The sequence below is a fragment of the Chlamydotis macqueenii genome, chromosome Z (genome assembly GCF_036417535.1).
Source record: "Chlamydotis macqueenii isolate bChlMac1 chromosome Z, bChlMac1.mat, whole genome shotgun sequence".
NCBI lineage: Eukaryota > Metazoa > Chordata > Aves > Otidiformes > Otididae > Chlamydotis > Chlamydotis macqueenii.
Genome location: NC_141593.1, coordinates 18,025,435 through 18,147,137, shown reverse-complemented (window position 1 = coordinate 18,147,137; position 121,703 = coordinate 18,025,435). Strand labels below are relative to the sequence as shown.

At 40.1% G+C, this 121,703-nt stretch overlaps 2 protein-coding genes across 6 annotated transcripts; one reads left to right on the top strand and one right to left on the bottom strand.

The window, feature by feature from the left end:
- Window positions 1–25,960: 25,960 nt before the first annotated feature.
- On the bottom strand, window positions 25,961–63,311 carry DDX4 (DEAD-box helicase 4). The gene is made up of 17 exons (XM_086770579.1): window positions 63,165–63,311; window positions 59,947–60,010; window positions 53,518–53,586; window positions 53,011–53,085; window positions 50,494–50,580; window positions 50,081–50,164; window positions 44,316–44,345; window positions 42,720–42,862; window positions 41,527–41,679; window positions 40,089–40,243; window positions 37,959–38,088; window positions 36,879–37,045; window positions 33,471–33,616; window positions 32,629–32,728; window positions 30,516–30,786; window positions 30,274–30,357; window positions 25,961–28,203 (listed from the first exon to the last, which is right to left on the bottom strand). The coding sequence occupies exons 1-17, from the start codon at window positions 63,309–63,311 to the stop codon at window positions 28,123–28,125; spliced, it is 1,986 nt and encodes a 661-aa protein (XP_086626705.1). The 3' UTR covers window positions 25,961–28,122.
- A 5,549-nt stretch (window positions 63,312–68,860) lies between these two features.
- SLC38A9 (solute carrier family 38 member 9) lies at window positions 68,861–118,887 on the top strand. 5 transcript variants are annotated; one of them, XM_086771057.1, is made up of 15 exons: window positions 68,861–68,987; window positions 77,487–77,638; window positions 86,224–86,356; window positions 86,918–87,039; window positions 87,188–87,251; window positions 87,365–87,458; window positions 88,427–88,597; window positions 91,182–91,241; window positions 93,488–93,685; window positions 96,601–96,708; window positions 100,220–100,326; window positions 106,531–106,644; window positions 107,968–108,116; window positions 115,901–115,990; window positions 117,975–118,887. In XM_086771057.1, the coding sequence occupies exons 2-15, from the start codon at window positions 77,535–77,537 to the stop codon at window positions 118,138–118,140; spliced, it is 1,680 nt and encodes a 559-aa protein (XP_086627183.1). In that variant the 5' UTR covers window positions 68,861–68,987; window positions 77,487–77,534; the 3' UTR covers window positions 118,141–118,887. The 5 variants fall into 5 exon arrangements, with proteins under 5 accessions (XP_086627183.1, XP_086627185.1, XP_086627187.1 ...); XM_086771059.1 differs by lacking the exon at window positions 68,861–68,987 and adding an exon at window positions 78,972–79,050 and having other exon boundaries at window positions 77,519–77,638; XM_086771058.1 differs by lacking the exon at window positions 68,861–68,987 and adding an exon at window positions 78,956–79,050 and having other exon boundaries at window positions 77,553–77,638.
- Window positions 118,888–121,703: the final 2,816 nt, after the last annotated feature.

Sequence of the window (121,703 nt, the reverse complement as noted above, 5' to 3'; positions counted from 1 at the left end):
GTTCAGCCACCGCCTGCGACCCAGGGGCGAAGCCGCCCCCCTCACCTCACCCCTTTCCCGCCCTTTCCCGGCGGAGCCTTCACCGCCGCCTCCCGCCCTGCCCGGGGCCGCGGCGGGTGGTTGGGGCGGGGCCGCCTTCCGCCCGTCGCTGGAGGCGAGCCTCACCTGCGGGCGGCGGAGGTGGGGGTCCGGAGCCCCGGCGTTTTGGGGTGCGCTGGCACGAATCTGATGGCGCTTCCCGCGGGGGCGACGCGGTCGGCTACAGGAGGTTGTACACGGCCGGATTTTGTGGAGCTGACTCACCCGCATCAGTGTCTTCAGGTTGCATAGACGTGCATAGACGTGCACCGCGGTAACCGCGGTTGCCGTGTTAGGTAACGGCCCGCACCGAGCTGCGGGCACCGGCGGGTGCCTCACGCACCGCTGAGGGCACCAGCACTGCGAGAGGAGCAGCCGCAGCTCCCTTTTACAGCTAACGAGTGGGTTCCCGACTTAGGGGAAAACTGCGGCTGTCGGGAACATAAAAAAAAAAGAATTTAAAAAGTGGGAATTAGAAGGGATATTGCAATTAAGAGGAATACTGTGAAGTTCGTCCATGGAAATCCGAAGTCCCCGGGAATGTGCCTCTTACCGAGCACTGACAGTCCTTTCCAAGCAGATGCTCTCCAGGAACAGAACCTGCATTTCAATATCTTAATCAAAACCGATGTCGCCTAGAGGTCTTGGCCCTGGTTCAGTAGGAGATCCGTAACAGACAATGTGTTTATCGTACACTAGTGGCACAGCCAAGACAAGCTGTAGATCTGGGTACAGAGATTTATTTTAAAACCAGGGATACCTGAGCTCTCATCCTAACCAGCTGTCTCACCCGCTCCCTCAGGCCCACCAGCCCTTCACATCAGGGAGAAGGCCGCTGCTCTTGGAAGGCTGGGCTGGCTCCCTGTTCCACAGCTGCTCACTGTTGCCAGCCCCAGGCATCACCAGCTAAGGTTCCCAGGCTCCCCCAGCATTTGTCCCCAGGCATCTCTCTCATCTCCAGAATCTCTCCCCACTTCCAAGATCTTTCACTCTGCAGGATGTTCACCTTTCTGCTCCCCAAGTCCCTGGCTTTTTCCATGTGATAATCTACAGGCAAAAGCACGAAGTGTGATCAGCCCACTCACTAGCTCAAGCCCATGCCTGACCAGGAGGATTCAGGAAATGCCCTTCTTGTGCATTTGTGTGTTACAAGAAGTCACAAGCAGCCCACACTGCTGTAGCTAGCAAGCAGCAAGTTTGTGCTCCAGAGTTCACAAGTTCAGTGTCATACTCTCACCCTGCACATGCACCACAAGTACTTGTGGTAATTACCTGTCAGCATTCACAATTCCAGGTTTGGGGGGGGGGGGTTTGTTCGGGTTTGGTTTTTTTTTTTTCCTACTACAGCTACCCAATCTGACATCTCCCTGCTGATCCTAGTAAAGGAGCAGGCTGGCTGAGAGCATAATCCTTTAAGCACAAGCCCTGTGTCTCAGCCCAAGCTGTTGGTGGGCTGATGCCCACTTCATTGACTTGTTCCTGCTGCTGTGACTTACCCAGCTCATGTGTTTGCATGCCTCTTTCCCTCACAGCAGCCATTTGAACACACAAGGTCCACAACCACTCCAACTTTCAGAGCACTCATGAGCCTTCACCCTCTTTCTCTAATCATCAGATTCAGCCAGGTAGCCTGTTGAGTCCCTTTTTATTTTTTAATGTTGCCATCTCCCCATCACTGTGAACTGCTTCGATGTTTCTTAATTTCATCTGCTATTTAGAAATATTGTAATACACTAGCATGCATACCAGTATTTTGAAAACTTCCATTTATTTCACATAGACTAGAAATGTGATTCAACAGAAACATATCCAAACTGTATCCTAAATTCTCCTTGACATACTAGATTTTTTTTCTTTAGTGTGCATGAAATTATTTGGACCTGTATTCTAGACTTGGTCTAAGAGGGACTGGTTGATCCCAGATGCTACATTCTTGAAGGGAGGCATTTGTGCTGTTCCTGTTGGCAGGATGAGACAGGACACTGCAGAACTACTGCTAAAAATCTGGCCCTCATCAAGCATTAATTTGTTACCTTACAGTAGCTCAGTTTTCAAAAGCACTTATCTTCTGTATTATGTATGACCACACCCTATAAAGTTGTAATCACTACATAATTACAGTCAGTCTGTATAAAGTAACACTTTGGCACAAAACAGAGAATTGTGTAGTTGAGTGGAAAAATCAGGTACATTTTCACTGGCCAGTCTGCAAATTGATCTTGCACCATTTAATCATACAGTCTTGACAAAAGCAGGTTTGATGGGAAATATATAGAGAATATTACTTCAAAGAAGTGACAAAGTTGGTTTTAACCAATAGTTGAAGACCCAGTGATATCTTGGGAAAACTGGGAAAACACACACCAACAACTGCTAAAATGTGAGACAGTAACATTTCTAAAAATCACCCAGACAGGAAATCCTCAAGCATTCAGAACTGTAATTTCAAGAAGCACTTAAAAACTCTGCCACATTTTGAGCTGCATGTACATCTTCTTTTGATCCATCTGACTGAAATGCAAAACTTGTAAAATCAAAGATACCTGAGTGCCAGAATTACACAAGAAAAGAACCAAAACATTTCAAAATTTCAGAGACAACTTGGTCAGGAAGAAAAAAAAAGGAACCCACTTCTATTTACATCTCACTTGTTCAGCCATTTTAAGTAATTTGAAAGTTATGTACTGAAAGCAGCTCTAGCCTAAACATCCTTCCCAGACTAATCATCAGTGAACTGAAGGCAGAAATGAGTGCATTAGGGAGATGTATGTGAATAGGCAAAATTGTAATGACCAGGAGAAGCAAACTGCCCATGTCCACATTAACTATTTCACCAGCACCCTGAAAAGCCATTGCTCATTGCTGTTGGCAAGGAAGAAGTCAAGATGCATGTGGCAGTGACTATGTTGGGAGGGTGGCATTGGCTGAGCCACTCTGATAAATTTGCTACCTTGCCTCACAAATGCCTATCCAAAGCAAGATCCAACCTACCTGTCCTCTTAACTCTGCCCTATCCGTCCGTTGCCACTCCACCGGTGGCTGTCCAAGCCACACAGGTTTCCCAGTCCTTACATCAATACTACTTTCTTTTCCTATCCTGCTAGAAAGGCTTCAGTCAGATCTTGATGAGCCATTCCCTTGAAAACCAGACACTTTCCCCACTTGACTCAAAATATTGACTAATTCAAATACCAAAGCCATAACTTTATTTTCCTATAAACTTGTAATGTAATTGCAAAAGGAAGCAGAAAAACATTACATCTTTGGTTTCTAAACCAAAGGCTCTTACAGTAAGTTTGCATTCTCAAGTCAACTTTAACAGTAATGTTAATATAGCCTGTAAAGGACCATCTGATCAATTGAGACTTTCCTTTCTTTTTACAGAAGTTTAAAGCTAGCCATGCCATGGTTTTTTTGTGGACAAGTTTTGTAGCTAAAAAAAAAAAAAAAAGGATTAACAGAAAAGCGATCTGTACTTTGATTTAATTTTTATTTAACTATTTTAATTATTTATATAGAAACATAGTTCTTAAACATTATCTATCTTACATTTCTAAATACTGAAAGGACAGCAGCACATCTTTAAAAAAAGGCTTGTCTGATACACCCAACAGCAAATAAAATTAATAGTTTGTGTTCACTTTTGGAAATTGTAACTGCTTCAGAACCTACAGCTTCCTTGCACAGTAACATTAAAATTGCTATGACTTCAGATCTGGCACGTGAATGTCATAGGAGATGAGCAGCATGGTTTTAAAGTTACATTGCAAGCTGAGACACATTCTGACCGCTTTACAAGATCACCAAATAGTTATGTCCTATACCATATAATGGAAACCATCATTGTAAGAATATTTTTTTTCCTGACAGCAGCAGGATGAAACATTCTTATGCATATGAAGATGCACTGTTACCAGTTTACAAAAGGTACAATTCCCCAGCAATGCAAGCCAACAAAAGTGGCATTGCCCCAGTCCCTCATTGACATTCCTGACTTGCTTCTTATGCCAGTACTTCTGCTCACAAGACCCTGCATAAGCTAACTCGGTCCTGCATCACTTGTTGGGTTGGTAATTCCTGGGCCAATGACCTGAACCACTTCATTCCCCTAAATGTAAAAATGAGGGGCTGGGTACTTACTTTCATTGACTTAAGCCATTGCAGAATCATATGCAAATAAAAATCATGAGTGCCTACTGATTTACCTTGGGGGAGGGGGTGGGAATCAAGTGAAAACAGTCAGATTCTCTCACCAATTTCTGAGCATACACAACTGTGTTTTTCAGCAAATAATTTGTCATAAAAAACCTACTAGCATTAATCTCCACGCAAGGCTGCATTTAAGGTGGGAAAAATTAACTGTGTCCTTCTTAAATTTCATTTTAGGATAAGATAAAAATCCCACAACAGCATCACCCTCAAAACCATGCTCTTAAATTGCTGATTTATGACTATAGCCTTAGTTTCAATGCAATACATTGGCCAAGCTTCTGACTACTGAATCTACTTATCACTGAATAAGTAACAACAACATGGAACAACTGTAGCACTGTAATTTTACATAGAGGCAGATATACAAACTGTCCAAACCTAACAGAAAGGGCAAGAAATGTGCCAATTGCTATCCTGTGCAGTGAGCAACTGCCCACATTTAATGTATGGAGAAAGGTTTTGATGACTAAGTGTAATTATTTGTGAATCTTCTTAATCTCTGTTCTACAGATGATTTATTCCTCAATAAAAGAATCAGATGTTTTCCTAAGAGGGCCACAAAGCCGTTATCCATTTCAGAATAGAGAACTATGCAATACTTCCTTCCCGTCACATCTTCCTTCACAGTATTGCAACACTGTACCATCAACTGTAAATGCAATCTGTTAAAACACTGGCAAAGAAAGGACGCTGTATTCCCAGAGTGCTGCCTTTGGAGGTTTACTACAGAAATTTTTAAAATGTTCTCATCCTAGACTAATTCAAGTTTCCCAAACCTTTTACTACAATTACAAAGGCAGAGAAAGATCATTAAACCCATTTGTACAAACAGACTAAGGGAATTACTGAAAATTCCATGTGGCTTTAATAGCCGGACTACAAGATGCCATTTCCTCCAATTTTCCCTCCCAAGACCACAGCGAGCACAAACTCCCGATGACAATCTCCACCGGCACAAGTTACCCTTGATAGAGAGCCACTGTGTGAGGAGTCTCGCAGTAGTTCATCATAACAACCACCTGCGTCGAAAGCTAGTTTCTCACAGAGGTACATTTTCACGAAGATCCAGGAAAAAAAAAAAAAAAAAAGCTCCATAGCTGAGAACAGCTTGTTGTACAGATATTCCTCTTTTCCCACACACACCATGCTTGGCTTTGAAAAGATTCACATTATTTCTGGAGCCGGCATCTTTCAAAGGAGGTGTGCCCAACAGGACCTCACTTCCCCAAATTAAAGGGTAGGAAGCGCAACACCACACAGGTGGTAAATACAAAACTTCCAAGAGCCAAAATAGCCTCTTCAAAGGCAAATTGTGTTAATTATCAGATTTGCAAACTCTTGAACCTTTGCTAAGCAAAGCTCCTTGCTGAGCTGGCCCTCAGGTGACAGCAGGGATGTTACTCCTCAGCTTTCTATTCTTAAACTGACATGGCTCCTGCCTCACTGTACACCGTCCCAGGCTGGGCACGCTCTGCAGTGGCAGGGTTTGGGTGTCAGGGGGCTGCTGGAGAGAGGAGAGGCGTGGGCTGCCCATTGCCAGACACAGCCGGCTCCCACCAGACCAGTGGGCCCACCACAGGGCACAGCTGAGCCTCTCAGCTGAGCTGGTGGTGCCTGAGGGAAAACATCTTTAAGGAAGGGCAAAAACACCAGACAGGCAGAGAAAGAGCTGTGGGACTCACTTAGAGAAGCCTGGTCTACCGGAGGCTGTTGGGGGTCCACCTAACAGAGAGGGGGAAGAGCGTCTTCAGCCAAAGGCTTGCCAGACTGGTAAAGAGGGCTTTAAACTAGCATTGCCAGGGGAGGGGAACCACAATCCATCTCACTACTGTCAGTATGGTGCCAGTGCCAGCAACAGGTGCCCAGAACCTGGGGAAGGATCAAAGGTAAGTATGAGAGCACCTAAAGTGCAGCCCAAGGGAATTCCAGCTGCTCCAGCCAGCAAACTGGCTTCATCGGGGGCCCAGCTTAAGTGTCTCTATGCCTCTATGCTAACACATGTAGCATGGGGAACTAACAGGAAGAGTTAGAAATGCAGATGTAGCCTGCAGGGCTACAACTTTGTTGGCATCATGGAGACGTGGTGGGATGGCTCCTATGACTGGAGTATTGGAATGGGGAGATATAGGCTCTTTAGGAAGAACAGGCAGGGGAGATGAGGAGGGGGTGCTGCCTTCTATGTCAGCAACCAGCTGGACTGCATGGAGCTCTGCCTGCGAATGGATGAGGAGCTGACAGAGAGCTTATGGGTCTGGAGCTCCTGGACCAACTGAAAAACTAAAAGGAAGCCTAAAAAGGCTGGAAGTAAGGACAGGTAGCCTGGGAAGATTACAGAGAGATTGTTGGAGTGGCCACAGATCAGGTAAGGAGGCTAAAGCTCTTACAGAGTTAAATCTGGCAAGGGATGTCAAGAGCAACAGTAAAAACTTCTGTAAGTACATCAGGGATAAAAAGAAGACCAGGGAGATTGTGAGCTCTCTCCAGAAGGAAAAGGAAGACCTGGTTACATGGGACATGGAGAAGGCTGAGGTACTCAATGACTTTTTTGTCTCAGTCTTCGCTGGTGAGGGCTCTAGCCACATCACCCAAGTTGCAGAAGAAAAAAGCAGGGACTGGGAGAACGAAGAACTGTCCACTGTAGCAGAAGAGAAGGTTCGAGACCATCTAAGGAACCTGAAGGTGCACAAGTCCATGGGACCTGATGAGATGCATCTGCAGGTCCTGAGGGAACTGGCAGATGAAGTTGCCAAGCCACTGTCCGTCATATTTGAGAAGCTGTGGCAGTCTGGTGAGGTTCCTACTGACTGGAAAAGGGGTAACATAACCTCCATTTTTGAAAAGGGAAACAAAAAAGACCCGGGGAACTACAGGCCAGATAAGTCCCTGGAATAAAACTATGCTTGGAAAAAGAGGACAAGAGGTGTTTTCCCTCTGTTTCAATGTTTGTATTTTTGGTTCCTAATGTCTGAATCAGCATTGTGGTTTAGCCTGAGTTACCACACAGTTTCTTGCTTACCCTCCCCCTGCTCAGCGGGATGGGGGAGAGAACTGGGAAGAAAGGAAAACTCGTGGGTTCAGATGAAGACAGACTAGAATAGCAAAGGAAAACTACAATAATAACAGAATATAAGAATATTAAAATATACAAAATGAACAATGCACAATTTCTCCCCACCCAATGTCTGAATGACCGATACAGCCCATTCTGAACAGTGATTGTGGAAACGAAACCGAGCAGCAAATAAAGGAGTGAAAGCGAGCTAGCAAGGTAGAGGGAATGATGCCAGCAAGCAAGAGAAAAAAATGAGATGGAAAAATGGATGTCCCCTCCAATGGGCAACCCTCACTTATATAGTGAGCATGACGTTTATGGCATGGAATACTCTCTTTGGCCAGTTTGGGGCAATTATTCTGTCTGTCTTTCCCCCAGCTTCCTGCATCTGCACATTAGCAAGACTTGGAAAGCCAGACAGGGTCCTTGGTCTCATGAACAACAACTCATCATCAGACATTCTTCACATCCGAAATCCAAAACACACTGGCTACTGAGAGGAAAATTAACTCCATCCCTGCCAAAACCAGGACAATCAGTAATTAAATATATATATTAGTTGGCAATAAAGTTAGTTTTCCCCAAGTCAAGTCCATTTTGCCAGCAATGCTAATTGGTAAGCAATGGGAATTGTCTGTCTGAAAGACAGCTTTCATTTTCCTGTTCCTCCTTACTCTCACCCACCGAGGTGGAGTGGTGGGGAGTGGTGGTGATTTGAGCGAGCTCCTCCCTCCCTATCTGGATACCCACAATCATACCTCCCAAGGAGCGGGGACAAGTCTTTCCTTGGTGAGACTGGGTATTTTTGCTATTGTGGTCTAAGGTTATGTTCTTCCTCATGACTTATCAGATGTCTTGTAAGGGCACATTAATATTTAGCTAGGACTAACATGCTACCAGTTATCGATAACTTCTAATAAATCATTGCTTTCTATTCATAAGCTGTATATATTGTACTTGCAGTGTTTAGGCACAAGAAAAATTCCCAGAGAAAAGTAGTTCAGTCAGGGTGGGTTACATGTTCACCAATCTAAATAGAAGATGTGAACAAAGCAAGTGTGTTCAGTTCTAGAAGAGATCTCTGAAGTTTACACAGACTAACTGCTACAAAAAAAAAAAGCTTATACAAGCTCAGCAACTCATTTGTGCCAGTGAAGAAGGATAACTTTTACTTAGTACATTTGAGTACGCTGCATATGAACTCAAAATACAGAATCTCCTAAGGAAAAATATGTCTTTCCTTTAAAATAATTTAGTATATTATATGACTGGCATGTTTAGACTGAGAAGCCCATGGAATAGAGCTGCAGGAGTAGTTTCACAGTTTCAACTGATATATGATAATGATTTTAAAGGGAGAAAACCAGCATTTTTAACTGGGGGGAGTGGAAAGGGAGAGTTTGTTGGATTTTTTTTTTTAGCTTATCAAGATAAAGAATTATTGTTAAGCTACCTGCTTGTTTTCACCTCCCTGCTACTAATGGTGAAAGGAAAAAAAAATCTTTGTAAGCAACCATTCCATCTTCTGTGTCCATATTTCACTTTGAATAGTGGAGAAAGAGCAACACATAGCATTCAGAGCTATTTAGTAAGGATTAGATATTGAAAGCTGTTTTAGCTGACTCCATTTAAAAAGGAAGGGAAAGACAACAGTGCAAGGAAATCCTACTTGATAGTATTGCACTGCAGTAGTGAAGACAAGCTAGTATGCTAAAATCAGTTAACTACAGCTACTGTCTGTAGTTTTCTCAGACAATACCAGCAGGCAACAGGCACATTTACACTGAGTTCCAAATAAAATATTCTTCATTTATATATGGAAATCAGGTTCTGACAGGTAAGTCAGATTTCTACAACTATTTAGAAGCATAAAGATTAAGACAGATATTTTCAGTAGTGTTTGGCTCCCAAATAATTTGTCCAGTTAACTCAGAACAAAGAGTTGACTCTGTAGTCTTGAACACAAAGTAGTTCCTCTAAGTATCCTTCCTCACCTTAATATTTTAACTTCTGCTTAATAAAAAGAAATAAAACCCAAACTCATTACACTCAGAGGTGACGAAGACTGTACTATACCGTTACTCTGAACAAAATAAACAGTATAAAATTAGAACAATTTAATATTTATATTTCAAGCATTACTGAACCATAGCCTAGAATTATTGTCCCACTTGATTCCAACATTTTCCTTCTTAAGTCAATTAGGAAAAATACAAGTATTACATAAATTTGAAAAGAATGTGCTTACATTTAGTAAGACTCCCACATCCTTGGTCCATATGCCATAGGCACATTATTTCTTTTACTGTTGCTTATTGGCTACTGAAGTTAAGAAAGAAATGGAAACAATCATACCATAAAAATCTCAAATAACAGAGAGTTTATTAAAAATGCCATTGCAAAAAAACTGAAAAACACACAATAATAGTCACAGAAAGTAAAATCTGCAATGACAGAACTAAAGCATATGTTCATATTCAACAATTCCTAATGTACAGGACCATGTACAGACATCCACATCTGACCAAGACCCATCTGTATATGGTGTTACTGAGGACAAAGTTCTGACAGATGTCACAATATCCCCTCTTTTGTCACCAGGGAATTCCCTGGTACTGCTAAACAGCATACTCAAATTACTGAACTGGCTAACAGAGAAAAAAATGCACTTATGATGACCTAGCATTAAAGGTTTACAGTTTGTCTTAAATCAAAGAGGAACGTAGATTTTGTATAAAAAATCTACACATCTGACACACTGACAATGTCCAGCAAGCTCACTTTCTACTCCCTGCCCCAACTGAGATCAGTAAGGACAGACAATCCATTCTCTATTATTTTTTAAGTTAATTTGCAGGAGAATGCAAATTCCAACAAGTATTACTGACAATTAAAAAGACATTTTCAGAACAGGCTATTTATAGTCTTTACGACAGTTTGCTTTCCTATCTGCCAAACCATTGTTAAGGACTTAAATCAATATGGTATTAAATAATTTTGAGGACATACTATTGTATCTTTCTGTTGGTCTGAACTTGTTTACAATCCTTCAATTTCTACACCTTTAATTTTTGAGTGGTGAACCAGCCCTTAATCAGCAAATTTAAACATACTCTCAGCTACTACCTGCAGATGCCTTAGAACTCATACATAGCCAATGAGTAGCTGCAGATCAAAGGCTGTAAACCACTAATTTACATTTTCCTTTAGTGACAAAAATTTGACATAATTTGTACTCAACTTGGCATCTCAGTAATATCAAAAGCAGAACACTTGCTGTCAGTGTTGTTCTATGTATGGCACATAAAAATCAAATCTCACTTTAACTTGGAAAAAAAATTCCAACTACACTTCTCTGGACTACTGTTCTCTGCTCTTTCTCTGACTATCCTAGAAATCGTTTGCTGGATGTATTACTATTTCAACTCATCTTGAAGCCTGATGACTACAATCACACCCTGAATTCCGAAGAGACTCTCCCCAGCCTTCTTCACTGCTATTGCTGTCAGAAATAGTAGGAGGTCCCCAGTTCAGCGTCTTGCTCTAAGTATCAGAAAGGAGACATGGCTCAGGGCTGTACCCTCTCTGGTCTGGAAAACTACTAAGCATAGTGTTCTGCTCTAAGAGGGTGTGTTGGTCTTGTTTGGGGTGGGGGCTACGGTGGCAGCTTCTGTGAGAAGCTGCTAGAAGTTTCCCCTTTGTCCAGTGGACTCGGACAGGCCTAGGGCAGATCTGCTGCTGGCCAGGGTTGAGCCAATTGGTAGCAGAATGTTCCCTGATAATGCCTCTGGGATAATGTATTTAAGAAGAGGAAAAATAAATTAAAAAAAAATTAAAAAAAAAAAAAGATGTGAAGAAGCAGAAGCAGAGAAGAGGAGGCGTGAGCCTTGCGGGCCTTGCACGCCTCACCCTCTGGGCTCCCGCTGTGGCAGCTGACTGGGCCTGACTCAGCCCGGCCCGGCTGCAAGAAGTGGAGAGGAGATGAGATGGGAAGAGAACCTGAGAGGCGTCTGCCTGAGCCGGTTGTGAAGAATTTCTGGTGAGAGGAACGGCTGCAGATGCCAAGGTCAGTGAAGAAGGAGGGGGAGCAGTAATGCTGCTCCTGGCAGAGATTCCCCTGCAGCCCGTGGTGCAGCCCATGGTGAGGCCGGCTGTGCCCCTGCAGCCCATGGAGGCCCACGGAGGAGCAGAGATCCCCCTGCAGCCCAGGGGAGGACCCCACGCCGGGGCAGGTGGATGCCTGAAGGAGGCTGTGGCCCATGGAGGGCTCGTGCTGGGGCAGCTGTTCTGGAGGGACTGCACCCTGTGGAAGAAATGACCCGTGCTGGAGCAGTTCATGAAGGACTGTAACCTGTGGGAGGGACCCCACATGGAGCAGGGGATGAATGTGAGGAGTTCTTCCCCTGAGGAGGAAGAAGCAGCATAAAACAACGTGTGATGAACTGACCGTAACCCCCGTTGCATATTCCCCCCTGTGCAGCTCGGGGAGGGGGAAGGAGGTAGAGTTAATTGAAATTAAGTTAAGCCTGGAAAAGGGAGGAGTGGGGGAAGTTGTTTTGTTCTCTTTCTCGTTATCCTGCTTTGTTTATAATAATAAATAAATCATCCTCCTCGAGTCTGTTTTGCCGATAACATTTACTTTAATGATCTCTCCCTGTCCTTATCTCAGACCTTGAGCCTTTTTCTTATATTATCTCTCCTCCATTCCCTCAGAGGGTGAGGGGAATGAGTGAGAGACTGCGTAGCTTGGTCCGAAGCAGGGCTAAACTTCGACAGAGGTGCTGGTCCATTATGATCCCAATAGGAAAGGCACTCAGACTGTCTGTGACAGTGCGCTTTAACCACCCCCAACCTGAGCACTTTTCCTGTAACCCTGCTCAAGTGATAGCCATCAGTGACAGATGTGTCTGGTCCTGATGGTAATGGCAGCATCTGACTGAAAGTAGATTTGGGGCAGACAGATAACAACACAATAGCCAAGGGATGGTCATGCACCCCCCTAACTACAGTGTTGGTCAATGTCTGACTCAAGCCAAATTCAGCAGAAACTACATCTGCTGTCGGTATGTAAATATGACTATGAGTCAATTATCTTACTCCATAAATTGTGAGCAGCCTGAGCCCTTTGAGCTCTCCTGCATGGCAGCACACTGCACACCAGCATCTCCTTTTGGTGAGGGGCACCTCTCAAGGTTACTCCTTGACACTGAGAGACTCCTGTCCCAAGACAGCACACACTAGGTCTTCCAATATACAGTTATTTCTACAGAAAACATTAACATATTCAACTTTCTAATACATGTGCACTGTTATTTTATTAAATGATTGGTCAGAGTCTCTTCACCTAGCTTGCAAATTATTCCATGTACTTAGTCCTGTTACCCCACATATTTCTTTTTTGTTGGTTGTACGATTTGGGTAGAAGGTCCGTGAGTCGGTGGTACCCTCTGCTGGAATTACCTTTCCCCTAATTTCTTCAGTAGTTTGGCAAACCTAAGTAGTTCTTCACAGGTTGCTGATGGAGCTAGCATTTTATCATTTTTGCTTCTTGCTTTTAGACAGGTTAGACAAAGACACATTTTTTAAATTATGAATCTTTAACTAATATGATTCTGGCTTCAAATCGTTAAGGATAGGGCTATACAAAGGGTATCTATAGCAGCAGTTAACTTGGCTATTAACCTAAATTTTACAATTTTAATTTAATTGCAACAATTTCCCCCCTTTGAGGCTGATAAAAATCCTGTTTTTCTATAAATGTCACCTCCATTTCGTACAATTAACACATAAGATTGAGATGTTTGTCTAGTTATTAGACTTTTTAAACATGTATACGTGATAAAAACAACCACTATATTTAACAACACAGTATATGGCCCTTTCCACTTTTCCTTTAGTGGTTTGTCATTCTAAGTGTAAATGTAGACAAAGTCTTCTGATTGAAAGAGATGGACAAGGGTATCCGGTGGTCACAGTGTCCTCTTATTCAAATACCTATGTAAAGAAGATAAAACTTGTGAAAGAGAAATTAAATACTCTTTGATTGTTTCTTGTTCTTTTGTGTGTATCTGATCCTCCTTTATTGTAAATGCAGTAATTGAATATGATTTCCTATACATTATTTCAAAGAGGCTTATTCGTTCTCTAATTCTTGGGGTAACTGTAATTCTCAATAAGGCTAAAGGTAGGGTATTTACCCATTTAAGGGTAAATACTCATTTAGATGAGTTTTTTGACAGAAGTTTGAAATGTGTCTCTTGAGAGTCTGATTCATTTGTTCTACCTCACCACTGGATTGAGGTCTCCATGGGGTATGGAGATCTCATTTCATTTTTAGAATCTTCGCTACTCCCTGCACCACTTCTGCTATGAAATGAGGTCCATTATCAGAAGGTATTCCTTCTGGAATACCAAATTTGGGAGTTTGGGGTTTTTGTTTGGTTTGGTTTGGTTTTTATGTTACCTTGATTGTTCTTCTTGCTTTATTGGTGTGACAGGGGAAATTTTCAGACCAATCAGAAAAGGTATTTACCAAAATTAAAAAATATTTATATTGCTTACATCTAGGTAACTCTGAAAAATCCGTTTGCCAGTATTCTCTGGGCATTACCTCTCATTTTATATTTTTCCATATTGTCATCTTTCTCACTTTGGGATTATTAGCATATCTCAGGACATTTTTTTTTTTAGTATTATGTCTGCAATACTTTGTATTTTTGGTCCTATAAGATAATTTTTAGCAGCAAGAACTAGTATGTCAGACTCCATATGTGTTTCTTGGTGTAATTTCATCAGTACAAATTCCATTGTTCTTTCAGGGAGAAGTTGTTTCAAAGGCGTTATTCACCATCCTTGTTTAATTTTAATATAGTCAAATTGTTCAGCTAATTGATTTTCCTTTTCTGTATATTGAGGTGGACGTTTAGATGATATCCTGAGATTAGGGCTTGTTTCATTTTTTACTTTTTAAGAGCTGCTTCTTTTGCAGCAATATCTGTTTTCTGGTTTTCTGTGATTATATCACTGTTACCTTTTTGGTGTGCCTTGTAATGAATTATTGCAACTTTCTCTGGCTGTAATACAGCCCTTAATAATTTCATAATTTCAGCTCCATATTTAACAGGGGTTCCTTGTGTGTTTAAAAGTCCTCGTTATTTCCAAATTGCTACATGAGCATGAACAACTCCAAAGGCACATTTTGATTTTGTGAAAATATTAGTTTTCTTTCCAGTGCTTATCTTTTGAGCTCAAATTAGAACAATTAACTTTGCTTTCTGGGTTGAAGTATTATGAGGCAAAGGTTTAGCTTCCAAAACATTATCTCTGGTCATTATTGCATATTGAGTACACTGTATTCCTCTGGACATTAAACTGCTTCCATCTGTATCTAATTTTAAATCAAAATCAGAAAGAGGAGTACCCGGTAGGTCCACTTGGCTGAAATAAACTTGTTCAATTGTTGTCAGACAATCATGTTGTAATTCATTTCATTCTGAGGTCGGCAGCAGAGTCACAGGATTTAAAGTGGCAGATGAAAACAGCCTGATATTTGGCTAACCTGCTAGGAGAAATCCAATTGCATCCTTTATTTTCTAGGAGAGAGATCACAACGTGGGGTACAAACACAGTTATAGGTTTTCCCAAGGTCAGTTTCTTGGTTTCTTCAATCAAAATCACTGCTGCAGCCACAGCTCTTAAATAGGCAGGCCATTCTTTATTGACTTCATCTAACTGTTTAGAGAAGTACCCTACAGGTCTCTCCCAGCTTCACTGTTTCAGTTAGGACTCCTAAAGCCACTTGTTGCCTCTTACGCACATAGAGCTGAAAGGGATTTTTTTTTATATTTGGAAGTCCTAATCCGGTAGCTTCCATAAGTCTTTTTTTTTTTATTTCATCAAACTCCTTTTAGCACTCTGCAGTTCGTTCCAATAATCTGTTGGGACCCTTGGTGGCAGTATATAGTGGTTTAGCAATCAGTCCAAAATTGGGAATCCACAGCCGACACCATCTAGCCATACCCAAGAATACTCCTAAGTGGTTTTTTTGTGTGTGTGAGTACAGCAATTCTACAAATTGTCTCTTTTCAATCTTGCTCAGTTTCTTCTGTCTCTGCATGATGTCAAATCCTAGGTACTGCACTCTATCCTTTGCTATTTGTACTTTTTTCTTAGAAGAACAACATCTAACAAGTCCTAAAAAATTCAGTAAACTGATTGAACCTTCAAGGCATTCACCGTACTTATTTGAGCTGATTAATAAATGAACATACTACAAGGTTAAATGTCTGTTGTTCTAATTCTTTTGCCAATATATTACCAAACAATACTGAGCTATTTTTGAATCTTTCCGGTAGTACAGTCCAATGTAATTGAGTCTTTCATCTCGTGGTCGGGTTTTCTCATTCAAAAGCAAAGATGAGTTGACTCTGTTCATTCAGAATGAGTTACCATAGTATTTCCAATAGTACACTTCATTGGTTGTAAAAATGATCTCAAAATTCTTTTCCCAGTGGCACCAATTACACTAGTCTGAATTTTATTTAAGGGTCCCTTAAAATCAATAAGTACTGAGTGAGTTGCTCCACTATCTAGTAAAAAAAAAAAAAAAAAAAAATCTATTCTTTCATTCCCCAGTTTTACTGGAACAAGAGGATCGTCTGGGGAAATTTTAATAAATTCCTCCGGCCCTCTTCAGTGTAATCTTATCTTTGCCAATATCTCAGCAGCTGCTTCCATTCCATTTCCTTGATTAAACAAACATGGGCAATTTTTCTTCCAGTGCCTGTCTTTCCTATAATAGACACACTGATTTACTCCTTCGAGAGTATCACAGTGACTTTCCCCAACATTTCTATGGCTTCCTCTTCTGCATCTAAAGCCTCCTTTAAAATTTCTTGTACCTCTTCCTCTGTCTCTTCCTTGTCCTTCTGACAAGGCAGCCAACAAAGAAGTTTGTATTTGGGTTTCACCTGGAATCCCCCATTGGGAGATAGATACTCATGTCAGGCATCCCTCCGTGTTCCTGAGTTACTCCTTCCATAGCTTTTTCTATGTCTATTCTCCTTTGGTCTGTAGTAAAAAAGTATTTCAACAAAGTTTGAATGTCACTCCAATTTGGATTATGAGACATCATCATAGTCTTAAGAGTAACTCACAACTGAATTTCTTCATTATTTTCCTCTATATCATTCCCTTTTGTTTTACAGCTTGTATAACAAGAATCTCTATTTTTCTTTTTGACCAAATAAATACGATTTTGGTGTTTAGAATCTACCAGTCCACATTTCTTTCTAGCATCTCAATTATTTTGTAGAGCAAAAAGCAAACCAACATAAGTTATTTCATACCATTTGCCAATCCTTTGACAAAATAACATTAATTGTAATAAGGTATTACGCTTGTTAGATAAATTTCCAGGCCATTTTTTCACCATCATCCAATTTATACAGTGGCCACCATTGACTACAGTGTCATTTAATTCATTTTTTGTCACAGAGTCTGCTCCAAACTTATTCCAATTTTCCAGGATGCATCCCAAGGCAGAACAAAGGAGAGTCTCCTGAGAAGTAGCACTGCCCATATCGGTACCAAAAAGAATAACTCAGTGTTTCTTACACAGTTGACAAATCCGGAACAGAAGAGAACGAGGGACATCTCCCACCATTAAACCGATGCGTAGAAACAAAATACACTTCCACGTGTCTTCCTTGATATATCTTATGCAGACCCCAGGTGGGACAAAATGTCCCCCAGATACTTGCAGCTCCCCAAAAACCTTTCCCTTTTCTCTTCCTTACCTAGCAGAAAATACCTTTTTTTTTCCAATAGCATTGCACCATTGCATCGCTTACCACGCAACTGCAGAAGAGGAGCCGATGGAGTCGCCCATCAACAGGTCAGTGCACACTGGAGTCCACTCAGTTCTCTCTTCCTGTTGGGTATGGCAAGACAAACTGGGCAAGGCTGTCAGCCCTGTCCCATCTGGGGTGCCAAAAACTGTTGTCCCAAATCTAGGTCTGTTACCCAGTGTACAAATTGTTAAGGATGGGGCTATACAAAGGGTATCTACAGTAGCAGTTAACTTGGCTGTTAATCTAAATTTTACAATTTTAATTTCATTAGAACATCTGGGATGGTTGTGATGATTGCAAGCCAGAAGAAGATGATCCTTTGTTCCCCACAAGTCCTCCTGAATACGAAGTCAGACTCGTTGTTAAAACAGAAATTACTGTGGCACCTTGGGGTGGTCATCCATAATATACTGGTGAACCATCGCCTGGGATCCATCTCAATGGACAAATTTGCAAGGGAGATACAGGTAAAAACCTAGGTAAAACTGAAACTGGATACTTGTGGTGTACACCATGGAGTGAGGTGAACCCTCCGTAATACCTGTTAAATCACTACAGCTGTGACAAAAGCTGCTTGCGTACAAGCTATGCACAAACGCGGTTCCCATGATGTCCCGCTATCTGCTACAGTAGATTTCACAATGTTAAAACCACTGATTAGAGGAGCCCCGGCAAGTCTTAAACCCTATATAGTTACAAAACGGGATGAGATTAAAAGAGGTACTGAATATAATAAAACTCAGGGCAATAACGCTCCTAAACCACTCCCTAAACGGGCGGAATTGATGCCCGTCATTGTTAACTACAGCTGTGAAATGGGCTGGGACGATGGACCAGCGGAAAAACAAAACCTGAAGCCCCAGGGAGATCACAAAGGAAGACCTGTGAAACGGAAACTAGAACAAGGGAAAACAAATTTAAAAACCTGCAAACAGAATCTCGAGAGGGGAGGAATGAATTAGGAGGAATGCCTTAGCCCTGGGCGTTCCCAAAACTGCGGTTCAAAGGCCGCCCCCTACTATTATCTTGAGTCCGATTGAGGCATTTCGGAAAGGAGGTGATGGTGAAGGGAAGGAGCTCATTTCAACTCCTCTGGCGCCAGAGACGGAGACAACTCCTTCCTCTCCCTTACGGAGGAATTGCAGGGGATGAAGCCAAAAAAACAGTCGTGTCCGGAAGGCGTTTGGGCTCGCCTCTCTGGGAAGTGGAGGCTTATCAGTGGGTAAGTGATGAAAACGGCCCTTACATTTTAATTACAGTTGGTCCTCAGACACAAACGGTGATGTGTTTAATAGATAGGGGAGCACAAATTTCTCTACTAACACGAGATGCCGAGAAGCTGGGCGTGCGATGATCGGTGTGAATGGAGCCAGAGGCGAGTGCCCCACTGCCAGAGTCAATTTAGGGCTCCCAGGACAGAAGCAATTAAACATTGTCATGAAAGTATTTGAGGTTTTGATGTTTTAAACGCTGAAGCTGGCGCCTGCCAGATGGCAGCGTGTGGTCCTTTTGCCCCGCCCCCGACCCCAGCCCCTGCAGAAACTGGAGGGGCTGCAGCCCCTGCGCTCCCCCAGTCAAAAATCACCAACATCCCGCAACACCCGACCGCTGCTGCGGCACGGAATGGCATTTCTGAGGTCACAGCTGATTTGAAGGGACGACAGATCATCTCCAGAACCCACTCCCCATGGGACCCACCTGTCTGGCCCGTTCGAAAACTGGACGGGAGGGGGCGATGAACAATCGATTATCGGCGCCTGAACGCCGATGCAGCCCCGCCGGCAGCTGCTGCGCCCGACAACGCCAGCTGAACGGCTGCTTGGCGAGCAGCTGCACACCCGTGCATGGTGGCACGAAATGAAAAAAACCATGATCTTTGTGGTTCCCTTAAAAACAAGAGGATCAAGAGAGGTTTGCTTTCACTGGGGAAGGTACACAATATACCTTTAACAGACTCCCACGGGGGTACAAACATTCACCCACGGTTGCTCACACTGCACTTGCCGAACTTTTACAGTCTCACTTCCTCAAGATGTGAAACTGTACCAATACATAGATGATATTCTGACTGGAGGAACTTCCCCTGAGGAGGTGGGGAAAGTGGCAGCAGCAGTACGGCAAGCAGTAAATAAAGCAGAAATTGATATTCCATCCAGAAAATGTCAGGGATCAAAGAAGTGAAGTTTTTAGGTACTTGGTGGATAGCAGGCAGTGGGGTGATTCCTCCAGATACATTAAGAAAAATCAAAGAGCTGCAAGTGCCCCAACTCAAGGAAGGAGTTACAACAACTAATGGCAACTTCAGGATATTGGAGGAAGCATATACCTGGATTTTCTATCTTTTCCCATCTATTATACTCACGGAAAGGTAAACCCTGGGACTGGAAATTGGAACATAAAAAAGCAGTCCAAACTCTAACTGAAGAATTAAGAAGAGTCACTGGGACCCGTACACCCCCGCAACCCTCTTATCTGCAACTGGGGTTTTGCCGAACATGCTGCTTACTAACCTGTTCCAAACTGGCCCCGATGGTCCAAAAATACCTTTATTGTTTAGCTCAACTTCATTTAAAGCAGGAGAACAATGGTACTCTGAATGGGAAAAGGGACTTTTGCCTTTAATCCCAGCAGTTAAACAAGTTGAGAAAATTCATGAGGGACAACCAGTGCAAACTAAAGGACCATTTATTTTACTAGAAACAATCCTAAAGGGGACTGCTTCCCTAAAAGGAGCTGTACAAAAACTCACTATCAGAAAACCGTATGCCTACTTAACAGGGGTTGCAGAAAATATGTAGTCAACCGAAGGACACCCTAAGGTTTCAAAACTGCAGATGCCCATAAACACAGACCTTTCAGTGTTACAACTGTTAAACCTTCACCCATTTTGGATGCACCACCCCTCACTGAGGGTACACCAACAGAAAACAGACACTTCAGCAAAAAGGGTAAATGGCAACATAAGGCTGCTGAATTAGGTATTACTACCAGCAAACAAGTAATAGAGGAAGGTGAAGGCAGTGCACAAGTAGGAGAAATAAGAGCAGCTGTTTTGGCAGCACAGAAAGGAGTAAAAGTTATATATGTAGACTCTTATGCTGCGTGGGCTGGTGCCACACAGTGTCTCTGTCAATGGGAAAACGTGGATTGGGAAGTAAATAGATCGTCAGTTTGGAGAAGCAAAGATTGGCAACTATTACTAGGTATAGCCAGGAAAACACCTTTCAAAATGGGATGAGTGAAAGCTCATGCTACAGATAATCAACCAGCCACAAAGTGGAATCAAAAGGTAGACAAACTAACTAAACTTAGGAAAATCACCTTAAATCCTGAGTGGTATGAACTGGGAGAATGCTTACATCAAAACCTAGGCCACACAGGTAAAGAAGCACTTTACTCTGCAGCACAGAGTAAAGGCCGGGCTATAAACAGAAAAATTGTGAAACAATCCTTACAGAATACCCCAGAGTAAACTGAAATTACAAGCAGACCATCCTGCTAAAGCACCACCTCTACATATTGATAAAGGGAAAACTTTATCATTTACATGGCAAATTGATTATAGTGGATCATCCAAATCCTCTGCAGGATAGCGATACATTCTCACAGGCATGGAAGTCATCCCTGGCTTGCTTATGGTGACTAAGCGTCAGAAAGCCAATGGCCAAAATACAGTGCGAGAGCTATCATTTTGTTCTCAAATCTACCTATTCCTGATGTTATCCAAAGTGATAACAGCTCACATTTTTCCTGTAAGGAATTGCAAGACTGGGCAAAACAAGAGGGAATTAAATGGGTATTCCACACCCCATACTACCCTCAATCACATGGGATGGTGAAAAGAGCCAATGGCTTATTGAAAAGTAATCTCAAACCACACAAGGCTCAGGGGGATGTGAGACTTCCCAAAGCACTCAAATTAAATAATCTCATTGATATGGGCCTACTGGGAGCCCTGTAAGCCCAACATTGCTTGTAAAAGCAAGCTTAGTGCTCCACTTACTAGGAAAAGAGAGCATCCAACATTAGAGCCAGGACAACCTGTGATGGTCAATCTGCCATCCATCAGTGCTGTGTCCATGACTTTAATTAAACTTTGTGGCCCATTTGCCTGGGAAGCTACTGATAGCAGTGCACAATGGATTTATCCTTCTTTTTAATGGGGTCACCTGTTCAGACTCTCCCCACCAAAACAAGTCTGTTTTCTATTACAGCACTCCAGAGTATGGCAAACGGACATGCTGTGTTCATGTTACTATCTCAGTCCCTGCTGATGACATGTTTGTATGAGAACCCTTTGTGAATGTGTATTTGTAGACAACATTACTGTAGATATGAGTAATCGCTCAAACATTTGTGTCTAACTTTACTAAAATTATGGGATGTGACTTTAATGTCTTATAAATTGTTACAATGTAATCGTACATTGAGTCAACATTTATCGCCCATCCCCTTTGGAATGAATCTTACATTGGTAAAGAAGCTGCTACAACATGAGGACCTGTGTCAACTGCTAGAACACATTCAAAACAATGGGCACAAATCTCTAATCACTGTTCATCTCTATACAGAAGAGATACACCATGTCTTGAAAAGGATGGAGAAGATCATTTGTGGGACAGTGTTCTCAGATGATCACCAACAAAAATGTTTAATCCTGTGCTTCACCCACTTGTGATTTTGCTGACTCTAACTTTACTATGTCTATTGCTTATAATCATTTTGTATATAAAGTTTTGATACATGGTAAAACAAATTACTCAACTTCAACCACCCCAAAAATACTAATACATAGTAAATAGCAATACTTAACCAGCTACTTGCCATGGATCTGTAAGCGCAGAAACTATCGATATACTGTTTATGGCACAGAAGCAGGAGGTGACTGTACCACCACTCTGTGAGGCTAAGATAAATTGACTACAATCACAGGGTGGAGTGTGACAGTGCACTTCAACCACCCCCAACCTGAGCACTTTTCCTGTAACCCTGCTCAAGTGATAGCCATCAGTGACAGATGTGTCTGGTCCTGATGGTAATGGCAGCATCTGACTGAAAGTAGATTTGGGGCAGACAGATAACAACACAATAGCCAAGGGATGGTCATGCACCCCCCTAACTACAGTGTTGGTCAATGTCTGACTCAAGCCAAATTCAGCAGAAACTACATCTGCTGTCGGTACTCCATAGTGAGCAGCCCCAGAGCCCTTTGAGCTCTCCCATATGGCAACAGGCTGCACACCATGATCTCCCCTTGAGTAGGGATGCCTCTCAAAGTTACTCCTTGAGGTTGAGAGATTCCTTGCCGTAAGAGATTCTCAGTAAGTCACTAACAGCACACTAAACTGTGACATTTTAGCTAAGTGATATAAAGGATTGATTGTGCACATATAATCATTTAGATATAAATCGTTGGTCAAGCCTGGGACTAGGATTGGATTCAGCCACACTTAGACTCCTCTCTAAGGAGTTCAGAAAGCAAGTGGGTCCTTTCTGAATCTCATGACTTAACAGGAGGGTCTCCCTGACAGCTCTCTGTCCTCTATGCAGTAAATAATCCAGTGTACCTTGCCATAGAATCTTGTTGAATCACTGTCACATTTACCATTTACTATCAAACCTTGATAAATCAGTTTTACATCAATGAAGTATACTGTTGCTTCTTTCTTACAAGCGAAGTGCATCTCTCCCATGCACAACACTGTCTTAAGTATAATTTTAAGTGTTATTAGAGCTCAGCATTTGTCCAAGCTGCACTGCTCCTCTAATCCGCCCAGGCCGCACCTGCTGCTCTGCCCCAGCGTGGTATTTATTACCTGGCAGCCTGAAAAGCAAGTGTGACCTCACCTCCTCCTGATCCTGATACATTCTAGGCTTTTTTTTTTTTTTTTTTTTTTTTGCTAGTTGCTTAAAACTAGCAGTTCACAGTCATCTTGTGACGTGGCAGAACTCCCAGCTTCTTCTCAACTTTGAGTTTTTGTCTGGTAGCTTGAATCATTCTTACAGAATGGTTGAGGTTGGAAGGGAACTCTGAAGGTCATTTTGCCAAACTGCTGTAAGCCTGAAACATTCACGTAACACAAGGACAGTACTGTCTACAAACAGAGCTGTACACAAGTGAGGTTCACATCCCAGTGTTGTATCACCGTACTGCCTAGGTAACTGCGAAGAGGAAAATCAAGACTTCTTATCAGTACAGGACTCAGATACAGCTGCAGTGGAAATCCAAGAGATAGAACTCGAAACCACGTATTTTTATCATTTGGTGCAAGTCCCAGAAAATAAAGAGTATTAAAAACAATTCCTGTGTTCCTACTGCAGCAATGCAATAGGATGCACTAGGATGATCATGGTGCACAGGGTCATCTGTTGCTATTTCTTTTTTATATATAAAGTATCAAACAATTTTTACAATATCAGGCATCCCAGAAACAAGCAGCAAAAACCAACGTGCTAGATGAATTCTGCCACATGTTCAGAAAGCCACATAATCACGCCAATGATGACAGACTGACTAGTAACAAAAAACCAGCCATACACACCATCCTTACCAGGTTTACAGAATCAGAGCAGACATCTGTGTCCCAGTACATTTCCATTCCAGGAGCTCACAGACTGGTTCACAGAATATCCAGCCTCCCCACTCCCAACTGGTCTAGCAGCTCCAAATGCCTTACTTTAAAAAGGAAAAAAAAAAAAAAAAAAAGAGCAAGGGAATGTCTACAGGGAGTAGTTATGGAAGCAGACCCTGTTTCAGAAAAAGTCTGTTTATAAAAGCTACCACTTGTGCAAGGTTCCCTGCTATTTCTCCTTAGTTTTTCAGATATATAAAGAAACTCTTGACTTCCCTTGCTCTTTGCTGCTCCTAGAACTGCTGCTCTGATCAGATCCGCAGTCAAAACAGAGCTGTCACAAGTCACCTCTACAGACTTTCCTTTCTTTTCACCCTCATGACTGCAGTGCTCTTGGACTCTGATGAGAAACTCAACTCATGAGGAAAAGAAGTTCAGGCACTGCATTAAGTGTGTTACTATTGCAACGTGGCAGAAATAAGAAAAAGCAGCATTCAAAGTACTGTTGAAGGAAAAGCGGCTCGATGGCATTTTGCAATACTAGCTTGTCACGAACCCCGAGCTTAATCTTGAACTCAGTTCCAATACAACAGCATTTTTTTTAAATATAAACATGGAGGTATAGATACGAAAAAGCATTAAAGGACCTGAGGTTAGCACAACTGCAAGCAGCAGAAATGTCTAAAAGGAATTAAGAGGTACATTGTTTTCAGGTTTCAATCAGTTCAGAGAAATCTTGTAAGAACGCTCATCCTGACTGCCACCTGGAGGACAGCGGAGTTCTTTTAGTGAAGAAGGTTTAACACAGTATTTTCCAGCAAGACTTTCAGCATTCTCCAGATGAATGTAAAATTTCCCGAGTGCAGGAATAAAAGTAACAGAGAGGCAGCTGACAGTGCAGTTCATTCCCCAATCCATCTTCCCTTGTTTGTCAGTGTTTTCCTCCAGCTGAGAACAAGACTGGAATATTTTCTTGCAGATTAAATGTGTATTTAAAGAGTCACAAGAAGCTTAAAAGAAAACTGAATATTCAAGAAGAAACTGTAGTTTTCCGCAAATATTATTCTTGAAGTTTTCAATTTTCCTTAATCCTGACTCTCTTCCTTTTCAGTGGACTTTCTATACTTCTGATCAGACAAAATTATCTGACATCAGACTTGGTTCTTCAATTTCTCACTCTCTCATAAAATGTAGTAAATGTCTTATTTGTCTTAAAATAATTTCATTACCATTCTACAGACAAGTTTTGTTACCATTTTTTAATGATGTAGCAGAAAAAAAAAATAACAATATGAAAACATTTGCTTGTGGCAACTCCTACCACCTTCAGAAACTATTTAAATGAAACAAATGGCCAGTTTTATTCCCTTAGGAAAGTGGCAGTTCTGAACATGCAGAAAAACAGACTGAAGTGGTAGAATGCACAGGTAAGAAATAAACATTTCCACATAAAGTAAATGCAAAAAAAAAAAAGTCTGCCTTGCCCAGAGTAATAAGATGTATGTTGAACAGTACCATGTTTTAAGTTTATTTATGGGCTGTTGTAAAAGGGAACTTCAAGAACAAATGCTTGCAAGCATTGTGCCACCAAATGTTCGAGAGACTTTACCAGAGGTTCCAGATTTATGCATGCACTCTTTAATACAGTACCAATTCTTACATTGGTAAAGCCAGCTAGCTATTACTTTTTTTTTTGGTCTTAAGTTATTTTGGTTAGTATTTTTGATAATTCTGAAAGCCTATGGCACATTTACACCTAGCTGAAGCAAACAAAAAAAAGACAGAATGTAGTTCAGTGCATAATGCCACCATCTTTCAAAACAAAGAGATAACTTTACTTCAGGGCTGCATGCAGGCAAGTTCAAGAAGTTCTGTGCAACCTCTTTTCACCTAGAAACACAAGGAAATAAATGAAGAAAGTGTCTGCATGCAAAGGTAAGATGGAAGAAGTATCTATAAAGAACAGAGTAATGAAAGAGTGTATCAGCAAACCTGTGTTGAAAAGATCCTACTAGTATGCATACATATTCACTTTTCAATTTTACCCTTACCTAAAAATTTATTCAGAAAACCAAACTGATTATCAACCCTCTTCCCACTCATCCCAAACCACACAAAGATGACTACTCTTTTATCAAAATATGTAAGGAAATCCCATGTGTTCCAATAAATATTCTGTACACAAACACTCTTAATTCTTGTGGGAGTAATTTGTTTTATTTGACAAACTGTAACAGGTATTAAAAAAAAGCTATTCTAATAATTACTTTCCAAGATACAAATAAAATACAAGCCTGACATTGTTGGACCTTTAACTTCCACCCACCACACTGTACAGCCTTCAGTCAGGTATGACAAGTTGTACCTTCAACTCCTCTAAAGAACATAAAATTCCACCATGTTTAGTTTTTCATGCACTGCTTCTAGCTTCTAAAGGAAGACGTTAAGCAATCTGAGCACTTAAGAGTTCCCAGAAACACAATGTGACAGAGCACTACAGTAACAATAGCTCTAAGCTAGAACAGCATCATTTTTTTTCTTATCTAGCTTTCAGTGCAAGTGATTAAGAGCAACAGGGCCAGAATAGCTCTTTAGACAGTTACAGAACTCCCTCTGCTGCCCCTCCCAACTCAAAAGGTCTTAAGATGGCAGGCAAAGCAAAAAACATTCAGTGATCTAAACTGATCTTTAAACAAGGCTAAGCCAGTTTCCCTTCATAGATTTATTCTAGGTTTCAGTTATGGGCCACTTGTATTTCCTTTGGTTTCTTTTCACAGAAATGAAAGGCTTCATCAGGTGTACAGCTTCCTCCAAAAATTACAGTTCACTCATATTTGTTGTAGCCAGCAACCAAAAGCACCCTCAATTTCTTACCTGGAATTCAGAATGGATGCAAAAATCCTGAAGAAGATTTGTCAGGAAAAGGAGTCATGCTGTCCAGAGTATTGTACTCTAAATTATAGACTTCAAGCTTAAATATACCCACTGCTTATGAGTTCCAATTCAACTGCATCAACCCTTCAGCTCTCTTCCAAGTACACAATTAAGACTTATTTTACTTCTTTGTACATTATGTAGCAGTAAAACTAGAGTCTACCAAAAAAGTATTTTTGTAAATAGACTTTAAATAAATACTTTTGAAAACATAGTCATAGAAAAAGAATTACAGTCCACTTTTCCACAATAACAAATTCTGTAGTACCGCCCAAGTCAGTTCTGATTTTCAGAAATTTGGGCATTAAACCTTCAATCTTGTAAGCAGAGTTTAAAAGTATTATTTCCCTGTATTAACTGTGAAGACTGTACAAGATATAGTGCTCAGCATTATGTGCTAAATACTGGGGAACATGAGAGAAGCCTGTAAGCTTGTTTAGCTGTGCAAGACATTACAAGTTATGATTACAATTACTTTGCTATTTTCCTTTGGGACACAATGATATGCACCTTTTTAGCACACTGCACTGGTAAATAAATTTTAAAAAATTCAAAGAAAAAGCAACTTTAAGGAAACCTCCCTGAACTGTTAATGGCTGCTTAACCTCTACGGCTTCTACAATTCTGGGAAGCTCTTTTGGACATGAGCCACCAAGCTTGTTCTAGAGCAAACTAACAGAGAAATACTTTTATCTGTTAAAGGCAAAAGCATTATACTAGAAGCAACACAGGGCTCCATCCTTCTCCGAAGACAGCTCAGTAGAACCATGTATTTCAACTAAGTTCTGCATAAGCCACTGACCTTTGGTTCCATATGGAGATGCACATGTTCCATGCATGTCAAAATACCAGTTCACGAAACTGCAATGACATATGCTTTTGTGTATCCAATGTAGAGCCGTCAATATGCACTCCTCAAGCTTTATTAAGTAACTGTTTACAAGATATTTAACAGATCCTTAAGATGAAGTCATCTTATCATTAGATTTAAATTTTGTTAACTGACCAGTTACAAAAACGAACAAACATTAAGGTCAGATGAGCCTTTACATAAAGCTCTTTCCCAATACTATCTTCCCATGCAACGTTTTGATAACAAAGTTCAAGGGTTCTACTGTTTTCCACGTGCAAAACCCCCATCTTTTTACAGCTGTGTACCAGCTACCAAGCATCAAACACTTTGAAACTTTGAACACTTACTACTTGAAGTGTTTCCTAAAAAATTGCTTTTAACTTCCTACATTAAGTGATATCACCGAGTTCATCATTACAGAGTATAATACATGGCTGAAAGTTTTAGCATACAATATGAGCTACTCTTTTAAACATTAAGTGTTCCGTAAGCTCAATACTAAGGAAAATCAAGTGCAACAGTATACTTAAAGCACAACAGACCACAATCTAGTTTGGTACTAATGTAGTTTTAATCCCAGGACTCAAATGCACTTGCAGAGTATGACATCTTCATTCCTCCTGAGTTTATGTTGCATCTGCCTCTATAATTCTAGGAAACAGAACACGTACTAGGTTAGAATCATTAATATTTTCAATCATTTAACAGTAAAAGACACTGCAAAACAATTTTAGCTTTCTGCATGCATTTCTCTCAATGTGATTTGAATATCATATTCTTTAAATAAACACAGAACCTCTTTCATCATTAAATTTCCATACATAAGGTTTTTAGACCCCAGTGTGAAATTAATGCACTTTAATCAACCTCAGGTTTTATGAGGTGTGGGAATAATCCTTCTCAAAGTTCAAATACCAACTTCTCTTAGCCAACACAGATCAGTTCACACAACTTTGGGGGAAAAACTTCCTTCTCCATTTCTTATTTAAAGTGACTGTTTGCATTACTTGTTCAGCAAAATTATTTTCCTCTGGAAAAGGATGAAATCCAGTCATCTCTAAGATTGTCCCAAAATAATCAGGTAATAGCCACCAACAGATTCTTTTGTCAAATTCATAATTTGATTATCAAAAGGCCCTTTCATGCATTCACTTTGAAAGAGAAAGTTAATATTGTAAAAACACAAATGCTATCTTTCTTCTCCAGGAGAAAGGGCATCCAGATCCTTACTGAACTTATACAAAAGCCTCTCTTTCAGCAGAAGACCAGAAAACAGCTTTATCAGTTAATTTCAAAGAAAAAGTGAGGGCTGACTGCAAAAGCATGGTTTCTGTCAGAATCACTGACATCAAAAGATGTGATAAGAAAATAAGTAAAAACTGATGATCTCCAACTCAACAGCTGGTGCACTGCATACATGTGATTAAGATGGCAGTACTCCCAAGGCAAACAGACAGATTTCCCCTGGAACTACTCTATTCACAAGTATGTGGATAAAGAGTCACAGTCAGATTTGGTTACTCAGAGGTCATAAAGGACATGAAGGACAGACTTGGACCTAGAAACGTCAGACTTCATGAAATGCTAGCAGACACTCCACAAAGGTTGGAGATGCATATTTGGAAGCAGTTTAGACCTAAAGGCTGAGATCCACGTTTGAAAGCAATCTACATAGATTTAAAAAATATCCTTGAACAGAACATAGAAGAAGGATCCACTGAGGCTGCAAGTGTGAGAAGGAAGCAAAAGTTTAAGTGTGTAACCAAGGTCCCATGAAGACCCAAAGAAAAAAAGATTCAGGTCTGATTAGGGAACCAGTCAGGCATGTAAATACACTCAAAACATCCAGTGCTTTCAAAAATTATGGTATAGAACAAGATAAGTAACAAAAGGAAGGTCTGAGCTTGAACTCGAACTTCAGACACTGTGTAAGCAGTGGGAGTATTTTTTTCTTTTGTGGTCTCTAAGAGAGTATTAACATTTGAATGCAATGGAAATGTGAAAAAGTTCTTCTAGAAGCAAGAGATCAAGGCAAGGCTTTCGATGAAGGCATTAAAAAGGAAGCAGATAAAAGTAAGAAGTATCAAACACCAGTTAAAAAAGAAATCAAAGTAAGAGTAGGCACAGAATTTAAATCCTGAAAATTTGGAAAAGTGATTTAAGTGCTATGCCACCTACGCTGTCTCATTTACTCAAGTTGTATTTTAACATCTAGTATCACCAACACTAAGATACCAGAAGGCTACTCCTCATCACAGACATGAAGAACAATTTTGACATTGATCAGATTGGGGCATTTGTCTAACTACAGTTAGCTGAAGTTTTTAGTCAAATGAGTTATTTGACTGAATGATTAATAACAAGCAGTGACTCTGTAACCAGCAACTATTTGCTCCTACCCTACATGTGCAGTAGAGAAAGTTCTGAAACTACAGCCTTTGCATATGTTTGCACAAATCTCTTCTTACACAGAGTAATTCTTGACACTACGGATCAAGACTAACGCAGCTAGTAATGCCACACTGTAAGAGCCCACGTTATGCAAGCTGTCCAAACTTAGTTTCAGAAATACCAAGCACTTCAAAGATGCACAACTAAGTTAAGGGACACAGTTACAGTTGAAAGAGTTTCAGTGGCAGTACTCTGGATATATAGTGAAAACACTCTTACACTGAGACAAAGTTCTAAGAGCAAAGACTTGCAGTTCACTTCAACACTTACCTTTTGGGTATTAACTGATGTAATGACTCCTCCTTGAAAACTAAAAGCAATTTCTTCCAACCAAACAGGAACTTCCTGCTGGGCCTACAAAATTAGAAAAGTGAATTTAGAGACTTGGACTGTTTTACCAATTCATATTAAATAGAGTTCCATAACAGTATCAAAGAAGTAACAGTTGCTCAGTACACTGAAGTGAAATCCTAAAGAACAGAAGAAGTTAAGCACTAAGATTTGAAACTTACATCTGAAAGCACTTTAACAAGAGATCGTGCAAGATGACCATCTGAGTTGTTATCAAAGAAGGAAACTGCTTTGCCTGTATTTCCACAACGACCAGTTCGTCCAATTCGGTGTACATACTCTTCAATGTTGGAAGGAAGATCAAAATTAATAACATGTTGAACATTTTCAATATCCAGACCTCTTGCTGCCACTGAAGTTGCCACGAGAACTGGACATTTTCCAGAACGAAAATCCTGAAGAGCTACTTCTCTCTCTCTCTGTTCTCTATCTCTACAAAGAAAGTGATGGTTAAAATGGATGTCCAAAAAATCTGCAGTATTATTTAAGATACAAATGAAAAGGTCATGATCCATGGAGAGAAGTAGTTCTCAGCGGGAAAAAAACCAAAACAAAAAAAAACCAAAACCCCAAATCAACAACCCACACACTACCAGTTCAGGTTTTCTGAATATTTAACTGATTAGCAGTAAGACATAGCAACTATTTTAACCTAAGTGTCTAGATAATTTTTTCTTTTAAAAAAACAGATATAGTAATGTATCAAACTCAATGCTTCCCTAAGAAGATGCACCTGTTTAACTGATTTGTTTCTTCATGCCATAGCCAGAAGTGCTTTTCCTACTGCTTTCTAGCAGAAAGCCAGAATAGCAAAGGTGAAGTCTACGTAGACTCCTGCATAGGGCATTTTTCTGACATACTAGAAAATGTGGCCAGCCAACAGTCTAGAACTCGCACTTTGTTTGGCACCATGAGAAGAAAACTGCATTTGCTCTGAGGTGTGCATCTTTAAAGAATATTTATGATTACCTAGTACTTAAACAGAGTAGATCAGAACTTAACTCATGTTTTTGTTGTCCAAATGAGAGAACAAATAAGAAAGCTAAAATCCAGTGCTCTTCTGAATTTATGGTAGGACATTTAGTGAAGTTTAGTATGACCACTATTCCAGAGAAGAGCAACTATCCTAACTAACTTCAATTTGAAAAACTCGAGCAAATGAGAAATCGGTAACATTCACGACATTTTAGCAGCTTCCATGGAACCTGTTATTATCTTTCCAAGTATACTTTAACTCACACTGTAGTAATTCTACAGAAATGTGTTAAGAACCTTCTCCCACACAAGATAGGTTGTGGGAGAGCAATTCAGTTTAGCCAAGAACAGAAGCCCATGTCTTCTCAGAATGACCCTTCACACACCTGTAAAACTGACAGGGCACAGGATATACACAATCATCTTGTATCTGTGTACTAAGATCATTTTAACTCATCTACAACCTTGATATTCTGATGCCTGTCAGAACACTGCCCAAAACATAATTTTATTGGCAAGAATTCCAGTACCTTGCAAAATTACATTTTTGATGTGCTGGAGTTCACTGGGAATCTTAAGAGTCAGTTTGTTGTCCTACATTTTGACACACAAACACGCACTGCAGAATTACATTTCAGCTCATTACATGAAAGACAGACCATCTTTTTAGATGGGCTTAGACCTGGAATCAGCAACTATTTCACCTTGTTTCTTAGTAGTTGTTCAGGTATGCAACACTAATGAGTAGGCTACAAACACAAGTTAGAAGCATCTTCTCTTTAGACTGATCTCCAAACATATGCTATGCCCATGAACACATCAAGGAGGCAGAAATTACACAATCAGAAATCTGTACGGTACAGAACTTATCATTTTGAGGAAACCTCTAAGACTGAGCACAAGGTTCACAACTGCCACTTGAATTTACGACTATCACCTCACCAGTAACCCCAAAAGTTTTGGTCATACAAACGATGACAAAACTTAAGTACAAGCAGCAGCTGATTCTACTGAATCTATTATATATTAACATTTTATTTATTTTTTTCTTAGCAGCAGGCATTAAGATTCTCCAGTTCATATAAAGCATATGAAGTGTGTTCAACCAGAAAGACGTTTACTCAGCAAAAGCTGTGAGAACTAGCCTTCAGAAACACTACATTCTCAACTGGGCAGAGCTGCTGAGGATTACAGGACTATCTGAAACAAGGCAAGCTAAGTCACACAGAGCCAAACATGTAATCTCAGTAAAAGCTTCTCGTAAGATATACGACCGACTTTCACTTAAAAAATACTTACCCATGGATGCTAGTGGCTGATATTTTTTCTTGACAAAGAAAGGCTGCAATGTAGTCTGCTTTCTTCTTTTTGTCCACGAACACCATGGTTCGTTCATGACCTAAATCAAACGAGTTCAGACCCACTGCAGTTTGAAACCTGAGTCATTTTCACTATTCATAATAGCAGTCACTTATCTAAACACCTAAAACCAGAACAGGTTTTGAATAAAGTCCTTAAGGTACGATTGTAATTTCTTGCCTGTGCTGAACATCAATTTCTAGGTCAACACAGAAGTGCACTTCATTTTTCTCCTGAATAAAAGGAGGAAATGAATGTTGTTCTCTATGATAAGTATGCATTCCCTTTCAACAGCATTTGGCTAGAAGTGGCATGCCATTCTGAGCACGGAAGAGCAAGGTACACAGACTATTTTTTAATTCTGAACTCCCTCCTAGTTTTCAGCATTAAAACTTAAAATACATTCAAAGCAAAAATGGAAAAATCCCAGCCATTAACAAAATATAGGCCCAAATGTTCACATAAGAAGTTTAATACACCTATAATCTGGAAGTAATATCCCCAGATGCCGAAGTATTGTAATTGACCATACAAAGAAACTATCTGGCAAGCTTGTCTGCTAGTATTCAATAGAGATTAGACTTTGACAAATACCCATAACACAAATATGCCTAAAAACCTAGAACTCCTCAAGGTCTCCTTCAGGCTTCAAACAGTAGTCTTGTAAAGCACGTAACACGTGTAATAGAATGGAATCATGCTCTGGTCAATAGCAAGAGTAGAAGTTCAAAAACAAGCAATTTTGTCTTCCCTGGTAAACAATTAGCAATAAAGAAAGTTACCTATGCTTTGTAGAATTTCTGTAAGTTTATCCCTTTTCAAATGCTGAGGAACCTGAAGAATATTTTGCTGAACATCACGGCAAGCTCCACCCACGTGTCCAACAACAACAAATAAATAATCAGCTTTCAAAAATTCGCCAGCCAGCCTTGAAAAGATTGAGCAACATGAAATCTATTACATAGCTTATTTTTGCTTTAAGATCAAGTAACTTCATTTATGTTTAAGGAACCCTTATAACAAATACTTGCATCATTCCTCACAAGGCAGAGGATATGAGTAGTCATATGTGCACTTTTTAAAAAGCTAAAAGAGTCTATATATTGTTTTCTAGACAGCTGTACAAAAAAAAACCTGATGAATAAGAATACGCACAGACTAATTATGCCCCTGCAGCTTTTCATAATACAAGCACTGCATCTGCTAGCCATCTCAGAAAGAGTTACACATATATGCTTGCAATAAAATTGGTTATTGACATACTGCCCCAAGAACAGTTCTGTAAGCACATATTTCATTACTAGCTGGAGGGACAGGGAAGAATTCTACACAGGCCAGAATTCAAAACAGGCCTCTAAGAGAAAACACCATCCCTTTTGACTGTTCAACAAAAGCACTGCTTAAAATGACACGTTTTATTAAACGGCCATAGGCAAAAGTCGAGTTCTGTTCAGACACTGTTCCTCTTCAGTTATCCCTTATATCTTATCTGAGGGATCCAACTTGCCAAAACAGGTAATTCCTTGGGATGTCCCATAATACTCAAGAGTTTTACTAAACTCTTAACTTATTAATACACAAGTGTGCTTCATGTCCAGTGTACAGAGTAGCTTCCACTGCAGTAAAATTCAGATGGTAACCAAGTCAACCTTTAACTGAGAACAGGCAATCTCCAATTTTAGAACAAATTCCTAAAAAAGAGGAGAGTCTTCAAAATGTTAAAGCACTGCTTTAAGGAATTGAATCTCCCATCTGATTTATAGACGCAATTGCCACTGAAAATATGTTTTTCATAGCAAATAAACAAGTTACTAGAGATTTAAATGCGTATGGTCTTAAGATTTCACCGGTTTAAAAACTCATGGAGACATGTAGTTCTAAAATTGAAAGCAAAGGGCAAGTTAAACTCTCTCTGAAAATGAAACAAAAAAAAAAAACAGGAAGGGAGAGACAAAAAGACCTTTTAATGGACAACATAAAGCTCCAAATGCTAAGCTGAAGTTCACCAGTCAGCTAGGAAACACATGACTCTCAGCTCACATGCGCAGGAAGAGCCTTGATCACTGTAGAACACTGGAGCAGGGTGCCCAGAGAGGTGGTGGATGCCCCCATCCCTGGAAACATTCAAGGTCAGGTTGGATGAGGCCCTGAGCAACCTGATCTGGTTGGAGATGTCCCTGCTCCTTGCAGGGGGCTGGACTAGATGACCTTTGAAGGTCGCTTCCAACCCAAACCATTCAGTGATTCTATGGTTCTATCCGACCAAAGGTTTATGTAAAAACAGACACCCAAATTCAGCTACAAACCAAATGATGTGTTAAATCTAAATCTGATTACACTTGCTGCACAGAAGTGTAGGAGAGCCTGAACCCAGCAGGGCTAAAGAAAGCACTTTGTCCTATACTACCAAAGCAGTACACTGTTCAAAGCTGTTTTGATAGCAGAGTATGGGAAGACATTAGCTTTCCTGACTCCAGAATCAGAAAGGTAGTAAATCCATGAAGGAACTGACTCCACACAAGAAGCATTTTTATCGATAAGAACTTCACCTTTAGGTGCAGTTTCAAAAAGTTACAAGAATGTTATGATGCACTTCCAAACCAATATCCAAGCACTCAGGTTTCTGGAGTGTTCTACCAGCACTTGTAAAACCTTCAAGACTGACAGTAGAAAGGTAGATCTGGGTTTTTTTTTCTTCATTAAACAGAAGCAGACAGCAGATGTCTTGCACGCTTGAAGGGATGTCCTCCTTTCAGATGCTGGTAGTTACAGTACTCTTTACTCATCCCTCAGTATGTAGCAGAAACACGTAGCAAGAGCATTCATGAAAACACACTGATAAAGACAACAGTTCTAGAGATCAAGGGATCAAGATTCCTCTCTCAACCCCAGAACTTCAGCCAATCAGAGCACACTGTGCATCCCTAAAGGGAGAGACACCTAATCTTTTCACAGGATGCAGAGTGAAGTGAGACCACATTTTTGCAGAAACAGTAAGTAAACACATGGAATGAACATGAACCACACTCACGTACAGTATCATTTGAATGCCTGATTCCCAGCTGTGGAAACATGGCTGTTCACTATAAGATCTTCTTTCGATACAAAAAACTTTATGAAGAAGGCACAAGAGGCAAGTTAAGATTGAGTTCCTAGTTAATTCAATCCTACTAAAAGAAAGGCAACTGATCTCCCCAACAGCTGTCAGTACTAACTGACTGAATGGGAGAAAGCTGCCCATTCCCCTCTTTCATTCAGGACAACTACTGAAGATGTTTCCTCCCCGCCCCAAAAAAAGATCTTTCAGGCTTTTTCAAGGCCAGAAGCAAGTAGTCAGGATTTGACTCACTGATGACTAACATACTTCACAGCAATTGTCTGATCACTTTACATGCTCAAACTGTAATATTCTTACTGGTAGTTTTTTAGTGATACTGTCACAACAGTATCCCTACCACAAAAGACACCAAAATTACGTCAACTGCTCAAACTGAACTTTAGACTACTTTTATGTAAGAATGAGTATTTAGACGCCCATCTCCTCCAAAGTGGAAATACTGAATAATTTCCATCCACCTACAGAGCATGGGATGTTTTTTTCTGTTACTCCCAGGCTCAGCAACCCCACTACCACTTGTTGAACACTTCTCTCAGAGTCTGGAAAACTGAACTTCAAGGTAGCGAATAGTAGAGGCATAAGATATATCCTAAATCCATTTGTGGAAGCTTTAAACCTACCAAACCTACCACTTAGGCCTGTAAGTAAGAATTGTATATCAGGAAGGCTGGTGAGTTGAGCAATAATTGGAATGTCTAGCTCCATCATGTCCTGGTGCCAAGGACAGCGCTACCAACGCTGCTGGTGAAACAGCAAAATCACCGTTTTTGAGTTTGCACAGATGTGGTGGAGTAGGGACAAGAAACAAACAGAGGCAGCATGAGCTCTTCTGCAAAAGTGGAATTTCAAAGTCTTCAGACAAACTTCATGAACTGCTTTAGAGTGTCCACCTGAACTAAGCAGTTAATCTATGAAAGCTACAAGTCTTCAGCAAGGAATGTTAACATCACAGCTTTTCAGTATGTTCTGGCAAGATTATAATCTTTTAAATATAAGGAGTCCTCTTAACTCTTCAGATATTTAGGTCTATACAAGTACACCTTCAGATATATTTCCATTTTACTTTACTCACCTCTGAACTTCTTCAGGAAAAGTGGCACTAAACATTAGTGTTTGACGTTTGTCTTTTGGTGGCATGCTTGGGTAAGACATCAGCTTCTTCATTTCTAACCCAAAACCCATATCGAGCATGCGGTCCGCTTCATCTAGCACCATATGTTTCACATTATGCAAACCAATCTGCAAGTATTTCCGTGAATGAAAAACTGTATTGGTTCACTGATAGTATACACGTACAGTGTCCTAATTGTCAAAATCCACCTTCTACTTACTTCTTTGTAGAGAAGTTAATTATTCACAAATAGAAGTCTGTGACCATTTAACTTTTTACTCTGCACTAATTCTAATAGTATGCCTACACCAAAGTGCTCCAGAACTTGATTCAGCAATGTAAACCAAGATAGAGCCTATAGATTTATTATTATTCAGTGCATCTATTTTGAAATTATATCTGAGTTTTAGAAAGGTTCTCTCACACAACCCTCACATTCTTAAACGCCAATCTCCAGTTTAATACCAGTAAGTGTTTTTCCCATCTTCACTTATCCAGCGCAACATCACTGAGTCACAATTACAATATGTAGCAATTTAGATTTGAACTTATAATGGATGGAAATATAAAAATTCAAATACAATATTACACCTATAATTTTTTGTATTTTGAATAAAATCAATATTAAAACATTCAATATTAAAACATTCATTTGGTCAGGTAAAAGCTATTGTAGCAAAACAAAGAGGACATCAAGTAAAAATCTGCTATGGGATTTTCCACAAGAACAGAAGGCGTTCCATGTATTTAAAATATAAAATTTAATTGCCAAGAACTGCAGCCAGTTTGATTTAGACTGATATTTTCCAGTGGAACCTGAAAGGGACTGAAGAGACATGGACTTACACAACGCTTTCAAAAACCTCATGGTATTTAGATATGCCAAGTTGACTTGTATGTTAAGTAAGTGCTTGTATAACGGCAGCATACTGACTGATTTTCATGGCTCCACCTTTGCCTCTATCGAATTTGAAGAACGAAAACCAGTATGTAAAGAGCTAAGAGTGTTTAGGGAATTCAGATTAAGTTTTAAGATCTTACCTTCTCTCTTCTAATAATGTCCAGAAGCCTTCCTGGAGTGGCACAGAGTATATTACAGCCTTGCATTACCTGACGAATTGAATGGCCTGTTTGTGTACCTCCATAGATCACAGCAGGCCTTATACAAGTTCTATTATATAGAAAAAATATTTGGATTAATTATGCAAACAGTATTGCATAAGTATGCAAACAGCATTGTTTCATGAAAATATGTAAAAGATCATCAGATCTAACACAAACCAGCTTACTTAGTGTGGTTCAATTCCTTCACCATACAGCACAGCTTACAACCAAAAGCAGGACCCAGGACCAGAAACTCACTTACCGTAAACTCAAAGTTTCCATCCATACTACATAATAGAGGCTGCACACGTGGCTTGCTTGGAAAGAACATTTCATTTTACCTGCATTCTTCCCTCTCCCTTCAACTGAGAGCTACTGGCAGTGGAGCCAAAATGGTGTTAAGACATTGTCCCCTTTTATACAGCATACTTAGAAAAAGCAGAAAAACCAAATATATACCTTTAGAGTTTCAGAAGTAATCTTTACACACCTTGAAAGGACAGTGCAAAAAAAAAAAAAAGAAAAATACACAGGTGGATCTTTGTAAAGCAAGTAATCACACTGGCCATGCAGTGTGCTACTCAAGCATTAGACTGCAAACCCATTCAAATTCTAAACCACTTGGTACTCTTCCTACTAAGGTTTTTGGTTAGATCTACTTAGTAGAGCTACACCAGATATTCTTCTCCTGTAGAAAACCACCTCTATAAGCAAGAACTACCTTAACACAGTCGAAGAGCAAGTTTACAACCTTGTCTTTATAACCTCCTGCTAACGCATGTATGCAATGAGTATTTTCACACTCAAACTGTCCAGTCTTGAAGATACTAATTCAGCTTCATATGCGACAATCTGGTGACTCAGATGAAACTGGTAAATTTTTACCAAGTTTCATTGAAATTTTCAGAAAGCTTTTAGTTAATAATAGAAACAGGTTGGACTCAACAGTTCAACATTTATCCACTATCAATTAATATACATATTTCATATTCCTACTTGTGACCTAAACCAAAGAGCTTAAGAATATGATGAATCTGAACTTAGCAATATGCATATAATTCCTTAGAGGCAACGATTCACACCCTGGTATTGTTTAACTGCCCTCCTAATCCAGGTTATCTTGCTTTTACTGCAGGATAACTGTAGCAGAAACTTTCTAAATTCAAAAGCTATTTTATTGTGAAACCATCTGTATATAGTGTAAAATAGCATAATTAATAGAACTAGCTACATAGTTAGAACAGCTTTAGAGATTAAAAAGTTATTCTTAGTTATGTGCTTCATAAGCATGCAAACACGATGGTACTTCTTAAAGTCAGGTACAGCCTCCAAACATAAGTTAGCTTCAACAAGCAAAGGGAAGTCTAATTTAGCATACCAAATCTTGCACTGATTTGCACTCCCTTCCACCTCCTAACAGTAACAAGCCATTACTGACAACAGATATAATTATCTTCCCATGCACTGGTGAAAGTTATCACTCAGCAGTAGAAAGACCACCGGTAAACTAGTATAAATGTAGTCTTATGACTACATTTGAGTACAAGGGCTCAATGACAAGTTTAGACCTTTATTCTGTTTTGAAGATACAAAGCTGTAAAAGCCCGTCTGAGCTGCAAAATATCTGTCCAAGATCAGAAACACTGGGAAGTACAGTTACTAGAAACTATCACTGAAAGTTAACTACAAACCCCTAATACATACCTCTATTTTTCTCAAGAAAATAAAAGCAAGTATAAATCACATAAGGTAAGCTAAATTTAAGTTATTTCATTTAAGAAATTTCATTTTTCTCATTAGCAAAGATGATGCAACACAAGTTTAGTACTTATCTCCTCTTCAAGCTGGAGTAAGCCTCTCCCTGTCCCCACCCCCAATATCAGGAGGAATAGGAGTTTAAATCCCTAGCCATATAGTAAGAAACCTGCTAGGCAGTATTACTATCTAAATCCAAGTGTTTATAGTCATTTGATTGGCCGAGAAAAAATTCTGAAAGTATTAATGAAAAAAATAAAGCACTGCTGGATTCAGACAAAGTAGTAACCAGGCAATAGTGCAAAAGCTTACCCATACACAAATTTCCTTGCTTCTAGGAAAATCTGATTTATCAGTTCTCTAGTTGGGGCAACAATAATACATTCCGGTTCTTGCTGCTCTTTAAAGCTACTGGCAGTTACACCATCTCTCATCATGTGGGCCACAATTGGTAGAAGAAAAGCTGCCTAAAAAAAAAAAAAAAGCATCAGTCACACTAAAAGCTGTGTACTTCTCTAATCTTAAAGCTAGAATGATACAGCATACTATCAACTTCAGGGAAATCACACTACAAAAGGACTGACGTGAATGCACTACAGAACATCTGAGTTTATTTCTCCTTGTTTAAAAAGCATGAAAATCTCTCTGTGGACCTTAAGAGTCTAATAATGCAGGAACACAGTAATGCACTAACTTCTGGGTTCTTCAGGCAGTTCTATACATCATGCTGGCATACATTGATAGTTATTTACCCTAGGATCAAAAACTCTCCTAACATTTACTTACAAGCTTTACATTATTATCAGTAGATCTATAAGGCAACCACATATCACCACTCTACAGACTAGTACAATAGCACATCAGTTTGCAACATAGCTGCACCCTTACTTCCATGTAAGACTAGCTAACCCCAAAACAGAATCTGTACAGCAGTCCCAAAAGCATTGAGAATATTTATAACATAAGTTTTGGACACTTCTGGACATTTCTGCCTCTGCAAACAGAAACTTTTTCAAAACAAATAACTAATAAGCTATGTAACAAAGCTAGAATTTCACATTACACTGAAGGGCAAAAAGCTATACTTCAAATATTTTCACGCAGAGCTGTCAGTGGTTAGATCTGGGTACATCAGACGGTTATCAAGTTGGGACAATTGTCAACTTAATATCAACTCTCAACACTCTTCCATTACACTGAATCACCTAAAACTAAGTTCAGTGCGGATCAGACTTGATCAAACCAAAGATGACAAACCAGTATGACACACTGTTACAATGTGGCAAAAGTTTTAAAAAAAAAAAACAAAACCAAAAAACACAAAACCACACACACCACAAACAAACCACAAAAAAACCACAAAACCACATGGAACGAAACACACAAACCAACACAAAAAAAAAAAATCCCAACACAAAACCCCACAAAATACAGACAGAAACCAAACTGCTTAGTTTTTTTTTTCTCATTAGTAGCTCCTATGACAGCTCTGAATTTGTGTACGTAGCCCTTAACATTGCCCGGCTGTATCAAGACACTAGTTCACTGAAATGAAAAAGAAATTCAACCCAAAAATGTGACAACCATCCACTGTTCACATCTGTGCTTAATACTACACCTGCGATTGCAGCACAAGTCAAATCATTAGAAAACAAGCTGTGAAGCATCGTCATGTGGAAGATGAAGGCATCCTCCTGACAGTTTAAGGTCACACAGTTCCAGCAGTATGAATACTACACAAAATGCTTACAGTTTTTCCCGATCCTGTCTGGGCACACGCCATTAAGTCCCGTCCTGCCAGTACAATAGGAATGCTGTACTTCTGCACTGGAGTAAGTTTAGAGTATCCAGCTTTAGCAATGTTCACATTTAAAGTCTGACAAAGGTTAGCTTCTTCAAAAGTCTGCAGGAGAAAAAAATTACTAACAATATACAACCACAGAAGTTGAAATTTAAAGACAGAGATGCTTACCATAGGATACAGACATCCAAACAATAAAGTATAACTTTTGAGGGGGTCTCACCAGTCATCTAGATTGCCACAGTTCCTACAGGTAAAGCCCCAAAAGGTTTCTTCAACCCGCTCATGCCATTCAAATAAAGTTGTCTGTAGGACAGTGAAGGCCTTCAGCTGGTCTTACTAGCTTTGAAAGAAAATCAGAATCCATACATCTGGATTCAAGCAGGTAAACTCACACCATGACATGCTATGAAAACAAATGAAAACTCTCCAGTTTCATTTCAGGTCGGAGATACACAGGGTCTGTGCTGAAACTAACAAGAGGAGCTACAACAACATCCCTATCCAGGAACAAAAAGCATCATACATGACAAAATCAGTTTAACTTCAGCGAAAAAAACCTTTCAGAAGACAGACTGGGAAGAAAACTCTGCACTTTCTCTGTTAACACAGGGGCTACTAACCCCTCCGCCCTTCTACCTCATTCTTCATTCTTCCCCCTAAAAAGTGTCTTTTTTTTTTTGGTAATACTAGCCACTCCAGATGGAGTAGAAGCAAAGTTATATATTACTTTTAAACAATAAAGAGCAGCCACAGAAAACAAGGCTAGAAGTGACTTCAAAACCACCTCTCTGTCCAAATGAAAACTATTTTGACAGGTGTTCACTTACATTGTTACAGACCCACCAGTAATACACTTCAGTAAGATGACTGGCAGCAGTTTCTGGGAAGGGTGGTAAAGACCTCTTTCTTTCAAGATCTAAACTCGTCTTTTTCTGCAATTTAAGCACTGTCCTTCCTATCCATCCAGTATTACTCTGACTGGGCCATTTCTGTAGTTTCTCAATGTCATTATGAATTCAAATTTATATCAAGACTCAAAATCTGTATTAATATTTTCATTAGCAGTGAATATTCGACTTAGTATACATTCTTGCAGAATCACGCTCAACATAAACCCTGAGATTAATGAGTTCACTAACCAGTAATGGTGCTGGAGGGTCAAGTCCTGACACTTCAACAATGTTTTCATCATACTTGTCAAAATTAATTCCTGTTCGATAACGTGCAAAGATGGCTTGTTCATCATCAGGTGGAGGAGGGGGCACGTAAGTCACCTTTGGACCTTAAGAACATAACCACTCAAGTTCATGAACAATATAAAGAAAACTTAAACTAAAACTATTTTAAGTACGGAGTTACTGAAGTTAAGTTCAGTGGGATGTCATTTAGACTTCTCTCCATTTTCCAGGAAGGGAAGAAATTTTTTAAGTTAATTCTATGAGAACTTAAGTTTTACACTACTAGACCTAAAACTCACTTACAGAAGTCAGACTTCTGTAAAGCATGCTTGTCCCACATTTGCCCAAGGATCTTACTTTGAAGAGCTACGTGAAAAAACTAAATTGAGCCTTACTTTACCACCCTGCAAAAAACAATTCTACCACAAAAACTCATTACACTATAAACTACCCTACTCAGTAACAATGCATTTGTTAATGGATAAGGATAAAATTAATCTGTTAATGTCAGTACATTTATAGTTCTGCATTCCTCAAGGTATTTTTCAAGCTAATAAACTCAGAGGTATAAAATTAATTATTTGATGCTCAGTAAAAGGTTAGCAGTAGATGCCATTTCATGGGGACCTCACATGACGAAGGATCAGGAACCAAAATTATTCATATGAAAGTCAGGAGTTCACTATTTGTCTTTTTGGATTTCAAGAGGAAGATAAAGGCAAAATAAGGCTAAAGTCATCAGCAAAAAACTCTGCAGGACTGTCCCAACTGACACTTTCAATACATGTCAGAAAGTAATTATTCATCATACATTTCAACCTTATCTCCTGCACCTAAAAATAATGAAATTCTATTTACTAACTTGCACTCGGTAAAACACATTAAGCCTTTTTTCCCAGAACAGGCTATGGCATCTGCAACTGAAAATCTACTGATCCTTTATGGTTTGCTTTAATGACTATCATAACTTAATTGACAATAGTGTAGGCATCTAAGTTATCTAACACTTGCATCTCAAGTAGATAAGCTTTATCATTAGCAAGAAGAAACAGCCAGCAACAGAGAAATTCTACAGCACTCCATTCCAAAAAAGTTAGTCTTCATTTACATGAGAACCACCACTGTTGACCAGTAATTTAAAGACAAAGTTTCAACATACTGAGTTTAATAGTATTTGCTTGGCAACTCAGGTTACATGAACAATTTTGAGATGGTTATGGATTTACTCATATCACTACCTTCTTTTTTACGTAATTATTTCCAATAACTTTAAGTAACAGAATGTTTCTTGAGTTAAAAGCAAATTATGACTGACATGTTACTTGTGAAGAAACTACTTACCTCTTTCAGAACCTAATTCTTCATTGCATTCTTTGTAAGCCGCTGTTAAAGAAAATATTCCAAAGTTAATTACGTTCAGGAAATATATCTCAATTGAGAGAAAATCTGAAGAACCTCAAAGAAAAATTCCTAGCAGCACTTAAACTCAATAGTGAATCCTGGTATGGTTGGTAGAATGAGTGGAAATACACAGGTAAGCAATGAAAGCTTAATTACAAAAAGCCAGAAGACAGAAGCCCCATAGTTCTGTTTTAAAGGGCAGAAATTGAGGATGTCAGAAAACTGAGCCCAGCAGGACCTCGCAGTAACATGAAGGAATTAAACTCAGCATCTCGCTGAGGGACTTCATAAACATCCTGGCTTTGTTTAGTGAGGGAAGCTACACTGGCAGCTTCTGTATAGCCTCTACAAGTTGTTTCCCCTTTGTCCAGTGGACTCAGCCAGGCCTAGGGCGGACCCGCTGCTGGCCAGGGATGAGCCAATTGGTAGCAGAATGTTTCTGATACTGCCTCTGCGATAATATATTTAAGAAGGGGAAAAACTAAACAAAAAAAACCAACCCAAAACAAAACAAGAGAAGATGTGAAGAAGCAGCAGCAGAGGCAGACAGGGGGAGGCACAAGCCTTGTGGGCCTTGAGGCCCTCACCCTCTGGCCTCCCACCAGCCGGCCGTCTGGGCCTGACTTGGCCCAGCCCAGCTGCAAGAAACGGAGAGGAGACATGCAGAGAACCTGAGAAGATGCTGACTGTGAAGGAAGAGTTGCAGACGCCAAGGTCAGTGAAGAAGGAGGGGGAGCAGTAATGCTGCTCCTGGCCAAAATTCCCCTGCAGCCCATGGAAGCCCACGGAGGAGCAGAGATCCACCTGCAGCCTGGGGAGGACCCCATGCTGGAGCAGGCAGATGCCTGAAGGAGGCTGTGGCCCGTGAAGGGCCCGTGCTGCGGAAGCCTTTTCCTGAGGGACGGCATCCCGTGGAAGAAAAGACCCACACTGGAGCAGTTCATGAAGGACTGTAGCCCATGTGAGGGACTCCACACTGGAGCAGAGGAGGAATGTGAGTAGTTCTTCCCCCGACGAGGAAGGGGCAGCATAAAGCGACATGTGATGAACTGACCGTAACTCCCATTCTCCCCTGTGCCACTCGGGAATGGGGAAGGAGGTAGAAATAATGTTAAGCCCAGGAAGAGGGATGGGTACAGGCAAGTTACCTTGTTCTCTTTCTTGGTATCCTGCTTTGTTTTTAGTAATAAATTATTTTCCCCAAGTTCAGTCTGTTTTGCCTGTAACGGTAACTTTAAGGATCTCTCCCTGTCCTTATCTCAAACCTCAAGTCTTTCTTCTTATATTATCTCTCCCTAGTCACTTGGAGGGTGAGAGGAGTGACAGAGAGACTGTGTAGTCTGGTCCTGAGTGGTGCTAAACTATGACAACAAACCAGATCTAGTCCTTACTTGACTTGTAGCAAGTGCCCCATCATCAAATCAAATCATCCCAGATTAACAGGTGGCCATGATAACATGTCCAGGTAAGAAAAAGCAAGGTTAAAAGACAACCAAGAGGAATGACGCCTTCTAAATCCAGCATATACTTTGCAAGGGCAGATACAGTTGTCTATATTCACTTGACATGAATCATGAGCAAAAAAAGCATGCATAATGTTAAAATGCCACAGAAATGTCAGTTTTATAAGCTTGTTTTGTTACCTCTTAAGTGAGGTTCTTCCTCTAACACCAACAAATAAAATACTGTGAGTAACAAGAAATTCACACATGCTTATGATTACAGCATCTTGGTTTTAAGAACTGTTCAACCCTTCCACAAAAGGAAGTCCAGGGAGAATGCAGGCCCTCTCCAAAAGGAAATAGGTGACCTGATTACCCGGGACAGCTGAGGTTGAGGGCTGAGCTGCTTAATGACTCTTTTGCCTCAGTCTTCACCATTAAGGGCTCTAGCCACGTCACCTAAGTTTCAGAAGAAAAAAGCAGGGACTGGGAGAACGAAGAACTGTCCACTGTAGCAGAAGAGAAGCTTCAAGACCATCTAAAGAACCTGAGGGTGCACAAGTCCCTGGGACCTGATGAGATGCATCCGGAGGTCGTGAGGGAACTGGCAGATGAAGTTGCCAAGTCACTGTCCATCGTATCTGAGAAGTTGTGGCAGTCTGGTGAGGTTCCCACTGACTGGAAAAGGGAAACATAACCCCCATTTTTAAAAAGGGGAACAAGGAAGACCCAGGGAACTACAGGCTGGTCAGCCTCACCTCTGTACCTGGCAAGGTCATGGAGCAGATTCTCCTGGAAACCATGCTAAGGCACATGGAAAATAAGGAAGTCATTGGTGACAGCCAACACAGCTTCACTAAGGGCAGATAGTGCCTGACTAATTTGGTGGCCTTCTATGACGACGTTACAGCATCAGCGGACAAGGGATGAGCTACAGACATAATCTACCAGGATTTGTGCAAGGCACCCAACATTGTCCTACACAACGTCCTTCTCTCTAAACTGGAGAGGCATGGGTTTGACCGACAGACCACTCAGTGGACAAGGAACTGGCTGGATGGCCTCACTCAGAGAGTGGCGGTCAACGGCTCAACGTCCAGGTGGAGTCCAGCAATGAGTGGTGTTCCTCAGGGGTTGGTATTGGGACCAGCCCTGTTTAACATCTTTGTTGGCGACACGGACAGTGGCACAGAGTGCACCCTCAGCAAGCTCACCAATGACACCAAGCTGTGTGGTGTGGTCAACACGCTGGAGGGGAGGAATGCCATCCAGAGGGACCTTGACAGGCTGGAGGGATGTGCCCATGCAAACCTCATGAAGTTCAACCAGGCCAAGCGCAAGGTCCTGCACGTGGGTTGGGGCAATTCCAAGCACAAGTACAGGCTCGGCAGAGAATGGATTGAGAGCAGCCCTGAGGAGAAGGACTTGGGAGTGCTGGTGGACAAGCAGCTCAACATGAGCCAACACTCTGTGCTTGCAGCCCAAAGAGCTGATCGCATCCTGGGCGGCATCAAAAGGAGCATGGCCAGCAGGTCGAGGGAGGTGATTCTGCCCCTCTACTCTGCTCTCATGAGACCCCACACGGCGTACTGTACCCACCTCTGGAGTCCCCAACATAAGAAGGATGTGGACCTGTTGGAGTGAGTCCAGAGGAGGGCCACAAAGATGATCAGAGGGCTGGAGCACCTCTGCTATGAAGACAGACTGAGACAGCTGGGGTTGTTCAGCCTGGAGAAGGCTCCGGGGAGACCTTATCGTGGCCTTCCAGTACCTAAAGGGGGCTGATAAGAAAGATGGGGAGAAACCCTTTAGCAGCATATGTTGTGATAGGACAAGAGGTAATGGTTTTCAAATAGGAGGTAGATTCAGACAACATAAAGAAAACATTTTTTACAGTGAGGGTGGTGGAACACGTTGCCCAGAGAAGTGGTAGATGCCCCATCCCTGGAAACATTCAAGGTCAGGTTGGACAGGGCCCTGAGCAACCTGATCTGGTCGGAAATGTCCCTGCTCCTTGCAGGGGGGTTGGACTATATGGCCTTTAAAAGTCCCTTCCAACCCAGACTATTCTATGATTAGAAAATCAGGAGATTTAGAAAATCTGTGAAAATCAGGAGATATTTGATTTATGCTATATAACCAACTTCTAAACAACTAAAGTGGTATAGCTCTAAACTTCAATGTCATCACAGTAATTTTTCAAGAGTTCAGAAAGCACTTAAGTTAGAAGAGAAAACTATCCTGTTATTTCAAGAGCTACACATTTGTAACATCTACTACATGAAAGTTCTGACCCTGACATCCATGCATTTTGTGTGTGTTTTGCTTTCATATCACTAGAAAAAAAGACAGTAAGCACGTTTTACATATGTAAAAACTGTATTAAGACTGAGCTACTAACAGCAGCATTTCTAGAATCCATTTTAAGTTCTTACTCTTACTACACACCAAATAGAAAAAGCTTTAAACCTAACTTGTAGCTTCTAGCTACTCTATGCAGGAAGTTGTGTTGCGAATTTCAAAGAATGGCAAAAAAAATCCCTTTAATACAATGTACCTATGGAAAAGAAAGGAGTCTAGAAATATAGAATCATAGAATGGTTAGGGTTGGAAGGGACCTTCAAAGGTTATCTAGTCCAACCCCCCTGCAAGGAGCAGGGACATCCCTGACTAGGTCAGGTTGCTCAGAGTCTCACCCAGCCTGGCCTTGAACGCTTCCAGAGATGGGGCCTCCACCACCCTTCTGGGCAACCTGTTCCAGTGTTCTATAACCCGCATCGTAAAAAATTTTTTCCTAATTTCTACAAGACCAAGTGAAGAGGAAAGATAGTAAAAAGGCTGTTAAGAGGTTCTCTACTCAAATGTGCAGCTCATGTCATGAGACTGGCGATTTTAAGACCAGTACTACAAAAGTATAGTGACCTTGCAATCATCTTTTACCCTCTCCCATCTGCATTCCTCCCCACTGCAGCAATGCAAGCACAAAAGAACAGCTTCAAGGCAGTATATTAATCTGACTGCTCATTCTCAACAAGATTGAATTAACTCTAAACACAAACACCAGTTCTAAAGAGGCAGCCAGTACTGTGACTTGGATCAGGAATGCTGTGTTGCGCAGCTTACTAAGTAACTCTGTAACACCACCGCTTCATGGAGATGGTGACAGGGAATTCAAGAAAAGATGCCAAGATAGAGTGTGTGTAATCACTTTTAAGTACTTATTTTTCCATCAGAAGATGTAATATCTTACACAGTATCTCTAATCACAAAAAGCCTAACTGGTCTCAGAAAAGCCACCACAGCCCTACCTTCATTAAGTCTACAAACTTTAGAGGGACATGACTGCTATTCAGAGATGGATGCAGTACAACAGTCTAGCAGTGCTTGCACTCCTCCTTCTCCAGATCTAAATACATTGTCTTACTATAAAATTACATACTTCACACACACAAAAAACCTACTCTTTATGAAGAATTACCTTTCCACATGAACCTCTACATAGACTAGTGAAACTGTGGCCTACTAATATCCATAACAGTCTTTACATACTAATACTTCATACAATGGCCATGAAAAGTAAGGAACAACTATCCTGCATTAATGACTCAATGTCCTCTACGAGTATTAACATGTTGTCTCTATAAACAGTTACGTTTCTAAAAATCATTATTTGAACTAAAAATCTGAAAAACTTAACTTGAACAAAGTCAAATAGGGGCAAATCAATCAGTTTTTTGGACTTTAAGGAGCACTTCTGAAAACACATACTAATCACTGTATCTTTTCTACAGTGAAAAAATTATTTTACCAGTATCCCATAAAATATTTTTACATTGAGAATATCAGCCATCCACTACCCATTACACTAGTTTAATGGTATTTCTAATTTGAATTATGAGACTTTTGGGAACAATAGATTACTATGCTCTAGGTAGCATAACACATAGGTTACAAGCTACAGTAGCATCAGTGGCAAAGGAAGACAGGACCTTGAGGGGAAAATCCCTTGTAGATAGAAAAAAAAAAACAACCCCAATGTTAGAATACAGTAATCATGAAGAGCTGGCCTCTCAGAGCTACAAACCTTACTTGTCAGCCTGGACAAACCTAAAATAATATGCCCCTTTATAGGAGGGGGGTGGAAAAGTCTAGAGTGACTATCTCAAGTTCCTAAAGGCTTGCTTTGAATTTTGGGGTTAGCACCTCTGCTTAATGGTGCATTAACTGACCCAGTAGCAGTAGGACCAAGAAAAAAATTATGGCAGACAACAGCTTTGAAAATCCAATTGCTAAAATTCATCCAAGTTGCAAACATGTCTTGTGCAAGTATGCAAGCAAGCTAATATTTGTAGTAGGCTTTAATTCAGACAGAGAGAACAATCACAGTGACAGAATTTAGCAAAGCTAAGAAGGTACTGCATTGCCACAAACCAGCAATGAGGAAATCTGAAAGGTTCACCACCCTACTAAACATCTTACCCGCATAACCTCCAAATGCTCCTCTTCCTCTAGAGCTGTGAAAAATGCCAGACTGAGGTCTGCCTCTTTGGTCATCTTTAATACCTGTAAGTAATACACAGTGTACTGGATATAGAGCCTAAAATTAGCATAACGAAATACTATGCTTATAGCTGATACTATTTACTCCACAAACTCTACAGTACAACAGTCCCAACAGATTCTTTGTAACTCCAACTTACGCTGTATTATTCCCACTTATACTATTTTTCAAAGACACCACCCATTTTGCGTAACACCACTGAAGAACAGAAGCCATTTCATAGCTTTCACCTTTCTACTTCTAGTTCTCAGAGAACAACCAATACAAAAAGCATGACCAAATATATATTGTTACCACACAAACTAGTCAATACAAAAAAAAACCTACTTACTCTCACTTCGTCCAGAGCTGCTAGGAAATCCTCTAAAACCTCTACTTTGCAAACTAGAATCTTCTACAACACTCCTTTCTTGAAAACCTGCAGTACAACATAGCACATCATAACTTAGTTTGCCCAGTTCTGCATGTGCAGATTAAGTGCCTTTCATTTGGCAATTATTCTTCACCATCTTTATTTTTAAAATTCAGATAAAAAGTACAATAAAACTGATTTGCCTAAACATACCAAAAAATTAAGAGAAGAAATATATTTTTGCCAAAAAATATGACAAGCAAAACAGTCTACTGCTCTCCTGTAGCATTGCTTCCTGCAAGTAAATCAAACATTAAATCTGGACATATCCGGTCTATAAAAGAAGTGTGGCCAGCAGGTCAATGGAGCTGATTCTCTCCCTCTACTCTGCTCTCGTGAGATCCCACCTGGAGTACTGCACCCAGCTCTGGAGCTCCCAACATGAAGGACATGGACATGCTGGAGCAAGTCCAGAGGAGGGCCACAAAAATCATCAGAGGGCTGGAGCACCTCTCCTATAAGGACAGGCTGAGAGAGCTGGGGCTGTTCAGACTGCAGAAGAGAAGGCTCCAGGGAGGCCTTACTGTGGCCTTCCAGTACCTAAAGGGAGCCTACAGGAAAGATAGGGAGAAACTCTTCAGTAGGGACTGTTGTGACAGGACAAGGGGCAACGGTTTTAAAATAGGAGGTAGATTCAGACTGGATATAAGGAAGACATTTTTCACAATGAGAGTGGTGAAACACTGGGACAGGTTGCCCAGAGAGGTGGGTGACGCCCCATCCATGAAAACATTCAAGGCCAGGTTGGACGGGGCTCTGAGCAACCTGATCTGGTCGGAGATGTCCCTGCTCCTTGCAGAGGGGTTGGACTAGATGACCTTTAAAGGTCCCTTCCAACCCAAACTATTCCATGATTTGACTTTACACACATATGCACTATGTAAGCTACTAACTTTCAACTCTTCAGTTATGAAGCAGATGAGTTTAGTCTTTTGGTTCAGCCACAGGACAATTGACAGCATTTGTACCTTTTCAGTTTTCATAAGCAGTACTGTAGAGTGAGGTACTATTGCAACTGCTGCCTCCTATGGAGCAATGATATGAAAACGTGCCTTTCAGGTCTATCAATTTCTATTTTTTTATTATTCAGAATTGCTTATTCAGTTGCCTGGGACAGGCACTGCCAAGTATTTTGTGTCTTTTTTACTGTAATTTAGTGTCTATTTAGTGTCTAACCCCTTTCTGTAGTTACCCTCTTGATGGGGAGCGAAAGGAAGTAAACAGCCACACGCATAAACAAAGTACTTCTGAATTTAGATTGGACAGTTTTAGGTGTTGTCTAAGATCCAAGCAGTTGACCTACATCGTCATCTACTCTTTAGTCTTTACCCTTCAACTGTTCAAGTTCTATCATCTTGTAATGACAAAGAACATCTTCTGTTAAAAGAGACCAAGAAATTCTCCTACCACAACATCTGTAGCTCCTTCTCCACCAATACTTGCTGCATACCAATTTATATGTCATTTAAATTTTTCCAAATAAAAAAACCCATCACATCTTAAAGGCAAAATACTACAGATCTTTAATACAGCTTGTGAGTTACTTTGCAATTGCTGTGGAGTCTACAGCAGAACTGTTGATCATCATCCTAATGCATCACAAAGCATTGCCACCTGCTTAGTCAAACAAGCGTAGCATTCCCCTAGCACAACCGGCATCAATCCAAGAGATGCAGAAATAGTATTGATTTTTTGAAGGAATACCTCTTAATAACTTCAAGTGGTTCCACAGCTGTTCCGTATGTCAGAACTTATGCTAAACATGCCCAAACCAGGACTAGAGCTTCTATCTTCCTTGTTTCATAACCAGTCCCACTTAAATCCATAGAAATATCTAGACAGATGCTATGTGATAGTAGCTTCCACTGACCTATGTGCTTCTGATAGTACCTCGTGTAAGCACATGCGGCAGTACTGCCAAAGTGCCAACTATTAAGCTCTTCAATGTGCACTGCATAGAAGAGTGGTAGTTGCCATTATAATCAGGAGGACAGGCACTAAATATTGCTTTATGGATATGAAAGAAAGCAAGCTTTCAGGTCCCCAGGTCACAGAAGAGCAGTGGTATATTCCTTCACATGGCATATACGTGAATACTAATATTCATTTGCCTTTTATACGTGATTACTCAATGAAATTATCAGAAAAATATCCCTCTCCAGGGAGAACAGAATCAAAGCAATAGCTAAACAAAACACTGATTTTTTTGTAGAGTCCTGCCTTCTGGCAAGTACAGTGTATTATTTTATGTTGTGCAGTCAAAGCTAAGGAGCAATATCGAGTGCCTGCATTATGCAGAAATAAGGACTGGCATTTCCCTCCAAGTCATAAACACTCATTTGGCTCTGGTATAACAAAAGTGAGTACCTGAACAGGGAAAGATTAATGTATCAAACATGACTAGCTACTAGAATTACAGACACTCCAGAAAGTTACCTCTGTTTCCAAAATTTCTTCTGCTACCAAAGCTACTCACTGGTTGACACTGTCTGTTCAGACGTTCTTCAGTATCTATAATTAGTAAAAAGAATCAACTTAACATTCAAAGCTATCTTTGACTTCAGGGTAGGTTTTTTTGTTGTTGTTGTTTCAGTTTGAATTTCTCTTTTTAAGCTCAACAGTAAAGTTACAGAATCATTCAGGCTGAAAGGGACCTCAGGTCTATAGCCTGCCTCCCATTCAACAAAAAACCAGCATGTGACGAAGGTGTCCTTTTATAAGACAAAGAAAACTAATTCAAATTGCAAAGCTTAGGACAAGTGTAACTACTGTTTCCCATATGGAATAGCACTACTCAGCAACATTACTGCTACCAAGACAGTAAAATTTGAGTTTCCAGAATCTACTCAGACTACAGTTGCAAGGTCCTCCATTGTAAATGTTTTGTCCAAAAGGAAGACTTAATCACTCCCAAACCTACAAATTTTAACCATGCAATGCTACCTGTACTCCTAGAATATCCTCCAAAATGATCCCGCATATGCTCACTCCTGCAAGGTCTTTCAACAGCACCTGGAAAACAACAAGAAAGTAAGGCTTTTCACACTGTCTCCCATAACATCCTCATGTACAAATCAATGAAGTACAGCCTACACAACTGGACTGTGAGGAGGACTGAAAGTAAGTGCAATCACTGGGCTCCAAGAGTTGTGATCAGCAGCACAAACTCCAGCTGGAGTCAGATCACTAGAAGAGAACTGCAGTGATTAATACAGGAGCGAACACAATTTATCATCTTCATTCATGACCCAGACAATGGGACAGAACGCATCCTCAGCAAGTTTGCAGACATACAAAACTCAGACACAATACAGGGCTGTGTTCCCCTCAGAGGAAACTCAAAAGATGCTAGAGACACGGGCAGGCAAGAACCTCGAAACTCAGCAAACAGAAATGCAAAATTCTGCATCTGGGGAGGAATAACTCTGGGCACCAGCACACACCGGGGCCAACTAGCTGGAAAGCATCTTTGCAGAAAAAAACCTGAGGGCTACGGCGGATAGTAATTTTAACATAAGCCAGTAGTTTGCCCTTGCAGTAAAGGTCAACAGTCCTCTGGGCTACATTAGGAAGAATGCTGCCAGCAGGTGGGGGCAGACGGTCCTTCCCCACTGATGACGCTATATCTACAGTGCTGCATTCAGTTCTGGGCTGTCCAGTATAAAACAGACACTGACACACTGCAGTAAGTCCAGTGAAGAACCACAAAGATATTGAAAAGACTGTTGCATCTGTCATACACAGAATGTCTCAGAGCTGGAACTGCTGTGCTGGGAGACAAAAGGCTCAAAGGATCTTACATTTTAACAGAAGAGAGCACAGGCAACAGAGTCAGATTCTTTTCACTGATATCCAACAAAATGACATAAGGTAAAGGGCACAAATTGAAATAAAGGAGATTCCATTTTAACATAAGCAAAATGTTTTTTCTCTGAGGGTGGTTAAACACTAGCCAAACTGCCCAGAGAGCCTGTATAGTCTCCATCCCTGCAGAAATTCAAAACTCAGATGGACAAGGTCCTGAGCAACCTGCAATAGTTGACCCTACTCCATGCAGGGATTTGGGCCAGCCAATCTTCAGAGCTACATTTCAACCTGAGTCATTCTACAAAAACAAAATTCCCTATTCTGCAATATCAAAGTCAAGACCAGGTTACATCAGTAGCCATCATAAAGATATGAAATCTGAAATCAAAACACAAAGTCCACAAAATTCCATGATGTACAAGAATATGGCACATCATGGAAACTGATTGTTACTGTTTTCCTTCCCAGTTAAAACTGCTTAATGTAATGACTACTCCTGAAAAAAAGCGGGCACTAGTACACTCTGCAACAAAACACACTAGTTAAAGAGGAGGTCACTTGGACACAAGAGCTAGTCATAAAGGCAAAAAAGAAGATGGATGACATTTGGTACATTACCAACTCACTCAATTAGGAAACTTGGCTGCTACAACACTAAACAAAGTGTTAAAACTGCTGCTTTCGTAGCCTTAACTATGTTCAGAGTTCCCGCTCAGCTGGAAGATTTAAGTGAGTAGTTTGTGGAAGCCAGTATAAAAGATTCTGATACCCATGTTTATATCTAACATGTAACAAGCAGCAAATAAAAACACTCTACCAACTATTTAAATTGGTATTTTTATGGTTTACTACAATAGATTGGTTTCCATTGACCAAATCTACTTGCCTTTACTTTCTTCCCTTTACTTGCCCTCCTAACCCTCTCTTATTCCATCACTCTTCCGCTGAGATTGCCACACCTTAAGTGTGCTAAGTTAATTCAATATTCAAAGTTTCTGGAAAGCACACCATGTGTCAACAAAATACTTGATCACTAAAGCATCTGCTTTAATAAGTTCCTTCACCATGATGCCCTCTGTGTTTACTGCTCTACTAATGAAAGACGCTGGACAAAACCACAGATTTATAGACAGTGAATAGGATACAATCAATAATCAATAATTCTTCAGTCAAGTCTACTATGCTTAACACTTAGACCAAATCAACTGTAGACTGCAATGTTATTTGCCAATCAACCTATTAAGACTGGTAAAGGTATAGCAACTTTGACAACTATAATTTGCCTACTATGCAAATTATTCATGTGGCTGATGTCTATACAGGTTTGCAAGCTTCTAGAGAGTCTAGAAGTACCAAATGCTAGTGTTTAATTCATCACTGTATCACTTATCACTCTAAATTTACTAATTTTCAAGTAATATTTCATAGATTAAGAGGACTAGAATGAATCCTTGTTTCCAATTCCCTAGTATTAAAATCTAGCATTGCATCAGCATATCCCTGAACAACAGCTGTTAGAAATGCCAACTTCCTCATCATATGCATTTACTTACATTTTTCTAGCACACATGGGGATTTAAAATTCTGATTTTAATCCATTCCAGAGACATCCACTTCCAAACACTGTATGTACTAAATAAATGTCATTTTAACAAGACTTTTAATTGTGCTTTTTTGTTAGGGGTTTTTTTTGTGGGTGGTTTTTACTTTAAGTACCAAAGGAATACGAAACAGGAAGGAAAAAAGTTCATTCAGAACTGAAAATTCAGAACAGCCAGCTTGTAAAGGATGTTTTGCTTCTGTGAAGAAAAAATACAAAGATTGAATTCAGTTGTTTAAGTCAAAGTAAAGCTTTATAAAAAAAATACTTTGCAAGTATGTAGTATTACTTTTAGCTTATCCTCATTACAAGTATTTACACAAAAGTACTACTAACAGATATTGTCTAAAGGAAAAAAAAAAAACTAAAGTTCAACCTGCATTCACCAACTCTACTCATGCTATTTAGCGTCAAACAAGCAAGCTATATCACTAACAATATTGTTATAAACTGTACAGAGCCTAGAAGTGCATTGCATATGAGAGAGCAGTTCATGAGAGTTTAATTTAAAACTCAGTTCAAGTACAATCTGTTCATAAATTAGAAGTTTTGCAAGGGAAAAAAGAAATACAACCCATGCAGCCTTTTCTGAAAAAGGAGGGGAAAAAAAAGAAAAAAAAAAAGGACACCTTTTTCCACCATCTCCTAGGGAAAGAATCCCTAATGCTGATGCATCTTTTGAAATAAGGTCAAGACAAGATACATAATCTTATCAACTGAGAACCTCATCTCTGGACTTCCCAAACAACTTTAGTTCTTGAAGTCCTTACTTAAATAGCAAATAAGGTTTGCTCACATCCAGCATAAGTCAGCAATCTCAGTATAACCTATGTTTGAAAATATTGCTAGAGCTCCCTAGCAACTAAGAGGAACTAGAAAGACTGTGTTAAGCCAAAACAGATCCTTTGAAATCACTCACACTGATCTAATATGGCACAATATGCCTAGCTCAGGAAAGGAAGAGATAGTTAATGACAGTGAGAGGAAGACCTTCAGCAGGAAAAGCCCTCCCTGCCATGAGTTTATTGCAAGAGGCATAAATCAGAGAACAATTAGTTATTTTTGCAATATGTGATGTAAAAGTTAGAAGGCAGAGTTGACAGCTAGTCAGAAAGAAAGAGCTGGAACAAACAAAACGTGAAGCTTCAAGACTCACTTCCACCTAACCTGCAATTCAAGTTCTCTTAATTGCCTTTCCTATTTGTTCTGTGTCAAACCATTACTGAAGTTAGCAACCTGGAGACCTCATAAAACACTTCTGCTGTTCTAGGATGAATGCAAAGTCTGTCCTGAATTTTCTACTTTCTGTAACTGTGCAAATTCAGAGGAATTCAATTAGCACAAGCAATATCTTGTTCCTGCCCTTCCTGATTTCCACACATCTTGGGGACAAGGAATTGGAGAAAGTAAGTCTGCCTTTCAGCTGTACACTAAAAGGCAGGTGAGAGATGCATCAGCAATAAACATATTGCTATGTTCTAACTGCTCATGAACACATGAGCAGTTATAAACATATGGAGAACCTTCCCTAAGAGGAAGGACTGAGGAGGGAGTTAGATCTTTCCTCCCTGGAGAACAGAAGGCCCAGGGACCTCATCGCAGTATTCCAGTACTCTAAGGATGGCTACAAAGAGGACAGAGTCTCTCTTTTCACAAAGAGCCACGAGGAGAAGACAAAAGGCAACAGGTTTAAGTTGCACCGGGAGAAGTTTCATCTCAACCGAAGAAAGCAATTTTTTACAGTGAGAACAATCATTCACTGGAACAACCCTGCAGGAACATGGTGCAGTCCCCATCACTGGACATTTTCAAGATAGGATTGGACAGGGTGTTAGATAATCTTATCTAGGCTTCCTTTACCACAGAAAGGTTGGACCAGATGATCTTTCAAAATCCCTTCCAACCTGGGCTGTTCTATAGTATCAACGTAATTTGTGCTAATTTGCTTAAAATAAAGTTTAGGTTGTTAGGTTATTCTTCCACTACTCGATCAACTAAATGATATAACCCCAAAATGCTGACCTCAGACTGAACTTCTCTGAAGTTAAAATACCCTCAAGCAGTCTTGAAGACCATTTCTAAATTCAAAGACTACAGTTGAGAACATCCCAACTGCCTTATCTCACAAACTGCTGGTTCTAAGCAAAACTTGTTTCCTAATCCATTTGTCCTGGTTTTATTTGGGGGGAGCAGGGGGGCAGGAGGGGGGCCGCTACGGTGGCAGCTTCTGTAAGAGGCTGCTACAAGTTGTTTCCCCTTTGTCCAATAGATTTGGCTGGGCCTAAGGCAGACCCGCTGCTGGCCAGGGATGAGCCAATCGGTGAGAGAATGTTCAGCGATAAGGCCTCTGCAATAATGTATTTAAGAAGGAGAAAAAAAAAAACAAAAAAACAAAAACAAGAGAAGATGTGAAGAAGCAGCAGCAGAGGCAGAGAGGGGGAGGCACAAGCCTTGTGAGCCTTGAGGCCCTCACCGTCTGGCCTCCTGCTGGGCGGCCACCTGGGCCTGACTTGACCCGGCCTGGCAGCAAGAAGTGGAGAGCAGACAGGAAAAGAATCTGAGAGGCATCTGCCTGAGCAGGTTGTAAAGAACTTCTTGTGAGAGGAACGGCTGCAGACACCAAGGTCAGTGAAGAAGGAGGGGGAGCAGTAATCTCACCCTGAGGGGAATCTCCCCAGAGATTCCCCTGCAGCCCCTGGTGCAGCAGCCTGTCCCCCTGCAGCCCATGGAGGCCCACAGAGGAGCAGAGATCCCCCTGCAGCCCGGGGAGGACCCCACGCTGGGGCAGGTGGATGCCTGAAGGGGGCTGTGGCCCATGGAAGGCCTGCTGGGACAGCCATTCTGGAGGGACTGCATCCCATGGAAAAATGACCCAGCCAAAGCTGGGTTCATGAAGGACTGTTGGCTGTGGAGAGACCCCACATTGGAGCAGAGGAGGAATGTGAGGAGTTTTTCCCCCCGACAAGGAAGGAGAGGCGTGTAATGTGACATGTGACAAACTGACCATAACTCCCATTCCCTCTTTTCCCTTGCGCCACTTGGGAAGGAAGTAGGCAGAGATAATGTTAAACCTGGGAAGAGGGAGAGAAAAAGATAACTTCTCCCCATCCCTTTCTCATTATCCTGCTTTGTTTTTAATAATAAATAAATAGTTTTCCCTAAGTCAAATCTGTTTCACCTGTAATAGCAACTTTAAGGCTCTCTCCCTGTCCTTATCTCAAACCTTGAGCCTTTTTTCTTATATTATCTCTCCCTAGTCCCTTGAAGGGTAGGGGGAGTGAGAGAGAGGCTATGTAATTTAGTCCTAAGTGGGGCTAAACCATGACACTATTATAGAGTCCCACAAAGTAAAGCCTGAGGCAAAACAGGGACCGCCTTGAGCAGCAACCCTGTCTTGGCATATTTAAAACTTCTATCTTCTATATGTAAACCTCTTCTAACTTCTACATCTAAAGCTTCTGTTCAAGTTAATAAAGGCATCCTCTTGATTAAACCAACAGTGCTTTACAGAAACTTCATACCAAACATCAACGTTTTGTCTTATGGTTTTTGTTGGCTTTTTAAAATCGTTTCTGTTCAACAACTTCATCCAACCTTTCTTATTTCCAGATAGGACCTCGCTAGAACTGCTCAACACTACATATAACCTTATTTATTTTCAATACTGTTCATGTTTAGCACAGCCTGTTTTGGAAATACCTGGCAGGTAACACCTACTGACTCTCATTAGAAGTTATATGCTGTATTCAACACGTAACTGCAGTAAATAAAGGAGGGTTGAGGGTCAAAAGGAAAGCCTACTCGTTATGTTACCCATATAATTTCACATTACTTACTCTATAGGGGACACACAAAAATATCACAAGGTTGATATTTTCACAGTTTTGGTTTTCTTTAATCTCCTAAACTGTTCAAGAGATCAACTCTGCCAGATGTCAGTAAAATCAAAAGTGCCTTTCACGTACCCAATGAGCCTATGCTTGGACTGAAGTCAGAAAAAGGGCCATTTGGTCTTCCAGAGAAGCTTGCCTACAAAAAGGAAAAAAAAAAGCAGAACATCATGTTAACCCTAGGTTAAGCAAAGTACATAAATACAAATGCAGTCGCTAAGTCTTGCACTTGAAAGAAGTTGCCTTCTGCACCTTCTGAAATGCAGTCCCTTGGATTCTTCATTTCAGTTCATTACATTTCAGTATACTAAATGTCATACTGTTTGCATCTGAAGGTCACCAAAACCCCATTATACACCGCTGACATGGAGTTAAGTAAGTTTATCTTGCCTTCTGTCACTGATTTATGGAGGCATCAGCTTTGTCACCTTGCCAACAAACATTTTAAGCCTTCAATGTAATAAATATTTATTATTCAAAATAACACTATAATCTTTTGAAGTACTTTTCTTTTCCAATCCTTCAGACTGTTTGTATTGTGAACAAAATCTGTTTTAATCAGCTTCATAACGGCATTTCTAGGGTTTTACTAACGGATGCTCACAGATTATCTTAGCAGGAAATATCTGACCTATGTCCATCCCTGTCCATTTATTTGAAGCTTTAGATATTCCTGAATTTTAAACAATTCAGACAGCACCTGATTTTCACATTTTACTATTACAGCCAATTTTATTTCCAGCAAAGGCCATGTTTACCTTTTTCCTGTTTAATGCAAGCCAGATATGTACTAGTAAGCCAAAACACCAGCTGACTGAGGAACATCACATAACTACCAAATCTTTTACTTCAAGATATTACTACAGCTTTCACACTTCTCAGTGTGGCTAGCAATCACTACAGGAAATTAAACCCAAACTGATAAAATTACTATTCTGAAAGTGTATCCTGTATTTGGCAATCTTACTTTTAGCCTTATACATCCACTTGGATAAGCCATTCACCTTTCCTCTTCCTTCCTATTCCTCAAGGTTGAATTTAAATGCCTATTAAGGCCAAGTGAACAATCAAAGATTCATTACAGACTCTCCTCAAATTTACTGCAGTTTTTTCTCATAGCAATACTCACTCAACAACACCAGAAGCAGCAAAACATTAGTCCTCAGCTGCCTCTCATTACACTCCTGTACCCTATCCTTTTTTTCACACCAAAGCATTTTGCTGCTATGTAAAGAACTGAACAGGAAGACTTTCTACAGAGGATGCAGTTCAGAACCAGGCCTGTCAGTACATACCTGACATCACCCTAGTCCTGCTATGAACTCCAGAACTATATTTTAAGGATTCTTCTCACCTGCTGCCAAACTCTTGAGACTATTAAGATGCACACAGTTTAACAACTTAAATGTACCACATCTTGACCTACTTTCATAAATTTTCTCCTGCCAGAAATTTAACTTGAGTAATTTCTACAAGCACCTTTTTCCAGTTTCAGTTTAATTAAGCTGGGTTTGCAAACACTTTAGTAGCCCAGCAAACTTATGGTGGGTGAGAGGGAGCGGAGTAGAGAACTTACAGAAGTAGCTTAAACAAAATCTGAGAGGAAGCAACAGCTCCATCTCTTTCTGGATATATGATAGCTTCCTGAGGGCTTGGGAAGGAAGACTGGGAACTATCTAGATCTGGAAATACAGCTGCTAATTTAATCCTAGCCAGAATCCATGAGCCTCTTTGCTCCTCTTCCCTAAAACGCTGGGTATTAAAAACACTTTAAAAATACAAAGCAAAAGGATTGAATCTATCTAGAGAATACAGTGACCATGTTAGCTTATTTCAGAAGACAATCATCGTGATGAGACCGACTTACACATATGCAGCTACAGATGCAATGAAGTCAACTAGGTTTTTATACACATTTAAGCCTAGATTCCCATTTTCTAAGATTGCAGTTTCCCAAGTAAAGGGGTCCACGTAACAACTTAGTGTTATCAAGAAAAGATAAGTTTCCATTTATTTTCTCTTTACCAGCCTTAGCAGTCAAGGCCATCTAAGCTACTTCTCCATCACTGAAGCGCAGTCTGCAGGTCAGAAAATTAAAAGAGCTCACAAAACATACAATAAGCACTGGTACCTGAACAAAACAGCAGTAAGCAAACCGCTAGTGGGGAGGAAACCTCCTTTTTTCAGTAACAGTAAACTTCCTATAGCAGCCTACCATATTTGCAAAGCCATACTGTAAATAATATTCAAAGTCCTATCTGCAGTCCTCAAAGAGGTGCACTCCTCACCCTTCCTACGGTACCTACGCATTTAAGACCATACAGTTTGGAAAGAACATGAAGTGTAATATTAACTGAATAACAGAGATCAGCTGACAGAGTCACTCATAGTCTATTTGTTGCTGTGATAAAAACAAACAGCAATTCAGTGACTGCCAGCAGAAAGACACAGCAAATAGAATAGCTACAAGGATATCAACAGCACAGAGAGAAGTTACAGTTCACATCTAACTCACAGCCAAGAACTATCACCAAAAGACACGGTTCTGCTAGTCACCAGTAACCCAGCTCCACTACTGCCCTTTCACTACTCAAGAGACAGTAATAAGGACCACCAAACCAATCTAACTTGTGTGAGAAAGTGCAGCCTACTAAAACCCAAATACTAGCAATCTCCTCTCAGCTTTCCTTACAATTTCAGAAATACTAAATCTGGCACACATAAGGGAACAGGAATGTATCAGAACACAAAAAGGGCAGGCAACAGGAACCACTTCTCTCAGTAGTTACAAAACTTTACTTCAATACACCTTACCACAACTGACCTGCAATTCTAAGTTAATACCCTGTGTAAGCTTTAGCTACTTCCTTTCCAGCTTCTGCTGGTCCACTAGCCTATCCACACAGGTACTCAATTCCTAGCCCACATATCATAATTAACGAGTTACTACTATGTGCCACTTTTATGCCACATACTTTTCCAAAAAGTACCCATCCTCTCAAACCCAATGTAAGGAGGCAGCATTAAGCTGCTGGATGAGTAACACTAATTGGCTACACTGACCATGCCTCAGGAGCCTCTGGGAAGGCAAGTTACCTCAACATTTTCAGAGACTGAAATTGCTACTATTTGTTAAGACATGCAAGTTAAGGGCAAGGTCCTCCAAGTGCTTCAGCAACCAGAGAAACAGGAGACCACAGCCCATCAGCCACTTAGGCTGCAGGGCTGGGATGGGAAGAAGGAAAGGGGAAGAGAAGCAAACATGCAACAACCAAACAGTTACCACCTCATACCTGCTCAAGTGGTGGGAGGATTGGTGACACCTCATCCCCCATTTCTGCATTCCAGTCCTCTTGGTTCATCCTCTCTTGGGGCAGATCTGCTTGCAAGACATAAAATGCATTAGCAGCAACCTCCTGCCTTCCCCCAGTGGGTCTCATGGCACCCACAAATAGCAAACACTATTGAGCCAGTCTGTCCCAGCAATCTCTATCCTCATTGCTACCTCCCTCCATCGACAGGTGCGGGGGAGGTCCTCCTGGGGAGAGGAGGGGAGAACCTCCCAGTTCCATAAGAGAAGAACCCAACCCCGCTCCTACCTACTCCACCGCACCACCGAAGCTCCCTGCTGAAAAAAAATGGCGCTTTCCACCGAGGCCCCTGATAACGCCACCGCCACGTGCAGTTGCTGGCCCGTCACGTGCCTCGCCCGCCAGCCAATAGGAGTGCGGGTCGCCCGCAGAGCGCGTGCGCTGGTGGCTGTCACCGGGCCACAGTGCCGCGCGCGCCGGCCGTTGGGGCCGTTAGGGGTGTGGGAGGGCGGTGCCGGAGGGCTGCTGCGCGCCTGACTGGAGCCTCTGGGGCAGGGCCCGGCCGGGCCGCGGCCTTTGCCTTTGCCTTTGCCGTGCGGCGGTGAAAGGACGGGAGAGGGATGCGTGGTGTGTCTCGCTGTGGTGTTTGCCGCAGTGCGGAGCAGTGGTGGCCTCGGGGTGGGCAAGGTGCACGTGGAAGGAGAAGGGAGCCCAGGAAAGTGCAAGGTCACAATATTAGGATGCTTCTGTGCTTTGGCCAGGACCCTGCTTGGCTCTCTGAGCATATGAATATTCCTTAATTTCTTCATGTATGACTGCTGAAGTGTGATTTATTTTACAAACATCTACTGCTAAAAAAAGCTAAGCCCACTGTTTGGCAGAACTGCAAGTAAGACACTAAGCATTTTACTGCAAACAAAAATTTCAAGCATTAGCATAAGAGGTAACAACCCTTGGCTAGAATTTTTAAACAAAAGTTTAATTAGGTTAAACGGGTTATATTGTAAAAAAAAAAAAAACAAAAAAAAAACCAAAACAAACCTCAGAACAACATCCCCTTCCCATACATTTTTGTTACAGCAGACTTGGTAGAAAGGGGTAAATTCGTGGCTCGGGAGTTTTATCTATGTTGAAGTGCAGGAGAACATAGATAGGACTTGTAACACCTCAATACATCTAGTAAAAAATATGGCAACTACCCTGACACTTCTTCTTGTGTTTCTGAGCTGCTGGTAGAGCGTCTGTCTTCTCTGTGCCTCTTTTCATGCTATGAAATAATATAGCAGTACATATTCTGAAAATCATAAAGGAAGTATATGTCGTTTCATACATGTGATAAATACTTCTTAACCAGCTCCACCATGTTCAACAGATTTTCCTTATTAGAAAAACTGTGTTCCTGTTTGTGTACTTTGTTGTCTTCAGTTGCAGAGAAGTAACACCAGATCTGTAATTTTGCAGTGAACACCTGAATGTCTAGTAGGGGCTTTAGGCAACAGTAAGGCAAATTCCTGCAGCAGATTGAGGTTATTGGAGAGTGGTCTCTGAAGTAATGCTCTGGTTATTTTCACTTTACTCATTGTTGGTTAACCCCTGCCCTTTATAGCTGCTCATTTTTCAGGAACATCAGGACACGACACAGGTTGTGCTCAATTTAGAATGCAAAGCAGCTAAGAAATGTAAGAACCAGCTTCTCTGCCTCACTGAGCTTAAAACTGCGCCTCTAGAGGATATATATGAGGCTGCGCTTCGTGCAGGTAGCCAAGACAGCTGTGTGGAATTACTAATTTTCAGTAAGTAATCAGTAAGATGCACAGTGTCCAAGGATGAAGAACTTGCAGTGGGAGCATGCCTGTGGGAACTGTATTAAGCTATTTACAAGTTCCTGAAGCAGCATCTGAACTAGCAGAGAGGCTTGCGAGCTAAATTTTACCCACTGTACTAATTCCATAACACACTATTTCACTTTTTGCCTAAACAAGAAAACAGACTAGGCTGCTCCATCAGCCAAAATGGCTTTCGTTTTCATTGCACTGAAGCTCTATTTCAGACATCCATAAAGAAAAAGAGCAGTATGTCTGTTCTCTGGAGAAGTTCACAGTTAATGTCAGATGTGCCACTGTGGTACGAAGCCAGACTGAGAGCTTTCATTCTTCATCCTCCTTTCTGCCAACAGGTTACCATTCCCTCAGCTTTGCCGGCATAACTTCATGTTCAGCACTCCCTGAGTTGCTCAAAGGAGATAGTTTAGGTTAATACTCTTCATAGGGAAGCAACTATGAATGCAGTCATGGTGGCAAATCTATAATCACTGGTGGGTGATTGCAGGCTTCTCTTGCCAGCTAACCTACCCCGCACGCACCGGAGCCCCGCTCTGGGGAAAGCAGGGCATCACTCGGATACCGTCAAGCCAAGCCTTCAATTTAATGCTGCGCAACACAGGGTTAAATACCCGGACACCCGCTGCGCACGCGAACGCACCCGCCCCCCTGCACCCATGGACCCATCCATGCCCGCCACGCACCTACCCCTACACTCATGGACTTATCCGTGCCTACCACGTACGTGGACACACCTAACCCCTGCACTGATGGATTCATCCGCGTCCAGTGCGTGAGTCGCCACGGACCTCCCCTCCAGTGTACGTGCATCCCTTCTAACGTTACCCACAGGTGATCTCTTAGTTAATTTCAGACACAATCAGATGTCGCAGCCTCTAACTAGTTGGTGGGCTTGGAGAACTCTTGTTTTCTTTCTCCTTTGATTCTGCTCATTGTAGGACACTATCTCCTACCTCCAAATTACTTCCCACTACTTCAAGAGAAGCCACACAATTAAATTTTGTGAATGCCAAGAATTTACATGGTGAATGTAACTAATTTGTTCAACTCCAAAGATTCTTCACGGAGCAACAACTATTTTTTTTTCTTTTTTTGAAAGGCTGCTAACAATTCGATGTAAACTATGGTGGCAGGGCACAAGTTGCACAAGACATTAGCTGACAACCCTTGACGTCATTTTGCCCAACCAGCCCCACTCAAGCACAGTCACCTAGAACCAAAAGAGAACAAGGTAGTATCCAATGTATATAAATGGTATTGTATATAGTACATTGAAATGTAACATGGAGCTGCAGATCGCCAGAGAAACAAATAAAAGTACATTACAAAACCTTATAAAAATAAAATAATCCCATGTGAGTGTAACCTCCTACAGTGAGGAAGATACCAGCAACTTAAACGTTATCTTCCTCACAGAAGACTCCAGATGCTGACAGCTTGCCATAACATCCCCTCCTCTCACCACCATCCAAGAATTAAACCAACTTAAGGACCCAGAGCAGCAGTAGAAGGGTGAGCTAACACTATGAAAAGGGGTAGAAAGTAAGCACATGCATAAAAAATATTCTTCTTTCTTCTTGTGTAACTGAGAGAGCTGGACTAATAATGATTAGGATTTCAGTTATACTAACAACAAATTCTTGGTTTTACTCATACATAAGATGTGCTTTCTCTTTGCCCACAAACAAGATTGTGAGTGTAACAGTTTCTACATCTCATATGCTATGTTGATGTATTACAAGTATTTTTTCAGAAAGAAATCTGGAGTACTCTCTTAACAAAATGCAAAACCTACTAACTTTGTCAGCCATGTGACCATGCCTCTGTTTGCAATGATGGGGAAAGTTATTAGTTCATCCACTATAATGTTCTACACTGCCTAAATTTTATGATTTTGTGTGTATTACAATTATCTTATACCTGCAAGTACAGAGCAAAGTATCTGTTAAGGCAAAATCAAAAGAGTCAACATAGTGTGAGGTGGAAATTTTTTTAAGAGTTGGACTTAATACAGTCTTTGTCTCACAGATTTACCGAGAGGTCCTAAATGAACTTAAGCTCCCATTTTTCTAGGCCCAGGCATGTAGGAAGACAGTCTTTGCCTGGAAGGTAACGTGTCATCAGAAAAGCCACAACGCAAATACTGCAGGACAGTGACTGAATACCCTTTTGTAGAGTCAGCTGTTGGTAGCAGTTTTCATGAGGGAACGGGAGGAATCCCTGCACTTCTGTTTGACTCACTTGCAGGTCTGACAATAAAGCATCTTTTTAAAGCATAACTTGAGGACTGTAGTTAGTGACCAAGAATGCAATGAAAAACAGGTCATCTACCTGCTACAGTAGTACCTGTAGAAGTCTTTCATAGCATAGGGCACGGAGGACAAGCTTGCAAGAGTAAGACTAGATGCTTTCATGCTGATAAAAATCACATCTTCACACATTTCTACTTCTGCAGATTTTATTCACTTTTATAGCACCAAAATGTGGTGTTAGCATTGCATTTCAAATTCATGTGGTAGCAGGTGGACAGGTGTCTTGACACATCAGCTAAAATCTTCAAAAGTCCAGGAGCCACAATGTACACATGGATTCTAAGAGTGGCTCAAGTGAATTTCCTGGGCTACACAGAAGCAAGAGTTTTGGTCTGACTGAGCTTGTGCCTAGCTGAATTTCAGGGTGACCGGTGGTGTTTGGTATCTCTGCTGCCTCATTTCCTCCCCACAGTCTGAAAATCAATTACACAGCAAGTTTTCTTGCAGGAGCAGTCCTGCTGCTAGCTACACAGTCTGGTTTGGGCTGCACTTGAACAGAAAGTACAGACTGAGATTTATGTCTAGCTTGTTTTGTAACATTGTTCTCACATGAGGAAGCTATCTCTGCTGCCTTCCTTCCGTGTGATTCAGCAGTTTTCAAAGCATGGCTATAAATGTCCCTAGAATTTGACTTTAACCAGAGTTTCAATTATGAAGAGGACATGTTCCCAACGTGATTTAAGTAGGACAAAAAAAAAAAAAAAAGAAAAAAAAAATCCCTAGGACTAAAAATAGTGAATTTCTAAAATGTCTTGGCTGGCTGGTTGTCCCTGTTGTCTAGTCTGCTTACCTGTCCTTCGCTCCCCACGCGCCACAGCCCTCCTGGAGCAGGTCAGGAGACCCACCACACATCATTTCCCACAGACGGTGCATACCAGTCAGGTGAACACCAGCATGGTTTGTTTTGTCAAGGATTGCATCTACACTTTGTTAACATACTGACTGCAAAACTATGGAAGCAAAAGATTTATTTTTTTTTTATAGAGACACTTCATCAACTATCACCAACAAATGCAAATCTTTTCTTTGTGGCTGTTTGGTTGGTGCTTGTCCGTACCATAACGAACTTGCTGAAAAACCTGGTCAGGCACAGAGTGTATTTTGATGTAGCACATCCTTTGCAGCAGCGGAGCCCAGCGACTGGAAGAACGGCACACATCCCCTACCCTGTTTCCTAACGGTAGTTTACGAAGAAGAGGAGGTGGGAGGGCCCCACGAACGCGGCCGGCCCCACACCGGAGCTGCGGGCTGCTCGCAGCTACACGACGCCTCTGCCTGCACGTTGCCACAACCACTCGCCCCGCCGGGGCCGCACCCCGCCCACCGAGTGCAGCGCAGGCGCGGTAGCAACGCGCAGGCCAAGGGCGGGAAGAGCCCCGCCGCCACCAGGCCGCCCGGCAGTCAGGCGGGAGGCCCCGCCTCCCCGCGCGCGGCTCTCTGGGAAACGTAGTCCTACGCTCGGCAGCGCCCGGGCGAGATCCTCAGCGGAGCTGCCCTCGGGAACTACGCGGCCCGCCACGCCCGCCGCGGAGGCCGCCGAGAGCCTCCTGCCACCGCCCCGGCACCGGGTGCTTCCTGTTGCCGCCGCGGGAGCGCGGGGCTGCCGGAGCGGAGCGGAGCGAGGCGAGGTGGTGCCCCCGCTTCCGCCGCAGGTAGAGGAGTCGTGTCTGTTTGTGCGGGGCCAGCTGGCAGCGCCCCGGGGCCCGGCCGGGGAGCGGCGCGGGAAGGGAAGGAAGGGAAGGGGCGGCTCGGCGGGCCCCTCGGGGCGGGGGGCGTCGCTGCCTCGCCCGCTCTGGCCCCAGCGCTGCCTGCACTCGGGCTTGCGCGGCTCTCGGCGCGACCGCTCCGCTCTGGTTGTCTCCGCTCCGCCGGGCGAGCTGCGGGGCGCCCTCGCCGCCGCCGAGGGCGCTGGGTCTGCGGGGCGGAGGGGGCCGGGATGGGGGCCGGAGCGGCTCGGGCCGGAGCGGCTCGGGCCGGGCCGGGCCGGGGGAACTGAGGGGCGGCGCCTTGTCTGGTGCGAGTAACCTGTTACGTGGGAAAACGAGCAGAACGTCAGAACGTTGGCTGCTGTACGGGAACGGCATGAAAGCTTTTCGGGCCATCCATAAACCCGGGAAAAGCTTACTTTTGTCTTAGCAGGCCTGTGGACAAATTAACCTAAAAACAACAAAAAAGGGGTTAAATATGTAAGTTAATCCCTAAGGTGGTATGTTCTTGTAAGTATTTCTTTACAGCCTCCACCAAAAAAAATTCTATAAGCAAAAGTAATAGATGGTTTATCTGCTGAAGACAACTCAAAATTATGTTCCATTTCTTCTTAATTTTACTTAGATTTATCATCTGGCAGCAACCAAATACCCGTTAGTTCAGACTGAGGCATGCAGCAGCTCAACAGTGGTTCAGCTTGTATATTCAAGAGTCTTTTTTTTTTTTTTTTCCCCGAAAAACTCACTAACTTACATTACTTATACTTTTAATCATCTTCAACCAATGAAGTTGTAGGGGAGTATGAGCAAGTTCTAAGGAGCTCTAAATGTATGCTACTACTCTTAGGACCAGTGTAGCATTCTTCAGTCCCTTCTGATGGAGGACTCACTGCCCCAAAAGAGGAACTCTGCTGTCCTGTCTTGAAGCTCTTGTCTTTCAGTGTAAAACCTGCTTATTTCTCAGAATTTTTGTGTGCACAGACAGCAGTTTATTTGAGATTTATGCTTGGAGCTTTATTCATCCATTCATTTGCTGAAAATTTAAGAGCAGACCAGGTCACACGAAGTAGCACTTTTAAAAATAATTCTCCTTATTTAAACTAAATGCTTTCATTAGTGGATTATTGTATTTAAACCATGTGTATGAGGTGGTTTTTAGAAGTAGTGACTTTAAGTAAGAATTGAAACAAAATGTGTTCTCAGTTTAAGTTGTCACACTTTCATTTGTGTAATCTAATTGACTTGGAGCTATCTTTTAAAGAACCACTAGAAATCTCAAAACAAAGAAAACTACTGCTGCACATAAGCACTAGAACAACTTTTGGTGGCAAAATTCCTATAAAAATAATTCAGGATTGCAGTTGTAATTAAGCAAGTTGAAAAGTAACAAGCTGTAGGTGACTCGGTTCCATGATGGTTTATTTTAAGGTGCATAACTTCCAAATTAAGAGTACTGGCTTTGTCCATGATGGTTGGTCCACAGTCGTCTTCTGTGCTGGGAATTTGTTACAGAACCAGTGGTAACATCTGTGCAGCAACTTCAGCTTTAGTAATGTGGAGCATAAACAGCTTTCAGAGCTCCAGCTGCTGTTTCTCCAGTAGCATGTCCAACTGCACTGGTAGGCGTGATGGCATGGTAGGGCCCATCTCTGCCTGCTGCCTCCTGTCCTCTGTGGGAGGTTCTCTGATCAACAGCAGTCCCACAAACCAGCAACGCACAGCCTTTGCTCATGGGATGACTCAAATGACTGACTAACTGAACACAGTTTTGTTCCTGCTGTAGGGTAAACCTGTTTGGTAATCCCTTTGCACGGCCTAGGCTGTAACTCTGAAAGATCTGTCAGGATGCGTGTCTCGTCTTAAAGAGCACTGACACACACATCTGTAGCCAAGCTGTAAACTACCATTGTTAGATTCACAGTGCAAGCAAACTGCAATGTAGTTTTGTCATACAGTATAAAGAAGACCAGATCACAGCACTTCCACCAGGCTAGAATGAGGTTCCTAAATCTGCTGGGTCCTTGTCTTGAGTCCTTGAAGCTTTTCAGACTTTGTAACCAGGAGAGAGAGAGAGAACCTGAAGGCAACAAAAGCAGAAACATGTAGGGCCAAGCCAGTGAGGATTAATGAAGGTCTAGCCCTATTTAGATTACCGTCTGAAAGTCGTAAGGAATGCAGCCTGAAGGGGGACTGGGAAAAGTAACTTGCATTACCTACCCCTAGGTATTGCATCACAGTTTATGACTAGCAGCAGAAAACCTGGATTATTAAATTCTCATCCACTTGTTCCCTTTTGCTACCATTCTGATGTAGTGTTTCCGATGTCTGTTGGAGAGTTACAAATGGCACAAGAAAGCATACTAAGTCAGCTTCACCGCAGGCAGCCAGTGAAATTATATCCTGAAAAGCAAAGGGACAACAGGAATCAAAGTCTACGCAGACCATGGAAAGATACCTTGACATTAATAGTGTTTGAATATGTGGGGGATTAGATATTAATAATGGTTAGGACTGTGTCCCTAGCTTATTACTGGAAAAAGTAATTGCTATTTTAAGCTCTTACCCAGAAGAGAATCTCAAACTTATTTTAGCATGCTAACAGTTTGGACAGATTTTTTTTATATCTGGAAGAGTATTTCAAATTTTCTTCTAGATGTAGCCATTCCTTCATTAATGAAAGGAGGACAAATGAGCATGCTTTAAGGCAGTGTACAGCAGTTCTTAAAAGATGCTAATGTTGATGTTGCTCCAAATTTGTGGGAGTTTGGGTGCTATAAAGGTATGACAAGAATATATTTCCTTTATAATAGCTGCTGTGGGCGATTTAGCTTTTTATCTTAATAGCTGTGGTAGATACAGCCGTGAAAGTTGAGAGAGATGTTTTCAACAGCACTTACCACTGACTTTCATTTGACTCATGGAGTCAAGTGCTTGGAGGAATAAGTTGCAGATATCTGTTACGTGTTAGGAGTTTCACAAACAAAAACAAACAGTTTCCTCACCAAAGCTGAGTTGGAAAGGAAATGAAATATGGGTGCAAAGAAAACATTCTTACAGCATTTTCCCCTCAGCAGCAATACAGGATGCTGGAGGGGAAAACATTAAATTTCATCCTTTGTTCCTACCTTATGAATAAAATTTTAGTTGTGGGAGAATGCAGTTATCACTCTCTCTGATCTTCATCTCTGCTGTCACTAGTAGAAGTTAAGAGAGGAGAGACATGATGCGTGTGGCAGAGGACAGAAAGCCTGTCCCTGCAGGTGAAAAAAGAGAACTTGCATAAGAGCAAAATGGTGACAAGCAAATGGCAGCGGACCTGGAGAGACAAGAGGGATTTTTGGAGAAGAATATAGGGTGCCATATGTTGAGGTGAAAATCCGTATTTCTCATTCATTACCAAATATGTTACAAAGCAAAGCCGTTATCTATGCACAGCTAATTAAACACACAAACCTGTGTTTAGAAGGACAGAGGTTGCAATCTTGTGGAATTCAAAGGCTGGAGTATTAACCTTAGGTAAATTTAATTAAAATTAAAATTGCCTAGGCAATCTAAGTCATCTTGATACATATGAATTATGATATCAATTAGAAACACTTAGTTATCAGAAAATTATTTTTCTCAAGCTGGATAGTTCTCAGAATAGAGAGTATTTTGTTAGCAAAGTGATAGTGCTCAGTTCACTTTTACATGACACTAGTCTGCCTTATTTGGTGCTCAGCAAACCGTACCTGTTCCTCTTGGACATTTTTGCAGTGCTTAGTACAAATTACAGCTAAGTTTTATGTAAAAATTTAATTTCTCTTTACAATGTGTCTGTGAACTTAGGCAAGTATTGGCATTATCCTTATTCTAAGGATAAGGAATGAAGCACAGGAAAACTAATTTTGACTGCTAAATTCAAGAGTTACTTAGTTGCTTTCAAAATACTTAACATCATTCATTGGTGCACAGCTCAAATGCTCCTCTGTTTTGCAGCATTACATGATGTAGGTTCTAAACAGGAGGAAAAAATGAGGAACATACTGTCAGAGGTAGGTGGTCCCTCAGACTGTGGTTTTAGTTAATGCTTGTAGCAGTATTTTCTTCTTTCTTTCATAAACACTACCCATGTCTCTTCAGCTGGACAGTGAAACAGCTGGTTCTGCAGAACTGCAATGCAGACAACCCCAAACCAGACTCAAAACAATTATCTTCCTCTGTATCCCACTCCTGTTCATTCCACCAAGGCAAGAAAGAAGACAAATAGCTGTGCCACCACAAGTAGGTAGAAGAAAGGCTGTGAAAATGAGCAGCAGGGAAAAGTGATGCTTTTAACTCATAGCACTGCTGAAGACAAAGTACCATGAATTCATATTGCCAACGCCAGGTACACTACAGCTAGCAGGGACCTCCTTCCCAGTTGCAGGAAAATGCACTTTGACAACAAATGGTCAGTTAAATGGTCTTTAAAACAGCCTTCTCCATTTCCAAGCAGCTATACATTAATTCCCAGAGATCCATAGTAATTGTCTGAATGAAACAGTGGCCTCATGGAAACTGTAACCACGATGTATCATAAAATATACAAACCAAATGAGGTTTGTGAAGCAACTTTGATTTGTGACATGAATTCTCTGTGTTTAACATCCCAGTCCTGATTATAGGCTTTTAAGTCCATATAGAGAATACTACTTGGCATATCACTGGCTTTTAAAATAAACCTCAAGAATGAGGCAAGCATAGATCAGATACCCAGTATAAAAAAAAATCTTTAGATAACTAGGACACTAGGAAAGTAAGCAGTTGAGAAGAGGTTGTTGTAATAAAAACTGTCAGGCACTAAATTCAGATAGCACAACTGGCTCCATTCCATGTATTAAAAATGTTTATTGAGAGTGCAGTCCAGTCAAAAGGGTAGAAATTAGATAAAAGAGAGGTTAATCGGGTTCATTCTTCATTTTGCTATTCTGCTTACAATTATCTTTAAGCTGTACTGGCTCCAGCTGCAGCCTTTACATACGTAATAGCTGCATCTCTTTGTAAAGTAATCAATTTGCTGGTCCTAAGCTTCACCTATCTGTTCGTGAACAATAAGCATTTAAAATGTCTTCACCAATCCAACTTTTAAATAGACCTTAAAAAGTCAGTAAGCAACAACCCCTAAAGCTCCAAATCATGCTGTCAGGCCAAACTTAGTGTATGCTACATTTCGGAAGGACTGTGTATGGAATACTATAAAATGTTCTGGCTTCTTTATTTATAGCCATAGTGCAGAGAAAGTCAAACTGGTGATCAATGTTGTTTTGCATTTGTCAAATTGAGTTGTAAAGCACAAATACATTATTTACAACAGGTTTTAAGGAAGGGATATGTTCAAAGCAGCATCTTAAATTAGAGTTTGATGTTTGCTTAATCTGCACTCTAAACCAGGGCCTGTGGAAGGAAAGGATCTCAGTACTACAATCTTCTGGAAAATTCTGTTTAAACCACTTCTGAGTGTTTGGGATTTAAATTTATTTTGAATTTCAGTTCAGCCATTAGGAATTTAAATTTTCATCTGCGTGTTTACGGCTAAATCCAAAGTGTGATTTAAACTCAGAGTTGCGAAATGCAGAATGATGGAGGGATCTGTTTTTGAGACATAGGTGTGTTCAGAAAAAGCAGGATGTTAAGGTGAAAAGGAGAAAAGAATGGGACAAAAGAAAATACCACATTACTGGTCTTCTGCCTGAAACCACTGGTGAGGTCTTAGAAATAAAGAGGCTGCAGATTTTAGAGATTACAATTTTAATTGTAAAAAATAAAAGTCCATGAAGGCTGCTGTCTTCAGGTGTGGTCAGAGGGATGCAAAAAGTGTTTTGTAATGGGTCTAGTAGAGGAGTAGGTGGATATCTGTACCAGTGTGTCAAACCTCTGGGGCCTCTGGGTTTCTTTCAGAAGTATTTAGCTACTGGAGGAAGTTGACATGCACCGGGGTGAATTTAACAGTGGGCGGGTGCAGGGAATCAGTAGGGAGGAAGCTACAGAAAAATAAGGGAAATCCATAGGAAAGAAATGAACAAGAGAGGAGCTATAAACAGAGTTTGGAAAGGAACATAGTGCTACATAAAAGGAAATAAAAATATTGCTGTGAAATAAGAAACCTCTTTGTGAGAGTGATTAGTAAAAGCAGGTTTGGAAAACAGTTTCGACAGTGTATAGGATAGACAGAAAATAGAGAGGAAATTAGGAGCGGGAATTCATAAGCTGAGTATCACCAGGGGAGCTGAGAGGTATGAGAGAATGTCAGACATACAGTTGAGGCCAAAGAACCAGCAGCAGTGAGGTGGAAGAGAAGGACTTCAGGGTAAAGGATTCAATCTGATGGTTTATAGAAGGGCCAGAGAGGAAGCAGTAAGTTACGGTAGGTAAGAGAAGCCCCATCTTGGAAAGGCTCTGGAAAGAGGAGAGGAAAAAAGCTTTAGACAGTGTGACGGCAAAAATGAAGTGCAAGAGAAAGAAGATGCTGCAAGGGAGTGCAAATAAGGCTCTCAAGATTGCCTGGATTATTATCACTGATCATTTGTTTTGTCCTCTCAAAGAGCTAAAATGAACAAGATGAAATCATGCCTTTAAACTTAAAATCATGCCTTTAAACTTACTAACTTCATTCAAATCTCATCATGGATGTTGAAGCTAGGAGGAAACTGGCAGCAATGGCAGATGACATGGCTTCACTCATGCACTGTCCCCTTCTTCACACGAGCATGTAAGTGTGTGCAGCCAGACAACAAGCTCCAAGCTCGACACTGTCTTGGATTTAAAGCAAGGGAAAGAATGGTTAATTTTAATCTGAATCACTTTTGCCAGTCCAGTTTTGCCTGGGATCACACAAATGCCCTTCAGCTGTCAAGGGCGGGACTAGTGCTTTCGGTAGTATTTCCATGAACTGTAGCCTCCAGTGATCCCCTCCCCTGGACAGCAGAGAGCCATTACCTGTGCTCAGCACACCGAGGGGCAGGGAGGGAGAGGAGGAGCTGGTACCTGTCCTCTAAAATGCATTTCCTCAGCAGGTTGAGCCAGCCTTGGTGCTTCTGCAGTCCATGCTGTGCAGTCCTTCAGTGTTTTCCCGCTCCTCTTTTAGCAATTGTTTGAACTGCAGAGAGTGGACGTGGCTGAAAACTGCTAACTTTCCTTCCTTTTTCATCCTCTTCAGATTCTTTGGGTGTTTTTTTTTTTTTTTTTTTTTTCCTGGAGGCATTAGCAGGATGAGCTAACGCAAGAGGATTGGCAACATGCAGCTAGGAAGGGATAGAACCATGTCAGTGCTTCACTTAGGTTGATGTAATTTCTGGGATTGGGCCTTTACAGTGTATTTCCATGAGGATGCTGAAGGATGATACACACCTAATTCTTTCTATCTTATCTTCCACCATCGCCACCCCAGGTTTCAAACATGCAGTGCCATCCTTTCTTATCTTGTGCCAGCTCTGGCTCTCATCTGTCTTTCCATCACCCTGCCTAACATTTTAAAGCGTTGGGAAACAGTCTCACTGAAAGAGCACGTAGTTCTACCGTTTTTGTTTGAAGAAGGAGCCATGGCTGAGGAATTCTTCAGGAGGTAACAGGGGTGACAGCTGTTAAAGCCATTACATTTGTTCAGCTGCATAGGAGACCGCAGCAAATCCCATGTGAGGACTGTAATTCAGTCTAAGTAGAATTTCATTAGCTTAAAAGCGGTCTGCTCCCCATTGTTTGGCCAGGAGTGCTCTGAATGCATATAATGCATTATTATTAAACCTTACATTGCCTTTAATTCAAAAAGTCTGGACATGGTAGACTGCAATAATCTGATCTTTATTCTGGGAAATACACTGGAAAACTGTGTATGTGTCTGCTGCAAAATTTGAAGTAATTCAGTGAAACAATAGTCACATAAATGTGATAAATTGCTCTCAGCTGTACTGTTACAAATTGGAAATACAGCTCCTTTAAAAATCACACTAATCTTAAAAGTGGAGCTGTATGAAAAGGAGTCCCATGTTTTGAACAGGGATACAAGACATGTATGAATACACTTAATGTTAATTTGCATATGGTAGACTTGATTCTTAGCTGTGGTAGTTCAAAGGAAATCCGGATTCTGAGCCTCACTTTTTACAAACTGGTTTCAGTCCCAATATGAGCAACAGCATCTATCATATTCCTTTAATTTATATTGCCTGTTGCGGTGCTAAAACAGATTCAGAGCACAATTGTACATTGACCACTTTACTTAAATGGGTAGTGTGTTGTAAAAAATACTGTCCCCACTGTACTTGCCCCATAATGTTTTCATTATGGAATGAGAATTCTCAAGTGGCAAGTTGAAGGGATTTTCTGGTGCCTTTCACCCCAGGAGCTTCTGAAGTTTTTGGGGCTCTGCCATGTGTAGCAGGAACAGAGTTTTACTTAATTGTGGTTGTCTCGTTTCCTTTTTTTTAGGTCAGAATAACTGACAGAATCTAGAAGAAGGAGGCGCATTCACAAAATATGGAAGGGGATACCAAACCTCTCTTGGTTCCTGTGGGAGGCGATGAAAGCAATTATGGAATCATGAATATACAGTTTAATCCAGAAGACTTTAAGTGCAAAAGGTATGAGGAAGGCTAAACCTATAGAATTATTATATAGCAATGAGTTGTTTAATCTTTGCTTTTAACAACAGAATCCTACGAAGACAGAAGACTTAACATTTGGACACCAGGATCTGAGTATAAACTGTTCCTAGTTTGTCTCTATATTATATTTTTTTCCAAGCACCAGGTGAACAGATGTTCATATTGTATTTCATTTATAAGGAAAAGAGTTTTCTATTGACATCACTTCAGAGAGAGTGCTCTGATAAGAACTTGGCATGTGGCTTTTTAAAGTGCTCTTCAAGCACTGAATATCATGTGTGTATACTGAAGCATGATGGTTTTTATTTAGTACAATGAACTGAAATGTTGAGATTATGCAAGAAAGCTTGCCAGATGGTATAGATAAATGGCTATCAGTATGTGTAAATGGCTCTGTATGCATTCTGCAGGGTGATGCTGGAAAAATACGTTATTTGCTAGTACTGAGGGCATGGAGCAACCTTTACTGCCTTTAGGAAAAAAAAAAAAGTATTTTTTGAGATTGAGTGAATATGAAAAATTTAGCAGGCCAGCCTTTTTGCCGTGCCTGCAAAAATAATACATATCTAGCTAAGTGGTTATTTTGCATGTTTTCTTAGAGTTGAAAAGCTCTGTTCTCAAAAGGAGGTCAGAGTGGGAGACTTCGTCTGCTGTTGCAGTTAAGATTTCTGTGAGCTGGTTCTGGAAACAAAACTGAGATCGGGGTAGGAATTGCCGTTGTGATGCTAGCTGGAGGGTACCAGCTTTGCATTTTTAGACAAAGGCATAGCCCCGTGCTACCTCTTCGACTCTTGTTTATGGCTCTTCTTTTTCCTTTGCATCAGTGTCGAATTTCAGTAGAGCAGTTTTCCTGAAGGAGCTGAAGATGGCACTGTTGTATACAAAATCCTCCTATTCAGCCTCACTTCAGCAAAAAGAGAGGCCTTGATGATAGTGTTTTGCTGCTGTCTCAACCTGCAGCTTTGGAAATCCATGAGAGTCTACTTAGACGTTAGCCAGGGGCTAAACAACCTCTCTTTATGCTCTCAGCAAAGGAAGGAGGATAAGGGTCTGAGAGACCCCAGGGGAACAAACGAAGCACAGGTGTGGGAGCATAAAGAATTGTATAAATAAAGGTTATGAAACAGTAGAGTACTTTCAGGTGGGAAAAGGAAATATGCAAAATGAATTCTTGCTTGCTTTTATTTCTGAGGAGTGTCAGTGCCCCTAATGGCCTTCCTGGTATAAGAAAACTGCTAATTTATTGGCTTTTGGAAGCTCCTTGTGTCAAAGGAAGTATGTATTCTGTTTGAGGAACAGTGTGTTTCAGGTGGTATGGTGATGCAGTAGCAACAAGAGACGTTTACATCTTTGTGATGTATCAAAATGCCAAGATCCACTTATCAAAAGTGAGGATAGGTATTGTTTCCTCATTGTGTGCTTTTTTCCTTGTGATTTCTTAAGTTTGAAGACTCAGCTTCATAAAAGGTCATAAGATGTGGTATTTAGTTCCCTCCCCAAAAGCAGAAGCATGTACTGGGATTGTGTTCCCATCTCCACAAGTTCAGCTTCGCAGATCTGTCCACTTTGTCCTTAGTGCTCCTCCCTTGATTTATTCCTCCCGTTTTCTACAAACTAGTCTTTTGCCTTCCAAGCATGCAGAGGCACAAAGATGAAGGGCATGAACCCTGGGATATCAGGAATGGCTGGAAATCATAGTGGGGCCAAATAAGGCCGAACTCCATCTCTGCATATTAGAAGAGGCAGCCGCAGTCTTTACGAGAAGGAATGAGAGAGAGCAGGCCTGTGTCAGTCATGATCAGAGCAGTGGGCGGTTTGAAGGGCTGCTTCATTACAGCTTCAGGGAGTAGCAGCTCCAGAGAGAGAGGTTTATCATGCATAAAAGTATCAAACAGTGCAAGTGCAATAGTACGTGATTTGTTCTGCTTAGTTTGCTCCTTTTTTTTAAATTCGTTATTCAGAAACTTGATCAGATGTAGGTAGGTGGTCATTTTGCTTTGACTGAGATAGCTCTTGAAGTGTTTTGTGTGATTTGCTTATAATCACTGTTTGTCTTTCTTAGTGCTGTTCTGTTCTTTTGTTTGGGTTGTTTGAGATTTGACGGCATTTACATAGTCACTTGGTTTTCTTAACAGCTTGGAGGATTTGGGATTTTTGAAAGGCATGCTTTTCAGTGTTTACATAAGAACAATAAGCTAATTGTTTTTTAGAGTTGTAAATTATTTTGTCTGGTATTCTTTTGCTAATTTGGGGGAAATATAAAGCCACTTTTAATCCTTTTAAAGAGGATGTTATTGTTCTTCACAATGACCCGAATTACACCGTATTAGGTATGTTTTGCCCGTTTTGTAGGTCTCTAAACACTAGAATGTCATTGCTGCAATGGCTTATTGAAGATTATTGTATGCAAGAGAGGGAGTTTCTTTTTTTTCTTCTGACTGCTCTTTAAATCTATTTATTGTCAACAGATACTGCAGTTGTCTTCAGGAGTACTTGAACCTTCAAAGAAACAAATGATGTTTTGTGTCGGTCGTTTTGCATATGAAAAAACATGACAATGCCCCTTGCTAAAGGGAGATCAAGCCTTCCCGTTTTTTCTTTTTGTGTTCTCACACAATGTAGGAGAGATTAGTAGGTGAAATTAACAGTTATAAACAATGTCTGTAGCTGGCAGTCGGAGAAGCCTTTTTCATGCAAAAGTGGTTGGTTCCCTTTTATTTTCAAAGTTCCTCTAACTTACAAAAAGGTAGACAATGGTCAAAACTAACCGGTGCAAAACTACGGGTTTCTCATTCATTGTGCTTTTATCTCATTCATTATGCTTTTATCGCTCCACATTCACGTGATCTTTTTACTCCATTGCTTGGTTTTTATTTTTCTGTGTTGCTAGTTTTTACTAAAATTCCTAATATTACTACTTCCGAACTGGGAGGGGTTAGAACCTTCTTAAGAACTTCCATGTTTCTTTGTAAGAGAAGAGTAGAATAGCTTTGCCTTGGATACAGAAGAAGGAACAGTGCTGAAATGTGGTATGGTAAAGCCTGTGATTCTTTATTTGTTAAAATGTGTATCCTGTGAGCACAGAGCAGTATCGTGCTCTGAAAGGTTGTTTTGGTTCTCTATCCAGCATTTTAAGTTTCTTGTGTGGTCATGCTGTAATCATTACAATGACAACGGTGATAAGAATATAGAAAAAGTTTAAGTAAAATGTATTGCCAAGAGAATAAAGACCTTATAGGATGAACTATAAGCATACTATTTACAATGCTTAAGTAAATTCAGACAGCTTAGAAAGTAATAACCAAGTCAGTTGTCGAATTCCTTGGAACCGGTTTCCTTAAGAGAAGCACACTATCATCTGTAACATTCCTATCCAGGTAGGCAGTTCCTGATTAAGAAATAGCAACCTATGAGTATAGTCTTCTTATTATTACTTTTTCTCCTGAATTTAATTTCCATTATAGTGAATCAATTTTACTCCTTAGTTTCTCCTTGCCATATACAGCATTCCTGTAATAATTTGATGTCCCAGTAAAACAATAAATCACAAGAATTTAGTAGCTTTATTTCTGTGTAATAATTCTGTCAGATCCCTGAAAAGTAACTCATTGATGTGCGATGTCAACAAAATCTGTGCAGTAAGGTAAGTGGCTCGTCCTGGTCTTTTTGGAGTAGAGGAAAGAAGTTGTTAAGCATCCTGTAAAGAAGGTTAAATATGAAAAGTTTGTCTGATGTGAAGTCATTGTTACCATCATGTAGAGCCAAAAGACACTGACACAAAAAATTGTATTATATTGTAACAGCTCAGTACTCTTTTTGGGTACTTTTGATCAGATGTCCAGAACCAGTTTGCTGTTTAAAAATATTTCAGCAAAGATACTTGGAAAACAGTATTATTAGGTTAAAACTTCTTAAGATAGGTATTCGTCATACTGCATACAAGATGAAGTACATTGCTGAAAATATCCAGAAAAAAGATGTACCACCCTTACGGATGCTAGCAGTTGCAAGATGGCGTGTAGTCTGACAAACATATTTTCCTGTTGTGCTATTCCCTGTAACCCTCCAAATCCAACACTTGAACTTTGCCTAGCACAATATCTGGAAACAACTGTAATCACAAGCATCTCTTTTAAATTTTTTTGCTTGCAAAAATTGCCACTGAAGTTCATAATGTGAGAAAGTTTGGACAGAAGTCTTCTTTCTTTTCCTGGACCAGCACTAGAATTCTTATGAACTGTTCCCTTTGTGTAAGTGAGAAACAATAGAATCATAGAATGGTTAGGGTTGGAAGGGACCTTTAAAGGCCATCTAATCCATCCCCTCTGCAAGGAGCAGGGACGTCTCCAACCAGATCAGGTTGCTCAGAGCCTCATCCAACCTGGCCCTTGAATGTGTCCATGGATGGGGCATCCACCACCTCTCTGGGCAACCTGTTCCAGTGTTCCACCACCCTCAGTGTAAAAAAATTGTTCGTTATGTCCAGTCTGAATCTGCTTCCTTCTAGTTTAAAGCCACTGCCCCTTGTCCTATCACAACAGGCCCTGCTAAAGAGTTTTTCCCTGACTTTCCTGTAGGCCCCCTTTAGGTACTGGCAGACCACTATAAGGCCTCCCCTGATCCTTCTCTTCTCCAGGCTGAACAGCCCCAACTCTCTCAGCCTGTCCTCCCAAAAGAGGTGCTCCAGCCCTCTGATCATCTTCCTGGCCCTCCTCTGGACTTACTCCAACAGGTCCATATCCTTCCTATGCTGGGGGCTCCAGAGCTGGCCACAGTACTCCGGGTGGGGTCTCACCAGAGCAGAGCAGAAGGGAGGAATAGCTAGGAGATGAACGTAGCTGCCGGTTTTCTGGGAATGGTTTCTGAAGTATGTTTGCAGGGTGTAGTGTATGTGAGTTGTGAACCTCCTGCATGAGATCCTGCATCTTGTCCATACTCATGCTGTGGGAAACAGCTATGTGTACTGGTGTGTTTGCCCTGGTAAAAAAAGAGCATTGTTTTTCACGCCAGCTATTGAAATATAAATTGTAATTGTTTGGGTTTTTTTAGTATGGATATAATAAATTCATTGGACACTATAGTCTATCTCAATGCATGGAAATTGTTTGCACTGTTTTCCATTAATAGTCACACCTTCCAGTCATGTAACCTGTCCCCTTTCCACAGATCACATTGTCCCACATCCTTTTCATAATCATTTTGCCGCAAGAGAGATGTAATGAGATTGCCTGTATAAATCAGAAAGTTTTCTAGGAATCCGTTGGCACCTGCAGATGCTTGCATGTACATAGTGCTTGTCTGCTAGGCTTAAAGTCCTTAAATAGAGTTTTCCAAAATATATCCCAGATTATATCTTACCTACTTTGGGCTTTGAAAATCTCAGTCTTTGAGAACTTCTTTGAGTCTTTGAGAACTTACCAGACTTCTGTCTGAGTATGCCCTACAACCAGTCTTTGATCTGGGTGTAGTTAGGGGCTGGGAGATGACATTGATGTTAGACAGAGTGCTACCTTCTCTTAGTGGAGATCAGGGAGGAAGGTTGCATCCCAGCCTGCCCACATAGCTTCCAAGTCAGGCTGATGTTTTCAAAGAGATCTCTAACCACCATAAAACACTCTATTTTAGCATAGTCACTTGCTCAGTAAGACTAGACGTGCTATGGTCCCTTGAAAAACAGAAAATTAATTGCTGTTTGAGATAATTTTCATTGTCAACAGATGTGCACCAAAAGGCATCAGGAGGGGAAGCAGCCCAAGTACTGGTAGCATTAATCATGTGCACTCCTCTAGGCAGGAAGCAGCATCAACAGATACATAGAATTTCTTAGAGGTTATTTGATTTCTTTTTCCTCATCTATGGATTAGACCCTGCATCATACCCTTCTGTTTTATGCTGGACCATAAATTGCTTGTTGAATCCAGACTCTGTTAATAATACTGAAGAAAATGAAATACCTTTCTCTGAAAAAGGAAAGAAATTTCCTACCTACAGACAGATCGTTTTTGCTACACGTGAAATTTTCCGTTGGAATTTGTTTGGTCATTGACTAACCACACTGCTTTCCCCATAGAATAGAATGTTGCATTCATGTTTTCCTGTTAATTTAATTTTAAAATAATCCTTAGCTTTAACTTGAACTGCTTTAAAAAATAATCTCCCACTGTCAAGAATTTTCTTTGACATCCATGTCAGCAGTTGTTGAACACCATTTTGAATCAAGTCTTTGCCACAGATCTGCTTGCTTTGAAGCAAAATGTGGATTTTGTCTCAGTGTAATTTTTCCACAGTAGCAATGGAAGATTATGGGGAGATACTAATAGTATTAACTGGAAATGGAGAAATAAGTAGTCCTCAGGAAGCTCTTCACCCTGTGCAGCTGCCATATATTTAGCAAAACACATACTTCTTGTGTTCTAAACATAATGTGTGTCAGTGATCCAAAAAGAGAAAAGTAGAGAGCTGACTGGGAGTGGGGAGGCATTTGAACATACTACATTTCCTGTTTTCAGAACTACAGCCTCTATTTTACAGGTCTTCTAATGAAATATTTTTTAGCAGTTTCTGATCATTGGATCAGCCCAATAAATTTTAAGCTAAAACAAGTGAAGTCCTTTAGACCTGACGTGAGTACTTTTGTACATTACATACTTACAGAATTAGTTAGCCCTCTGTGCCTCTGACCTGAGTAGTAAAGCTATTGCTTAAAATTTATTCCTGTTTAATTGCTGTATCTCTCTTAATTGTTTATAAGAACACCACAGAAGTACACAGAAGTCATAGACATGGGGGGAAAAAAAAGTCAATTGAGAATATTTAAAAACTGAAAGTGTGTTCACTTTCATTTCAGTAAGTGGCAAACACCTTAGCAAATCTAAGCAGTTTTTTCCATGATGAAGGGAGATGTAAGAACAAATTAAGTCTAAGATGAAGGAAACAATGAATTTGTGGAGAAGGAAGTTATTTTTCTCTGTTTTTCACTTTTGTCTGTCAATTTTTATTAATCCTGTAAATACTCTTACCTGCTGTGTCCCCTTAAGCACACAGGAATAAGGACCTACTTTCATCTCCTCCAAAGACACAACAACAAGCTTCGGAGCTGTATTCCTTTTTTTCCTTCCAGATAAAAGGTGGTCCTGTGGTGCAAATGCTTACTGATTCACTGGGAAAGAGAATGGGACCTTTATCACAGTTTTGAGAGCTGAGGCAGGAGGGTTTGACCAAGTTCCTTTGTAGTCTGAGCCAGAAATAGGTATTGAAAAACAGTCAATTCAAGTAGGCTTTGCTTATATTATGGGAAAAATTGTATTAATTTATTGCTGACCTAATTTCTACTCTTGGTAGTCTGAAACGTGTTGTGATCTGTACTTTTGTGGGTTCTGGTTTTGGGGTGGTTCTTGTTTCTGAGTGACTTAAACGTAAACCTGGAAGAAAGTGATCTGAAGTCTGTTGAAATTGCTTTAGGAATTAAAAGCACTGGTGAAAGGGGAAAAAAACCCCAAAACTCAGTATCAAGTCTTAGAGGTCACCAGAATCTCCTCTCCTGTTTGAGAAATTAGCCTGTCAGTGGTAGAAGTGACTATTGTATTTTGACATTTGTGTAGTATGCCTAAATGGAAGTAAATTATACTTTATTTGAAAAAAAAACTTTCTGCAGTATCTTGATTAGGTTGCATATCTCTGTTAGCACCTCTTGCATGAAGGTAGATTTATGTTGTGTTGTAGCTTTAGGAGAGGCTTTCACTCTGCTCTGTACGTACGTGTGTGCAGAGAAAACAAGAGGTTTGTGGTGTAGCTGTTTTCTCCTTTAGTGGCTGTGACTGTGCTTGCAGTCTAACTCGGCTGAGGAAAAGGGAAGGGAGACCACTTGTATTATGAAGGGTTTCTGTTGCTGACAGTCCCATTCTTTGTGATTACCCTAATTAAATCTGTAGGGAAGTAGTGAAGTAGTTCAGAACTGCAGATGAACATCTGTTGTTCCATCTTCTGTGAGAAATTCCGTTCCCGGTTGCTTTGGCTTAAAAATAGTATGAGCACATGGACTTACTTGGGCTTGGTTCATTCCACATTACACACAATTTCATGCAGGGTTTTTAGCTAGGTAGTAGTTCCTAACCTTTTCATAGGTGGTCCTTTTTACCACCACTCATTCCTCTCTTTGTCTTCTTTCTGTTTCTGCTTTCCTATTCTACCTCTGTTCCTCATCACTGGTTCTAGCAACACCAGTTATAAGGACTAATAAGCTTGGCCAAGCTTATTAACATGTAGTTCTGGTGTGACTCATTGTTGAGAACTAATGACTGGATATTAGGTCTGAATTTTGATGTTAATTTGCCCTTTGGAATCTGGGCAAGAGGCCATTTTAATCTGGATGATATAAACACATGGTTCTTTCATGGATGGCAGCTTCACTCATGGGAGTGATATTTTTGCATTTACTTTGTGTCACTCAATGACAGACTCATCCTGAGTGATGTTAAGCTGTTCTCTGAGTTTTATCTTAGATCTTGTGTTCTAGGGTTTTAAGGGTTTTCTTTTTGTTTCTTTTTTTTCCCCTCTTTTAGACCATTTCATGTGGAGCCTACAAACATAGTCAGTGTGAATGATGACACACAAAGAGTCACTGATGAAGCTTCAGCAATGAATAAGCGGATTCATTACTATAGCAGGCTCACGACTCCTGCAGACAGGGCATTGGTAAGGCAAAGACAGGGCCAGATTAACTGAGTGGTCTCTGGCATGTTGGGTTTGTAAAAGCCTAGATTTGTAAAAGAAGCACAAATATAGGTAGGAGGAGAATTGCACTGCAGCTTGCTTTGAAGTAAGTATTTAATAGGTGAGTGCCTTAACAAGGCCTTGTGTTAATCACAAGTTGTGATTGACTTGTGCAATGCCCTCATCATCCAAAGAAAACATATAAACAGCTTGAATTCTGTAACAGTGGTCCAGGCTGCCCAAATGTGTGTATTCATTTCAAGAGAGTTTAAGCAGTGGTCAGCTGCAATGATTCAACTAGCATGATCTGTGCATGGTATGTTATAGATATTTTGTAGAAGAAAAATTTATTTTTCTGCTGTCTAACTAAAAATCCTATAAACTTTTCTTTTTTCATAGGGAGAAAATTTATGTAGTCCGACTATTTTTTTAATGCACTTTTTATGGAAAGATTTTGTGATTTACAACAATTGGCTTGCTGTATTTGGGACAATAGTTACTTTGGTGTTACTAATAAGTCTTGGTTTTTTATCCATTTGTTAGATTGCTCCTGATCATGTACTTCCAGCTCCTGATGAAATCTACGTGTACAGTCCATTAGGAACTGCTTTTAAAGTTGACAGTTGCACAGATGGCTACGGTAAAAACTCCAGTACAGTGACAATGTATGTTAAGCACCTTGCCATATTTTAGCCAGAAAATGCATTATTATTAAATGTTCTATATTGTATGCATAACTATTGTAGCTAAGAGGATAGTATGAAGTAAGAGTGCTTCTTAAATTATTCACCGTCTTTTTTACTTTCTTCCTAGATTTATGATATGGAATACAATGATGGGTACCTCTATATTAAGTATCCCATGGGGGATAAAACAGGTAAAACTATGAAAAATGTATGCATATGAAAATGTTTTTGGCAACATGGCTTGCTCTTTATTTTTCTATAGTGTTATTGATAAAGAAAGTAAACTATTTCTCCTTCTTACCAGGCAGGCTTTACTTCTGGAATCATTCTCATCTTACTAATGGGCATTTTGACTCTTTATTGCTGCTACAGAGTTGTGAAATCACGGAAGATGATACGTAAGAAATACAAAGCTTCATAATGCAAATATTTCCATTAAGTGTGAAATACAGAGATCTAATAGATTCTTAGTTTATATGTATCTTTACTATATGTTAGATCTGACCTGCAAATAAAAGCTCTTTCTTTGAACGTCTCCCTACTTTTGTAGTCGGGATCTAAGCTCTGTAGGCAAAATGTCTGTCTTGCCTTATTAGATTATCCTTCAGTTCCTTGGGACTTAAGTATTATAGCCAAACCCAAACTCTTAGTAAGCAGGGTTTCAGCTGTTCACTTACTAAGCGTTTGGGGACTTACAGAGTTAGAGGCTTCCCTTTTTCTCCATAAGCACTGTCCAGTTCTCTACATGCATTTCTGATCATGTTCTGCAGTGGAACGGCATGGGCTGTAGCTGCATCCAGTTGTGTTGTATGCCTGTACTGCCCTATTATTTGTATATATTCTGTGTTGGAAGCAGTTTATGAACTTACAGACAGTGGTTCTGCTTATAATGTAATTTTGTTGTTCAAAACTCATCTTGCAGCTCTTGTAATTGATGCTTTTATGCAAAAACTAACCCCTGACTTGTTCAAACAAAGGCAGTTGAGACCTCCAGTTTGTGACAACTCCTTTCAGGGCATTGTTGAGGACTAGTTCATTTTCTGGCCTACTTTGCTGTCGCTCCTGCAAAAGGCTTTAGCTGCAAATGCATGGCTGCGTTTTTGCCGCCGTATCTCATTCCAGTGCTTCTGAAAGTACTCAAAGTAGTAGAACGGTCATAATAAAAACATCTACTTCTTCAGGCTCCTTCAGTCAAACATGTAATGAGTGTTATACTTGAAAGTTAACAGCAGTCTTCTTAGCCCTTGGAAGCACTGCTAGTTTGTGTTAGAATATTCTGAGACAAGAACACATCCTGTCATGAAGAGTTCTGCTGACTCTAATGTAGGATTTTTACTTGTGTTTCTGGTTTTTGTATCTTCTTCAGCTTTAATAGATACCTCGAACTGGGAATTCCCAGATGTTTGCAAGTATTACTTTGGATCCTTTGGTCAATGGTCAAGCCTCTTATTTTCTATGGTATCACTTGTTGGAGCCATGGTTGTTTATTGGGTGCTTATGTCCAACTTCCTGTTCAACACAGGAAAGTTTATATACAGTAAGTATACATTTTCGGTTAACTTTACAGTTGTCTTGTGGAAAAGACTTTGCCTTACACTGAAAAAGGATTGCCCGTTTTACTTAATCTTGATTTTTCTGTAACTTTGCGTAAAAAGTCAAGTGAGAATAAGTAACAGTACGTGGAGTTATGGGCACAGCCATGTATGTTTGCAAAGCCAGTTTCTCAATCTCTCTCTTGAAAGTGTGGTTTTAATGAAAGACAAAGTACCAATTATCTGATTTGCATGTCAGTAATGAGGGTTCTTGGTGAAGTTTAAACAACCCAAACCTAGTTGCTTGTTTCCACTTTGTGTTTTCACTTCTCCTTCTCTGCGTGGGTGTAACTATTTGAACAGCCGTATAACAGGCTAGGCTGTTGAAATGATCCAGGTTAATGAAAAAAAAATAGTTTCATTCTAGATTTCAGCAAACACACTTGGAATGCTGCCATATAGAAAGTTTCTGAAAGTGTCCCTGAAGGAACGATGAACTGTAGCACAGTAAAAGAATGATTCTTAGACTGGTATTGCTACAAAAGAAAACATATTGGTTATTTACACCCTTGTATCTGGACAGACACACAGGCTTTTGTGGATACAATCAATTATGCATGTAGAGTTGTGGGCATAAATTACGGAATTGAGAGCTTTGAAAATCTGACTCATCGTGTTGAATAGCACAACTAAGATTTAAGAGTTTCTGTTTAGAGATAATTAACAAATCTGTGAGGCAAATAACAGCGCAGACACTTAAAACTCTTAAACAATGTTTAATTAGAGTTCCCACCATTCCTGAAGGACATACTTTATTGGTTAATGACTGTTGTATGTTACAGCTGACCTGATTCATGTTATTAAGGCAATTTCATTTTAAACTTTTTTTTTTTGAGTTTAGCACTTTAATCCTAAATTTATTCTAAACCAAATTACTGCAGTTCTAATAAGCAAACTTTAGAATGAGCAAAACGGTTCATTTTCTAGGCAAAAAGTCTTACTTTTCCCTGAGACTGGTGTGTTATTTTATCAGTTACCTGTATTTGTTAGGGGCTCTTTTTTACGTTGTTTGCTCTGTGATAACTTTAATCATTGGATTCTTGTTCTAACTTCCATTGTGGCTGCTTATTTACTAAGTTATAAAGTGGGTAATAAGATGTAGGTTTGACAATGGCATCTTACAGCCATGTGTTTCTAAATCATTCTAAGCAGGGTACTTTAATTGTAGTACATTCAGAATACCTTTGAAAAAAGTCTGCACACACAATTTAGGTGAGAACAAACTGATTTCCTAAAGGAGGGCTATCTAGAAATCAGTAGTACACAAAGAATGCAAGAACTGTAAGCCAAGTATGATATCCTGTGGGTTTGTTGTTTTTTTTTTTTAACACAGTGTCCCATGCTTTTGTTCTTTTTTGTTTTATGAAAAAGAAATAAATGCACAAATGCATTGCCAGTCCTAAAACACTTTTAAAATGTGGAAAAATGTGAGGTGGCTATCTGTATATAACCAATTTTAAAGTGCTCTAATTCTGTAAGAGCTATCCGTTCTTTTGATGGCTTCACATTAGGGACTTTTTTGAAGTAGCAACACAAAACAGTCGTGAAGTGAGGAAGTGATGAATGATTTTAATTAAATCTTCTGATTGTTATATACACTGAAGTGGTATCAGCCAGTATGAGAAACTCAGTTGTGATTCAGGGTGTCATAAATCAAAATGAAGAAACAAAAAATAGTTTTCTTCCCACAAGACGTTTTGCTTTCTTTATGAGAAACAAGCTGCTGTTAATTGCATTTTAAAAATATGAGGTCTACTGTCCCAGTTGATTTTCTGTGTGCCTAATATTCCCACATGGAGGAGAAGCAAATATTAACCAGAGACACACTAATTAAATTTCAAAGCTGATGGGCATTTTCTCTGTGTGCATATACAAAAATAGAATGAAACTGTTATCCAGTACTCTCATACTGGTGAAGTTGCAGAAACTCAAAAATATGTGGTGTGGCAGAGTAAAGTAGCACAGGAGTGTACCAGAAACAAAATACTTCTAGAGATTACTGTAGAGAGTCAGACTTAAACCTTTTTCCATAGATTCCCTTATTTAAAATACAACATGGAAAAAGCATCCCGCAGAGCCTTTTGTGAAAAAAAAAAAAGATTAGAAAAATGGGTAGGGGAAACTTTTTCTATATAATACCATCTGGACTAAGGGGATGGTTGCATGCAGTTTTTTTGTGTCCCAAAAAAAGGCTGGTTTTAAGATGCTTCTCCTTACTAACCTAGTGTACCACACTGCAGACAGAGGAGCTGCGATGAGCAGAGGGAGAACAGAAATGAGCAGCTAGGAGGGGGAGGCTTGGGAACTTCATAAATGGACAGGGCTGCTGAGAAGAAAGTAGTGCAATGGGGGGCAACTTTAAAACACTTCTAAAATAAAGTTTTTAAATATCCACTTGAGGGTGGGGAGAGTGCAAGCTTCTGTATCGCACCTCCAACATATTACTGTACTTAATTTTTATCAAGGCAACAGATAAAAGCCTAATAGCAGTTTGGGACATTGACAGTAAGATTTTCTCCTTCTTTTCAGACTTTGTTCATGACATTAATGTAACAGATATTGTTCCTGGCACAAATGGAAGTAACAAAGGTAAGAAGCGCTTACTAGTATTGTGTTTCCTTGTTTGAGGTGAGGTTTAAACGCAAATCATCATTCCATGCCTGATCATATTCCAGTTGTAAGGTGTATACCTTGAGTTCTAACTACCTGTTTTTAAAAAAGCTGTAATTTTCTATGTGACATTTGTATTTCCACAAATAACCACACACTTGGAAAGCTTAATAATTGGCGGGGGCGGGGTGGAGGTGGGAAGAAAGAAAGAAAGTGGGGGTGGGGATAAGGATTAAAAAGGAAATTGGGAAATTACAGTTTGTGTATACTTAGTCAGATCCTCCTTGAAACTATGCATGTTAGACCTCTTAACAGTAGTTGCACAATGAGGAATTGCCTTAAGGAATCTTAACTTTCACACCCTAAAATTGAGGCACATCAGATCTGTTTAATATCTTGGCTGGGGCATCTTTGGTCCTCATCATCTCTGCAGCAATATTCTTATTTTTAAAAATGCTGTAAGAACAGCTTTAATGATGGTGAGCGCAAAAAGAAACAATTGTCAGGCTTACATGAGCATCCACTTGCATTTTGTGCAGAGTCTGACATTTGCATAAGTAAGGGAAGAAACTGCAGTCACATATTAAGACAGGTCTGTTGGGAATTCTTAAGTAGGCAGAATAACATAGAATGAAGGCAGGGGCTAGGCAACATCAGCCTCTGTGATTCCTACCTAAATAAATAGTAACTGAACATGTAGTTCTTTGTTATGAAGCAGCAGATTTTCTTTACCCGGAGTTCTTGTGGGAATGGAGAAGCATTTCCATACCAGCTGAACAGCTGTGTGTCACACTAGCTGCAGCCATTTTTCTGGAGAGCAGCTGTTTGGAGTCAGGCAAAGAAGTTGAGAAATAATTCTGAAAACCAATTGATTTGCATTTGAACTAGCGTTGAATCCTGTTTCTCCTACAGTCCTTACCAGCAAGGCACCAATAGCTACTGTGGTACTCTTGTGCTCTGTCCTGCTTCTGCTGGTCTGTCCCATTCTTGTGCAGCAGGGGGTATAACTTGGAGACAAAGTAGGCAACAATATTCCACAGCATCCTCCAGCAGCTGGAAGATTTAAGCAACTGCTTTACAAAATTAAGGGCTGCCAGATGCTCAAATTACTCTTGGTAGGGCATTCAGGGCTACCACGGAGCTCAGTAAGAACAAAAGCATTTTTCAAGGTCTGTGAAACAATCCTCTTACAAGCAGTGGAGAGAAAGCAAGTCAGAAAACTGAAAGTAAAGTAACATAATGATCTCTCAAGAAACTTGACAGAACACTTTTTACACCTTTGCTTTTGTAACAGAACGGGGATGCAACCAATGTGGGAGGGAGGCTGTCAGGTATTATGGGATACCAAAATTTAAAATAAGACATTGAGAAACAATAAGACAGGTTCATATTTCAACACATAAGTTTGTAGGCAGATGTTAGAAAGAAATGCTAACATTAACAAAAATCAAATAAACACATTTTTATCAAGGAACTTCTTTGGTTATTTGGTTTTGTTCCAGTCACTTGTTCAGGTGCTGCCATTGATCAGCCACCATGTAACAGGAGTGTCAGGTTCCCTTTTGGCAGCATTATGGGTGGATATCATAAATGGCTTCTGTTGGGTTGTCTAGCAGTGATGTGCTTGCACCTGGCACAGCACCAAAGTGATAGGGTGTTTTGGTTTGGTGCATGAGTTTTAGACCTGTCAATTGTTACAGTAGTTTTCTTGTCATCCTTAGTTTGTGTGTTGCCAGAGCAATGTACAGTAATACAGGCTCTTCTGTACACAGCTGCACTTGCGTCTTGGTTCATCTGATCTCACTGAAGTGTACAGCGACAGATTACAATGCTAAATACACGGCCAGATGCAGAGGTGTGTTGCTATTACTTCATTCCTGCAGGTGTGTGTAGGTACTGAACACACTTAGTTTTAGGTGTGTGACCTTGAAGGCTGGTCCTCTGCCACAGCTTGGGTTTCAGACAAATTAGCATCTTTGTTATGCTCGGCTGAGAGAACCATAGCACTTGTCAGCTTAGAGTGCTGTATGCCTAGCAGTGAAATCTTAGCTCCTGATAAAAAAAAAACAAATAGAAGATAGGAACTGAGTTGTCAAACATTGCTTTTCAGTGGTTCTAATTCCCATAGGTAGAACACTCCAGAAATTATGGGATCTTGGCTGTGAAGATTCTGTGCAAGTAAACTCCTTTTCATCTGCGGATATTTTTCCTTTCCTTTCTTCCAGTCATTTGTCCAGGTGCTGCTAGTGGTCACCCACCACAGAACAGGAGTGTGATGTTCTCTTCTGGCAACAATACAGGTTTTGGACTCTTCGAGGAGTGGTGGAACAAATCACAAACAGTACCATTTTACCTGATTGCTGTTCTTCTACCCCTGCTAAATCTGAAGTCTCCATCCTTCTTTGCAAAGTTTAATGTCCTAGGTAGGTAACAAATACTATTAAAGCATTGGTTCATTGTGGCTAAAATATATAGAAAACAGTGAAAGCTACTCCAATGAGTAGAATCATAGAATCATTGTATAGAATAATAGAATCATTTAGGTTGGAAAAGACCTTTATGGTTATCAAGTCCAACTGTAAACCTAACACTGCCAAATCCACCACTAAACCATGTCCCTAAGTGCCACATCTACACGTCTTTTAAGTACCTCCAGGCATAGTGACTCCACAGCCTCCCTGGAGAGCATATTCCAATGCCTGACAACCGTTTTGGGAAAGAAATTTTTCCTGATACCCAATCTAAACCTTCTCTGGCACAACTTGAGGCCATTTCCTTTTGCCTTGTTACTTGGGAAAAGAGATGGACACCCACCTCACTACAACCTCCTTTCAGGCAATTGTAGAAAGCAATACGGTCTCACCTCAGCCTCCTTTTCTCCAGACTAAAGAACTCCAGTTCCCTCAGCTACTCTTCACAAGACTTGTGATCCAGACCCTTCACCAGCTTCGTTGCCCTTCTCTGGACATGCTCTAGCACCTCAACGTCTTTCTTGTAGTTAGAGGCTCAAAACTGAACCTGGTGTTCAAGATGCAGCTTCACCAGTGCTGAGTACAGGAGGACAATCACTTCCCTACTCCTGCTGGCCACACTATTTGTGATGCAAGCCAGGATGCTATTGGCCTTCCTGGCCACCTGGGCACACTGCTGGCTCATAATCAGCTGGCTGTTGACCTAGACCTCCAGGTCATTTTTCATCAGGCAGCTTTCCAGCCACTCTTCCAGTAGTTTGCCAGCAGCTGGTCTTGTGCCTCAGAGTGGTTTGTTGGTTGGTTTGTTAATCACCTACAGGCTTTCTACCGTGCTCTGCTTGAGTCTTACAATTATTAGGGAATTTTTTTTTTTCCTTCGTTCCCTTGATAATCCTGCAAAACAAGTTCTGCTATATTTACAACAGATTTTCCCAAACGATGCTACAGCATCGATGCTACAGCTTCACGATGTGAAGCATTTTATATGCATTACCTTGGCACAAACAGTCAGGCATACCCTTCTTCATCTGGTAAACATTTCAACACAGGCCGTTACTTCCAAATGTTAATTGCTTCTGACCTGAAGTCATTTGCTACCAATCAGTTGATTAATTAATCACATCATCAGTCAATCAGTTAACCTGCTACTGTGCTTTGCCTCAGCTCCCAACACCCTGGCCTATTCTGTGCTACAGGGACAAAAATTGTGACCGCTCTTTGCTTGTCCTTCTCCTTCCATGTCTTGAGACAGGCAGGTGGGATTGGTGAAGTGGACAAAGCACATGTGTGAATGGTCAGATTGGTCACACTTTATGGAGCAGGAGAGATCTGAGGGCATAGCATTGAAGTCCATGATGAAGAGAAAGGGAAGAGGACATGGAGATCACAGAATGGGTTGAAAAAGATGGAGATGTATTGTAAAGGAGGTAGAGGACAGGGAACTGAGGATCTAGTTTGTCCTTTGTTCCAGTGTGACACTTAATTAGAGCTTGCATCTGCTGTTGCTGGAACCACTAAATGGAAATACAGCACAGGCTCTTGGGTAAGTGACAAGGCTTCTGTGTAAAAAGTAAGGTTTTTACATAGATATAACGTTAGGGATAGGAAAATATTTTTTCATGTGACATCTACTCATAACTATCTCTGTTTTTAAAACAAGCATGTTATCATGGGCAACTTATCTGAGAACCTGAATATTAAATTTCTTATAGCTTCAGTAGATTATTGTGTAATTCAGAAACTGTTCGAAGTTGCCTTAATTTTTGTAAACCTTGAAGTTTATAAAACAAGAAAAAATGGAAGGCAGTTTTGCAGATGCTGAAATGAATCTTAATAAAGTACTTTAACTTCTCTTTACGCCTACAGAAACCTAAATCATTAGGAAACTACAGAATATTTTAGCTGTTAAAGCTGATCCTCAAGTATAGAACCTTTTATCTTCCTAATTTCTTGACTATGCTCTGTGTATTCAAATGTTAATTTCTTTTTTTTTTATCTTGGAGGTATTGGTAGATTGAAATGATGTCCTGTCTGAATCTGTATTCTAAACGAAAAATGCTGTTTCTTTGTCTTTACCTACTTATAGCCTGTTCTCTGTTCTAGCAGTATTATTGGCCAGGAGCTTGTATTGCAGTAGTCTTAATTACTGTTGCAGTTTCCGTCAGTTTTTAGGTAGTTATTATTCTGCCCTTACCTCTTGCAAGTGACAGGAGCCAAGATCATATGGTTTCCATCCCACATGCAGATACAGCAAGGCATTTATACCCATCTGTGATCTTACTTGTAGTCCTCTAGCTGTGCAGACTATTGCTGGATGCCTCTGAACCAGTGAGATGGAGTGCAAATCCAGTGTTATGATCAAGGTTACCCAAGGTCATGATCAAGACAAGGTTTAAATCAGTAGTGATCAAATGGCATTATCAGCTTCTAGCTCCGAGTGTAAAGTTCACAATTGCAGTCAACTTTCGTATCCTATTAGGCCACTTGGTTCAAAAAGTTAATGACTGGACATTGTAATAACAGCAGTACTGTGACTGACTTTGTCTCATGTTAGATTACAATCCTGACAGATGAAACTGGAACCTATCTGTTACTGCCTAGGGACCTCCCCACCTGCCCAGCACCAGGGTTTTACAGGGTACGTCTTCCACTGTCAGTAGTGCAGTGTCTGGAGAACATTACACATGCTGAAAGCTTGCATTGGGTACAAGTGCATTTTCCTACGAAAGAAATAAAGAAAATTTTAAGAGTGAATATCAACCCAAAGTGTTTGGCCTACTAGTAACTGGTTGGATGGAGCAAAAATAAAACACAGCACAAATACTTTCTATGCCTCATGGTGTTTGTTTGATCCTTTTCTGTTCTAGGTACAGTTTCGGTTGTCTACTTAGTTTTTCTGGTTACTGTAAAGGCTGCTCGTTTGGGAATCCACTTAGAATATGACTGGTTTACAGAGAATGATTTTTTTGTACCAGGTAAGATAGTTAAAGTGCAGTAATGAAACATATATGATGGCTTTAAGATTTTTTTTTTACAGCAATTAGTGAATGGCTTTCTCATTTACCTTTTAACACCTCTGTGACATAAGTAAAGTGAGGAAATGCTGTCTGATGTTGCATGTAGAGAGGCTCAGGAAGGATCCCTTATGACCAGGAATCCCTTTCCCAGTGATGGTCCTTAATCAGGAGACAGTATCGACACTGTGGAGGAAGAGTGCCCATCAGAAGTATCTCCAGCATATATAATGTGACAGGGAGGTTGCCACAGTCCTGTTTCACCTGTATTATAATAATTTCTAGCTGCAGCATTTTCAGATCATGCCTATTTTGGTAGCAGTTACAAATGACAAACTGTAGACAGATCGACTGGTAAAGGTACTGTAAGTTCTCCACATGCTTAACTTGCTTAACTGAAGTAGCTTATTCACCATAATTTATGAGGACAATTTTCCTATACTTCCTAGTTTATCTCAGGTTTTCGTCCATAATCTTAGCTCTTCTCTTTTAAGCACCCATTAGCTGTACAGTATGTTTCTTTTCTTTCTTGAATGTTGTGTTGGTGGCTGTTTGTTCTTTCCAAATTACTGTTACAAAAATACTGTGTGAAATGTCACAAACAGTGGTATTGCCTAAATAGATAGTCTAAAGAGATCAGTTTCTTGTTTTAAGAGGCTTGAAATGAGAGATCTGGAGTGAGATCTTAGCTGTTTTTTCCCCATCCTTTAAAACAGGCAAAATTGTATGACAAGTTAGCTATAAGAAGCTGTGTCCTGTACTATTGAATTGTATCATTCCTTCTGTTCTTAGAAACAAGCATTTTGTCCTTCTTTAAAAGGTACTTATTTACTTAAGGCAAAATTCAGATATGCACCTTCTTAGGGTTTCTTTTGTGGGTTTGTGCGTTTTTGGTTTCCCAGTCACAGTAAGTACTGTACTAATGGTTTTACACATAGGTTGCAAATTATTGTTAGGTCCTATAATGTAGAATTGTGGAAGAAAACAGGGATAACTTAAAACTTTAGGATGGGTTTTGAGTTGCAGTAGCAAGACAGAGATCAAAAAAAAAAAGAAACACCAGCGTTCTTCGATGTTTCTAATAGAATCTGATTTAATTTGTGGAATCATGGTAACACATTGTGGCAACAAGAGTAACAACTCAGTGAGTAAACTGCAGATAGTAGTTAGCTGGGTAAAGTTACTGATATGAAATTCAACTGATTTAACTATGTTCATATCACAGTTGCAGCAGTCTTGCAGCTACTTATTCTTTGTCTTCTACTACCACTTCCTTTGGGTTGATGCAGCCCTCTAGTTGAACTGAAATTGTTCTGGCACAGTAAGAAGCAGCATAAACAGCTTAGCTATTGTATTCTGTGTATGTTTGGCAAAGAGGTCTGCTCAAGACCCAGTATTGAGCTTCTCTGCCCCCCAGCCTCTAGCTATCATCAAATCTGTTTGTTCATTATTTCATAACTGCTGAAGGTCATTCCTTCCTCATCTCAGCCAGGCGTTCAGAACCCTATTTCAAAATTGAATGACAAGAAACAAGCGAAAGGCTATGTAAAACAATTTCTTCATGTCACCAAGAAAAAAAAAATATTATTGTCCTTTCTAGTTGAGTCCTCAAAGCCAGGCAGTTTTTGCTGAGTATAACTGTCTGCAAAACCGAAGCAGATGCTTTGAGGATAAATTGGATTATCATTGTAATTGCCTAGGAATCCTCCTGACTACTGCAACATAAGTACAAACTTATAGGTCAGTATAGGTAGTTCTGAAACTGTGCTATCTATGCTATCTGTTTTCCTCCATCACTGCATTTACTTTTAGGAAGAATTTTTGGACTAACAAACTACTTTTGTCTCCAGTGTAAAAATTTGGATTTCAAAGCATGGGATAGTGGGCATCTATGTTTATGGCCAACTTTATTTTGTATTGCTTTATTCTTAATGCTATCTGTAAGTAGAAATTATACTCAAGCATATGCTGTTCAGTCAGTAGATAGACCACAATCTTGGTGCGTTGCACGAATCAAAACATAGTTTTAACCTGAACTGCCCCAGTAGACAGTCTTCTAATGCTTACATGGCCTCATATCTGCACTCTTCCTGAGACTGCAGGAGAAAATCTGGTTCACTAACAAACCCATGTAAACTAGAAACCAGCCAAAGTCTAAAAAGTCAGATTTTAAGCATCTTGAAGTTCAAGTACAAGATCTATTAAGCAGTCCTAGTGTAAAATGAGTCATAGCATGACACATGTGCCATGGTTCACTAAGCAGTGGATCACCCAGTGGTTTGGTTATTTTGGCAATGCGACTAGAGTACTGCTAGCAGATAGACAAAGCATGTAGCTAGTGCATATAAATCCAGCTACTACTGATTGTTGTAGTGATGGGGGAAATGCAGTGCTGAAACAGATTCTGAGTCTGACAGTTAGATTTTTATTACTGATATTAAAGTAGTGGGTGGAAAACAAGCCCAAAAGTTGTTTGCACTCTTACTTCTATCAGGAGGTCGTCATGCTAGATAGGTATTGAAGACACAGTGAATTCAGGGAAGGCATATTCTCTCAACCTAGATGAGCCCTTCATTATCTGCTGGGGTGTGTTTACCTTGCGGACTTCATAGCACTTTAGAGAGTTCTGGTTTGCATGGAGCTCTCTGTGGTTTGATCTGTAAGGGTTTGTGAGACACTCATAAGTGTTTTGCTATGTTGCTGGATGCGTTCCAGAAGCTGAGCTACCTCAGGGATCTCTGATTGTGTTAACAGTCTAAAGAGTGCATATATCCTTAGATAATAACACCAAAGATGCTGTTTTAATGATGTTACACATTGGTGAGTTCCTAGACCAGTTGCAGCGCTTCCAGAAACACAATCTTGAGAATATAATCCTTCAAGTATTAAAAGAAGTGCAGTAATGTTATTCCCATGGAGACAAAAAAAATAAATAATTTTTTCATAGATGCTGTAAGGTGTATAGTAAAACAGGAAGTTGCTCTGTCTTTCTTTGCCCTGGTTTGTAAGCAGACCCTCTTAAACATCTACATGTCACTTTCCTCTGGTAGCATAAGTGACTTCTTAACAACAAAAGATACTTACAGAGCAAATTACTCTTTCCCCCTCTTTCACTGTTCAGGGACCAGTAGATATACAGCCTCACTGCAGTCAATTCCTGCCTCAAAAATGCTTTCCTGTTGAACTATTGAGAAGCAGAAAAGTTTGTATGTGTAAATCCTAGACTAACCTAACATTCTTTAACTGTTGGAGTCTCTCGAGAAATCTTGCTGGAGGGTGTGTTATGTAGTAACATGTATTTTGTACTTCCTAACTAAATATCTGCATTGGCTATGATCAAAGCTAAAATAGATTGTCCCGCTTCAACACAGAGGTTCATGTTTCTGCCAGTAGACTCCACAGCACTGTATGTCCTCTGCACTTGACATTTTTTGTTTCAAATAAGTTATTAACGCTTTTTTTCCTCCCTTAGAGTTTAGAGTTCTGTTCCCTCAGCTCACAGGGGTTCTGACACTTGCTTTCTTCATCCACAATTGTGTCATCACACTTCTTCAAAACAACAGGAATCAAGAAAACAATGTAAGTAATTTCACAAGACTGTGCTGATTTTTATCTAGGTTTCCAGGCAACAATAATTTTTTCCTGTCTACTTCTCTTGAAATAGATCCGAAACTATTGCAGTCCCTGGAAAATGTAACTCGCTCTTGTGATTTGATAAGAAACCAGTTAAACATCCTTTTCACTGGCTACCAATGAGTACTAGATGCATTACAAATGTATTGAAATGAAAGCGTTGAGGAGTGTCTTAGGCTTTTTTTGTGGTCAGGCTAGTATTAAATGGCCGAATTACACACAAGAGGAAGAAGGCTTGATGATGTAAGACTCTAGAAAGACTGATTTTAAAATGAAAAGTGCTGGAGAATATTTGGCACTGGACTGATTTTAGCAGAGTCTTGAACAACAATTTTGTGATCTAGATAATGTCTTTTCTCAGAGTTAATTCAGTAGTTTTGTGTCACAATCCAAATTAAGGTTCATTGGGAAACCTGACCCTATTTAGGTAATCCTCAAAATAGAGGCCTGGATTGGGAGCCTTTGTGATATGTAGCATTTGGACTGATCCATTGCCCTTGAAAAAGTTAGGTACTGCTCATCCAGATGGAACTCAATTCTTTCTTAATATCTTCCTACTGTAAAATATGAAATGGAGTAAACATGATAGTTAGAGACCTAGAATACATTTTTACTGTAATTGTTTTGATTATTTAGTTTTTTCCTCCCTACTTTCCAAGCTTCATTAAAATCTTAGCTATAAAAGTAACTGCAATAACATACACAGATTTTTAAATATTAGCAGTATGAAAACTGGTACAGAATCCCAGAATGGTTGAGGTTGGACAGGACCTCTGTCATCTTGTCCAACTCCCCTGCTCAAGCAAGGCCACCTGGAGCACATTGGAAAAAATATATCTGATTTGACTATGTAGAGACGAAGTGCAGATTATGGGCCAATGCAGTGAGATGACCTTTTGTTTTGGTGATCTAGGCCAGCTTGCGAGTGACTGCCTCTGCAGAGAAGTAATGAATTCTCCTCCAGGAGAGCTTCCTGGGGTTTGTGAGCATTTCTGAAAATAGTTTAACAAAAGAGGGGGTTAGTGGAGCTCTGGAGAAGAAAACTAAGCAAGTTCCTTTTCAGTGTTCTTGAGAAAATCTTACAATGTGGAAGAGGGCAAGATTTCTCTTTAGCTTTCAAATTCCAAAGTCATGGTCACTCCAGCAATCAGCTCTGTAAGAGGAGGAGGCATAATGCCTCCATGCCACCTTTAAGATTTTTCCTGTGGCCTTTACCCCTCCGTTTACATCCGAGGAAGCAATCAGCTGTAAAGAGCAGCACCTGGAATCTTCTCCAGATTGCTTTTCCTGTGTTAAGGAGGAAGAAACTGCTGCCTGCATTTGAATCAGCTCTTCTAAATGCCCTACCTGGAGCTTAAGGTTGAATTTCCAAGTCCACCCTAGCATGGATCCCAAGCCCTCAACAAGGCTCTCTCATTCCAGAACAGTGTTCACATTGCACAGAAGGAACACCTTTAATTATGGCAGGAAAGGTGTCTAATGGGAAGCCAAATCTGTGCATAGTTCTTCTAGGAGTTTTATTTGGCTAGAGATTTCCTTCCCGGTTTGTAGCTGTACAGGAGCCTTTCACCTAAGACTCAAAGTGCTTTGCAAGTGTTAACGAAGCACTGATGCTCCTGAAGAGCTAAGTGTTTTGTAATTGTTTCACTAAGCTTCTGGACTAAGTGGGAGGTTTACATATGTATACAGGTCTCAACTTCTGTCATAAGTCACACGTTTAGCATATTTTTTCTATGTATTTACATCAACAAGATGCTTTCTTGTATCAGTTTCTCATGCGGAGTTGAATCCACTATTTTATGGATTGGCCTTTTAACATGGTACGTCCATCAAAGCTATGAAAAAAACACAGAACTTGGCAAGCTGGAAAAGTACTGTTTTGGTTTTGAACAAAACTTGGTGAAACTAGTGGTAATAAGAACAGCTCTTTGGGGAGGTGGAAAAAAAGTAAGAGAAACAGTAACATTCCTTTTATGGAGTTAGAAATCCAAAACAATAGCAGCTTCCATTCTGGTCACAGGCGTGTATCACTGCCCAAAGCTAAAACACACATTGGGGGAGGATTCCTCTGGCTGCTATTCCAGTACAGTGGTGTGGGTGTGAGAAGACCAGTGCACTGGGGTAAGCCGAATGTCAGCAGCACAGCCTAGAGAAGCCCTGTGAGCAGGATTCTTAGTCTGCAGTTCAAAGCTGAGCTCCTTGTTCCCATCTCCCACTGCTGACCCCTTGTATTTATCAGCATAAGTTTTTGTGCACTGCGCAGTCAGCTGTTTTGGAAACTGATTGCACAGAAAACTAACCCAGCAACAGAGAAATAATTTGTTCGATTTTCTGTTTGGTTGGTTTTTTTTCACATCTGTGATCTGGTTCCCTGAGCAACTGTACGGATGCTGCGCAAGCCCAGAGGCATCTGGCAGGCATGAAAATGCTAGTGTTATCTCCTAATAATTGTTTGTGGACCTACCTGGGGCTGGGAGCAGGGAGATGTTTTTTGTCCAGGTGGTAACTGGAGAAGGCATGGAGTTGTGGATGGTTCTTACTTTCTGCAATATTGAAACACTATTCCCTGTAAAAAGAGTGAGCTTCCATTGATGCTGCCCCTACCTTTGGTTTCTCTTTCCAGCCAAAATTATGCACAGCATTCTGCATCTCAGTGAAGTACTTTTCTGTCATCCTGTTAAATATTGTCACTTGCCCTTGATGCTTGAACAGCTGAAGTCTGTTTTTTATAATATGGATCAGAGTCTTGTTGAGATACTACAGAGGCAGCATCTCTCTTTGGACAAGTGACCTATCTGAAATGAGATAATCAAAAAATACTTCTTCTAGCATGGTAATACTTACTAAGCAGTGATATAGGCTTTTCCATCCAAAAAGGAACTCTACAAACTAGCCTTCGCTGTGGTACTGAGGAAAAAATGAACTATTTTTTCCATGGCATGCAACAGGGAAAACAAGGCCTGAAAGTTTCCTATGTGATGCTGAAAAGAACAGGCAATATGTGCAGTGCCACAGATCCTAGAGCCTTCACTGTGCTACATCCAGTCATGTGCCACAGGTCCAGCCTGCACCTGGGTGCTAGTCTATGAGTGTGATACAACATCTTGCACTTTTAAAGTTTTCTTTGTTAGCTCCATCTCATTTATCAGACTCATCCTTTTGTTAGAAGGCCGATTTCTGCCTTCGTTCTGCTGCTGCTGCCGGCCTCAGTCACCCAATTTTCTGTTCATCCAGAGGCACTCTGAACACTTTGTTCTGGGCCTCTGACCAGAAAAGCTCCTGGTCAGCAGTAACTGCAGCTAACATACGTTCTCCAAGTTCTACCTCAATATCTGCCTAGTTAGTTCAGGTGTACTTGACAAGGGCTTGGCAGGTGGCAAGCTGTGCCACTTATGGACTATGACTTGCATGTTATCTTGGATATTTCCCTTCCACTCTAATCTCCCAAATACTTCCTCCTTTCAACCATTTTTTTCTACCTTTGAATCTTAGATTATAAACTCTAGGCGCGAGGACTGCTGTATTCTTTATGCATAGGCAGCTTCCACCACAGTGATGTCCATTCTGAATATAAGCGTCTTAATACAAAATTTAAAATAGACAAATGCGATTATTGCTCTGTTACTTAAAATTAATCCATTTATCTCTTTCTGTGTGTCCTTTGGTTTTATCTGGAATTATGCTGTCTAAACAGTATTTATAATTAAGGTCTTTAGGGAGTGAACCCAGATCTCCTGAAGAGTAATGAACAGTAATCAAAAGATGTTCCTGTAATATACACAAACACACACCTTTGTACAAAGATAACTGTCTTATACGCAGAAGCAGATGTTTGCAAGGGAACTGACAGATGTTTGAGAAAAAATAAAATCAAGTTTTCAAGTTGTCTTTATTTCTTTTCTTATTGCTTATGGAAATCAAAATCTGGGTATTCTTTGTATGGTGACAGCACCCGAAGACAAGGGTCTGTTTTGTTACGTGCTATAAAAATACACTGTCAAAATTTTCTCAGCACTTAGTTTCAGTACAGATTAAAGCATATACCCTTAAGAACTGTATAAACCTGAGCTGGTTAGTATAATCAGAGGTAATAGCACACTAGCTATCTACCCGTAATCAAGTGTAGTCCAAAGGAAGCAGTAAGAATTTAGTTTCAGATTGCTTGCCCTCACAACTGCAAGTACTTGTGACAGCAGAAATAGTTTTACAGTTGCTTCTAGAGCCGATATGTAGGCTGAGTACAAATAACAACTGTTACTATGTTTGTACTATACTGTGTTTATGCATGAGGAATACACTTAAAATACCAAAGACTAGAGAAGGATCTTCTAGCTGCATGTAACTGGTCAGCAGGAAGAAGAGGTTGCAGCTGGAAGTATGCAGCTGCCAGGGGCATGAGGGCCACCCTGGGGTACACATTAGCAGTATATTGTTTTCTGATGAGAAATATTATTCACCTCTTGCAGGCTGATGGGGAAAAGGCATCAGTCTTCTACCCCAAAAGCACTAGCAAAATGAGCAGATTCCAGTTCCTTCAGTAAAAACTAGCTTCCTTCTGGACTTTTCTTGAAATTTGTAATCTAGCATTTTATATTTTCCTCAGGGACTGCTTTGCCCTCCGAAGACTCCAGAAAGGTATAGGATATGTTTCTTTTGTTAAGAAGATGGTGTGAAGAAACACTTAGGGAAACACTTCCATGCACAGCTGCAAGCAAGCTTTGCCCATGCTCTCCATGAGCTCGCTGGAGGCTGTAGTTACAATCCTGGTCTGGAAGCCATGTAGTCCTGATAATTTGGTGCTGTGCCTCAGCTACTAAGCCTTGCTTCTCAGTCACAGGAAAATAGGGTCATGTATTGAAGCATTACTAGTAATCCTTTAAGAATATGATTACTAGCAGCATCTGGGCAAATGGTTTGCTATAAGGTAATGAGTGTTTTGTAGTGTAGCATAAGCTTACACAGAATATAGTCAGTTAATAACTAGGAACAAATGATATCCCACTTTATTTAAAAAAAAAAAAGATGTAGAAGAAGAATAACCCACTAAGTACATTGCTATGAGATCGCTCTGTAGTACATGTGGATTCTGCAATTTCATAAAGTGCTTGAGTGGATTTGCTGCTTATTTTGCAATACAGAATGTTGATTTAAAACTTTTAATTATTTTTGTGTAGTTAATAATATTTTTATATATTAGATACTTTATAGTCAAAATTTTCAAAGTGAACATTGACGTTAAGGTTTAAATCCATGTTTAGGTATGTGTAATGTAGTTAAATACAGATTTATTACACTAGCTTCAGCACTCTGTCCTAAAAATCTTTGGCTATTATTTAGTCCGCTTACCTGGGGTGTTTATAGACATTCAGCAATAAAGTGGATAGGCATTTTTGAATGAGTCATTATAAAATACAGTGCTAAAGCTAAAGGTTATATATACCTCTGTGCTTACCTATAACTTTCTGGTTTATTGTGTGTTTTATATTTTGTTTAATGGTGTATTAACTATGTCTTCCATTATCACACTTTTTATACAGAAGCCTGACATATTACTTTCTGGTTTGGAGCCAGAGTGTGTGGATTATCCTCTTAGGTTTCAAAGCAGTTTCTTAAAAAATGTCCTTTACATTACATCTGCAGTTGCATAGGCTGATGTCTTTAATTGCAAAATTTTAGTCCTGATGAGAGATTTAACATACATCATTGATGGGCTTTCTGTCTTTGACAGCTGTCTCTGTGTCGCATGGCACTTGGTGAATGTAAGAAGGTAGAGGGGGTTACTTGTTTGTTTTAATAACTAGCGTATGTTTGTGCATCCAGCAATAACATGCTGTATCTGTTGGCATTATCTGTTTCTTGGTGCCTCTTCTGTATGCAGATAGATACATAATACTTGTGTAGCTCCACTTTGAGGTCTCTTCTTGCAGCTTTCTGGTCTGATCCATTACTAGATTTGAAGTTCCCATTCAAGTAATGGAAAGTAAAAGTATAAATGTAGAAGTAATAGTAATAAATATAAAATAAATATAAGTATAAAATTAACAGTAATGAATACAATATAAATCTTCTCATGCGGTTTTTATTTTGCCTGTTTTGAAATGTCAGTCATAGCCAAAATAAGGTGGTGGTTTTTTTTTTTTCTCTCCCCAGGTGAGAGACCTCTCTATTGCATACTTCCTGGTAGGATTAACATATCTGTATGTTGGAGTGATAATTTTTGCATCTTTTCCTTCACCACCACTATCCAAAGAATGTATTGAACAGGTGAGACATTTTCTGCGGTATATATTTATCCTTGATCTTTTAATAAATATGTATTTAAACAAGAACTGCTACTGCCTGTTGCTTCATGACTCACCCTAGCAGACATAATTGTCCTTGACTCTAATCAGTTAGCTAATGACTCATGGGCACCACTACAAGCAGATGCGTAATGCTTGTGTTATCTTATTTATATTCATGTCTGGCTGCCAGTAGTCGTATAAAAAACAATCTTTTAATAAATACTGTGTGAAAATAATGAAGAAAGGGCCAAAATGAACAAGTCAGCAGTTGAGGCTTTAAATTCTTTAGCTGCTTTGATCCTGAAAAGTATTATGTTTATGTTTAGTTATGTGTGCAGTGACCAATTCCACCCATTGGGACTGGTTTTAGATACTCCAGAAAAAGAAACATAATGCAAATGCAAGCTCATTTAGGTAGGAGTCATCGCTATGAGTAGGTTTGGAATCTAACACTATGGTGAGCCTTGCCAGCAGAGTTCTTCAGATAATAGCACCACGTGAAACACCCCGTGAAGGCTATTAAACTCATCTCCTTATAGGCAAGGCTGATTCCCACACCTTAAATTACTTCAGAGATAGAAGTTATCAATTGGTGATCCATTTTATACCAGGTGTTCCGTATCTCTTGCATAGTATTTAGCAATAAGGCAGCATTTAAAGGCTTCCTTTGCCTGTGAGTTAGTTAGAACTGGTACCATTGTTTAACCATGAAATTATTATTATTTTTTTTTTAACATTTGAAATAACGTCATGGGGTGAAATCTGTAGTTAAATAATAGATGACAACTAGTTTCTTCCCATTCTTTTTCTGTAGTTATACAGAAGTATAGTAGTACTGTAGTACTTACTACTTACAGGGCCATTTGTTTATTTCCATGATACTTTAGTCTTATATTCCTTTTCCAGATGTTGCCACTTGTAGTGTATGATCCAGTTTTACTGATTAAATAACTGGTTTTATTATCTATGTGTATGACAGGTAATAGGAGCGTATTAATCGATCTGCCTAAAAAATCAGGCAGCCCTTCCACAGCCTTGATTATTTGAGCATGAAGATTATAAAATAATTCCATCTTCATGCTAACATGAAAGCTGACATCAGCCCTTTAATACTGAAAAATCAGTTGGTGTTTGTTGGCAAGGCAATTGTAAAAGAGGGAGAGGGTATTTCCTTTTACGTAGTTCATGTAACAATTGTAGTTGCTTGGCTTTTATCCCTTTCTTTCTTGTACACAGCTATTAAAACTCAGCAGATACACTTATCAATGGTGGCTTGATTATATGTAACATTATTCCTCTTTAGAATTTTCTAGATAACTTTCCCAGCGATGACATCATGTCATTTGTTGCAAGAATATTCCTGCTCTTCCAGATGATGACTGTATACCCACTGTTAGGCTATCTGGCACGAGTTCAGCTGTTAAGACAGTTTTTTGGAAATGCTTACCCAAGGTAAGAAGTCTACTCCTTGACAAGAGCTTGGCACACTCTCCTTAACTGGCCTTCTGTGGTCAGAAATTTGGCTGAGCTTTTAGGGATTTTCTTTGCTGCATTAAGTACATTTCAAAAGCTAATTTCACAATGTTTGTAGAGTCAATTGGTGAATATGCATGCAAAATAAACTCTTGCCTGCAGATCAGGACTGCTGCAGCTTGGCAGAGCAGAATGGGGTGTTTCTTTTTGTCATTTCAGCTCTTCAATAAACAGGATATTTGTCAACACAGTTAATTTCTGTTATGCATTTATGTGGCAAGAGAAAAGTACAGGAAAATAATTTTGTTCAGTGCAGAAACATGTCATCAAGTAGTCTTTTAGCTATGAAGGACATACACTCTGGGTATTAACCATTCACGGTGCCATATGTGTTTTGATTGTGCATTATCAGTAATCATCCATCTGTTTTTAAACAGAACTAATAGCTAAGTGAGTTGTTAGCTGTGTTACCTAGGTTGCTCCTATGCTTATAAAAATAGCTGTTCACATGCTAATTTCAGAGGTGAGCCACACCCCTGGGTTTGTACACTGTCTGAACTCCAGGGAAGAGCTGATCCAGATTTCAATTTTAGGTTTTTGGTTTTTTTTTTAAATAAAACCTAGGACATTTATATTTGGAGTATTGTCTGAATTTATCACAGCTGAGAAGCTGGCATTTATCTCTGAGTTTCTTATTTTATATTGTGAATTACTGTTGAAGGAGGAAAGGAAAAAAAAAAAAATCCCAGGAAGAAATGTGTATTTCCTCTGTGGCATCAGCAGTAGTATACAGGTCTGGGAAGATGTTGTTCTAAGTTTCGGGTTTCTTCTGGGTACTAAAATAGGTATGAGAATGTCTAGAAATTGGATGCCTAAAATTAGGCAGTGAAATAAGTGCTTGCTTTTTTTGATGCTAAATTGTACTCAGTTCAACATTGAGGAAATTTTTGGGAACTGCTGCAAGTTACTGCTGGAAACAAGGCCATTGATTTAAGTGCTAAACATGGATTTCACAGCCACTGGGAAATAGCCATGTCCTTTATATTACGTGGATGTGCCTCTTCCTATCTCCTCCCTCCTGTTACTCTCTGACCAGAATGGTTTTCATTTCCCTCATGCCCTCTGCTAGAACCTACAGCTTCATACGAGCCTCTTCTCAGGTTAATTACAGCTTGCTATTTTAAGCCTTCATGGTATGACAAATGCAATGATGCAAATACTTGCTTGGTTCTTGTCTCCAGGATGTCCTGTGGGTAGCTCCACTCACTTTTTTTTAAAGTTTCACAGAAGTCAAAAATGGTTTCTTTCTAGGGAGCCACTTAAATTGCTCTAGCCTATAGTGATAAGGTAGTAGTACATGCTGGCTAGCTGGCTGTGTCTCCCTCTTTTGTAGCCCAGGTATCTCAAATATAGCACAAAAAATCACTCAGCTAACCTCCAGGCTCCAGCTTCTGTGTATTTACAACCAGCAAGGTCAGCTCTTAGTTTTTCTATGCAATGAGGACTAACTGAAGACTGGTAGCAAGCACAGGACCTGTCTCTGGGAGGATAGCAAAGTCTGGTTGTGAAATATGTCTTTGATGATTGGTTCTCACCAGTAGCTAAAGCTGACAAAGGTCCTTTAGTAGCATTGTGCCTGTATCGCCTTCCTAGGAAGAATTTCAGTATTCTGGGTTTTTCCCAGAGCTGCTTTTGTGGGGAAACATATTGCAAATATAAAGCAGTAGCTCTTACTGACATAAACTGATGTCTCACTGGGGAGCCTGATCATGCACCCTGAAGAATCTACCTGGAAATATTAAGTTCCATGGCTTTTGTATAGGAAAATGATCACTCTATCAGTAGGCTTAGATATTTGGCTTCTTTTATGAAAATCTTTAATGTCCGGGGCTAACACTTCTCGGGCAGTAAGAAGACTGATCTGCAGAGCTCAAGCTTTAGCTCTTAGATGTGTGCCTAAGGTGTATATATGGAGGGGAATATTCCTGGTCATTTGGAGAAAATTTTTGTGTAAGTGACAAACCAGAAGGATGAAGCAGGAGAAAAAGAACAGAGCAGAAATTGGAGTTCTGTGCTGTGCAGAAAGGCTGAAGAGTTGGAGTTGTTGAGCTTGGAGAAGAGAAGGCTCCGGGGAGACCTTATAGCAGCCTTCCAGTACCTAAAGGGGACTTAGCAGAAAGATGGAGACAAACTTTTTAGCAGAGCCTGTTGTGATAGCTAATGGTTTTAAAATAGGAGGAGGTAAATTTAGATTAGATATAAAGAAGAATTTTTTTTTAAATGAGGGTGGTGAAACACTTTTACAGGTTGCCCAGAGAGGTGGTGGATGCCCCATCCATGAAAACATTCAAGGCCAGGTTGGACAGGGCTCTGAGCAACCTGATCTGGTTGGAGATGTCCCTGCTCCTTGCACGGGGGGTATCTGTTTATACAGCACATTGGGTACTGTGCTGAATTCATACTGATCGTGCATTTGAGGATCTCTGTTGTCAACCAAGCATTGTTTAACCCTGTGATTCAATGTGCTAAATTCACATGTATTTCCATAGGTTCATCCTCCCTATATTAAGTTTCCCTTGCACCTGAATTTTATAAACTTGCTTTCTGGCTATAATTGTACAATTATTTGGGCTTTTACAGAAAAAAAAACCAAAACATCTCATCCTTTGGTCCAAGTCCCCGTTGTAAATTTCGCTGTCCTCATTTTTAAGTCCTGGGTTGCTCCACATGGATGTGCTGCAGTTTTCACATGAACTGGAAGCTCCCTGGTATTAAAAGCCAAGCTTCTTCATATGAGCAGTGGTTTGCAGATGTGGATACCTGCTGCTACTATGGATGGAGTTAAGGGATAGCCGTTAAGTTACTAGCTGAAGCACCTGGAATTCTAGATGGATGCATCTTAAAGCTGGCTGTTAATTGGATAGCATGATCACGCCCATGCTTAGAGGGCTGCCAGATAATTTTTATTTCCTAGCAGTGACTGGATTGTTCAGATCAATTTGATTTTTTGCTTTAACTCCTTTTTCTTTACTATTTATCTGTCACTGACTATGATGAAGCACCAAGGTATTAGTTTGCTGTTTTGTATTTCTCAGTCTAGACAACTGGTCTAACCCAAGGCAATTTCTACTCAAAGCAGCATCCTGTTTTGTATCCTGATTTTTTTGCTAGTAGGCATGGTTTATAACTGGGTTATAATGAAGAACCATTTACTCTACTTCATGCAAGCTTTTATTGTCTGAAGCCTGATGCCCACGTCTTTTGTCCCACCCTTTTATATACTTAGCATACTTTAGATTTTACTACTAACAGTGCTTTTCTGTGCTTAGCCATGGTGTATCCTACTAACCTGCAGTCTTGTGTGATGAAGCAGCTCATCTTCTCCAAACTTAAAAGCATAAGCAGATGATACATAATTTTTTTTTCTTTCAGGTTTAACATCAAGGATCAGCTGAACAGTTGCAACTTATTTGTCTGAGGAGATGAGTAGCATCCTATGTCCTCTAGTAGTCAGGAGGAGAGCTAAAGCATGCCTGTTTCTAGGAAGGGGAATTCTCCTTCCTCTTATGTACCAGTATCAGTCACCTTTGTCTCTGCCTGTCTTAAATACATGTGTAGACATGCTGGGCAGAGTAGTCTTCTGACAGGGATTATCACAAAGCCTTCACCCTTTCTGTGCTTCCTACAAAAGATTTAGAGACAAGAGAAGGTGTCCTAATTCCTTCTTTCATTTTGCAAAATGTATGCTAGTGTACAGACTACTGCATAGAAAGTGATGTACTTCTCTCCCTAGTGTTGTAAAGGAAGGCCGAAATGTCATGTATTGGGAAATAACTTTCTTTTCTAAAGTGAGATATGTTTGCAGTGGCGTCATTTCATGGATGACTTAGGGCCAGAGGCATGTGGTTTATCTGCTGTTTCTTACATGGCTCTGGATCTTCTTAGATGTACAGAAAGCTAACTTTTTTATTATCGTTATTGGCTCTTGGCTCCAGTGATATTTGTCACAGATAATTCCCTTGATTTATTACATGCTGTGCATAAAACGCTTTGTACCATCATTTGATCAGTTTTTACAACTTTTTAACATCTTTCCTGTTCTGAGAGGTTAAATAAGCTGATGGACAGAAATCACTTGGATTTCCTTAAAGACTGTCCTCCCTTTACTCCATGGTAGCCCAGCAGACCTGCCAGTTCTCCCACACATGTCTTCTGATGCAATGAAATATATTCTGCTGTTTGCATGCCTGCTTAGTTATCTGTTCTTCATCTAGTTTCTGTCTTGCTTCTTAACTGCTGTCATTCATAGTTGTTTTGACCGATGTAACTTCAGTGAGATTTCCAGGAAGAAAATGCATTTTTAGATACAGTAACCTTTCAAAAATGTTTACTTAAATAATCCTGTTTCACTTTTTTCCTTGCTTTCCTGTTTCCCTTATTGTGTGTGTTCACCCTGTGACTCTGTGCTGAGTCCAGCACTTACAATTTCCTTGCATCTAACCTGAGGGAATTTAAAATCAGTTTCTTTCTTTAAATATCCCCTGCCCTAGGGTTTGCTTTCATGGTTTGTGATACAATTCTTACTTTGAGGATGCTGAAGTTCATTAGATATATGTGGTCACTGTCATGCAGTGGCTTAACTGTAACTACCACTTCCACATGAGACAACTTCATGGAGCAAGCCCTCTAATGATCTTTTTGCTTACCAGGTTGTTTCGGGACTCTGTCAATCTGAAAGGTTAACATTGCAATGGGGGGAAAAAAAGCAAGATTTAGGGGAAAGCTTGATATTTTTATACATTTTTTTTTGCTCCTCTCTACAATCATTTTTGTGGGATTGCAGGATTTTTGCAGGTGAATGGTGCTTCCCTTTATAGAAAAGAGCTAGTGTCTTCATCTGCCCAACTGCAAATATCGAGACTGAAGACAAAATATAAAAGATAGAGCACCAAGCGCCACCCTTGAATTGCCGGGGTGTGCCTCTCTTGTGAATTTACAGCCTCCTTGAGGCAATCCAACCTGTGCATTAGAGCAGCAACTCTAATCAGGCTGCCCAGACAGCTCTGCTGCTGTTGACCATGAGGAACAAAGTTATGCTGCTTAGAAAACAGCTGTGTGCCAGCAGGGTGGTTAGGTAAAAACGAGATAATTTTTTTCTGATCTCTAACATAATCTAAATACATTTCTGCCTATAGTTGTAATAAGCAGAGGTAATATGGTTATGCCCCCAAAAAAGACTGGTTTTTTGACTGGCCTTTTGCAATGTGTAGTGACCATTAATTGTACCATAAGCCAGTGTCAGGCTAAAACGGAGCAATTCAGAACATATTAAAATGTCATGGGCTTTGAGAAATGCTTGTCCCTTCTGGAGCACAACTGCATGAAAGTTACGGTCTTATGAAAATACGATCTCAGATAATACAGCTACTAGTAGCCCTACATATCAGATTATTCTTTATTCAGAAGGATTTTTTTTTTCTAAATGATAATGCCTTTCTCTTCATTAAGAATGATTTTTTTTTTTTTTCCTGACTTGAAGCTGAGATGAATTATGAATATTAGCCTAGGTAAAAGAAAGGGGTTGCAGGTTAAACACCTGTTGGACAATAACATGACTACAACTTGGGCTGTTTCAAAAAGGTAGAAAAAAGGAGCAAGGATGTTGCAGGGGAGAAATAGTCTAACCTTTTGCCCTGAAACAGATGAATTTAAATCCTTTTCAGACTTTTAAATTTTAGTATTGTTCTTGAGATCCTGCTTAATTGTACAAATTAAAACTGCAAAGCGCTGTTCTGCAAGTACTGAATTGTTTTGGAGGCTCCAGCATCTTAAGACTATTGTTTTCAACTGAGCCAACACACATTCGCTCCCCCAACCCAATTATTTTTTCCCAGAAGTTGAAAAACATTTCATTTCACACCAAATACACACATGCACCACTTTTATTTTTGTTATAAGAAGCTAGAATTATTTTTTTAAAAAGCAATAACTTTGAACTACAAAATCACTTCTTCTGTTTTAAAGCATGTCAGAATGAAATACTTCAGACTTTTTTTCAGATTTTCTGCTCAAATATTCTGAACTGACACAAATTTGCAAAATGTTTTTGGATTACTAAACCTGCATTCTTTTTAATCCCTCTTGCTACAAAATTAATCTCAGCAAAAAAGAATGGAAGAAGTGCAGTCATTTGCTGTGTTGATAAACTTTTGGCTTCAAATGTGCTATATGACAGTAAGATTTGCAATCTACCGTATGTATGGGGAGAGAGGAAGTAATTTTTAATGGCAAACACTGTTTTTGTGAACAGTTTAGTTAATTGTCTTTCCTTAGCAATATTAAGCAGTAAATGTTTGGTCCTTCTTTCCCTAATAAGTCTGACTCCTGGGATTTTATTTTTTATTCTGGACATTTTACCAGGTTTCTATCCAATTATTTTTTTGGTTAAAGTTTCAGCTGCTGTATTCCCACTGCTATCTTCAGTCTCTGAAGTACACCTCTTGTACCGCTGTTAAAATGTCATATACAAAGTGAAATATATTATTTCTGCCTTTTTTTAAATCAACTTTTAAGAGCGAACGTTAAGAAATAGTCCATGTCTTAAATTATTCCTTTGTGTTTAAATTACCACCATTCCTCTAAACTTTAATGAAACTACTCAACATTTCTAATCTTTCTTCCTAAACTTGGAAACTGGCAGCCAGCCTTTCAGCCATGAAACTGGTCACTTTTAAAAAGCTTGTTCGTTAGTGACATCTTCCGTAATATAGATACCTAATCATTCTATGAGCCTATGAGCCTACTTTCTACAGTTAAGAAAAAATTAGCATTGCCTTACAGATTTTGTTTATTTTAAGAAATCAAATCCTCCAGAAGAATAAACAAAACCTGTAAGCGTATGTATGTTTCCTCTGTGTGAAGGCTTTTTTCCTTTCATAGAAACAGCTGTGTGACCAAAATATCACAGTTTTTTATTATATTTCCTGACATTACCTTATGTTAAAATACAACAACATTTCATATTCTCTAAAGAAAAGTGATACTTTCCTGAGTTTCGGTTCTGTGAATGACTACACTGAGTTTGTCTGCTGCATTAAAAGCAACTTTCGCAGAACAGAAAATACCTATTTTTTTTCATCTTTAATGCAAAAAGGAAAGCAACAGGAAATTATTGTAAAAACAAATTAAAGAAAAAATTCCAGCATAAACAGTACACAGGTCATATATTAAATGATGTCCAACATTCTAAATGTTTATCTTCTACTAAGCAGCATTAGAGTTCAAGTTTTAAGGTGTTATTTCCCCCTAGTAGCCTGTGTAATGTTTTCCACTTGATACATCTTTTCCTTTCTTCTGGTTTCCATTAGTTCCCTTTGAGCAATTCAGATCATTCTCTGAACAAGCTAATTCTTTCTTGTGGGAATTAAGTTACACAGTATTGTTTCTTTGGTATTTGAATATCCATCTGAAATACTTGAGTGCTGAGTACCACGTATGGTGTTTTTCAGAAAAACTGCCAAATTAAACATACTTACTCCTTAAGAATATTTTGAGTCAAAACACTAGATACTTAGAGTTTGGCGCTCTGAATATTCAGTAGATGTTATGTTTGCTGTGAAATTAATTAGCTTTAATAGAGTGAGTTGTGCAAATGGAAACACCATCCAAGTACCAGTTAAATGTTAGTGCAAATGAAAGATAATGGTGGTATTTTGTAATAAATACAGCACAGATTTTAACACTCTTCCCTCACTTTCCTGTAGCATTTTCCATGTGCTCATCCTGAACGTAGCAGTTGTAGGAGCTGGAGTAGCAATGGCAAGATTTTATCCAAATATAGGAGGTATCATAAGGTGAGTGTTGCTTGCACAGTGAACTTGCCTGTGCTGTTGCTGCATGTTTGCCTCTTGATGTTGAAAATTAACAGTATGGGTGCAGGTAATTATATCTTTATATTTTGTGAGGCTTATACCTTTTTAAGTTGTAAATAATGAATTAGAAGTATAAATAATCGGCTTTTTTAAAGTTCTGACAAGCAGCTATCTGTAATTGTGCCTCTGTATCTGAGGTGATTGGGATGATTCCCTGCGTTTCATTGGAGCTATATCTGAGGACCTTGTAACTATACACATGAAATAATATGATGTCAGTAGAAAAGTTGTTCAGTTATTGTGTGGCTTCTCTCAAGGTTTTGTTTCATATTAAGACCATTTGAAGCTGTTTTGGAAGTCCATAATAAAAATCCAAGAAAGCAAGTAACTTCAAAGGGAAAAGTGACATAAAAGTTGTACTTCTAAATGTTAACTTAAATTTTCTATGTTAAAAACCACCTAGGATTTCAACAATTGAGAACAATTAGAGGAAATAATCTAATGAGTTTTATTTTCTACATTTGACACCACCGTATTTGTAATCATTGTAATTCATGCCTAGTTTGCATCTTTCCTACAGCAACCAGGGGAGGGAGGTGTTTAAAAATATAGAAATCTGCAATTATAAAACCAGAATGACAGTCTTGGGTCTGACTAGAGGAGCAAAATAACTTACTTTTGCTCAGTGGCTGACCTTTGAGGTTTTTTCTATTTCCTTTTTTTTCTACCTCTCCTTCTAGTGAAGATTTTTGTATTCCAGTAATAGAGATGGTCTAGTTATTAACTCCAAAGGCTGTTTAGTAGGGCCTGTTGCAATAGGATGAAGGGTAATGGTTTTAAAATAGAGGGGGGTAGATTTAGATTAGAAATTAGGAAAAAATTTTTTACGATGAGAGTTACAGAACACTGGAACAGGTTGCCCAGAAGGTGGTGGAGGCCCCATCCCTGGAAACGTTCAAGGCCAGGCTGGATGAGGCTCTGAGCAACCTGATCGAGTTGGGGATGTCCCTGCTCCTTGCAGGGGGGTTGGACTAGATGACCTTTGAAGGTCCCTTCCAACCCTAACCATTCTATGATTCTATAAATATGCCATACATTTCTCTGTCTCAAAACTGTTCCTGACCTCTGCTAATGTGTTTGTATTGTGCATAGTAACCAAACATTTTGAACAGTCAATTTCCTCTCTATATACAGTCTAACTTAGATATTTGCTGGTTTTGTGTTGGAGATGGTTACTCTGTATTATGATGTTTCCTCTTGTGTAAAAGGAATGTTCTAATATTTGAAATAAAATTAGTTAATAATGCTCATTTGTCTGCAGTATAGCTTAGTAGATGGAAACTCACAGTAGGGGAAAATAATGAGAAGGTTTTGATAAGCAAGGGAGTGGTTAGAAGAACAGGTAAATGTTTCACTTGTTGTCGTTGATCATGTTACCAGGAGGGCATGTTTATTTTTTCAGGTCTGGTGAATGGTTTGCTAGGAGCTCATTAAATAAATTAAATAAAAGTTGCAGATTCAGGAGTGTTTCTATGCTTACATGCTTTAACATGTGTCCTCAGATGGCTAGGGTGCAATGAGATTACAGTAAAGGATGCCTACCAAAGGATGCGCTGTCCAGTATTTTTCTGTTGTGTGTTGACAGATTACCCCAAAGAAAGTAGAAACATCAAGTCAAAAATAGGGTGTCAGTCCCCAGAAGCACCTGACTGCAACGTCAGAGGCATATCAGAGCACAGGTACAGGAGAGCAGGGGGCAGAGGAACACAGAGGGTGATAATTAAATGCCAGTGAAGGACAGCAAAGAACAGAAATTGATTACTGCAGATAGTCATTGTTCGGCCAGACTGTTAATTGGTTTGAGGGGGGAGAAATGACAAGAAATAAGAGTTAACACAAAGCATTCTTCTTTTTCTTTTTTTTTTTTCTTTTTTCTTTTTTTCATCTTCCCCTCTCCTTTCCTCAGATACTCTGGAGCAACATGTGGCCTGGCCTTTGTATTCGTGTATCCATCCCTCATCTACGTGATCTCCCTGCATCGTGCTGGGCAGCTGACGTGGCCAGCATTGATCATTCACATCTTTATAATCCTCCTTGGACTGGCTAATCTGATTGCACAATTCCTATTGTGAAAACTCCCCCTTCTCCCTGTGGCTGTCACAAGTGGTACTGTGACATTTGGCAACAGCCTTGAGCAACGCTGTCACGCATGAGAATGAACAGTCCTCAATATGATCTTCTTGAGAAAAGCTGCACCTTTGAAACAAATTCAAAACACATCTTTCAGATGCTTGACAGGAAAGCTGTCTTGCTCCTATAAACCACAATTTTATGAGAATTAAAATGGTTCAGATTTGAGTGAGGTAGTTCTCCTGTTTTTGTTGAACATACATCAAAGATTAATGAAGCTCAAGTATTTTAATTTTTTACAGCATACTTCTCAAAACACACAGCTTTCAGCCTCAGGCCGTAGAACTCCTCTTTCCTCTGAAGGAACTGTCTTTACCTTTATTAACAAACATGCTTTTACAGTATTGTTCAGTGACTGTTTGAAATGCTCTTTTGTTGCAGTTATTTTCCTGTTTAGTTTGGAAAATGAAGAAATTATTGTCTTTCCTTTTTTTTTCTTTTTTAGGTTAATTTATAGTCATTTGGGTCAAAATGCACTCTTAATTTTGAATATGCTATTAAATTGTTTTGGCAGTATTTTTCCTCTAGGAAATTCCAACTAAGAGAAACAATAAACTCATGTCTCAATGTTTTACTCAGAACCAATATGTACACAAGTTACTTGTGATCTTACAATGAAAAAAGTCAGGAGGATAAAAAAAATTAGAACAAGACAATTAAAATTAGAATTCCAGGCTTGACCTCACTTCCACTCTGTTAACTGGGCTCTTTTGTGCTGTAACATTGTCTTGTCAGGAGTTGCATGTGGTTTAATGGATGTATGTTGGACAAATGTTGATCATAGGATTACTCCCTCTCTGCTACGGTCTTACTCTAGTGGTCTCTCACTATGCTCTTCCACTACATTACTTTAGACAGTTACTTTCTAATTACTCTCTAATTACTTTAGAGAGACAAAGCTATCGCTCTTCAGAATTGCGGACTAAATCAAATAATTTCAGTTTTATAAAATTCCTAACAGAAGCTGGAAGAATCTGAGAAGGGTTTTGTTGTGGCTTTTTTTTTTTTTTTTACTTCTAGTTTACTAACTAAGACCGTGTACATGCCTAAGCATACAGACAGCTTCCTTGACCTGCTGTCTGTGAGTCTGAGTCTTAACCCAAAACATGCAATAATTAAGTTGCCAGACACTAGTGGAATGTCATCTTTTGTGGTTGGAGAGAGAGTGAAAAATCCTCTTTGTATGGATTAAACATTAATATTAAAATATTAAATATTAAAATAATCAAAACATGTAGAATAATTGAAAGAGGACTCTGAGCAATGCTGAATTCCAAAGTAAATAAAAGAGGAAAAGAGTTGGAGTGATGCAACATTTGAGAAGTAGTTAGGATGGGAAAGATAATTACATGGCAGAGTAAGAGTTCATATTTTCATCAGAAAGATGATGAAAAGCATAACCAAGATAATCTACCATGCTCCTCTGGGAAATGATATGAATTTTTGTAGTAATGATGTAAATCCATTTGTTTGAGTTAGGCTCATCAGACTGTGTAAAGGACACTGACTTGCATAAATGTCCTGTGATTTGTATGAAATAGAAGATCATAAGCATTTGGAATATTATCTGCAAAATTTAACAGTTATTTCAGATTCTCTCTTTTTTTCTTGTGAAACTTTTTGTGCCTTTAAATCAGAATTGGTGAATACGTCCAGCATCTGTTCTGTATTAGAGAGAAGCATTTGCCCCATCCTGGTGATTTTCCCTGTGTCTACTCTTATCTTCCTCTGCTTGGTTTCCTTGTTTCCTCTAGGTCATATCTGTCCACTCTTTTCACTGCCTGACACTGGCTGTGTCTTGCAGTGCTGACACCATTAGCACTGGCCAGCACATCTGCTTTTCAGAGACTAGGTCTTACCTCTCCCATAAAATACTTCCTTGACTGTCTAGGTAGTCATCACTACATATAACTTGATGGCTGCATTCCCTCAATGTTCTCAGCAGTGTATTTCATCAATTAAACTTGTATTTTTTATTTTGTTTTCCAACAAACTTCCTATTTGTTCCAACAAATTTTACAAATTTACAGTTCCACAACTGTAGTATGTTGCTAAACCCTCCACAGTTATTTGATACAGAAGTACTTGAACACCAAAAGGAAGGGAGAAAGATGCAGGATTTCAAGCATCACTGACTCATTCACATTAAGCTTTTGTGCTTATTTATTATAGATTCAGTGCTTAATTTAGGTATAAACGCTGATGAGTGCAGGAACTTCAGTTCATAGAATCATAGAATACTCTGGGTTGGAAGGAACCTTTAAAGGCCATGTAGTCCAACCCCCCTGCAAGGAGCAGGGACATCTCCAACCAGATCATGTTGCTCAGAGCCCCATCCAACCTGGCCTTGAACGTTTCCACGGATGGGGTGTCTGGGCAACCTGTGCCACCCACCTCTCTGGGCAATCTGTGCCACTGTTCCAACACCTTCAGTGTAAAAACTTTCTTCCTTATATCTAGTCTAAATCTACCTTGCTGTATTTTAAACCGTTACCCCTAGTCCTGTTGCAACAGACCCTACTGAAGAGTTTTTCCCCATCTTTCCTGTAGGCCCCCTTTAGGTACTGGAAGGCTGCTATCAGGTCTCCCCGGAGCCTCCTGCAGGCTGAACAATCCCAACTCTCTCAGCCTGTCCTCCCAGGAGAGGTGCTCCAGCCCTCTGATCATCTTTGTGGCCTCCTCTGGACTAGCTACAACCTATTAGAATCTCATAGTTCAACAGAAATTCCCAAGTAAATCAGAGTTCATGGTGAAGTGTCTTAATTGCATCTTCTATCTGTTTGTCTCTTGTCCAGTTATGCAATGTACAATAATCTGAGTTAATATTTAGAAGGAAAATATTCTGTACCTTTCTAAATCGTGATTTAGCTCTGGGTTACAGAGATAGGTTCTTGCTGCACTGTTTATTTATACAGGCCTTTAACAGCTTTGACTTGAATTATAAATTGACAAGTATTAAAGTGATAACATATTACATTACACTGAAGTAAATTTTCTTGCGATGAAGTATTTTATTTTACTATATGCAGTTGAGATATTCACAAGTGTCAGAAGTAAGTTAGAAGTGTGTAAGTAGAGTGGCATTTTCAGGGGTTTTTTTCTTTGTCAACAGTCAGCATCCTAAGTTAAGTAATATTTTAAAATTTAATGACAATTTAAATGGTCTAGAAGACCAGAAGTAGATTGCAGTGTCTCTTTTCTTGCAAGCACAAAATGTAGTTCTCCACAAATGCACGCTTCCTCTTGCTTGCTCATGCGACCTTCAGTGATGGCCAGCTAATTCCAATTCCTTCTGTCCCCTGTTCCAGCAAATCATCATGTGATTTAACGGAGCAGAAAAAGTAATATATGGATTTGATGATGTATTGTGAAATGTCATTTATTACCTTCTCATAGAAGAAAAATAATTTCTGCTGGAAATACTGAATTCTGTCATTACATTTGAGCTTGGCTGGAATAAGCTGTGAGGTGAAATATTGTCAACTCTGGGCATTGAGTAAGAGCT

Bases quoted from the DNA above. Each gene is read 5' to 3' on its own strand.
- SLC38A9 (XM_086771057.1), top strand. From the start codon at position 77,535: ATGGAAGGGGATACCAAACCTCTCTTGGTTCCTGTGGGAGGCGATGAA. The intron at 87,459-88,426 runs GTAAGAAATACA...TATCTTCTTCAG, and splicing joins GAAATCACGGAAGATGATAC to CTTTAATAGATACCTCGAAC. The intron at 96,709-100,219 runs GTAAGATAGTTA...TTCCTCCCTTAG, and splicing joins GAATGATTTTTTTGTACCAG to AGTTTAGAGTTCTGTTCCCT.
- DDX4 (XM_086770579.1), bottom strand. From the start codon at position 63,311: ATGAGACCCACTGGGGGAAGGCAGGAGGTTGCTGCTAATGCATTTTAT. The intron at 53,086-53,517 runs GTAGCATTGCAT...TACTAATTATAG, and splicing joins AGGATATTCTAGGAGTACAG to ATACTGAAGAACGTCTGAAC. The intron at 50,165-50,493 runs GTAAGTAGGTTT...TATTACTTACAG, and splicing joins CAGCTCTGGACGAAGTGAGA to GTATTAAAGATGACCAAAGA.